General features: G+C 42.3%; 1 protein-coding gene across 1 annotated transcript; it reads left to right on the forward strand.

The window, feature by feature from the left end:
- Positions 1 to 44,201: 44,201 nt before the first annotated feature.
- On the forward strand, positions 44,202 to 114,326 carry LOC126232784 (EGFR adapter protein-like; the record flags this gene model as incomplete). The annotated part of the gene is made up of 4 exons (XM_049942820.1): positions 44,202 to 44,341; positions 72,647 to 72,841; positions 82,144 to 82,315; positions 111,308 to 114,326. Coding segments are annotated over 4 exons (705 nt in total), but the record flags the coding sequence as incomplete, so codon positions are not given.
- Positions 114,327 to 144,179: the final 29,853 nt, after the last annotated feature.

The following is a 144,179-nucleotide window of genomic DNA, read 5'->3' on the forward strand; positions in this document are numbered from 1 at the left end:
TCATATACGGAGTGACGCGCTGAAGCAAACATTGCTCTTGTTCACTTAAACACGCAGTTTCATCAGGAATATCACCCAGTAGCAAGTTATTCCAATACACCTCGGCTGGAGCATGACTCTTTGACCTCTTCCAGTGCATATTGCATCAAGTGCAAACAATCAAGTCAGTTTCCGGTGGCAAATACTACTTTGGCGCAACCAAACGATGTTTCACTATGGGATTATGCTAGTATTTTTTCTGATAAATATCGCAGCACTTTGTCACAATAACTCTTTTGTTGTCGAGTGAAAATATGCTTCTTGAGCTACCCGTTGAGCTTAGGTCTCACGTTGATCTCGTAGACTTGCTTCAAGTTTCTGACTTGTCTCTCTCGCTCTTAATTCGGAATGCCTCAGTACATCTGATTCCAGTCGACATATATGCGCTTCAGTAGTCTCAATCGGTGTACTTTGGACATGACGAAGTGCGTCACTAGCAAGGCGACAGATACGCTCTTCGGTTGTTTCATTTGCTCTTGCTTGCACAAGTTATTGGTCGTCATTGGCAAATCAAGTGAAAGGTGCGTCCGCTGACTCAATAAATCCTCCTTGAGGCATTCGTTACTTTGAATTTTCACGTTTGACACTGAGTAGCTTTTCGGAAACTTCTTGAGCCCACTTCCGTCCTCTGGCTTATCTTGCAGACTTACTTGATTCCGATTCCTGTCAAAGTTTCTCGTGTAGTGTTTGCTTCTCCTTCTATAGGCATCGCTTGCACAAGTTATTGGTCGTCATTGGCAAATCAAGTGAAAGGTGCGTCCGCTGACTCAATAAATCCTCCTTGAGGCATTCGTTACTTTGAATTTTCACGTTTGACACTGAGTAGCTTTTCGGAAACTTCTTGAGCCCACTTCCGTCCTCTGGCTTATCTTGCAGACTTACTTGATTCCGATTCCTGTCAAAGTTTCTCGTGTAGTGTTTGCTTCTCCTTCTATAGGCATCGCTTGCACAAGTTATTGGTCGTCATTGGCAAATCAAGTGAAAGGTGCGTCCGCTGACTCAATAAATCCTCCTTGAGGCATTCGTTACTTTGAATTTTCACGTTTGACACTGAGTAGCTTTTCGGAAACTTCTTGAGCCCACTTCCGTCCTCTGGCTTATCTTGCAGACTTACTTGATTCCGATTCCTGTCAAAGTTTCTCGTGTAGTGTTTGCTTCTCCTTCTATAGGCATCGCTTGCACAAGTTATTGGTCGTCATTGGCAAATCAAGTGAAAGGTGCGTCCGCTGACTCAATAAATCCTCCTTGAGGCATTCGTTACTTTGAATTTTCACGTTTGACACTGAGTAGCTTTTCGGAAACTTCTTGAGCCCACTTCCGTCCTCTGGCTTATCTTGCAGACTTACTTGATTCCGATTCCTGTCAAAGTTTCTCGTGTAGTGTTTGCTTCTCCTTCTATAGGCATCGCTTGCACAAGTTATTGGTCGTCATTGGCAAATCAAGTGAAAGGTGCGTCCGCTGACTCAATAAATCCTCCTTGAGGCATTCGTTACTTTGAATTTTCACGTTTGACACTGAGTAGCTTTTCGGAAACTTCTTGAGCCCACTTCCGTCCTCTGGCTTATCTTGCAGACTTACTTGATTCCGATTCCTGTCAAAGTTTCTCGTGTAGTGTTTGCTTCTCCTTCTATAGGCATCGCTTGCACAAGTTATTGGTCGTCATTGGCAAATCAAGTGAAAGGTGCGTCCGCTGACTCAATAAATCCTCCTTGAGGCATTCGTTACTTTGAATTTTCACGTTTGACACTGAGTAGCTTTTCGGAAACTTCTTGAGCCCACTTCCGTCCTCTGGCTTATCTTGCAGACTTACTTGATTCCGATTCCTGTCAAAGTTTCTCGTGTAGTGTTTGCTTCTCCTTCTATAGGCATCGCTTGCACAAGTTATTGGTCGTCATTGGCAAATCAAGTGAAAGGTGCGTCCGCTGACTCAATAAATCCTCCTTGAGGCATTCGTTACTTTGAATTTTCACGTTTGACACTGAGTAGCTTTTCGGAAACTTCTTGAGCCCACTTCCGTCCTCTGGCTTATCTTGCAGACTTACTTGATTCCGATTCCTGTCAAAGTTTCTCGTGTAGTGTTTGCTTCTCCTTCTATAGGCATCGCTTGCACAAGTTATTGGTCGTCATTGGCAAATCGAGTGAAAGGTGCGTCCGCTGACTCAATAAATCCTCCTTGAGGCATTCGTTACTTTGAATTTTCACGTTTGACACTGAGTAGCTTTTCGGAAACTTCTTGAGCCCACTTCCGTCCTCTGGCTTATCTTGCAGACTTACTTGATTCCGATTCCTGTCAAAGTTTCTCGTGTAGTGTTTGCTTCTCCTTCTATAGGCATCGCTTGCACAAGTTATTGGTCGTCATTGGCAAATCGAGTGAAAGGTGCGTCCGCTGACTCAATAAATCCTCCTTGAGGCATTCGTTACTTTGAATTTTCACGTTTGACACTGAGTAGCTTTTCGGAAACTTCTTGAGCCCACTTCCGTCCTCTGGCTTATCTTGCAGACTTACTTGATTCCGATTCCTGTCAAAGTTTCTCGTGTAGTGTTTGCTTCTCCTTCTATAGGCATCGCTTGCACAAGTTATTGGTCGTCATTGGCAAATCAAGTGAAAGGTGCGTCCGCTGACTCAATAAATCCTCCTTGAGGCATTCGTTACTTTGAATTTTCACGTTTGACACTGAGTAGCTTTTCGGAAACTTCTTGAGCCCACTTCCGTCCTCTGGCTTATCTTGCAGACTTACTTGATTCCGATTCCTGTCAAAGTTTCTCGTGTAGTGTTTGCTTCTCCTTCTATAGGCATCGCTTGCACAAGTTATTGGTCGTCATTGGCAAATCAAGTGAAAGGTGCGTCCGCTGACTCAATAAATCCTCCTTGAGGCATTCGTTACTTTGAATTTTCACGTTTGACACTGAGTAGCTTTTCGGAAACTTCTTGAGCCCACTTCCGTCCTCTGGCTTATCTTGCAGACTTACTTGATTCCGATTCCTGTCAAAGTTTCTCGTGTAGTGTTTGCTTCTCCTTCTATAGGCATCGCTTGCACAAGTTATTGGTCGTCATTGGCAAATCAAGTGAAAGGTGCGTCCGCTGACTCAATAAATCCTCCTTGAGGCATTCGTTACTTTGAATTTTCACGTTTGACACTGAGTAGCTTTTCGGAAACTTCTTGAGCCCACTTCCGTCCTCTGGCTTATCTTGCAGACTTACTTGATTCCGATTCCTGTCAAAGTTTCTCGTGTAGTGTTTGCTTCTCCTTCTATAGGCATCGCTTGCACAAGTTATTGGTCGTCATTGGCAAATCAAGTGAAAGGTGCGTCCGCTGACTCAATAAATCCTCCTTGAGGCATTCGTTACTTTGAATTTTCACGTTTGACACTGAGTAGCTTTTCGGAAACTTCTTGAGCCCACTTCCGTCCTCTGGCTTATCTTGCAGACTTACTTGATTCCGATTCCTGTCAAAGTTTCTCGTGTAGTGTTTGCTTCTCCTTCTATAGGCATCGCTTGCACAAGTTATTGGTCGTCATTGGCAAATCATGTGAAAGGTGCGTCCGCTGACTCAATAAATCCTCCTTGAGGCATTCGTTACTTTGAATTTTCACGTTTGACACTGAGTAGCTTTTCGGAAACTTCTTGAGCCCACTTCCGTCCTCTGGCTTATCTTGCAGACTTACTTGATTCCGATTCCTGTCAAAGTTTCTCGTGTAGTGTTTGCTTCTCCTTCTATAGGCATCGCTTGCACGAGTTATTGGTCGTCATTGGCAAATCAAGTGAAAGGTGCGTCCGCTGACTCAATAAATCCTCCTTGAGGCATTCGTTACTTTGAATTTTCACGTTTGACACTGAGTAGCTTTTCGGAAACTTCTTGAGCCCACTTCCGTCCTCTGGCTTATCTTGCAGACTTACTTGATTCCGATTCCTGTCAAAGTTTCTCGTGTAGTGTTTGCTTCTCCTTCTATAGGCATCGCTTGCACAAGTTATTGGTCGTCATTGGCAAATCAAGTGAAAGGTGCGTCCGCTGACTCAATAAATCCTCCTTGAGGCATTCGTTACTTTGAATTTTCACGTTTGACACTGAGTAGCTTTTCGGAAACTTCTTGAGCCCACTTCCGTCCTCTGGCTTATCTTGCAGACTTACTTGATTCCGATTCCTGTCAAAGTTTCTCGTGTAGTGTTTGCTTCTCCTTCTATAGGCATCGCTTGCACAAGTTATTGGTCGTCATTGGCAAATCAAGTGAAAGGTGCGTCCGCTGACTCAATAAATCCTCCTTGAGGCATTCGTTACTTTGAATTTTCACGTTTGACACTGAGTAGCTTTTCGGAAACTTCTTGAGCCCACTTCCGTCCTCTGGCTTATCTTGCAGACTTACTTGATTCCGATTCCTGTCAAAGTTTCTCGTGTAGTGTTTGCTTCTCCTTCTATAGGCATCGCTTGCACGAGTTATTGGTCGTCATTGGCAAATCAAGTGAAAGGTGCGTCCGCTGACTCAATAAATCCTCCTTGAGGCATTCGTTACTTTGAATTTTCACGTTTGACACTGAGTAGCTTTTCGGAAACTTCTTGAGCCCACTTCCGTCCTCTGGCTTATCTTGCAGACTTACTTGATTCCGATTCCTGTCAAAGTTTCTCGTGTAGTGTTTGCTTCTCCTTCTATAGGCATCGCTTGCACAAGTTATTGGTCGTCATTGGCAAATCAAGTGAAAGGTGCGTCCGCTGACTCAATAAATCCTCCTTGAGGCATTCGTTACTTTGAATTTTCACGTTTGACACTGAGTAGCTTTTCGGAAACTTCTTGAGCCCACTTCCGTCCTCTGGCTTATCTTGCAGACTTACTTGATTCCGATTCCTGTCAAAGTTTCTCGTGTAGTGTTTGCTTCTCCTTCTATAGGCATCGCTTGCACAAGTTATTGGTCGTCATTGGCAAATCAAGTGAAAGGTGCGTCCGCTGACTCAATAAATCCTCCTTGAGGCATTCGTTACTTTGAATTTTCACGTTTGACACTGAGTAGCTTTTCGGAAACTTCTTGAGCCCACTTCCGTCCTCTGGCTTATCTTGCAGACTTACTTGATTCCGATTCCTGTCAAAGTTTCTCGTGTAGTGTTTGCTTCTCCTTCTATAGGCATCGCTTGCACAAGTTATTGGTCGTCATTGGCAAATCAAGTGAAAGGTGCGTCCGCTGACTCAATAAATCCTCCTTGAGGCATTCGTTACTTTGAATTTTCACGTTTGACACTGAGTAGCTTTTCGGAAACTTCTTGAGCCCACTTCCGTCCTCTGGCTTATCTTGCAGACTTACTTGATTCCGATTCCTGTCAAAGTTTCTCGTGTAGTGTTTGCTTCTCCTTCTATAGGCATCGCTTGCACAAGTTATTGGTCGTCATTGGCAAATCAAGTGAAAGGTGCGTCCGCTGACTCAATAAATCCTCCTTGAGGCATTCGTTACTTTGAATTTTCACGTTTGACACTGAGTAGCTTTTCGGAAACTTCTTGAGCCCACTTCCGTCCTCTGGCTTATCTTGCAGACTTACTTGATTCCGATTCCTGTCAAAGTTTCTCGTGTAGTGTTTGCTTCTCCTTCTATAGGCATCGCTTGCACAAGTTATTGGTCGTCATTGGCAAATCAAGTGAAAGGTGCGTCCGCTGACTCAATAAATCCTCCTTGAGGCATTCGTTACTTTGAATTTTCACGTTTGACACTGAGTAGCTTTTCGGAAACTTCTTGAGCCCACTTCCGTCCTCTGGCTTATCTTGCAGACTTACTTGATTCCGATTCCTGTCAAAGTTTCTCGTGTAGTGTTTGCTTCTCCTTCTATAGGCATCGCTTGCACGAGTTATTGGTCGTCATTGGCAAATCAAGTGAAAGGTGCGTCCGCTGACTCAATAAATCCTCCTTGAGGCATTCGTTACTTTGAATTTTCACGTTTGACACTGAGTAGCTTTTCGGAAACTTCTTGAGCCCACTTCCGTCCTCTGGCTTATCTTGCAGACTTACTTGATTCCGATTCCTGTCAAAGTTTCTCGTGTAGTGTTTGCTTCTCCTTCTATAGGCATCGCTTGCACAAGTTATTGGTCGTCATTGGCAAATCAAGTGAAAGGTGCGTCCGCTGACTCAATAAATCCTCCTTGAGGCATTCGTTACTTTGAATTTTCACGTTTGACACTGAGTAGCTTTTCGGAAACTTCTTGAGCCCACTTCCGTCCTCTGGCTTATCTTGCAGACTTACTTGATTCCGATTCCTGTCAAAGTTTCTCGTGTAGTGTTTGCTTCTCCTTCTATAGGCATCGCTTGCACAAGTTATTGGTCGTCATTGGCAAATCAAGTGAAAGGTGCGTCCGCTGACTCAATAAATCCTCCTTGAGGCATTCGTTACTTTGAATTTTCACGTTTGACACTGAGTAGCTTTTCGGAAACTTCTTGAGCCCACTTCCGTCCTCTGGCTTATCTTGCAGACTTACTTGATTCCGATTCCTGTCAAAGTTTCTCGTGTAGTGTTTGCTTCTCCTTCTATAGGCATCGCTTGCACAAGTTATTGGTCGTCATTGGCAAATCAAGTGAAAGGTGCGTCCGCTGACTCAATAAATCCTCCTTGAGGCATTCGTTACTTTGAATTTTCACGTTTGACACTGAGTAGCTTTTCGGAAACTTCTTGAGCCCACTTCCGTCCTCTGGCTTATCTTGCAGACTTACTTGATTCCGATTCCTGTCAAAGTTTCTCGTGTAGTGTTTGCTTCTCCTTCTATAGGCATCGCTTGCACAAGTTATTGGTCGTCATTGGCAAATCAAGTGAAAGGTGCGTCCGCTGACTCAATAAATCCTCCTTGAGGCATTCGTTACTTTGAATTTTCACGTTTGACACTGAGTAGCTTTTCGGAAACTTCTTGAGCCCACTTCCGTCCTCTGGCTTATCTTGCAGACTTACTTGATTCCGATTCCTGTCAAAGTTTCTCGTGTAGTGTTTGCTTCTCCTTCTATAGGCATCGCTTGCACAAGTTATTGGTCGTCATTGGCAAATCAAGTGAAAGGTGCGTCCGCTGACTCAATAAATCCTCCTTGAGGCATTCGTTACTTTGAATTTTCACGTTTGACACTGAGTAGCTTTTCGGAAACTTCTTGAGCCCACTTCCGTCCTCTGGCTTATCTTGCAGACTTACTTGATTCCGATTCCTGTCAAAGTTTCTCGTGTAGTGTTTGCTTCTCCTTCTATAGGCATCGCTTGCACAAGTTATTGGTCGTCATTGGCAAATCAAGTGAAAGGTGCGTCCGCTGACTCAATAAATCCTCCTTGAGGCATTCGTTACTTTGAATTTTCACGTTTGACACTGAGTAGCTTTTCGGAAACTTCTTGAGCCCACTTCCGTCCTCTGGCTTATCTTGCAGACTTACTTGATTCCGATTCCTGTCAAAGTTTCTCGTGTAGTGTTTGCTTCTCCTTCTATAGGCATCGCTTGCACAAGTTATTGGTCGTCATTGGCAAATCAAGTGAAAGGTGCGTCCGCTGACTCAATAAATCCTCCTTGAGGCATTCGTTACTTTGAATTTTCACGTTTGACACTGAGTAGCTTTTCGGAAACTTCTTGAGCCCACTTCCGTCCTCTGGCTTATCTTGCAGACTTACTTGATTCCGATTCCTGTCAAAGTTTCTCGTGTAGTGTTTGCTTCTCCTTCTATAGGCATCGCTTGCACGAGTTATTGGTCGTCATTGGCAAATCAAGTGAAAGGTGCGTCCGCTGACTCAATAAATCCTCCTTGAGGCATTCGTTACTTTGAATTTTCACGTTTGACACTGAGTAGCTTTTCGGAAACTTCTTGAGCCCACTTCCGTCCTCTGGCTTATCTTGCAGACTTACTTGATTCCGATTCCTGTCAAAGTTTCTCGTGTAGTGTTTGCTTCTCCTTCTATAGGCATCGCTTGCACAAGTTATTGGTCGTCATTGGCAAATCAAGTGAAAGGTGCGTCCGCTGACTCAATAAATCCTCCTTGAGGCATTCGTTACTTTGAATTTTCACGTTTGACACTGAGTAGCTTTTCGGAAACTTCTTGAGCCCACTTCCGTCCTCTGGCTTATCTTGCAGACTTACTTGATTCCGATTCCTGTCAAAGTTTCTCGTGTAGTGTTTGCTTCTCCTTCTATAGGCATCTCTTGCACAAGTTATTGGTCGTCATTGGCAAATCAAGTGAAAGGTGCGTCCGCTGACTCAATAAATCCTCCTTGAGGCATTCGTTACTTTGAATTTTCACGTTTGACACTGAGTAGCTTTTCGGAAACTTCTTGAGCCCACTTCCGTCCTCTGGCTTATCTTGCAGACTTACTTGATTCCGATTCCTGTCAAAGTTTCTCGTGTAGTGTTTGCTTCTCCTTCTATAGGCATCGCTTGCACGAGTTATTGGTCGTCATTGGCAAATCAAGTGAAATGTGCGTCCGCTGACTCAATAAATCCTCCTTGAGGCATTCGTTACTTTGAATTTTCACGTTTGACACTGAGTAGCTTTTCGGAAACTTCTTGAGCCCACTTCCGTCCTCTGGCTTATCTTGCAGACTTACTTGATTCCGATTCCTGTCAAAGTTTCTCGTGTAGTGTTTGCTTCTCCTTCTATAGGCATCGCTTGCACAAGTTATTGGTCGTCATTGGCAAATCAAGTGAAAGGTGCGTCCGCTGACTCAATAAATCCTCCTTGAGGCATTCGTTACTTTGAATTTTCACGTTTGACACTGAGTAGCTTTTCGGAAACTTCTTGAGCCCACTTCCGTCCTCTGGCTTATCTTGCAGACTTACTTGATTCCGATTCCTGTCAAAGTTTCTCGTGTAGTGTTTGCTTCTCCTTCTATAGGCATCGCTTGCACAAGTTATTGGTCGTCATTGGCAAATCAAGTGAAAGGTGCGTCCGCTGACTCAATAAATCCTCCTTGAGGCATTCGTTACTTTGAATTTTCACGTTTGACACTGAGTAGCTTTTCGGAAACTTCTTGAGCCCACTTCCGTCCTCTGGCTTATCTTGCAGACTTACTTGATTCCGATTCCTGTCAAAGTTTCTCGTGTAGTGTTTGCTTCTCCTTCTATAGGCATCGCTTGCACAAGTTATTGGTCGTCATTGGCAAATCAAGTGAAAGGTGCGTCCGCTGACTCAATAAATCCTCCTTGAGGCATTCGTTACTTTGAATTTTCACGTTTGACACTGAGTAGCTTTTCGGAAACTTCTTGAGCCCACTTCCGTCCTCTGGCTTATCTTGCAGACTTACTTGATTCCGATTCCTGTCAAAGTTTCTCGTGTAGTGTTTGCTTCTCCTTCTATAGGCATCGCTTGCACAAGTTATTGGTCGTCATTGGCAAATCAAGTGAAAGGTGCGTCCGCTGACTCAATAAATCCTCCTTGAGGCATTCGTTACTTTGAATTTTCACGTTTGACACTGAGTAGCTTTTCGGAAACTTCTTGAGCCCACTTCCGTCCTCTGGCTTATCTTGCAGACTTACTTGATTCCGATTCCTGTCAAAGTTTCTCGTGTAGTGTTTGCTTCTCCTTCTATAGGCATCGCTTGCACAAGTTATTGGTCGTCATTGGCAAATCAAGTGAAAGGTGCGTCCGCTGACTCAATAAATCCTCCTTGAGGCATTCGTTACTTTGAATTTTCACGTTTGACACTGAGTAGCTTTTCGGAAACTTCTTGAGCCCACTTCCGTCCTCTGGCTTATCTTGCAGACTTACTTGATTCCGATTCCTGTCAAAGTTTCTCGTGTAGTGTTTGCTTCTCCTTCTATAGGCATCGCTTGCACAAGTTATTGGTCGTCATTGGCAAATCAAGTGAAAGGTGCGTCCGCTGACTCAATAAATCCTCCTTGAGGCATTCGTTACTTTGAATTTTCACGTTTGACACTGAGTAGCTTTTCGGAAACTTCTTGAGCCCACTTCCGTCCTCTGGCTTATCTTGCAGACTTACTTGATTCCGATTCCTGTCAAAGTTTCTCGTGTAGTGTTTGCTTCTCCTTCTATAGGCATCGCTTGCACAAGTTATTGGTCGTCATTGGCAAATCAAGTGAAAGGTGCGTCCGCTGACTCAATAAATCCTCCTTGAGGCATTCGTTACTTTGAATTTTCACGTTTGACACTGAGTAGCTTTTCGGAAACTTCTTGAGCCCACTTCCGTCCTCTGGCTTATCTTGCAGACTTACTTGATTCCGATTCCTGTCAAAGTTTCTCGTGTAGTGTTTGCTTCTCCTTCTATAGGCATCGCTTGCACAAGTTATTGGTCGTCATTGGCAAATCAAGTGAAAGGTGCGTCCGCTGACTCAATAAATCCTCCTTGAGGCATTCGTTACTTTGAATTTTCACGTTTGACACTGAGTAGCTTTTCGGAAACTTCTTGAGCCCACTTCCGTCCTCTGGCTTATCTTGCAGACTTACTTGATTCCGATTCCTGTCAAAGTTTCTCGTGTAGTGTTTGCTTCTCCTTCTATAGGCATCGCTTGCACAAGTTATTGGTCGTCATTGGCAAATCAAGTGAAAGGTGCGTCCGCTGACTCAATAAATCCTCCTTGAGGCATTCGTTACTTTGAATTTTCACGTTTGACACTGAGTAGCTTTTCGGAAACTTCTTGAGCCCACTTCCGTCCTCTGGCTTATCTTGCAGACTTACTTGATTCCGATTCCTGTCAAAGTTTCTCGTGTAGTGTTTGCTTCTCCTTCTATAGGCATCGCTTGCACAAGTTATTGGTCGTCATTGGCAAATCAAGTGAAATGTGCGTCCGCTGACTCAATAAATCCTCCTTGAGGCATTCGTTACTTTGAATTTTCACGTTTGACAGAGTAGCTTTTCGGAAACTTCTTGAGCCCACTTCCGTCCTCTGGCTTATCTTGCAGACTTACTTGATTCCGATTCCTGTCAAAGTTTCTCGTGTAGTGTTTGCTTCTCCTTCTATAGGCATCGCTTGCACAAGTTATTGGTCGTCATTGGCAAATCAAGTGAAAGGTGCGTCCGCTGACTCAATAAATCCTCCTTGAGGCATTCGTTACTTTGAATTTTCACGTTTGACACTGAGTAGCTTTTCGGAAACTTCTTGAGCCCACTTCCGTCCTCTGGCTTATCTTGCAGACTTACTTGATTCCGATTCCTGTCAAAGTTTCTCGTGTAGTGTTTGCTTCTCCTTCTATAGGCATCGCTTGTGTTGGGTCGCAATTTTTTTGACCATCGAAGAAACTGTCACTAAAGCGCTATTCACTATTAATACTGTTATTTTATTGTTGCAAATCTTGTGACAAGGATCCAGGACGACACAAAGAAGCAGCAAATTGGCCGACCGGCCAGTGTCTGTCAACAGCTGTTAGCTGAAGGGGAACAGGAGGGCAACAATAAGGGGAAGCCGGACAACGGAAACGGAACGGCAGAATAACAATGTTCAAACGAGTAAGCCGAGAACGAAACCGTGAGCAGTGCGAACGCCTGGAAAGCATACCCATGCTACCCGCACAACACGCCGGTCCTGCAGGGCAGAGTTATCAACACTAGTTGCCCCTAGCCCCGCGCTTAACGGATCAGATACACAAGAAAGCACGTTAATATTGCCTTGTTATCTGTTTCTATTCTATGTTTATAATTCGAGTCTCTAGCTGATAGCAAAGTTAATTGAAAGTAAACTGCAAAACTGGTACCACACAGATAGACAGACAAGTAAGAAAGCGATATTATGTAAATATACGAGGCCTGTTCAGAAAGTAAGCTCCGATTGATTGCCAAATTGAAACCACAGTGTACATCAGAAATGTTTTACTTGTAACAATTAGCTACACCTTTCAGCTACTTCTCTACGTAGTCGCCGTTCTGACTTAGACTTTTGTCATAGCGTTGTACCAACTTTTCAATAGCCTCATCATAGAAGGCAGCCGCCAGTGCTTTCCGCCAATTCTCCACGCTGGCCTACACCTCGTTGTCTGTGTCAAAATGTTGTCTTGAAAGACAGCGGTTCATGTGACCAGAGATGAAACTCAGGGGGAGACAATTGCGGACTGTATTGTGGGTAATCTCACATTTCCATTTGAAAACGATGCAGGAGCATCTTCATTGCCCCTGCAGAATGCGGCTGAGAATTGTCTTGAAGAAGAAACAGCACGACAGTTATGTAATGTTAGCTGCATAGCTTCAGGCGAAATTTCTCACCAGGCCCTCGTACTTGGCGGCAGACACTATTTTGTAGACATCTTTACGCACTCACTGCGAGCTCAGAAATGAGAAGAGCGATGTGATGCTAACTGGGGTTATACTAGAGACACTACCCAACACATCTGTGCAAAGCTTTATCGGATTTTCATAGTCGTTTCCATTTCGCGACCGATCGGAGGTTACTTTCTGAACGCCCCTCGTATTAAGAAAGATCCACAGAGAGCAAAGATAGATACTCGGAAACTCTGAAGATATGAGTGATCTGCTAGGGTCCAATCGCACATAATACTAATAAATAATTAAATATAAAATAATTATTTAAATATAAAATATATTCTCCGCAAAATCTTAAAATATACTGAGAAAGTTTACAAACACAAGACTAAAAGGCAGAAAATAATAAGTATTATTATACACACGTTACAGGCCTTTTATCACAGCACGCGAAACATTCATGACTACTTGTTCTTCCTCTTCTTCCAGTACTCCATTCGTTCACTAAAGCCTCTCTTCTTTTATTCAGTCCACTTTGACCTTTAGGCTTTAGGTGCTGTTTTCTCTGAGCCTACTCTCCACTTGTACACCGTGTGTTTACCGATGTCTTTTTCCATGACGTCCGCTGTATCTATCTGAGGTCTTTCCAGATCAATTTTGACTTATGTCATCCAGGGTGTAGTGGTCTTGAGTCCCTGGATGTATCTGAGGATTCTGTTGGTGAATCTGGTCTGTGGGGGTCTGCTGATGTGTCCATAAAGTTTTAGTCGCATCTTTCTAATGTCCGCTGCGATGTTGGAGAACTTCTCTGTGGTGTCCCGGGAGTGAAGTCTATATCCTTCATCCGTGAGTTTTGGTCCAATAATTTTCCTAATGATTTTTCTTTCCTATGTGAGAATGTTCTCCAGGTCGGCCTTTGTGTGTAACATCAGTGTCTCACTGGCGTATAGCACTTCAGGATTGATTACAGTGTTGTAGTGGCGAATTTTGGTGCTGGTGGACAGACATTTCTTGTTGTAAATGCCCTGTGTTTTGTCTATGGCTCTCTTTATTTTCAATATCCGTGTGTTCTGGGTAATTTTCTCCTCTCCTGTCGGTTCTAGCACTTCACCTAGGTACTTAGTGTGACCCTGTTGATCTTGCCATACGTTGTATTCAAATTTGGTATGTTTAATTTCGTGCAGAAGAACTCAGTTTTCTGAAAGTAGATCTGTAACCCTATTTTTTCGCGCACTCTTTGAGTTCTTCTTCCTGTCTGATTGCTGTGGTTTCATTATCTCTGAGTAGTGCCAGATCGTCTGCAAAGGCTAGACAGCCGACCTCTAGCTTGTTCTTGGGTCGTCCAAGTCGCACTGGTTTCCAGTGGCCTTGTATTTGCAGCTCTTTCTCGCATTCGTTAATGACCTTATCCAGCACTAGGTTGAAGAGGAACGGTGAGAGTCCGTCACTTTGGCGAACGCCTGTCTGGGTCTCAAAGTTTCGGACATTTTCCCCTTGAACTTCACCTTAGATGTCGTGTCTGTCAGTGTTGTCTGGCAACTTTTCTGACATCCATATGTCTGTGATGATCTTTGTGAGTTCTCTGAGTGAGTTTGGTCCGAGGTTTTTCAGTAGTTCGGCAACTATGCCGTCTTCACCAGATGTCCTGTTGGTTTTGAGGCTGAGGATGTGCCTGTGGACTTCCTCTTGTGTCGGGGTAGTGAGTCTGTGTGTTTGTGTATACGTTCTCCGTCTGGGAATCTCTCTGTGGGTCCTGGTAGGTTTAAAAGTTCTGAGAAGTACTGTGCCAGCACCTTGCAGTTCTCCTTATCCGTCAAAAATGGTTCAAATGGCTCTGAGCACTATGGGACTTAACATCTGAGGTCATCAGTCCCCTAGAACTGAGAATTACTTAAACCTAACTAAGCTAAGGACGTCACACACATCCATGCCCGAGGCAGGATTCGAACCTGTGAGCGTAGTAGTCGCGCGGTTCCGGACTGAAGCGCCTAGAACCGCTCGGCCACCGCGGCCGGCCCCTTATCCGTCAGTGCCAATTTTCCGTCACTATTTCTAAAGCAGAGGTTCGGTGGTGGGTATCCTCGGATGTACCCTGCAAACTTCCTGTAGAAGTCCCTTATGTTGTAGTTGTGGAAGTTGTTCTCTTATAGAGTTTAGCTGTTCCTTCAGTTATTCCTCTTGAATCGTCTAATAATTTTTGCTGTTGTCTTTCGTGTTTTGTTGAACACCTGTAAATTTTCTGGGGCTTGCTACTGTTGTATTTCTGGTATGCCAATTTCCTGGCGACGATTGCATTCTTACAGTGTCCCACCAAGGGTGCTTGGTATTCTTCTTAAGAGAAATCAGGGCTTGTTCTTTTTATGTGATTTTTTGACGGATATTTTGCCAGTCATTTGTATGTTTTTTTTTCCAAGCCTCTTTCACTCCAGAGTCAATGATCTTTTTCGTGTCAGATTTCAGGAGGGGAGTTTTCTTACAGAAAATTCTCTTGGGGGTGAAATTTTCGATGTCTGCTAGGTAGTGGTCAGAATCAATGTTGGCTCGCCGCGTACCTGTCTGTCACGCATGTCTTACTGAACTGGTTACGAGATTGCCACGTGGTGAATTTGGAACTCGCCTAACTGCTGAACTGGTGAACGCCAGGTTTTCTGTTTTCTGGGGTGGTTTTTGAGGAATGTCGACATGAGCTTGAGGTTGCGCTGCTGGCAAATTTCTATGAGCCGTGTGCCATTTTTGTTGGTGAATTAATGTGCGGGATACTTTCCCTTTTCCTGTGCATTTTACCGATCTGTGCGCTGAAATCGCCCATAAGAAGTTTGATGTCATCCTTGGGGACTTTGGATAATACTTTCTCAAGGTTTGACCAGAATTTATCTGCGGACTTTGCGCCTCTCTTATTGCTCTGGTTATTAGGGGCGTGTGCATTGATCAGTGTGTATTTTTTGTTGGCGCACCGAATGCTCATGGTGAACAGTCGGTTGTTCACTGGTGTAACTTCTCTGATGAATTCGAGTATGGTATTATGGACATCGAAGGCCATCCCAAACAGTGGAGAGCTTAAATAATTATTTAAATACAAATAATGTTTTAATCTATCCCATTTTGAAATTCGGCTAAAAAGTGTAAAATAATTTCTCAGGACCCATACAGATTCCTAATCCCAAGCAGATGGTCCTGAAAGTTGGTGCTAGTGAGTTTTTAATTGCTATGAAATATACGAAGGAATTAAAGTCATTAGCTGCTACGGGGCACTGATTTATATCAATGGGGCAAGTTGAAAATTTGTGCAGGACTGGAATTCGAACCCAGTTCTCCTGCTTACTAGGCAGCTGCGCTGACCACTACGCCATCTGGAGGTAGTGGTAACCAGAACCACGTGGACTACTCTAGCACGCTACCCGTGAGGCACTACTTCGACCTCTTATGGGAATCAGCGAGATGCCGCTAGCAGTGAGGCTAAAGGGCAGGGTCATTTCATCAGAAGTGTGTGGTAAAAGTTGAAAATTTGTGTCTGACGGGAGCGTGCTAGGGTAGTCCACTTAGTTACAGTATCATTTAGTAATCGCGAAAGCGTTACGGAGATTATAGATAAAGTCCAGTGGAAGACTCTGCAAGAGAGACGCTCAGTAGGTCGGTACGGGCTTTTGTTGAAGTTTCGAGAACGTACCTTTACCGAGGAGTCAAGCAGTATATTGCTCCCTCCTACGTATATCTCGCGAAGAGACCATGAGGATAAAATCGGAGAGATCAGAACCCACACAGACGCATAGCGACAATCTTTCTTTCCCCGAACGAGACTGGAATAGAAGGGAGAACCGATAGAGGTACTCAGGGTGCCCTCCGCCACACACCGTTAGGTGGCTTGCGGAGTATGGATGTAGATGTAAATGTAGACGTAGACGTTGTGGTGATCACTGTGTCTGGATGGTGTAGTGGTCAGCGCATCAGCCTAGTAGGCAGGAGACCCTAGTTCGAATTCGGATCTGGCACAAATTTTCAATTGGCCTCGTTGATATAAATCAATGCCCACTGACAGTTAATATCGTTAACTATTTCATTTCTTGATTCATAATGGGTGCAGGGTCAAAATGATGTCTGTTTTTTTCGGAAATGTCGAAAAGAAGAGACAACATTTATAACGAAAAACGTAAGGCGCATTCAGTAGATAGTAGTTATGTGGTGAACTATCCGTGCATCAGGTATGTATTGCACGTGCCTTACTTTCTGCTATATAAATGCTATGAGAATTGTCATAGCTATTAAAAATTCACATCCACATATGTTCAGGGGTATTTGTTTGAGGTTATGAATCTTTATGGGGTTAGCAGAAATTATTTGATACATTCATCCAGATTTAAAACCTCGTTGTATTAAAAATTTACGGGGGTTGGACCTTAAATAGTGGTAACTATTTATTCACAGCCGATGCAAAAGAGTTACGTGTTTGCACCTGCTACTGTCCTTCAGTCACCAGCGTTGTTTGGAGGGCGTTGCCTGCTATGTGGAAGGCGTAATATACCGTAAACAGAGGGACACGGTCCCTAAGGATAGGTACATACTTATGTTAATCCAGTGTGCCTTCCAGAGTGACTAGATCACCCAGAGAAAATTACAAAAACACTCTCCAGACCAAAACGCTCCCTCCTCGGCCTGAACGCTTACAAAGATTGTTGCAGGGCCGTACACACCTATGGCCGTCTGGCCGATGGAGTGTCAAACGTGATTCATCTGAGAAAGACACCTGTCCCCACTCACTGGACGTCCAGCTACGGTACTAGCGTGTCAGTTCCAGTCTTCGTCAGCGATGATAAGCAGCCAGCATGGGTGCATAAACTAGACGCCTGCTGTGGAAGCCCACATGCAGCAACGTGTGCTGAACGGTCATTGCGGAGATACCATTGATGGCCCTTCATTTATCTGGCTGGTAAGTTGCTCAACAGTTGCGCAACTGTTCGCCCGTACACATCTCTACAGCCGTCGTTCACCCCTGTCCGCTACCACAGTTGCCATAGTGCCAGTTTTGGCTCGTGTCATTTCGGCATTCGCGGTATAATTTAAACACGGCAACACGCGAGCAGTGTACACACTTAGCCGACTCGGAAATGCTTTCTCACGAAAACCACTGATCGTGACTGTTTGGTCACCAGATAAATCGCTCAGTTTCCGCATCACGACAACGGCTGCACTGTTATCCTCGTCTGCCCCTTTCCCCACCTCCACCCCCACGCTTTACGTACCTTCTACTGCTGGTGCTACCACATGCGTCTGTGAGTGGTTATTGTACGTTGACGTCGAACTTTGGTGGTGGTCATATTAATACGACTAGACCTGTACAGCGATGTTAGAGGCAGATTTTCGGGTGACTACCATATTGTGATGACAAGCACTTCAGATATATCCCCACAATCACAACTGCCCGCGCTGCGCAGTCACTTTGGTTCAAATAGCTCTGAGCTCTATGCGACTTAACATCTGAGGTCATCAGTCCCCTAGAACTGAGAACTACTTAAACCTAACTAATCTAAGGGCATCACACACATCATGCCCGAGACAGGATTCGAACCTGCGACCGTAGCAGCAGCGCGGTCCCGGACTGAAGCGCCTAGAACCGCTTGGTCACAGCGGCCGGCTCGCAGTCATTTTAGTGAGACGAGCATTCAGCTTATTAAGTTATAGAAGTGTTATTTTTTTCAGTTTAACAGAATATTCTTTTTCTTTCACCAACCCTAAGCCATATCGAGGAACGCCTTCGTGCCTGGTGGAAAAGCCTTCCGTGCAGATGACGGAGCATGTATTTTGCACTTCAGAAGGACCAAGTCTGTGAAGTAAAGACTTAATTTTACTCCAAGCCAAAAACGTGAGCCGATATAGAGATTTACTGCGAGCTTAAGACGTGGAGGAAGGGGTGGATGAAGAAGAAAATATAACGGAGTAAAAGATCTTAGTAAGAACATGGTTCTCGAATGGAATGTTATGGGTTCGAGTCCCATCTATCACACATTTTTAATTTGCCTGGAAGTTTCAAAACGGTGCACACTCCACTACAGCTCAGTAGATTTATTCATGGTACGGATTTCGTATTTCATTAAACCGTCCAGTATAGTCTGTGATGGTTGTAAACCAATGTAACAATTAAGGGTCTCTACAGAATTACTTCTTCTATTAACTCGCGTAATCCTTTCTATGAAGTCTCAGCGCTTAGCGTCGACAGCCCATCGGAAAGCTAGTTTCGCCAATATCAGTTACGAGTAACTTCACCGAGTACAGAATACCACGTCAAAGTATTATTCCTCGAAGTTAGTTGAGTACAGAATACCACGTCAAAGTATTATTCCTCGAAGTTAGTTGACAGCCATTGGCTTCCAGCGTGACTCTGAAAGACTACGTAACACAGGCGTAACCACTTTGTAAGCCTGCGGTGGTAGAGGCCAAGTCCCTAGTACACACACACACACACACACACACACACACACACACACACACACACACACGCACAAACACACATGGAGGCTACTGGCCTCGCACTGCCCTCGCCCGCAACCAGTCACATAAATGTCGGCGGATTGCGCGCCGCTGCGCTGGGCCTGTAACTGGAGCGACGGCTTATACGGGCATTACGTGTGCGGTCTGCCCGCGTGACGTAAGCAGCTATTATGTCGGACGCATTGGAAATCTGTGGTCGCTATGGCAGCCCACTTCACCGCTAAGCCCCCAGGAAATTAACACAGATACCAGCTGCGCGGCTGCGGTGAAGATGCAGTTAGTGAAATATGGATATGCTTGCTGCGAAATCCTACGCCAGATAAATTGACAGGGGCATCGAAACGCACGCTTCCACTGATTGCTTTCAAGCTTGTTCATCGTGTGTTATCCCAGCAGTTACGGGCTAATGCAGATGTAATGTTCAATTTTGCTGTCGGGGAAAAACTGAAACTTTCAGTTTCAACAAGGCATAAATTCTGATTATGGTAGTTCGCTGTAAGAACCAATATCCTCTTCATCGCTGTAGTGGAAAATTCAAAACAGAAATAAGTCGAGTAACGAGACCATCTCCGAAACTACTTTCAGTAGCCGTGCAGAAGGTTTTAAGGTTCATAGTGTGATCCGGATCCAGAAGAGAATGAAAACTTCATTTTCGAGTTTATTAATATTTTAGAGACCTTTGTCTTAAAAACGACATATTTTGTCAAAACTAGACGTAATTATCTTTATGGAGTTATCGCGATTGCTACTTATAAAAAGTGTCCAAATTAAGTCTCCAGATCGCTGTCCTTTATCTCCATATGTCCGGTTTCGGGTCAGCTGCGCAACTGTCATGGCAGTTGTCTCTCTGTAACAAATAATCTGAAGATGGCCAACTGGCCCGAAACCAGTTTTGTGGAAATAAAGCAATGCGATCTGGAGACTGAATGGTTCAAATGGCTGTGAGCACTATGGGACTTAATATCGGAGGTCATTACTCGCCTAGAACTTAGAACTACTTAAATCGAACTAACCTGACATCACACACATCCATGCCCGAGGCAGGACTCGATCCTGCGACCGTAGCAGTCCGCAGCTCGTGGTCGTGCGGTAGCGTTCTCGCTTCCCACGCCCGGGTTCCCGGGTTCGATTCCTGGCGGGGTCAGGGATTTTCTCTGCCTCGTGATGTCCTTAGGTTAGTTAGGTTTAAGTAGTTCTAAGTTCTAGGGGACTGATGACCATAGATGTTGTCCCATAGTGCTCAGAGCCATTTGAACCATTTTTTTACCGTAGCAGTCACGCGGTTCCCAACTGAAGCGCCTAGAACCGGTCGGCCACCTTGGCTGGCTGGACTCTGAATTTGGACACATTTGTGAGTATTTTATATTTACTTTAACAGACTTTTATTTTTTTTTTAAATATTCTGACATAGGTTTGTAGCTACATGCTCTCTGAAAAGAATGTTGTGTTGTTGTTGTGGTCTTCAGTCCTGAGACTGGTTTGATGCAGCTCTCTATGCTACTCTATCCTGTGCAAGCTTCTTCATCTCCCAGTACTTACTGCAACCTACATCCTTCTGAATCTGCTTAGTGTATACATCTCTTGGTCTCCCTCTACGATTTTTACCCTCCACGCTGCCCTCACATGCCAAATTTGTGATCCCTTGATGCCTCAAAACATGTCCTACCAACCGGTCCCTTCTTCTTGTCAAGTTGTGCCACAAACTCCTCTTCATCCCCAATTCTATTCAATACCTCCTCATTAGTTATGTCTGTCAAATATTTGACTGTGCTTACACCTATAAATCTGCTGTGGTCCAGTAAAATTCCGAGGCGGTGGTTTTTTCATGGAGTTGGAGTGCACCACTCAAAAGAATAAGAGATGCAAACTTTTCAGTAATTCCTAAACAATACTCAGCGGCACAGATCCCTGTAGTTGGCTAACATGGAACTTGTTTCCGTTTCACACGACGAGTCCCAAGAACAACGTTATATCTTTATTGTTGCTTTATGAATTGTTTTTTTTTAGGTCCGTAAAAACATGCCGCATTGAGTTTTGAATCAGAAGAAACGTCTAAGGAGCTACGTAAGTAACAGATGATGCGGACACCGCTGCTACCGGTAGTGAGGTATTGATTGAGGAGGCATCGACTACGACAGCCATCGTACTGAAGCTTCGTCGATCTGAGAAACAGAATTCTTTTCCAAATCACATTAATCACATTCTAGTTCTGACACTGTATATGACCATAAATACATTTCTCTTATTGCGGACAGTGCTGCTGGCGGTAGTCAGATATTGTTTAGGAGGCATATCAGTGAAGTTTCATGGACCTGAGAACCAAAATTTTTTTTCCAAAACACATTAATCACTCTGATTCTGTATACGACCGTAAATACATTTTTCCTGTAATTCTGTATCGGACAGATCTCTGGAAACTAGCTTTGTAATATACACTCCTGGAAATTGAAATAAGAACACCGTGAATTCATTGTCCCAGGAAGGGGAAACTTTATTGACACATTCCTGGGGTCAGATACATCACATGATCACACTGACAGAACCACAGGCACATAGACACAGGCAACAGAGCATGCACAATGTCGGCACTAGTACAGTGTATATCCACCTTTCGCAGCAATGCAGGCTGCTATTCTCCCATGGAGACGATCGTAGAGATGCTGGATGTAGTCCTGTGGAACGGCTTGCCATGCCATTTCCACCTGGCGCCTCAGTTGGACAAGCGTTCGTGCTGGACGTGCAGACCGCGTGAGACGACGCTTCATCCAGTCCCAAACATGCTCAATGGGGGACAGATCCGGAGATCTTGCTGGCCAGGGTAGTTGACTTACACCTTCTAGAGCACGTTGGGTGGCACGGGATACATGCGGACGTGCATTGTCCTGTTGGAACAGCAAGTTCCCTTGCCGGTCTAGGAATGGTAGAACGATGGGTTCGATGACGGTTTGGATGTACCGTGCACTATTCAGTGTCCCCTCGACGATCACCAGTGGTGTACGGCCAGTGTAGGAGATCGCTCCCCACACCATGATGCCGGGTGTTGGCCCTGTGTGCCTCGGTCGTATGCAGTCCTGATTGTGGCGCTCACCTGCACGGCGCCAAACACGCATACGACCATCATTGGCACCAAGGCAGAAGCGACTCTCATCGCTGAAGACGACACGTCTCCATTCGTCCCTCCATTCACGCCTGTCGCGACACCACTGGAGGCGGGCTGCACGATGTTGGGGCGTGAGCGGAAGACGGCCTAACGGTGTGCGGGACCGTAGCCCAGCTTCATGGAGACGGTTGCGAATGGTCCTCGCCGATACCCCAGGAGCAACAGTGTCCCTAATTTGCTGGGAAGTGGCGGTGCGGTCCCCTACGGCACTGCGTAGGATCCTACGGTCTTGGCGTGCATCCGTGCGTCGCTGCGGTCCGGTCCCAGGTCGACGGGCACGTGCACCTTCCGCCGACCACTGGCGACAACATCGATGTACTGTGGAGACCTCACGCCCCACGTGTTGAGCAATTCGGCGGTACGTCCACCCGGCCTCCCGCATGCCCACTATACGCCCTCGCTCAAAGTCCGTCAACTGCACATACGGTTCACGTCCACGCTGTCGCGGCATGCTACCAGTGTTAAAGACTGCGATGGAGCTCCGTATGCCACGGCAAACTGGCTGACACTGACGGCGGCGGTGCACAAATGCTGCGCAGCTAGCGCCATTCGACGGCCAACACCGCGGTTCCTGGTGTGTCCGCTGTGCCGTGCGTGTGATCATTGCTTGTACAGCCCTCTCGCAGTGTCCGGAGCAAGTATGGTGGGTCTGACACACCGGTGTCAATGTGTTCTTTTTTCCATTTCCAGGAGTGTATGTCAAATATTTGACTTTTCTTACTCCTATAAATTTGCTGTGGTCCATGGCGTCTACTGTAGTTGCACCAAGTGTCTGGGCCGTTAGAACATACCATTACTTCACGCAAGGTCCAGTAACTGCAGACAGAGTGTGTTACACTTTGTAGTATATGATGTTGTTCCCACGAATTACAAACAAAATGTCATGTGCTTGGGAAAACAAATTATCAGTGCGAAGCTATTCCTAGACAATGACAAGCAGAGGAATTCTGAGAGGCAAGCTGCACAGTAGGTGAAAGCTGCTCAAAGTCGCATAAGAGAAGAGTTTGCAGTTATTCAAAAAATCCGCCGCAGACTCAGGAACTACATGTTACGGTTGTTGGAACTTCAAATATAGCTTCCGCGAAAGTGCATTTTTATCATATAAGGAAGATTTTCAAATGAAGTATTTAGATAAAGATATAACATTATGAACGTTTGTAAAGAATATAAATATACACATTCCATCACAGCCTTTTCGTAATATATCAAAAAATACAACGTCGTTGCCAGCAGAAATTGGTGAAACACTTGTTTTAACTTTTTTAGCTATAAAAAAAAAATCTGAACAATAATTACGGATGTTTTGAAATGCCTTTATCACACGGTGCCCTACATGGCCACGACGATACTCCAAAAACTAATCCTTGTAGTGCATCCGTCGTATGAGAAAACGTTCCCAAAATTTAACATGGCAGGTGTACAGTATGTGCTCCAAAGTATCCGGACACCCCCAGAAACATACATTTCTCATACTGCTGCCACCTACTGCCAGGTACTCCATATCAGCGACCTCAGTAGTCATTTGACATCGTGAGAGAGCAAAATGGGGTGCTCCGCGGAACTCACAGACTTCGAACGTGGTCATGTGATTGGGTGTCACTTGTGTCAGACCTCTGTACACGAGATTTCCACAATCCTAACCATCCCTAGGTCGTTTCCGATGTGATAGTGAAGTGAGAAACGTGAAGGGACACGTACAGCACAAAAGCGTACAGGCCGACCTCGTCTGTTGACTAACAGAGACCGCCGACAGTTGAAGAGGGTCGTAATGTGTAATAGGCAGACTTCTATCCAGACCATCACACAGGAATTCCAAACTGCATCAGGATCCACTGTTATGTACTACGAATGCCAAACGACGCGTCGCTTGGTGTAAGGAGCGTAAACATTGGACGATTGAACAGTGGAAGAACGTTGTGTGGAGTGACGAATCACGGTACTCAGTGTGGCGATCCGGTGGCAGGGTGTGGGTATGGTGAGTGCCCCGTGACCGTCATCTGCCAGCGTGTGCAGTGCCAACAGGAAAATTCCGAGGCGGGGGTTTTTTCATGGAGTTGGCTGGCACCTCAGCACAAGCCTACATTGATGTTTTAAGCACCTTCTTGCTTCCCACTGTTTAAGAGCAATTCGGGGATGGCGATTCCATGTTTCAACATGATCGAGCACCTGTTCATAATGCACGGCCCGTGGCGGAGTGGTTACACGACAGTCCTGATCTGAATCCTACATAACACCTTTGTGATGTTTTGGAACGGTGACTTTGTGCCAGGCCTCACCGACCGACATCGGTACCTCTCATCAGTGCAGTGGAGAATGGGCTGCCATTCCCCAAGAAACCTTCCAGCAGCTGATTGAACGTATGCCTGCGATAGTTGAAGTTTCATCAAGGCTAAGCGTGGACCAACCCATATTGAATTCCAGCATTACCGATGGAGGGCGCCACGAACTTGTAAGTCATTTTCAGCCGGGTGTCCGGATACTTTTGATCACATAGTGTAAGACGGCTTGGATCCTCTTGAACTAAGTAGGAGGCACACTCGTTAATGAAAGATATATGAACGACCTTAGTTTTGCTAGTGAGATACTACCGTTTGATTCTAGTGTAGATGGACCTTAAACAATAATGAAGAACGTAATAGCGCAGAACAGATATGAAGTGAAAAATCATATGGCCAACATAATGTAGAATGATCAACTGAAAAGGAGAAAACAATTATGGAACAAATCAACGTCCCACCAACGTTGACATCGAGGTCATCAGAGACAGAACAGAAGCTCCGCCTGGGTAAGGAAGGTTGGGTAAAGAGGATGTGCTCTTTCCAAAGCAGTTACCCTGTTTTGCCATAAGCTATTTACGTAAACTTGGAAACTTGTATCTGGAGGACAGTATCATGATTTGAACCGCCGGTACCTCGAATTCGACTCTCACGTCGCAATCACACCATCATCTTGGAGTGGACACATCGAAAAAGAAACCGCGCTCTGAGGGTTACGCGTAAACTTAGTTATGTGTACATGTAATATACCAGGTGTAGGATTCGTTATGAATAGGAAGGTAGGGCAGAGGGAGTGTTACTGTGAACAGTTCAGTGACCGGGTTGTTCTAATCAGAATCGACAGCAGACCAACACCGACAACGATAGTTCAGGTATACATGCCGACGTCGCAAGCTGAAGATGAACAGATAGAGAAAGTGTATGAGGATATTGAAAGGGTAATGCAGTATGTAAAGGGGGACGAAAATCTAATAGTCATGGCCGACTGGAATGCAGTTGTAGGGGAAGGAGTAGAAGAAAAGGTTACAGGAGAATATGGGCTTGGGACAAGGAATGAAAGAGGAGAAAGACTAATTGAGTTCTGTAACAAGTTTCAGCTAGTAATAGCGAATACCTTGTTCAAGAATCACAAGAGGAGGAGGTATACTTGGAAAAGGCCGGGAGATACGGGAAGATTTCAATTAGATTACATCATGGTCAGACAGAGATTCCGAAATCAGATACTGGATTGTAAGGCGTACCCAGGAGCAGATATAGACTCAGATCACAATATAGTAGTGATGAAGAGTAGACTGAAGTTCAAGACATTAGTCAGGAAGAATCAATACGCAAAGAAGTGGGATACGGAAGTACTAAGGAATGACGAGATACGTTTGAAGTTCTTTAACGCTATAGATACAGCAATAAGGAATAGCGCAGTAGGCAGTACAGTTGAAGAGGAATGGACATCTCTAAAAAGGGCCATCACAGAAGTTGTGAAGGAAAACATGGGTACAAAGAAGGTAGCTGCGAAGAAACCATGGGTAACAGAAGAAATACTTCAGTTGATTGATGAAAGGAGGAAGTACAAACATGTTCCGGGAAAATCAGGAATACAGAAATACAAGTCGCTGAGGAATGAAATAAATAGGAAGTGCAGGGAAGACGAAATGGCTGCAGGAAAAATGTGAAGACATCGAAAAAGATATGATTGTCGGAAGGACAGACTCAGCATACAGGAAAGTCAAAACAACCTTTGGTGACATTAAAAGCAACGGTGGTAACATTAAGAGTGCAACGGGAATTCCACTGTTAAATGCAGAGGAGAGAGCAGATAGGTGGAAAGAATACATTGAAAGCCCCTATGAGGGTGAAGATTTGTCTGATGTGATAGAAGGAGTCGATTTAGAAGAGATAGGTGATCCAGTATTAGAATCGGAATTTAAAAGCGCTTTGGAGGACTTACGGTCAAATAAGGCAGAAGGGATAGATAACATTCCATCAGAATTTCTAAAATCATTGGGGGAAGTGGCAACAAAACGACTATTCACGTTGGTGTGTAGAGTATATGAGTCTGGCGACATACCATCTGACTTTCGGAAAAGCATCATCCACACAATTCCGAAGACGGCAAGAGCTGACAAGTGCGAGAATTAGCGCACAATCAGCTTAACAGCTCATGCATCGAAGCTGCTTACAAGAATAATATACAGAAGAATGGAAAAGGAAATTGAGAATGCGCTAGGTGACGATCAGTTTGGCTTTAGGAAAAGTAAAGGGACGAGAGAGGCAATTCTGACCAAGAGGGAATAATAAGAGTGGACGATCAAGAACGAAGTGCTCGTATTAAGAAGGATATAAGACAAGGCTGTAGTCTTTCGCCCCTACTCTTCAATCTGTACATCGAGGAAGCAGTGATGGAAATAAAAGAAAGGTTCAGGAGTGGAATTAAAATACAAGGTGAAAGGATATCAATGATACGATTCGCTGATGGCATTGCTATTCTGAGTGAAAGTGAAGAAGAATTAAATGATCTTCTGAACGGAATGAACAGTCTAATGAGTACACAGTATGGTTTGAGAGTAAATCGGAGAAAGACGAGGGTAATGAGAAGTAGTAGAAATGAGAACAGCGAGAAACTTAACATCAGGATTGATGGTCACGAAGTCAATGAAGTTAAGGAATTCTGCTACCTAGGCACTAAAATAACCAATGACGGACGGAGCAAGGAGGACATCAAAAGCAGACTCGCTATGGCAAAAAAGGCATTTCTGGCAAAGAGAAGTCTACTAATATCAAATACCGGCCTTAATTTGAGGAAGAAACTTCTGAGGATGTACATCTGGAGTACAGCATTGTATGGTAGTGAAACGTGACTGTGGGAAAACCGGAACAGAAGAGAATCGAAGCATTTGAGATGTGGTGCTATAGACGAATGTTGAAAATTAGGCGGACTGATAAGGTAAGGAATGAGGAGGTTGTATGCAGAATCGGAGAGGACAGGAATATGTGGAAAACACTGAAAAGGAGAAGGGACAGGATGATAGGACATCTGATAAGACATGAGGCAATGACTTCCATGGTACTAGAGGGAGCTGTAGAGGGCAAAAACTGTAGAGGAAGACAGAGATTGGAATACGTCAAGCAAATAATTGAGGACCTAGATTGCAAGTGCTACTCTAAGATGAAGAGGTTAGCACAGGAAAGGAATTCGTGGCGGGCCGCATCAAACCAGTCAGTAGACTGATGACCAAAAAAAAAAATAATTATTATTATTTCGTGTGGCTCAGTGGACGTCACTTCGGCAATGTGAGTGTCCCGAATCGACGCCGATCCTGCAATTAGGGGAAATGGGACCTACAGTTTAACGTGGAATCCGAACCATTAGTCGTTTCTGGCGACGCTCCACATCGTGAAAAGGTGGAGGCTGGGTTAAAACGAAGACTGAAATATCCGTAGGCCAACCGAGATTCGATCCCACAACGTCTCGGTTTCCAGGCACGCCCTTTCCCACTAGACAACCAGACCCGACACACGCTAGTATCGACATACGTGACATAATTGCCGTATCTTTCGATTTCATTGAGTTAGGAGCTGAAATGTTTCCCATGGCCAAGAGGTTGCAGATCTTAATACTTGGCATAAATTTCAGCGTGATGTCTTTACGCTTTCCATAGAAAATGGAGCCTTAACAGTCGGATAGACAGACAACAAAGTCATCCCGTAAAGGTTCCGGTTTTACCAACTGAGATGCGGAGCGATAAAGGAAGGAAAATTAATGACGTGGAACCAGACGACGATTTTTTTTTTTATTTAACGTAGTGTAACCACAAGGTGGATAACGTAATAAATAAACAGTAGAGAATTTGAAGTTCACCGATGCATTTTTCTGTATATATGGGAAGGTTCATCTCAGGAGCTACTGAAGGATGTTTATATGGTTTTCACTAATAGATACACTGATTCACGTGGAAAGCTTGCGTATATAATTCATTACCGATAAGCAGATACGTCCTCCAGTAGTAGTCATTCTCTGACACAGTCCGAAATTTCGCATGGTGAAAGAAGGTTGAAATTGAAGGGACATCCACTATGGCTTAGATGCGGACACTCAATAGTGCCCGAGAAAATAACGGTCAAATTTTGGACGTCATTTCGTCAGTTCTCTCGCAGGGCGTAAAACAAAGTGCGTAGGAAGCGCAGTGGCTTAGAGCAGTTTTGATTTTTTCACCACGTGTTCTCATCCAATCTCTCTTGACTTTTAAGTTTTGCGACCTTGCATAAAAATGGAGCATTTTCTGCACATTAGCGACTCGTAGCGTGGGCGAAGCGATTCCTCCTCATACGGTGGTCAGTTTGTCAATGAAATTGGAATACCGATAGTCATTAAAAGTAATTCCATCAGTGTGTATGCCGTTGTAGCAACCCAGAATCAGCTGCAGGTGATGACTTTCGAGATAATGTTTCCATATGTGTGGTTTGCCTCGAAATTATTGCTGGATCGTGAGGTATTTAGCAAAGTTAATGAAGCTGTTATTCCTAATTATATTCACACTAATAATAAGGTACTCGTGGTGCTCGTAGTTTTCATGTTTTGAATGATTTTTACGATATATATCGGCCTGGGAAATGTCCTGCCTCTCTTGGAGTGCGAAAGTAAAAACCAAAGGAAAATCTGAAATACTATAATTTACATGTTTTTCATTTCCGGTTGCTATTAATTGTATAAGATTATATGTTATGATAAAATCATTTCCGAATAAGATTGGAGATGCTTATTTCTTCTGTCAGTAGTTCAAAATGGTTCAAATGGCTCTGAGCACTATGGGACTCAACTGCTGAGGTCATTAGTCCCCTAGAACTTAGAACTAGTTAAACCTAACTAACCTAAGGACATCACAAACATCCATGCCCGAGGCAGGATTCGAACCTGCGACCGTAGCGGTCTTGCGGTTCCAGACTGCAGCGCCTTTAACCGCACGGCCTCTTCGGCCGGCTCTGTCAGTAGTTATGTTGCCTTTACGTCACAAAAAAGTATTCGCGAACAGCTACTTCCACGACAAAAAAGAGAAAGAAACAAGGAGCGCAGAAATTCGAACCTATGCTCTTAGCCACTGCACTGCTGAGTATCTAGATTTTGTTCGATTCGTGAGCGGACTGGTGATGAGACATCGAAACATTGACAGCCATTTTCTCGGAAACTATGGAGAGTCGGCTCCTAATTCAAAATAGGTATCCCTTTACTTGCACTCTTCTTTCACCCTGATGGGTTTCGACTGTGTCAGAAAGTGACCTCTGGTGGATTCCCCTTGTTAGTGTTACCCTTTCGAAGCCGGGGCGGGACGTTAGTAACAAATAAAGAAAGGAGTAAGAATGGCACACGGTGTTTCTGGTAAAAAAGTTTTCCATTGTGTCCGAAACAGCAAAACCTACAGCAACGTAGATCTCTAATTTTAACTTGTGATAGTGGAATATACACTTTGACTGCTAAAATGATGGTTCTCAGAGAGCAGTGATGTGATGCATGATGGGAAGTGCTTGAAGAGACAGATAAACAAAGCAGTGGATAAGGAAACAGGTTGGTAAGGTGGAGATATTTACAGCACAAACGAAAATGAGATGGAAGCGGGCCGTACATGTCGCCATGCAACCAAAGAAGTTTCCTGGCGCCTTCCAAGAGGTGAGAAAAGACGTAGATGAAGAACTCTCGAAAACTGTGTAGATAGCATTAGAAACCACGCAGCAGCAGCGTAGATGCATAGAAATCAAGACTACCACGTGTGGAGACATGTGGGGGAGTCCTCTTACCAGCAATGTTTGTCCAATAATTGGTGATTATGCGGTATTGGTTGCTTCATGTAATCTGCAACCGGTATAAGATATATTTGCATGATAAGTTAGAATTCTAGCGTACTTCATTCGTTCTGAAATGGATAAGCATATATTGAAAAGGTATATATGTCCGCGTCGTCCTTAGGTATAGCGTCTTTGACTGGCGTCCTCTGTCCCGTGACCGTAAATTTTGACTGAACATCGTTAGCAATGGAGGCCAAAGATTCGTGGTATAAAGAGCCACCCTCGTTCCACCAACGGCCTTGTGAATGAAGGCGGAGAAACGGATAGTTTTAAGCCAACTTCTTGTTCTTGCGGTGGCGAACTCCCCCTAAAAGGTGAAAGAATCAACAACGATCAACGGCGTGAGGACGCAGAAGGCAACGGAAACTACTGCATTAAAACACTTTATGTATACCCAGAAGATATCTAGCCCATAATTGAAAAATGTATGTCCATTGGCAAAAGATTTCGAATTAGTCCCCCATTTGTACCTTTGGGAAGGGGGTGCCAAGGGGAATGTAACCATGAGAAATTGATTAACTAACAAAAGGGTGACATAGAACCGGAACGAGATAGGGAAGCTATAAAAATCCGAAAAAGGAAATGCAAAGGCTAACTCTAAGTATAGTGGTTTCAATGTAGTGAAATGGAAATGTGATAAGGATTTCCGATCAGACAAATATAGGGTAATATCAACATCAGCAGAAGATGGTACAACGGGAGTAGCATGTTACGAAACTGAAAGGGGGGCGAAGAGTTACTGTGAACTGTTCAGTGATAGGGTTAGTGTCATCAGACTCGACAGCAAACCAATGCCACCAACAATAGTTCAGGTACACATGCCGACGTCAAAAGGAGATGAAGAGATTGAGAAAGTGCATGCGGATACTGAACGAGTAATTTGGTATTTAAAAGGAGACGATAATCTAATAGTAATGAGAGATTGGACGCGTTAATAGGGGAAGAACTAGAACTCTGAGTTAAGTAGTAGGAATGAAAGACGAGAAAAGACAGTTGACTTTCGTCATAAATTTCAGCTGGTAATGGCGAATACACTGTTAAAAAATCACCACAAAGCGAGTACATTTGGAAAAGGTGTGGAGATACCGGAAGATAGCAGCTGGATTACGAGTACATCATCGTCAGATAAAGATTCCGAAATCAGATACTGGACTGTAAAAAATGGTTCAAATGGCCGTGAGCACTATGGGACTTAACATCTGAGGTCCTCAGTCCCCTGGACTTATAACTACTTAAACCTAACTAACTTAAGGACATCACTCACATCCATGCCCAAGGCAGGATTCGAAGCTGCGACCGTAGTAGCAGCGCGGTTCCGGACTGAAGCGCCTAGAAAGTCTCGGCCACAACGGCTGGCTGCTGGATTGTAAGGCGTACCCAGGAGCACATGTTGAAATGGATCACAAATTAGTAATGATATAGTGACAAATAAAACAATAGGTAATTATGGCGATCCTATGTACAGTTAACAATGTAGTTGATTGCTATAATTGTTCGTTTTACAAACATTGCATGCCCGCTCCCAGTGTGCGCACATACCTGATATCAGATAGCAGAAATGTTTAAACGTCAAGATGTGTAGACTTATAAAAATATTTATTCCGCGAAATGAAGTTTCCGTTCAGCTGAAGACTGATAATATTGTTACACAGTTTCTTCGAACTGTATGTCTCAACCTGTACCGCGCCTCTGATCCGTCGTTCCTTCAAAGAGCAGAGGTTGTGTTTGTTTCGCAACGTCGTAGGAAGCATATTCCCATATTCCTCTTGATGATTGTGGTACTATTACCTTTGCTGTGTCAGTAAGCGTTTCTCTCTGTTTTCAGATTCTCCTCACACAAACAGAGGTTGCCGACGGCTTATCGTACGGGAAGCGTCTGAAAATACGTGGGTGAAATGTCTGTTCGTTGCGAAAACGACTGCTTGATATATTTCTCCGTCTGGCGATGAAAGCGATAACACCGAATGTATATTTAAATTGCAATACATGCTAGCTTCAAGTTTACTCGGCCTCTTTCTTGCCTCTGTTCCGTGCTGTATCCACTGAGAATTGAAGTTTTCTTTAATTTCTCCCAGCTGTTTACTTTTGCATGCCCCAGTGAAACATCTGTGGTGCGCTGAAAGGCTCTCTGAAACAATATGTTGCAGACCACATCCTATGCACTCTTCTGAATACAAAACATATCATTTACTGAAATAATACTCATCACCCCACTGGTTTCCACCGTTGCGAATGCCCCTGAGGTTTAATAAGCTTTAGCCAGCCCTTTTTACAAGAAATCGATTCTCTGTGCAGTTTTATCTAATCTCGCAAAAAACATACAGTACTGGCCATTAAAATTGCTACACCAAGAAGAAATGCAGATGATAAATGGGTATTCATTGGACAAATATATTATACTAGAACTGACATGTGATTACATTTTCACGAAATTTGGGTGCATAGATCGTGAGAAATCAGTGCCCAGAACAACCACCTCTGGCCGTAATAACGGCCTTGATACGCCGGGGCATAGAGTCAAACAGAGCTTGGATGGCGTGTGCAGGTACAGCTGCCCATGCAGCTCCAACACGATACCACTGTTCAAGAGTAGTGACGCAACGTCGTAGGAAACATATTCCCGTATTCCTCTTGTTGATTGTGGTACTGTTACCATTGACCAGACGTTTCCAGTTGGTGAGGGATCTGGAGAATGTGCTGGCCAGGGCAGCAGTCGAACATTTTCTGTATCCAGAATGGCCCGTGCAGGACTTGCAAAATGCGGTCGTGCATTATCCTGTTGAAATGTAGGGTTTCGCAGGGATCGAATGAAGGGTAGAGCCACGGGTCGCAACACATCTGAAATGTAACGTCTGATGTGTCGGCAGCTGGGCCAACACCTTGTAGATAGAGGTGGCTTAAAGGCACGCGAGACTAACGCAGACGGGCGTGAAGTACTGGAACAGGATACGTAATTAATGCTATGAAGAAAAGTACGTAGCTGGTATAATACTTATCTTTAATCAATCATTGTGGTACATCGCACAAAGGAGACTTTAATTACAATCACTGTAAGGCTAATGGCGCCTTGCTAGTTCGTAGCCATTAACTTAGCTGAAGGCTATTCTGTCTCTCGGCTAATGAGAGAGAAAGGCTTCGTACGTCTAGTCGCTAGCTCTGTCGTCCGTACAACTGGGATGAGTTCGAGTCAGTCTCTCGAGACCTGCCTTGTGCTGGCGCTAGGTTTGCGATCACACAGTGGCGACACGCGGGTCCGACATGTACTACAGGACCGCGGCCGATTTAAGCTACCACCTAGCACGTGTGGTGTCTGGCTGTGACACCACAACGTCCACTGTTCAAAGTGCCGTCAATGCGAACAAGAGGTGACCGAGACGTGTAACCAATGGCGCCCCATACCATCATGCCGGGTGATACGCCAGTATGACGATGACGAATACACGCTTCCAATGTGCATTCACCACGATGTCGCCAAACACGGATGCGACCATCATGATGCTGTAAACAGAACCTGGATTCATCCGAAAAAATGACGTTTTGCCATTTGTGCACCCAGGTTCGTTGTAGAGTGCAGCATTGCAGGCGCTCCTGTACATGATGCACCGTCTAGGGTAACCGCAGCCATGGCCTCCGAACTGATAGTCCATGCTGCTGCAAACGTCGTCGAACTGTTCATGCAGATGGTTGTTGTCTTCCAAACGTCCCCATCTGTTGACCCAGGGATCGAGACGTGGCTGCACGATCCGTTACAGCCATGCTGATAAGATGCCGGTCATCTCGACTGCTCGTGATACGAGGCCGATGAGATCGAGCACGGCGTTCCGTATTACCCTCCCGAAGCCACCGATTCCATATTCTGTTAACAGTCATTGGATCTCAACCAACGCGAGCAGCAATGTCACGATCCGATAAACCGCAATCGCGAATGGCTACAATCCGCCCTTTATCAAAGTCGGAAACGTGATGGTACGCATTTCTCCTCCTTACACGAGGCATCACAACAACGTTTCACCAGGCAACCCTGGTCAACTGCTGTTTGTGTATGAGAAATCGGTTGGATACTTTCCTCATGTCAGCACGTTGTAGGTGTCGCCACCGGCGCCAACCTTATGTGAATGCTCTGAAAAGCTAATCATTTGCATATCATATGGTTAAATTTCGCGTCTGTAGCACGTCATCTTCGTGTTGTAGCAATTTTAATTGCCAGTAGTGTACGTTACCGAGGATTTTAAAGTTGCCCTCGTTATTGCCGCTCATAGGAAATGAGCATAGAGATTTGAGAGGACACCAATAACCCAGTCCAGAAAGTTTGAGGACTGCGTTAATACTACATAGAGAAACTATAAGCCGGTGGTTTTATTGCTTTAGACATTCTACCAAGTCTACAAAGTTGTCTTTCGTACAACGCACAGAAATTGTTGAAAAAGCTCTAGTTTCAGTTGTTCATCTTGCTTCTCACGTTGGCTTGAACATCGGTTATGTCGTCAAAGCGTTGACATTTCGTATGAATTTCTGGGCTTTGTCATTTTGTGATAGTTTTGTATTGATCGCACCAAGTCAAACCACCCATGATGTTTACATGAAAGAATTTCCCACGACTTGCACTTCAATAATATGGCGTCAGGCGTCGACGTGTCGTTGTTCTCTATTCGTTAGTCAAGGCGCGCAGGACAGATTTTGCACACAATTTTCGTCTTCTTCTTCAGAACATTCTAGAGCAGTGGTCGTCAAACTTATTTATTCAGAGCCAATCTGACATCGAGCGGCGGCACCTAGGGCCTCATACGTAGCGATATTATCATTAATTTGTAATTTCATTTGTTACGAGCCCCCAGTACATTAGCTGTATATAGTGCGCTATAGTTTGACCGTCGATCACCCGCCAACGAAACACTAATCTTTAAAATACTGCACTAGGAGGAACACTTCGTGTTGACAGTTCCCTGTGTCAGATTGCTGACACCTTCTGCGAACCCAAAACTGTGAACTATAAGTGCTTGACGAAGCGTTGTTATGTTGTCTGTGCGATCGGATGATTCACTGATTACTGACAGTACTTGTACATATATTTAAATGCGACAGCCTTAATTTCATTTCATATTCTCCGCTACAATTACGTACCACGTGTGAAGGTGGCAGTCTCCGTAATGTACACTCGAGAATCGATATTATTTCCATTTGAAATTTATGCTATAGCAGATTATCGGTATGAGGCACACACGCCCATGAGTTTTCAGCACTGGAAAACAACCAAAAAACATTCCCCTCTCACATCCACTAATCCCACAGTGGCCGCACTACTTACCCCATGTGCTGCTGTGATCAGCCGGCAATTTTACTTAGCTCACGGCCGAATTCACATTAAAATAGAGCACAACTTAAATGTATCACTGTTTATGTAATTAATTTTGTTTGTCACTTAGCAGGAAAATTACGCTCTTCAGAAGCTCTTAAAGTCAGTTGATTTTTTTCGGTTCATGTGTTAATTGCGAAAGCATGTTGTAATAAAACACTAGTGGGGACCGGTGGTCGCACGAACACATTATTCGGGACGAATCTTCCCTAACTTCTTTATTCAACGTGGTTGATAATTTTTTGTATAAGATAGTTGAAGATCTGCTTGGTGAGCGTATTGTCATTCATTTTTTAAATTTGTCCAAAAATAGTAATCTCCTCTTCGTTATTGTTTATGACATATTCTCTATGTTCTGATACATCTTGTCGTCATTTCGTAATTCCCAAAACGCTGCGTGTTTCTGAACACCTAATATATACCATATAATTGTCTTTTCAAATATTTCTAATTTATCAGGCTTATAATTTAATACTTGACGTTCGCTATGTAGAGGCACTCTGGCTTCGCTACTGATTTGCTGTGCTTTATATTAAGTTTCTTGCACTTTTTGCTATCAGCTATACTCTTTCCACTCTACAGATTTTTCTAAACAATGTCGAACAATTTCCCCCAAATATTTGTTTGTTTATTTATTTATTTTATTTACTTTTTCAACTTGCCCGTTATATTTTATTAAATATTTAGGAGTACTTTTTATGTTTGTTACATATTTTCTATGCAGAGTTTCTTTAGCGCCGTTCACGTTGACTACGTCTTCCAGATAATTGATTTTCACAGCTGCAACTGTCAGGCCTGCAAAAATTATTCGTAACTGCAATGCAGTTTATTGAAGCACCCTCCCTAGCTCAAGCGGCGATATTTTGCATTCGTTAGATTTATCATTCTAAATTCTTGCAGTTTTATCCACTACACAGCTGGAAATAAATGGAGGTGAACCATCGCCTTGTTTGACACCTGCACATAAATCGATTATCTTGCAAAGGGCAAAACAATGACTGCAGAATACGACAAAAATTTCGTGATCGACTAGGTGAGAAAGTGCGATAGATGAGGACTCAATTGAAGAAAAGTGCCCATTGTGTTACGGTGACAGAGGAACTGTCGGATTTTAAGTATGAATTGTAGGGACATCCACTTAGTTCATGAGGTTGGAATCCTCTGACTTCCACATGTTAACACGTAAAGGATATTTGCGGGTAGAAACTTTCAGTCCTTTGTCTAGGTTACGATGATTGTGAATGGGTATTTTAAAGATCGCCCAGAATTTCACTTAAAAAATGAAATCCCCAAACTGGAAAGAAGTTATACTGTATTATTTCGTGTCGTTGCATCCTCATTGATTTAGTTCCGTTTATTTGACTTCAGTGCATGTTGCTAATTCAGTATTTATACTTGTTAGCGTTGTTTGGTGTAAATTACAGCAATGTGTTAATAAAAAAATTTAAAATTTAAAAATACGCCGTTTTCGGTATTCTCAAGGTAACATTCGTTACGTGTTCAGTCATCAAACGTTGACCTTTTATGAGGCAGAAACAGCTTATGCGTTGAAATAGGTACATGTAATGAAAATTTTAACCTATTATCCAAGAGCATAAGCGATGTATCGATTACAAAGATGTACGTGTCAAAGAAGGCTGCGAGGCAGCTATCGCTAAGGCAGAGTAAATAAGATTTGTAGTAAAATTATGTAAGAGAATGCTACTAATATTATTACGAAATTGTGATGAATCTTTGTACATATTGTCACTTCGATCTACAATAAGGTAATCAATATTCATGTATTTGTACCCTTTAGCTGTAGAGACCAGCTTTGTTTTTTTTATTGTATTTTTAAAGATCGTTTGTTTACGTAAATGTAATTTTTATGATATGGCTTAACAACTGCAAGTCAGTAAGATTTTCAAGTAAGATTTTACAGTCATGCTCCTCAGTCATGTTCCGCCTCCCAGTTGCAAGTCGTTTTTATCTAACCAAATTCTAAATGTGTCTCAGTCAAATATCTTGTATTTTGGCTTTTGTAACTGTATTTAGTTTATTAGTGCGGAGAGCAAGACAACGCGTTATCCAAGGCGACACGGTTTACGGATATTCGCACAGGGACCACTTTTGTACTTATTCGGATTTACAGGGCCGTAGTAAGGTCGAATACATCTACATCTACATGGATTCTCTGCAAATCACATTTAAGTGTCTGGCAGAGGGTTCATCGAACCACCTTTACAATTCTATATTATTCCAGTCTCGTATAGCGCGCGGAAAGAATGAACACCTATATCTTTCCGTACGAGCTCTGATTTCCCTTATTTTATCGTGGTGATCGTTCCTATCTATGTAGATTGGTGTCAACAAAATATTTTCGCATTCGGAGGAGATAGTTGGTGACTGGAATTTCGTGAGAAGATTCCATCGCAACGAAAAACGCCTTTCCTTTAATGAATCCTAGCCCAAATCCCCTACAATTACTGTGACACTCTCTCCCATATTTCGCGATAGTACAAAAAATGCTGCCTGAATGTGCTTACCTCTAATTTGCCATTATCGCGCACAAGATTTAATCAGTTTCGGTTGTATTGTTCTCTTTCTAGTGGACAGGTTGTTTAAAAACAGACACACACATAATCAGATACGCAGTCAGAACAGCACTTCATATAACTGTTCCTTGTTAGACATAAACGTCACACCTTACTTTAGAGTTAAACGTTACAGTGTTTAAAATAAAAGATACAACAGTTAGAGCACCTGTTACTGGCACACATTTCCTACAGTTGTAAAACTCTCCACTCTCTTAAGCCTACTTCGTTATTGTATATATGTATGTATTCTTCTAGAATTTGTGGCATCTATCTGTGTACGCACTGAAACGTGTGAGATAGCCAAGGGGTTTGTATTTCGGAGGAGCTGTGTTCAGCTCACAACCGGTCATCGAAATTTGTGTTTAACGTTGTATTAATAAATCGTTTTATGTTATCCATGAAATGGTTCCTACCGCAGTTTTCCTGTCGCATTCTTATCGTTCGAACTTCTCTCTGTCTCTGACGATCTACACGTTGACGTGACCCAAGTTCTCGTCTTCCTTCTTATGGTACCACAATAGTGAATTATACCAATGAATCGTAAACTGTGTCGTTCCAGATTATTGCAGTACGTCTTGCAATTTTCCGCGTAACATGTAGGTGACTACCTGATTCATTAATTGCTGATAAATTCCAACTTCTCGTCCTGTAGGTCAACGGACATGACAGGTCGTCAACGTGATGGGGTGACAGCCACAAAACTATCGGTTTTTCTATCTACAGTCGGTTTTTTTGTTTCGTCCAGAGATAGTGCGTTATTGCATTATTAGGAAATGACTTTCAGCTAACGATTCTAAGACGTTTCGGGTCACAGGCTAATAACAATCACGCAGGATTTTCTAGTTTAAATTTATTTTTCAAGTTTAAATTTATTATTATGATTAAGTTCAGTCTGCTAGTGACAGGGTATCAGTTATTTTAACTGATTACCTATTATAATGAAAATTAATTAAACGAATTACGTTCACAGTATCAACGGATAAGTTGTTGGAGTAATGTAGCTATTGTTGTGCGCGGCGGTCGAAGTAAGTGATTAATTGCGAATGCAAACGAGGTGTTCACTTGTGCAGCGTGACCTTGCCTACATTGATTGATGTTACGCCTCGAGGCTTGACGTCCTTGATCCATCGGGAGTTTCCGCTTACCTCCTACGGAGCAAATAATTATACATGCACATCAGCTTTAATTGGCAGCCTGCTCCACTGTAGGATAAAAAATAGCTTTCACGAAGAGCACCGATAAAAAATAACTTTCACGAAGAACGCCGATAAAAAATAACTTTCACGAAGAGCACCAGCACGCTGTTTGCTCTTTTTGTTCCAAGTCTGACTTCGTATTATCTGGTCGTCTAGAATGGAATGTAGGAGAGACGTCATCGCGGAGTGCGGCTTTGAGCTGGGCGGTGATTAAAGTCAATGGCTACACTTGAGAGCCATACGGTTCGGTCCATAATACTCGAATTTTATGTAGATAGCCTCAGTGTGAAGAACAGCAAAAGCCGCTGTGCCTCTCTTTGGCATAACTCTACGTAGCGGTTTTGTGGATTCACGTGGTAAGCCTCTTGACGACCTATGCCTAGAAGCTTGGTGACTTGCTTGCTGTGGACCAATCCCGGTCAGGATTCGGATCTTGTCTATTCAACACAATGGTGTGCGTCCTCTAGGTCTTCGGCTGTCTACTTTTCGCTGTGTGATCGTTCTTTCAATTGACTCTTGCCTTCTGGTAAAGTGACCAAAATATTGCAACTGATATTTGATTGACAAGATAGTCTTGTTCTGATGCAGAACTGCTTCAGGATCGATTCATTAATTCGTCGTGCTACGTTATTCGAAGTAATCTTCTATAGCACCACATTTCCAGCAATCCTGCAACGACCCGCCGTCTTCATTTTCAAAATTTCTATTGCGTAGGTCGAGATAGGGAAGATGAGGGTGAGTGTCTTGGCAGTGATGAAGGTGTCGTTCCAAATGCGAGCAGGTTTTTCTGTAGAAATTTCTCGCAATCGAAATGCGCCTATGGATCGCGGGCTTGCAGTCTCCAGTGTTAGTGACAAGCAACTGACGGCCTCTTAGCCAGCAATTCTTATTATGAAAGCTCTGTTGTCATTAGGGCGATCTACAACCATTACTTCTGACTTTGTGTTGTTGTTTTGGAGACTACATTCTCCGCCTTGTATGATGTATGATGGTTTCCAGTTGATGTTATTCTGTTGCAGTTACCCAAGTGTCTTCTGCGTACCTGATAATGTTAATTTTACTGCCAGCTACAATGGTGCCGTCATACTAGTATTCACGAACCTCCCTCAAAGTCCTCACTATATGCAATGAACAATAGTGGAGAATGAACGCAACTTTGTCTCACACCGGAATTAGCAGAAAAGATGTGTTTGGAGGTGTTATTGATTTTATATATATAGACTGAACCGACCAGTAAAAATTTGTACTGAGACCTGGTATCGAACCACGGTCTCCCGCTTTCTTTGCAGGTGCGTTAATCTCTAAGCCACCGTGGCAGAGCGGTTCACACAACTGCGTAGATTATCCTGGCAAGCCTCTCTTCTCCATCTAAATTCTCACTGCCACTCCAGTCCACTTTAAATTCCCCGTTTCAGTCTATATACGTAAAATCATATCTGTATAAGACCAGTAAAATCTCTGAAATTGTTTCATTTCAAGGTGTTACTGACTGTTACTGTCGCTCTGTTTGAAAAGTACAGTTGCCGGGTCAGGTATGTCAGGCATCTCGGCGTGCTCGTATCGATGAGATAGTCCATAGCTTTCAGAATGTCACGTTGTCGAAAGCTTTCTTGTAATCCACGAAGGATATGAACAACTTGATATTATGTTCTCTTGCCGTCTCTATGACATGCCAGATGTTTAGAATCTCCTATAGCCTGTATCTATTCACAGACAGTTTCAATCAAGTGACCATATTCAAATCACGGATTAACTATATCACGTTTAAGGAAGCGTTCTCGGCCTCCGATAGTTGTTCTTAGTTGCAGAATCTCTCACATGAAAATACACGGTTAGTAGTTTTTAACACGTTTTTATTTGGCCGCTTTCCTGCCTGTCTGCTTGGTACAAATTTTGCAGCTGATTTTCAACTAAGTTCGTGATGAGTTAGAAACCGTAAAACTTCAACACAGCGCAGAACAGAATGATATTGCAATATTAACTTCCTTTCTTGTCTGATGTGTGGCGTAGGGTTCTTTGCATACTATGATTTCCACTATTTTCGTATACCAGTCGCGAATGGTTCGTCGGATGAACGATTGCTGGTAACCCTCAGTATGGGCACTAATCTCTCTAATTTTTACTATCATGGTCTTTTCGTGACATTTTCATAGAAGAAAGCATTATAATGGTTGACTCAGGTGAAAAGAAACTGAAAATAACATAAAAATTACCAGATGTCTCTGTTGTAATCTCACCAAAGTGTTCGAAATCGACTGAGAACTTTCTCACAGACAAGACTAAAATTTAGAAAATAAATATTTAAATAAAATCAGTTATGTTTACAAACTGGACTCAAAAATATAAAATTATTTCTCATATCTGTGACCACAACCCCATACAAACAGTCCTGAAAATTTGTGCTTGTGAATTTTCATTAGCTATCAAAATACTTACAAGGGTAAGACATGTAACGAAGAATGTGGAGCACATGTAATTCATAACTGATGCCTGAATAGTCCACATCCTATTATCTATTGCATGCATCCCACGTTTGTCGTTACAAATCTTACAAGTATTTTCGCAGCTATTAAAAATTCTCAGGGCTATCGATAATCCATTAGGAACCCGTATAGTTCAATGAAAAATTGTTTTACACTTTTTAGTCCAATTTAAAAAGATATTTTATTAAAAATATGTTTTTATTTAAACGAAGAGCGGAGCGTTTCGTCACTGGTTCGTTTAATTGGCGCGAGAGCGTTATAGAAATTCTTAGCAAACTGTAAAGGCAGACGTTACAAGAGAGGTGTTGGAAGTCACGAAGACGTTTGCTATTGAAATTTCTGGTGAGCACTTTCCAGGAAGAGTCGGACAATATATTACTTTGTGCCACATACATCTCACGAAATGAACACGACGAGAAAATTCGAGAAATTAGAGCTGATATAGAGGCTTACCGACAATCACTCTTCCCACGCTCCATTCGCAAGTGGAACAGGGAACGTCGGATCAGAAGTACTCTCCGCCACAGGGCGTTAGGTGGGTTGCGGAGTATAATGCAGATGTAGATGTAGATTTGCGCTCTCTTTTTTGCAAAACGTAGTTTTTGACGATTCTCAACGTTTATTACGACACGTCTCCTGAACTGTGTATCGTGAAATGATATAATTTCGCAGGTACGTTCAGTAGTATATCAGCATCTTATGTGAAAAATATACTGCAAATAAAGTGTGGTGTAAAGAAGAAAACAATTACACGCCATGCGTGATTCTGAAGCTTTGGTGCATGATCAGCGAAAACGTATTATTAAGTAAGGAGCAGTCAAACGAAAACGAGACAGATGGAATAAATATAAGCAAGCTGTTTATTATTTGGAAAGTAATCGTCGTAACTGTAAAGATATTGAGGCAAGAGGGTCAGTGCCTTCCTGGAAGAATGCATGCGGTTGTCTACGGAACCATGATTGTACCCAGGCGTGCACATTTTCGTCCGAAGCGAATTGACGGCTACGAATTCCTTTCTTTAGGGCTGAAAAATACGGATATCGCTTGGGGAGAGATCAGGACACTATGGAGGATGTGTAAGGGCTTCCCAGCGAAACTTCTGCAGCAGAGATAAACAACATAGCCAACACATGAGTGGACATTGTCCTGCAACAGAATGAAGACGTCTGACAACATTCCCGACATTTTAGATTTAATGATGCGCTCTAGTTTTTGCAAAGTGTGCTCGTACCGCTGTGGCTCCGTGTTCCAGAAAGTCAATGAGCAGCGGGTCCTTACAGTCAAAGAACAAGGTAATCATGACTTTCCCGGAGCTGCCATGTCTATCGTGTCGACTACAGTGCAGAAGTTTCGCAGGGAAGACTTTACGTATCCCCTAGCAATCCCGATTTCTCCCCGTGTGATTTTCATGTTGCCGGAGCCCTCAAACAGACATTCGTGGCCGTTGACCACCTTCGGATGAATAGGCGAAAGCCTGAAGCAATCATTGATCCATAGTATAATGCACGTCTTTCTCCGGGGGACAAATATTAATTTTTATCAGTAGTATATTAAGCTACAAATTATCATTTTAAACCTGTGTGGTCTCCCTGGTGTGCCTAGTCGATGACAAGTCCCCGTCACGCTGTTCACTCCAACAACAGAGTACATACAGGGTTGAAGACATGGAGAAAGAAAGGTATCATCACAATTTGAATTTAGAGTAATATAACTTTCTTACCTTTATTGGTGGTTGTTGCACGCTCGTGGTCCAGTGATGAATCTCGCCATTCGCTGTTTGTTAAATCAATTTGAGCTCCAGGGTGTGTATTCTGCTGCGTAAGAACTGACACATATTTAAACTTCCAACTTTTATTTTATGAATGCTGATCGTGACGATTTTCATTAATTTTCAGTGTAAGAGCTTTTCCAATACGTCATTTCGTTCCCTCTATCCTTGACCTTCTCAAAGCAAGCGCATTACAAGACGTCTCAACACCAACTGCCCATTGTCTCTACACCCGCCAACCACCGGCTCCTGTTCACAGAGCTTTCAAACTGTGCAGTACTGCCAACCTTGGTTGTATATCGATATTTTACACATCGCACGTATACATAAATGAAAAACATAGTATGAAAAATGAGAAGTGTTTATAAATTAGTTCTGTGGCAATATACCTCATGTTTGTCCTCATATTAACAATTTTGTAACAAAATAATAATATGTTTATGTTTACGTAGTTAAAGTTCACTTGCTCCTTCAAGTTGACTGACGGCACCGCACACCTCGCCAGCCGGTGGTATGGGTAGTTTCAGCAGTCCGTTACATTACAGTAGGCAACCACAAATATTTTTCCATGCTGACGTTGATCGTCTTGTCTCACCACGGAGTAAATAGTAGTTATGACGATTTATTTTGAAATAATAATGTTTCCTTACTTCTTTCCATCTATCCCGTTTTCATTTGACTACAGCCTGTGTAATTTCTCATGATTTACTCGACGATACCTGCCCACTACAGTGCTGTTTAGCACTGCCCACGCGCTGCACCCACACTGCGACTCTGTATATCACATGACGTCTTGTTTGTCGCCAGCAGGACGGCACGGCAGCGGCCGTGGGCGTCCCGACCGGTGCCACGTCTCCCGCTGGGAGCAGCAGCGAGGGCAGCGGCTGCGCGTCGCCCACCGCCGCCCACGCGCACCGCCGCAAGGGGGGCGGCGTGCCCGGCCTGGGGCTCGGCCTGGGCGGCTACGTCAACGAGGCTGCCAAGGCGCTGCCGCCGCCCGCGCTCCGCGTCTTCCACCTCGCCGGCAGCAGGTAAGCCGTCCAAGTAGTAGCGTACGCCGTGAGCGTCAAGTTAGTGACATACAAAACTGAGGTCTCATCAAGTCTTTGGAAGTTCTCTGCACGAATATTAACCCACGCTGCTTCTATAGCCGTCCATAATTGAGGAAGTATTGCCAGTGCATGATTTTGTGCACAAACTGACCTCTCGACTTTGTCCGAAAGGTCTTCGACAGGTTTCATCTAGAGCACTATCGGTGGGCAAGTCATTCGCTCGAATTGTCTATGTTGTTCAGACCAATCGTGGACAATTGTGGCACATTGTCATCAATAAAACTCCCTAGTGGTTTGGGAATATTAAGTCTAAGAATACTGATGAAACTTCCAGGCAGAATAAAACTGTGTGCCGGACCGAGTCTCGAACTCGGGACCTTTGCCTTTCGCTGGCAAGTGCTCTACCAACTGAGGTACCGAAGCACGACTCACGCCCCGTCCTCACAGCTTCACTTCTGCCAGTACCTCGTCTCCTACCTTCCAAACTTTACAGAAGCTCTCCTGCGAACCTTGCAGAACTAGCACTCCTGAAAGAAAGGACATTGCGGAGACATGGCTTAGCCACAGCCTGGGGGATATTTCCAGAATGAGATTTTCACTCTGCAGCAGAGTGTGCGCTGATATGAAACTTCCTGGCAGATTAAAACTGTGTGTCGGACGAGACTCGAACTAGGGACCTTTGACTTTCGCGGGTAAGTACTCTACCATCTGAGCTGTCGAAGCACGATGCATGCAGCGTCCTTACAGCTTTACTTCTGCCAGTGCCTCGTCTCCTACCTTCCAAACTTTACAGAAGCTCTCCTGAGAACCTTGTAGAACTAGCACTCCTGAAAGAAAGGATATTGCGGAGACATGGCTTAGCCACGGCCTGGGGGATGTTTCCAGAATGAGATTTTCACTCTGCAGCGGAGTGTGCGCTGATATGAAACTTCCAGGCAGATTAAAACTACGTGCTGGACCGAGACTCGAACTCGGGACCTTTGCCTTTCGCGGGCAAGTGCTCTACCAGGTTCGCAGCAGAGCTTTTGTAAAGTTTGGAAGGTAGGAGACGAGGTACTGGCAGAAGTGAAGCTGTGAGGACGGGGCGTGAGTCGTGCTTGGGTAGCTCAGTTGGTAGAGCACTTGCCCGCGAAAGGCAAAGGTCCCTAGTTCGAGTCTCGGTCCGGCGCACAGTTTTACTCTGCCAGGAAGTTTCATATCAGCGCACACTCCGCTGCAGAGTGAAAATCTCATTCTCAATACTGCAGATGGTTTCGAGGTACCCCAACGTAACAGTTTCCAGTCAATTATCGATTCAGTTGGACGAGAGGACCCCGGCCATTCCATGTAACCGCGTCCCACATCATTATGGAGCCACCACATCTTGCACAGTGTCTTGCTGACAACTGCGCTTCGTGGCTTTGTGGGGTTTGCACCACATTCTCACCCTGGGCTTATCTGATCAGGCTACGGTTTTCCAGTGGTCAAGGGTCCAACCAACACGTTCATGAGCCGAGGAGAGGAGCTCCAGGTAATGTCGTGCAGTTGGCAAAGGCACTACTGTCGGTCGTCTTCTGCCACAGCTCAAAACACTGTATTTCATAGCACTGTCCTAACAGAGTTTTTCGTCGTACGTTCCACATTGATTTCTGCGTCTATTTCACGCCGTGTTGCTTTTTTACTAGCACTGACAACTCTGTGCAGTCACCGCTGCACTCGGTCGTTAAGTGAAGGCCATCGACCACTGCTTTATCCCTGGTGAGAGGTAATGTCTTAAATGTTGTATTCTCGGAATACTGAATTTCCAAGAGATTAACGAAATTCAATGTTACACGCGTCCAGCCCCAACTACCATTCCAGTTCCGCGTTCACAGTCTGTTAATTCCAGTCGTGGGGCCTTAATCATATCATCAACCTTTTGACATGCATCACCTGTGTACGCCGTACTACCGCAATGCCGTTATCACATGGCTTTTGTCACCTCCGTGTATCCGTCTCTGTTTTTCCGTCATAGTATATGACCAGAACATCAGCCACTTACTGAGGTTCTATAAAGTATTGCTCAGGAATTAGATTCTTGCAGCTTGATTCTACTGCGTGAGTTGTAGCCAGGCGAAACTACTTTCATCTGGCCACAACTGTGCGTTCTTTGATTGCTCTTGGAGAAGGCTCATCAAACAAGAACTCATGAAATGTGAGCTCACTTTACTGAATTAGTGAATGAAATATTTACTGTACTTTGACATACTGTATTGCCACAGGAGTACTGGATAATTTGCATCTACTACGGACTAGCAAAGCATCACCTGATCCACTAATTAAGAAACATTTATCGTCAGGCACAATGTTCAGCATTAACAACACTACAAGTTTTGGATAAACTTCAGCTACTCGTTGGTCCTATACAATGGTGTTAAGCGATGTAGCTGAGATCTCGAACTGGGGCTGAGCTCTTGCGTGCTCAACACTGTATTGGCCTCAGTGCGAGGGCACTGCTGTGGCTAAGAGGGAGAAATGGTGTTCTGGAGCGCCTCCCATACGTAGTTGGATATTGCAGCAAGGCCACGATAATGTCGGTGGTAGTGGTTCGCGCTGCCGACTTTGCTGTGGCACCGCAGTCTCTGTACGATAGCCCAGGGGAATCGAAATTTTGGACACCATTGTAGAGTGCTTGTGAGAGGGTACTTATCCTTGTTCTGTATTATGGTTTCTTTTCATCCCATTAGTGTACGGAAAGCAGAAACAATGACAATTTAAACGCCATGGGCGTGTTATAATTAATCTCGTCTTTTCGGTTCCTACAAGGGCGGTACATAAGGGCCCAGTACATTCCTGCCTTCCTCACTGGAACTTTGTAAGCATGCTTTCGTGGAACCTTAGACGTTTGTCCTCAGGTATCTCCCCGTAAACGTTTTAGTCATTCATGGTGCCAACCTTTGTATACGTATAATATACACCTACTAGGAGAACACTGGTTGTCGAATATGGGAAACTATGAACCGTTGTTTGTATTGTACAGTAAACTCATTTATTATGTACGTTGCTGCTAATGCTTAAGCTAGGCAGGTTCAAATGGCTCTGAGCACTATGGGACTCAACTGCTGTGGTTATCAGTCCCCTAGAACTTAGAACTACTTAAACCTAACTAAGCTAAGGACATCACACACATCCATGCCCGAGGCAGGATTCGAACCTGCGACCGTAGCAGTCCCACGGTTCCGGACTGCGCGCCTAGAACCGCGAGACCACCGCGGCCGGCTAGGCAGGCCTGCCCAAAATTTAGAAGTCCATCACGAGGAATGGGGACAGCAAACACTACTACTACTACTACTACTACAGTGCAGATGGAGTGCTGTTTTCACTGACGTGGTGTCGACGCAAAAGTTTTAAGACTGCAAACTGTGTTAACAAGGGGATGTGTACAGTCGATCAGTCCAAGTCCAATAGCATTGTTTCTGATTGCGGTAATAGCAGACTTATTTTACCTTTTCGGATAAGCAAATGCAAACATCATGGAACCCGAAAGACTACATAGTGCCAAGTACGCTCGCTGCAGGCATTTTCGCTAATGTTCCAACAATCAAGGAAAACAGGGCAAGTGGCAGGACTAAATAACTTCACATGGGTATCGCTCTGAATACTGTGTCACAAGTAATATGGGAAGAGCAGCTAAACGTATCATCCGTGGTGTGTTGATAAGAGTCAGAATATTTTGTGATGCCCTGCCCAGAAGTTAATGACGTCATTGTGAACAGCTGTTGACATAAAAGGACTCTGTGCAATTTGAGCAGGTATATAAAATTCTTACAAGAATGTGTGTACTTGGATTTTAATCGTCGTCAGCAGACCAATAATTAATTTTCACATTAACATCCGTCTTAGAAGTTTCCTGGTCAGGGGCCGGTATCTTCCCGTTTTCCGCTATACTTGAAACTTCGTCATATGATCACGAGAATAAGGTGTATTGTAACAACTGTAGCGAACAGTGCAATACGTTTAGATATGACATTGTCTAGTTTATACCGAAAGCAGGTCACGGGGGATACGCCCAGTGAGTAACAAGCATCTATCGTGGAGAGTACTTCATCTATTGTCTCAGCGCACCTAAAACAGAGATGTACCGTCCCATGTTAACACTGTAAAAGGATGCATTTACCAAGACACTACCTTTACATGATGTCTGAGGCAACACATTGGAAGGAGCACTTCTCTAAAACAGCTAGCAACTCCCGAAATAGAAAAAGCTTTGTGCGCATGTTGTTGGCATCTGTGGTTCTCTTCCATCTATGCACTTTACTCTGTTGTACACTGCATTGTAGAGTATTGCTGTACTATGTGGCTAAACAGTACCCACCTGCGCAACGCTAAGCAAATACACTTGTGAAATGATATCCCAATACACCTAGACGTCTAAGATCTCCATGATAATTGACTTAGGGCAACATATCAATCTGTCATTAAAGCAGAACATGTACTGAAAGAGAATTTAAGCTTTGAAGACATTTGGAAGATCTGTTGGTCCCACGCTCTGCCATCTCTCCCGCAACGTGTCACTTATCACTAAATTCTCTCGATTTTGCCTTACCGTCCAGAGTGCGATCGCAGTGCAATAGAGCAAAAACTGGAAACGGTAGGTGTCTGTATATGCTGCATAAGTTGGGAATTGACAACACCGGAATGCTACATTATTATACCTAAGCAGACAATGAATCATACGTAGTTTTATTTAAGTACTGGCGAAAAATGTGTACATACTCGTATTATAAATTGAAGTCCCCCTCGGCTGATTTACGAGGAAGCTTTGTGTATCTAAGTTATTGTTTGTAGAAATGGCGTTTGATATATGGACTGTTACCTGTTCGGTATTCAGCTAGCGTTTGGTGTGACATCTTATGGCAATGAAGGCAGCTACGAGCTACAAAGGAGGAAGGACACGAAGAATTGATTTTTGAAAAGCGAAACACCGTGGATACACTGTATGGTAGAGATGCAAAAAAAATCGTATTATTTTGAATTGCGGGAACCGCACCCAAATGTCCACATTTTTATAAGACAGAAAATAATACTACTCTGGCTGTAGAAAGTTTTCTTCATGAAAATCACGACTGGTTTCACGCCAATTTAGGCGCATCCTCAGCTGATCTAAACAGGGATTAAAAAGGAGGTATTTGACAATTTTTTTAGCTCTGGCCTGTACATTATGTACTTACATAAATTGTGTCTACAACAATATTTTACGCTGTCCTGAGATCTTTCGGCGTCCTTCACGTCACTGATAAATTGAAACCTTATGGAAGCGTTTGTCAATATGATAAAAACGGCGTGTCCCTAAAAATAAGACGAGTATCTGCTGCGGGGAGAATAAAATAACCTCTGCAAAGCGTGCGACAATATATTTAAACACCATATTATCAACTGGAGACGATGCGGGCACAGCCATAATGAACACTGCACTTGCCAAAGCCCTGTGCAAGCAACCATGAGGAAAACCGCACTGACAGCGGTATCTGAAAACCCATCGAGATTGCTCTAGAGAAAGTGGGGCAGTACACTGAATGGCAAAGTGAAAGAGGGGAAAATGCTGTACATAAAGATAAATTATAATTTAAATCACCAGTGATATAAAACATACAAAATATGTGGATAGGCTACTAATACGGTAAATCCGGTGTGATGCGGCTACTAATAACGGAGATTATTCCACGCAATTTGAATATCAGTGGAGAATTTATAAACAGCAAAACTCGTTGTCGAAAAATAAGAACATCGGTCTGTCTGGTTAGGAAATCAAAATTTCCCAAATACATCTATGTCTCAGTTGTATCTGGGTATCTAAGGTGAGCTCAGGAGATTTTTATAAGGTTCGGAAAGTTGCTGTCTGTTATAAAATATTAAGGTTTTCACCCTTATTCAACAAATGTATGATTTGCATACACTAGTGTATGTCCGTGAGCTGATGTCCTCCGTCTCTTAAATACGCACTTAGTACTGATCCTGATTTCACGCAAATGGTATGCGCTTTGAACCGACTTGAAAAACTTATGCCGGTTTGACATATATATTTGCCATCACATTGTTGACAAGAGATGCAGTAGACACTTGAAAACGTAAACCTACCACAAAGCATTCATCCTTTGCATCAAAATTTTTGGCCATTGCTCTGAGGAATATCATAAGCCAGGGTTGTGTTTTTTTCGGAACCAGACATTTGCCTATTCTAACAGGAATATCTCCGAAGAAAGGAAACCTATGGTATTTTTTTAGTAGTGGAAGCTGTATTGTGTATTGTGATAAGAGAAGCGACGGCCTTTGGTTGGAGAAAAAATGCATTGAATAATGTTAGATGTCTATTACACTACTGGCCATTAAAATTGCTACACCACGAAGATGACGTGCCACAGACGCGAAACTTAACCGACAGGAAGAAGTTGCTGTGATATGCAAATGATTAGCTTTCAGAGCATTCACACAAGGTTGGGGCCGGTGGCGACACCTACAACGTGCTCACATGAGGGAAGTTTCCAACCAATTTCTCATGCACAAACAGCAGTTTACCGTCGTTGCCTGGTGAAACGTTGTTGTGATGCGTCGTGTAAGGAGGAGAAATGCCTACCATCGTGTATCCGACTTTGATAAAGGTCGGATTGTAGCCTATTGCTATTGCGGTTTATCTTATCGCGACATTGCTGCTCGCGTTGGTCGAGATCCAATGACTATTAGCAGAATATGGAATCGGTGATTTCAGGAGGGTAATACGGAACGCCGTGCTGGATCCCAACGGCCTCATATCACTAGCAGTCGAGATGACAGGCATCTTATCCGCATGGCTATAACGGATCGTGCAGCCACGTCTCGATTCCTGAGTCAACAGATGGGGACGTTTGGAAGACAACAACCATCTGCACGAACAGTTCGACGAAGTTTGCAGCAGCATGGACTATCAGCTCGGAGACCATGGCTGCGGTTACCCTTGACGCTGCATCACAGACAGGAGCGCCTGCGATGGAGTACTCAACGACGAACCTGGGTGCACAAATGGCAAAACGTCATTTTTTATTTTGAATCCAGGTTCTGTTTACAGCATCATGCTGGTCGCATCCGTGTTTGGCGACATGGCGGTGAACGCACGTTGGAAGGGTGTAGTCGTCATCGCCATACTGGCGTATCACCCGGCGTGATGGTACGGGGTGCCATTGGTTACACGTCTCGGTCACCTCTTGTTCGCATTGACGGCACTTTGAACAGTGCACGTTACATTTCATCCCTGCGAAACCCTAAATTTCAGCAGGATAATGCACGACCGCATGTTGCAGGTCCTGTACGGGCCTTTCTGGATACAGAAAATGTTCGACTGCTGCCCTGGCCAGCACATTCTCCAGATTTCTCACCAATTGAAAACGTCTGGTCAATGGTGGCCGACCAACGGGCTCGTCACAATACGCCAGTCACTACTCTTGATGAACTGTGGTATCGTGTTGAAGCTGCACAGACAGTTGTAGCTGTACACGCTGTCCAAGCTCTGTTTGACTCAATGCCCAGGCGTATCAAGACTGTTATTACGGCCAGAGGTGGTTGTTTTGGGTACTGATTTCTCAGGAACTATGCACCCGAATTGCGTAAAAATGTTATGACATGGCAGTTCTAGTATGTTATATTTGTCCAATGAATACCCGTTTATCATCTGCATTTTTTCTTGGTGTAGCAATTTTAATGACCAGTAGTGTAATAGTGCTTAATTTTCACGTCTGCAGAACAAACGAGAGGCGAAAGGTATATATGATATTATCCAACGAATTCCAGTGAGATATAAAATATAACTAGCTGTGGTACCCGGCTTCGCTCTGGAAGTTAGTAATAATTTTTCCATTCATGCAACGGAATTCTGGTATTTGTCTATTGAATTTTTTTGCGTTTGAGAGTTGTCGGATGTTATCAGTTTTTCCGATTACGACATATTTATGTTTGTTGTATTCTTTCGTAGAGTCGAAGTGGAGGGCTTCATTTATTAGTTTGAGCGATTTACTTGTCCGCGCTTCTCATAGGGTGATACTTTCATGGCTGGTTTGAGTTCACAGTCTTTTATTTTAAGATTGTGTCGCATTTCTTCATTCTTCAGTCCGTTTATTTCGTTGTTCTTCGGTTTCTTTGCCTCTCACGGTGCTGGTTGTCGTTCTTGAGAACTTAAGCGTGCTTCTCGCTCTTCATCTGTTTCGTTTATTCACTGTTTTTTTTTGTTTTTTTTTTTTTTTTGTTTTCGCCGTTTTGTTCCAGAACTGGTAAGACCTCCTCCTCTTTAATGTCTGGGCATTGTCCAAAATATTACTCAAATTAAGTTTTTGTTAACAAATACCAGAAGTGCCCTTTACACACTTTTCACACTTTATTTTCGAATTATATTCAGTCACTCTATGACTTTGACTTCTCACACTCCACTGTTTGTTTTTATTCACTCACTGCATTACTTTTTCTGTTCCTTTCTTCGTTACTGTTAGGAAACTGACGTTCTAGTCCACGACGGGTCTTGCGTTATATACCCTTACCATTGGGTAGCCCCACCAGTGGTGAATTCCAGAACATAGCAAAAACGCTACGAATGGTCCACAATATTCCAGAATATCCCACAACAGTCAAGACTGTCCCGGAATGTTCCACAATGAGGATGTTCCGGGATGTTCTTGAATATCCTGGAATCTTCCCGAATGTTCCAGATTATTCCCGAACATTCCAGAACATCCCGGATCATTGTCGAACATACCGAAGCATTCTGGAATGTTGTGCAGTGCTCTCGAATACTGCAGAATATTCTGGAATGCTCTCGAATGTCTGGAATATTTAAGAAATTTCTAGAGGGGAAACTTCACAGGTTTTGTATCTTCAAAAGCACGCCCTGCCGGTAAATACGGGAATCTTCTTCATGGCTGGAAAATAGATGGCTGTCGCACCATGTAATTCTCTTGATCGTACCGAGACTCCTTTCTGAGTTCTAGTGGCACGCACATTGTACACTTAATTTTATAATATATATAGATCAAACAAAAGAATAGTTTGTGGGACACTGGAGCAGTGACCTTGATATTCGTCTGGTATGTAGTTCATCGTTTTAGACAAGTCCTTAATTTTATTATGATTGATAGGCAGCTTTTCATCATCACATGCTCTTTTAGTTGCCATTACATGTGAGACATTTATATGAAACCACACACAACACAATTTCTGTTTGGCGTCTGCACAAATATTACTATCTGTCACAATAATATTTGTTTTCAATTACTGTTAGTAACAGTAATATTTGTGTGCACGCCAAAGGGACAGTGTACTATGTGCGGCTCATACCGCACTTATTTTGTAAGCGTGGCCCTACTTCACACTGCTATGGCCGAACCAGCTGGTGTGCTCAAGGTCTACCTTGCACTTTACATGTTCTTATGACGGTTGGATTACATATCCCGCTAGTGTTACGCACATTTTCCATTTTATATGCCATATGATAGGTGGGTTACATATCCAGCTTCTTTCACACGGTGTGATGATGCCCCAAAAGGGTGAAACTCGTCATTGATATTAAATAATTTCGCAACAAAGTCTGTTTTTATCCTGAAATAATTCGAAATTTGTTGCTGTAGCACCATTCCACAGTGGAATGGAATAATTTTTACGACTTAGTTTCAGACTTCATCATAAACCTAAAAACAAAAAAGATTCCATTTTCACTCCGTTCCATAAACTGAATATTGAGTTGTATTTTGGTTAATTACTTCATAAAAGTATCACATTCCTGAAAAGAGCCTCTACATAATATAATAATGTCATAAATGTACCTTTCCCGAATCACTACATTTTTGAAAAATAATTTAAGGTGTTCGATCATATTATGTTCGACCATAGTGACGAGTATTTTAATAAGGTAGCAGGATAATGGTGAACACATTGCGGGACCCTGTTTCTGCATGTATGTGGTACCTCCTAACTTGAAATAACAGACATTAACTTTTTTGCGAGATAGAAATCAGTTAGTTGGAAAGACCAGTGACTTACAATAAAGACAAGGTAACCTAAATAATAACATTGTTTCCACTGGTGACCATGCTTTTATATTTCTGTGCTTTTGTGGTTTAGCTGCCTCTTCTTTAGATGCACTAACGATCTCTTCAAAAGAAGAGATAGTAGGGATGTCAGCTCATGTGAGTAACATTGATTACCTTACATGGTTATGGGAAAATAGAAAAAACGCCCTTTATAGTAGCTTTTGCAAAGGTGGTGCAACTTCAGAGAATTGCAGAACACGGTGTTGCGAGCGACGATCTAAGGCAATTACGATCTGCAATATTTCACGCTGTGAAGAACCGACGGGCCCCTTGCCGTTCGTGCAGTTGGTTGCATCGCCCGACCTTTCCTCCTCTATTTGATCTGATCGCTCGACTCCAGTGGTCTTGGAGCAGTTAACAGAGTTTCTTTAGGCTCAAGTTACTGGAGTACCACTTAAGTTCCAACTGAAGCGGAATTTATTCAATATGCAGCTGTGCCTCTACGTTTCAAGTTCCGTGCCAGACTTCACTAATTAAGTTCGCTAATTATGTTTCCTCCCTGCTTTCCGGTGCTGACTTTACGAGCACGAATTAACGCGACAGCCGCGAGTAAGAAGCAAACCCAGCGAACGGCCCCACTTGTTTGGTTACTGATTAGCCTATCAAAATTCGCAAAGGGTCGGTGTTTGCAGCAGTCGAACATGGTGTAACTTTTTGTAATCTCTTTTTCCTAGTTTGATCTCTCGTGTCTTGTGGAGCAAATACCATCAAAATGTATTTTCAGGGTACAGAGCATAGTGAGTGTGATGATTTCGCACAGCTTGAGCTCATATACAATGGACAAGAATAGCAATTTTGGTACTGAAATGTTTCGTTTATGAGCACAGGTGATCAATCGACTGGCTCTTGCCATGTGTAATTTGCGTTTGTGCGGCTGTCAAATTTCATATCGTTCGTAATGTAGGTTTGCCCGAGCAAGCAATTTGGTCTGCCTGAAATAACAACACGTCCTGTATGTCCATATTCATTCCCAGAAAGTGTTAGGATTTCAGAGAACATTACCACGAAGCTCTGTTAATCCGAGTATTCGGGAACGCGTTCTGTTTCCCTCGAAACGAACGTAATTTTATGTCAGCTTTTGCAGTGGACATACAGTGGCGGAGTTTCGCACATCAAGTGCCCAGCAGGATAACGACCAGTTTAATAAATCAAGGAACGTAACACATTTATCAAATGTAATAAATTATTAATTTTTTAAACGCCAAAGAAAGCATGAAGATACAAAAACTACAAATACGACGTCAAAAGTAGCGTGATTACAAAGCGATAGCGGGTGCGCGGGTTAATCAGCAACATGGATATGTTGCGTTTGAAACGTTTGCTATGAGATCATTATATCGCGACGGTTTAAAACATGCGACCTTTGAATACGTACTGGAGCTCGAATATTGGCCAATTATGAGCTTTCGTGAGTATGATTTATCGTGTAATGAAACTATCAGTATGGCTCGGAACGACGTATTTTAGGAAATATGTGTTGAAAATAACAAGAACAGTTGCAAACACTGATATCTTCGTAGCCATGACGTGTAATAGTGCTTCACCCCTAGTGTTGGGTGTACAGTGCATCAGTCCAGCAAATGTTCTTTGGCTGTCCTCAAAATTCCTCTGTGTCTAGTGCGTTCAGGACGGCTTGCATATTCTGAGGATATTACCGATGCCGAAACAGATACCTACAGCTGTAGTGGGATTGAAAATAGTGGCGCAATTCTGTTGATTGTAAAGAAGTTGTTCATTTTGTTGCCACGACTCAGTCTGGAGCCCATTGGTGCCGACGCATGTTTGGAATACTAAAGAGGTGAAATTCGAGGCGCTTTGATTTCGGTTAATTTCAATAGCTAGGGCATGGAAGTCATAGATACCAGAGCATTACGCTTTCTTCACTACATTTCTATATCGGCATTGCCATATGAAAATGCCCACCAGCACATTTCAAACACTGTTTCATTTGTGCACAAGATACTTGTTCTTTGACTAGTCCTTTCAAATTTGAAGGATTTCCCCAATTGCTGATTGCTTGTGATGACAGTGTAGCAGCCAATGTTGATGAAGTTGTACATGGCAAGAAGTCGAAGCCATAAGGACACACTGATTAGTTGCACCATTCGTTGCTGCGTAAGCCAACACCAATAAAATAAATTATAGAAGAATAGTGCAGATTCGTTGGGTAGACCGGCTAACCAACGAAATGGAGGAGGAAAGGTAGTTTTACTTTCATGAAAGATAGAGAGCCGAGGGAAACTATGCACAATTGCTTAGAGTGTAAAATCCAAACCTATTAAAACACAATCCTTTGTTAATCACATTAATGCTACCTACTTTATAATTAATTGACAATGAGAACACCGAAGTTAAGCGCACTCGGATGGGTGACCATTCAGTCTGCCGAGCGCTGTTGGCAAGCGGGCTGCACTCAGCCCTTGTGAGGCAAACTGGGGAGCTACTTGATAGAGAAGTAGCGGCTCTGATCTCGTAAACCGACATACGGCCGGGAGAGCAGTGTGCTGACCACATGCCCCTCCATATCCGCATCCAGTGACATCTGTGGCCTGAGGATGACTCGGCGGCCGGTCGGTACAGTAGGGCCTTCCAATGCCTGTTCGGACGGAGTTAAGTTTTAGACAATGAGAACATATAGTACGTATATACATAGTAAGTTGCTTTGAGATAGGTAACCTTCAGATAATTGTGATTACTTTCTAAATACTGAAACTAGTTTCTGACATCGGCTGGTAACTCGGGAAAAAACCCCAAGAACTGCAGTGACAGTGCTGCAGAAAACTTATAAAATCCAGAGCTACGAGGAATTTTCAGTTGCAAGGAGAATAGCGCCCAACAATTCTGACGGGTTTTATAGGGAACTCAAGTCACGAGGAAGAAGAACACGAGGTCTGTCTAAAAAGTATCCGACATTTGATTTTCGAGACGATAGCGCTGTGCCACTGTACACAGTAAAGGAAGAGACCTTTATGCGCATGCTTGAATTTTGTCCCCGCCTTTCAGGGCGTCAGTCGCTGCCTGTCGGTCGCTGAGTGAGGTACTACACAACGTGTTCGTCGGATTACCAATTCTCTCAAGATGACTGAACGTGTTGAGCAAACACTCTGTATCAAATTTTCTCAAAAGCTTGATGATTCTCAAAGCGAAGCAATTCGTAAGATTCAGCAGATGTCTGGAGAAGATGCGATGGGTGTAACGCAAATTAAGGAGTGATTCAACCGACTGAAAAATGGCCGCACATCAGCGGAGAGTGACCAGCGTTCTGACAGGTCCGAAACTGCTCGGAGTGCAGCTGATGTTGAGAGGGTGCAAAATTTGGTGATGGCGTATCGTCGTTTGACCGTGCGGGAGATTTCCCAAGAGGATGGAGTAGGTAAAGTTTCTGCACATGCAATTTTGCTTGATGATTTGAACATACACCGAGTGGCTGCGAAATTCGTGCCAAAGTTGTTGTCTCCAGAACAAAAAGACCCCCGCTTTGACGTTGCACAGGATCTTCTAGACACCTCCAACACTGATCTTGGGTTTCTGAACACCGTGATAACTGGAGATGAGTCATGGGTGTACGAGTACGACCCGGAAACAAAAAGGCAGTCTTCGTAATGGAAGAATCCCGAGTCTCCAAGGCCGAAGAAAGTGCGGCAAGTGCGAAGCGAAATCAAGGTGATTATGAACGTCTTCTTTGATGTCCGTGGAATTGTGCATCACGAATACGCACCGGAAGGACAAACAGTGACAAAGGAGTACTATCAAGATGTTCTCCGGCGACTCAGTGACGCAGTTCTGCGCAAAAGACCAGACATGTGGACGGCGAAAAACTGGCAACTGCATCGCGACAACGCCCCCGCACATTCATGCACTTGATCCAAAATTTCTTGGTCAGACATGGAGTTACAGCCGTTCGCCAACCTCCTTACTCTCCAGACATAGCTCCTTGCAACTTCTGGTTGTTTCCAAAATTGAAGACGCCACTGAAATGATCCCGTTTTGAGAGTAGAGACGAGAGAATGTGGAACACGACGGCGGAGATGAACACCATTCCAAAAGAAGGCTTCCAGAGGTGTTTCCAGCAGTGGAAGAATCGGTGGGCACAAGGGGCCTACTCTGAAGAGGATTGGGGTTCCAACCCCGTCAGGCATTTGAAATATTTTTTTGACCAAAGGTAGGATATTTTTGGACAGGCCTCGTATGACATACCCCTTTTCTGCTTCGGCTCGAATAGGCGATACAGTGGTTACAGCACTGGACTTGATCTCATACCATCATCTGGCTATGCTAATATGAGTGTTCACTGACTTCTCAAAATAAACGCAAGGATAGTTACTTAAAGAAGGCTGCGGCTGATTTTATTCCCTGAAATATCTCCCGTATGTAACCATGCTGCCATGTGCCTCACTCCAAAAGTAATTCCTTCTGCAACCGGAACTTGTACTCCGTCTCTAACGAAATTGTTGTTAAACTCCAAACGCTATACTTTTCCCCTCCTGTAATGTCTCGGTTCAAACATTTTCCCATGTTACTGTTTTCCATTATGTGAAAGTTGTAAGGCGGTTCTCGGTGTATCACCAAAACTGATGTCAACAGTCACCTATTGCACTGAAATGATTTTATTTTAAAGCTGAATTTATACTATTTAAAAACAGCCGTAGTTTACAGAATTTTATTTATTAACTTAAGAGCGACACGTTGCCCACGGACAGAGCATCATCAGGTTGAAACGTCCCCTTTGAGCAATTGTACAGGACTGTGCTTAAACTGACACACAATATTTTTTAGCGCAACGCAATCTGACTTTCAATAATCCCTGCAAAAGAATGGCCCTGACTAACATTAACCTACACCTCGTATTTGCGATGCTTTCTACAAAGAAATGTCAATAGCGAGGATAATGGTCTTTTTCACTTGTGCCTCTGAAAGACACACACTAATGGCTTTTTTCCAGGCGACTGTCGCGCAGCTGGGTGCTTACAGTGACCTACGTTCCTTACTGAAATATTTACGACACCAGTTTGCGCTACAGTGACGGTCTCATATAAAAAATTTCACAGGTCGAGAATGTGCGTTCAAATGTGTAGAAACAAAATCCTATGAATATAACAGTGTTCAAAAAGTTTTCATCGGCATTGTGATACATTTGCGCATTTACAGACATTTCATAACTCTTAAAGTACGATTCTTGGTTTCCAACTTCCTTTTCTACAAATCAGAGTCCCTAACCACTACTCATTATTCATATACGTATTCGTCGACACTTCTTCAATGTTTCATCATAATAAATACGTAGCATAATCAAATTCCTCATATAGAATAGCATCATCTTATTGATCATAAACATACCCCAACAGCATAATACACATCATCGTCGTAAAAATAACATCATAACACCTCAGTCAAATCTCAAAAACGTCGTACCTTTCTGCAATAATGTCAAAACCTAAAAAAAATTCTCTGCTCATTTCAATAGTGTCATCTACCTCAAACGTACTTTAAAATCATGCTCCCTTACCAAATACATCATTCAAAGCTCTCATAGTATCACAATGGTTCCGAAAAATATGAACTGTTCACAAAGTACAGACAAAATACAATTTCATAAGTGTGAAGTTATCCATCTGTGTAATTGCGTAGACATGTGTCACTGACGTAGTAAAAAAATGTTTGTCCCTCTCAGATAAGTGATCAGATAGCTGTGTAATTCTGTGTTGGAGAAATATGGTACCGATGTGTAAAGTTGTATAAGGAAATACCATATTAGCTAGGGCTCCTTGTGCTTGCCAAACACATGGTACACAAAGTAAGCGTGTACCCCCCTGAGGATTAATGTAATTATACCCTCAGGTGTTACAGATTATTGCAATGGAATGAAATGTATCACGGAAAAACTTTATATCATTGTACTTCAAATATCTTTAAAAATAAATGTTTTAAGTACAAAATTAATCACTCAAATACGTGTACTGTAGCGCTAAACTGTGCGTCTTGTTGTAAGATAATCTCTGTGGAAGTGTCGTAGTTCTCGTCCTCCGAAAGCTAAGTTCTGCAGAAGTTAATGTACTTACCTCATCATAAACGAAAGTGAAATTCTTTGCGTATTGATATCGTAGTTATTACGTACCTTACCGTGATGAAGAAAGTACTATAATGTAACGTATTGTTGTGCTACGGAAAAGGCTGTCTCATTGTAGCTATACCACAAAATTTACTACTAAAACATGTTTTACTTTCAAGAATAATACAGAAAAACTGTGCAGATATAAAACAGAAACACTGAAAAAGCAACATTGTAAATTGTCACTCATTAGTAGCGTCGTGATAAAATCGTGTAGCTGTCACATTAACTAGCCACTGTGTCACCTGGTATCTCACAGAAAGTACTTTAAATCCAGAATGTCTTTTCAAGTAAACCAAAATGTTGCATTAAAATCTCATTAGCAGTACTGGTAAATGTTCTAAGTATGTGAGCCTTATAGTCGTTACGTAATCGTGTAAGTAACAAGCAAGAATGTACACACACAATAACACTGTGTCGTCTGTTCACAATAACAATGCATTCGTAATTTCTGTTTAAATATGTTCTCTTGGTTCTTGACTGGATATTTAACTACAAACATTGTTGCATGTTAACAGTTTCTTAAGTCTGTCAAAGCATACTAGAAATGTAAAGTGAAAAGTTTTATAGCAAAGACTAAGTTAAAAAGAAGATTATGTCTCAGTAAATAGTTTTACATGTGAAATGTGGTGTAACCCTTTGCTCTTCCGAGTACGCAGAGTTTCAACTTTAACGCAGTTATCATGTGGTATACGTCTGTAAAGAATACTGGAATTTTTCTCAAGGTTAGCGTCTATGTTATTTTTCACCGAACCAGCGGGCGCACGTGGCTGCCTGCGGTGCGAGTCATTGTCTGTTTCTTTGTTGGCACGCGTCGTTACTGCGATTTGGAGACCTAACTTCTACAAATTCACCTTGTCGAGAGGGCCCTGCTCTGTTTGAATCCCGCCAGTTCTGATGCAATTCAGGTCTGTCGTTACGATCATATCGTCTGTCGTCTTGTTGATAGATTCCACAGTTTCTTTTTTGTCGGTCATGTGGTGGAGAATTTCTCCCGGAATCGTAACTGTGCGGTGGACCGTTGCGTCTGAAGTTATTCTGTCTCTCTTGATAATAATTATTTTGGTTTCCATATTGTCTGTTTCTCTGATTGTCTCTGTGATAGTCATTACCGCGGAGAGGTGATCTTTCCCTGTAATTCTTACTACTGGGCCAACGGTTGTCATACGGGTGATGTCTGTTTTGGTCACAAAAAAAAAAAAAAAAGGTTCAAATGGCTCTGAGCACTATGGGACTCAACTGCTGAGGTCATTAGTCCCCTAGAACTTAGAACTAGTTAAACCTAACTAACCTAAGGACATCACAGACATCCATGCCCGAGGCAGGATTCGATCCTGCGACCGTAGCGGTCTTGCGGTTCCAGACTGCAGCGCCTTTAACCGCACGGCCACTTCGGCCGGCTGTTTTGGTCACAATTTACGTTGTAAGAATAGCCTTTTCGTGTCCATTTATTATTTCTTTCATCGCGGAATCGTGACGGATGTGACCTGTAATTGTTGTGTTCCTGTTTTCTCGTCCTGCGATTGTCAGTGTCAATTTCCATGTCTTCAAAATATTTCACAAGACTGGAAAATTTAGATTGTTCGAAATGTTTCATCATTATGATGCTATGTTTTACTCGGTCTTGTGTAGGTTGAGACCAATATGCTGAGAGGAAGGCATGATAAAATTCTCCTTCACTGTGACAATCGTGAATGACAGATCGCACTCTTACAGCTGGTTCATTCTCCAAGTAGCCACACATAAATTCTAATCTGTGCCGCAATGACCAGTTGGGAGGAAAACAATGAGAGAATTGATGGAGCCATGCTTGTGAATGAATGTCGTTGTCAGAATTCTTAAATGTTTTGAATTTGCGTGTAATAATGAACAGCTTATAGTCAAAATCATCGTGTCGGCGAGTCGCACATCAGTCATTGTTACTTCGTTTCGGCGGTTCCATCTCAAAATTCAATGCGCCTTGCCAATTTCTTTCATAATTTCCGAAGTGTCCTGTGTTATTATTTTGTGGTTGCTCCGTATTTCTATGTCCCTCTTTCCGTACTGGAGCGCGAGTGTCCTCTGAAATACGTAATTCTTGTATTACTTGTGCCAACTGATCTTGTACTTCCCGGATTTCTCTTTTGTACTGTGTATTGATTTGATTTTGATTTTGTTTGAATTTTCTAATTTGTTCATACTCTTCAGTGTCAGTGAAAGCTACAGGTCTTGTGTCATTCAGATCATCATTTACCTTTGTAGATAAGTTAGTGAACTGATCTGAAAGTTCGGCTACTTTATCCGATAGTGAAATTATTTCCTCTGTGTGTTTTTCTGAACCAAGTTTCAGAGTGTCCATTTGTGTTCAAATCGTATCTACTGTGTCCTCAATTTTAGCTTGCAACGCCTCATAATTTCATGAACAATAATTTGCAGTTCTTTTATGGCTGCTTCGTGATTCTGTAATGCATTTTCATGCCGCGAAAAACTAGGTTGAAAATGCTCACAAATTTGTGTTTTTACGTCATTACAGGTTTTCTGACATTTCGATTCAATGTTATGTTACTCAGTAGTTAAATCTTCACATGTTTGTTCAAGTGTGGTGTCTAACTTCCGAAGATTTTGTTCCATTGTGTCTAACTTTTGAAGCTTTCGCTGTGTTTGTCTCTGATTTTGTTCCATTGTGTCTAACTGTTGCTGAGTTTGTCTCTGGTGTTGTTCCATTGTGTCTAACTTTTGAAGATTTTGTTCCATTTGTTTCTGATTTTGTTCCATTTGTTGCATTAATTGTAATAATAATGTATTAGTGTCTGGAACATGTTCCTCAGTGTTTTTCGGCAGTGAATTTGCACCGGCAACATTCACATTTTGACAAGCAGAAAATGTGTCTTGACTTATTTCAGAAAACGGTGAGGACCGAAAACCTGAATCTACAGTATTTGCGAGATTGTGTCCTGTCATTTCGGATTCCTGAGGCGAGCTGTTGCCGACCGATCGATTGATAATGCTTCCCTGTTCACTAATTGTTTCACTGTCTACGCCATTATTTGACGCCCGCTCCATTTCCCTATGCACAAGTACCAAATTACCACTTTTGAATGTCTGTTAATTCATTACACAGTGGTGCTGATAAGCTACGCTCGTCGTCACTATTATTTCTCTGTTTACTTTGGAACCTAGTGTTACGTTTTTCACACGCCATTATTGTCACAGTATTTCACACGAAAACACAGAAAAGCACAATTTGAAGAGCAAAATAAGAAAACACATTAACATAGCACTGAAAATACACTCCTGGAAATGGAAAAAAGAACACATTGACACCGGTGTGTCAGACCCACCATACTTGCTCCGGACACTGCGAGAGGGCTGTACAAGCAATGATCACATGCACGGCACAGCGGACACACTAGGAACCGCGGTGTTGGCCGTCTAATGGCGCTAGCTGCGCAGCATTTGTGCACCGTCGCCGTCAGTGTCAGCCAATTTGCCGTGGCATACGGAGCTCCATCGCAGTCTTTAACACTGGTAGCATGCCGCGACAGCGTGGACGTGAACCGTATGTGCAGTTGACGGACTTTGAGCGAGGGCGTATAGTGGGCATGCGGGAGGCCGGGTGGACGTACCGCCGAATTGCTCAACACGTGGGGCGTGAGGTCTCCACAGTACATCGATGTTGTCGCCAGTGGTCGGCGGAAGGTGCACGTGCCCGTCGACCTGGGACCGGACCGCAGCGACGCACGGATGCACGCCAAGACCGTAGGATCCTACGCAGTGCCGTAGGGGACCGCACCGCCACTTCCCAGCAAATTAGGGACACTGTTGCTCCTGGGGTATCGGCGAGGACCATTCGCAACCGTCTCCATGAAGCTGGGCTACGGTCCCGCACACCGTTAGGCCGTCTTCCGCTCACGCCCCAACATCGTGCAGCCCGCCTCCAGTGGTGTCGCGACAGGCGTGAATGGAGGGACGAATGGAGACGTGTCGTCTTCAGCGATGAGAGTCGCTTCTGCCTTGGTGCCAATGATGGTCGTATGCGTGTTTGGCGCCGTGCAGGTGAGCGCCACAATCAGGACTGCATACGACCGAGGCACACAGGGCCAACACCCGGCATCATGGTGTGGGGAGCGATCTCCTACACTGGCCGTACACCACTGGTGATCGTCGAGGGGACACTGAATAGTGCACGGTACATCCAAACCGTCATCGAACCCATCGTTCTACCATTCCTAGACCGGCAAGGGAACTTGCTGTTCCAACAGGACAATGCACGTCCGCATGTATCCCGTGCCACCCAACGTGCTCTAGAAGGTGTAAGTCAACTACCCTGGCCAGCAAGATCTCCGGATCTGTCCCCCATTGAGCATGTTTGGGACTGGATGAAGCGTCGTCTCACGCGGTCTGCACGTCCAGCACGAACGCTGGTCCAACTGAGGCGCCAGGTGGAAATGGCATGGCAAGCCGTTCCACAGGACTACATCCAGCATCTCTACGATCGTCTCCATGGGAGAATAGCAGCCTGCATTGCTGCGAAAGGTGGATATACACTGTACTAGTGCCGACATTGTGCATGCTCTGTTGCCTGTGTCTATGTGCCTGTGGTTCTGTCAGTGTGATCATGTAATGTATCTGACCCCAGGAATGTGTCAATAAAGTTTCCCCTTCCTGGGACAATGAATTCACGGTGTTCTTATTTCAATTTCCAGGAGTGTAATATCTAGTTAATTGCAAGCGCAGCTGCAAAATACTAGGTGCAAATCTACATGTATGCCACAATTGTTTTACTGTACAACAATGAAAAACTACAACTACAAAGAAGATTCTCTCCACAATTACGCGCTAGCAATAAACAATAGCTACACTAATTACACAAACTACAAGAAAAAATCAGAAGATTCCAGTGAGGTATCCTCGGCTAAGGGTGGACATATGAAACGTCCCCTTAGAAAAATTATACATGACTGTGTTTAAACTGACACACAGTATTTTTAGCGCAACGCAATCTGACTTTCAAAAATCCCTACAAAAGAATGGCCCTGACTAACATTAACCTATACTTTTCACAAATCACTTACCTCACAAAAATCTTCGTTACTCGAACTACTGCAATACAGCGAGCGCCACTACTGCCAGCTAAATAAAAGATTCAAACTACGGAAGGCACTAACTACTGATAGGCATAGTTAGCAAATGAAAGATTTTAATAGAGAACAAACAATGTATTTACCTTAATAGTGTTGAAAAATCATAATATACATAGCAGTTCATGACATCCAGTCTTACAAATTTCCAAACTCCGCCATCTCTCTCCCCACATCCACCACCGCTGGCGGCTGACCTCCAACTGCGCAACGCTACGCGCTGTTAACATCCTCCAGCTGCCTAACACTACAATGGCAGACAACAATGCAAACCAGCCACAGACTGCACACAGCACAGCCAGCGACTCTCATACAGAGCGCCACGTAACGCCGCCAATAAGAAAAGATAAACAGCCTACTTACACGGTTATCTGAAAATATAAGTGGATGACTATATTACAATAAATCCGCCTTGGTCCTATTCTCGACTTCTATAAAAGCAAAATAAGCTTCAAAAACCGATCGGATAATTCAAGTCTTCTACAAGCGACTCAGCTATACACGATATGTCGTGTCATCCCTATAACACGAACTACTTCAGTTCAATGATGCAATGTGTCACTAAAATTCCACATACCACTCAACCTATAACAAAGGAAATGGAAAACTTGTAAAATGTCGGTTTCTATAATGGCTACAGCTCCTCCATCATTTACAAATCATACATGTCGAAAACATTGCTACGTGATCGAGAAATCTCCTTCGATTCTGCACCTCAAAATTACTGGTTTACTAAGCTTCTATTTTTAGGTAATGTGTCCTGTGTCACAGCTAATCTCTTTCGTGGTGAAATACAAGAGCGGTGTTTACTATCTCCAATAAAAACCAGTATCAATGCATTGACAATTAGCCTCACCAGAAAGATAAACACGCTGTCTCTGGCGTATATGCGGTGAATGTCAAGCCGATTATATTGGCTAGACGGGGAGGGCTTTTAAAATTAGGTTTCAGGAGCGTTAACTCACTAAGAAGGGACAGGTTAAGAATAATTACCCAGCGGCCACCAGCCACTTACGATCGGAAACTGAAGGGTTTTTCACCACGCACAAAAGGGTAAGAGGCTCAAACTGCTTCAAGAGATCGAAATTGTTAAAAATTCACACTCCATGAAGGATACATTACTCAATGATCAGTTATCAAGCAAGAACCAGGTTTTCTATGATTGCATGCTTCTCATTTTTTTTAAACAATTTATTAGTTTGTAGCTTTTTATTACCAGGACCTCGGTCATTTATCACGTATATGCAGTTGTATTTGTCTTTTCTGCATTGTTGCCTTTTAGCCATAGATGCGTAGTCTAATCTATATTTAATTGCTCTACACATTCTATTTTATTATTCTCTAACACCGCATTTGAATATAAGGGTTTTCTATGTCTCTGTGCATAGTTTTCGGTCCGGCCTGTCCTGCGTTGTGTATATTTCCATATGATCTATTATATTTTATTTATTTCTTAATTTACCCATTACTATTTGTGTTTTACGCCGTTATCATACTGTAAACCCGAGGCAGCGCGGCATGGTAACTGTCATTACTACTAGCCCAATATTTAGCATGAGCTCCTATCTTCCATAAGTATACTCTATGTGAACACGGACGGGCCTCAGGGACCGTTGTAGTGTACGGCTGTTTTCGGGTTGCACGCGAGGTTCTGTTCTGCGCTGCTATGCCTGTCGTTCCCTCCATGAGGTAAACGCATTTTCGGTTTGTCCTACGCTCTCTACTAATGACTGATTCAGGTGATTTTATTTAATTTTTAAAATTTTTCCGTGCAGGTTGCCTTTTATATTTTATGGTGTGTCATTACGGTCTCGGAAACTGACATACAGCCGGGAGAGCGGTGTGCTGACCACATGCCCCTCCATATCTGCATCCAGTGACGTCTATGAGCTGAGGATGACACGGCGGACGGCGGTACCGTTGGGCCTTCATGACCTGTTCGGGAGGAGTTTTAGTTTTTTATGGGGTGTCATGCCTTCTTGACGTATGCTTTTTGGCAGACGATTTCTTATCTTTTGCGCGAGTTATATTACGTTCCTCAATATAATTTTAGTTTATTAAAAATTCCATTACTATAATATTTTGAAAAATCATAATGAATTGGTATTTTGTTTTGGATATTAAATATTATTCAAAAATGGCTCTGAGCACTATGGGACTTAACATCTGAGGCCGTCAGTCCCCTAGACTTAGAACTACTTAAACCTAAGGACATCACACACAGCCATGCGCGAGGCAGGATTCGAACGTGCGACCTTTGCCAGCTGAGCTGTCCCATCTTGAAGTTACATTTCGTCAAAATGGTTATAGTGATAGACAGATTGAACGTGCGTTGCGCTATCGACCAACTGTACATCGGGTGATTGATGATAATTCTGAGTCAACACCTAAGTCTACTGCCTTTTTGCCTTACGTAGGAAACACGTCCAATAAGATCGGTTGTATTTTACGGAAATACGATGTGAAATGTGTTTTCCGACCTCCATCTAAAATTAGAGCACTTTTGAGTTCCGTTAAGGATGATCTTGGACTGCGTAAGGCGGGTGTATATCGTATTCCTTTTAGCTGCGGCGTGGCATATATTGGTCAAACTATCAGGGCCGTGGAGGAGAGATGTACTGAGCATAAACGGCACACACGATTACAGCAGCCAAATAGATCTGCTATTGCCGAACATTGCTTGGATACTGGTCACCCCATGTTATATAATAACACCGAGATATTGGCATGCACGTCCAGCTATGGGACAGTGTCATTAGGGAGGCAGTTGAGATTAAATTAGCGAGCAACCTCGTTAACAGGGATGGAGGTTTCTGTTTAAACTCTGTTTGGAATCCGGTTCTCTCCCTTGTCAAAAAACAGAGGAACAGAGTCAATGTTGCCTCACCTGCGAATTCATAGTCCCACTATCGATAGCTCTGACTTTGGTCATCTTTGGTGGCACTAGTGTTCAGTGTGTGTGTGTGTGTGTGTGTGTGTGTGTGTTATCTTTCCTGCTTCTGTCCGAGAACCGAGGTATTAAATTTGCATTTACGCCGCCTGTCCGTTGCAGTTGGCCTTGAAAATGGCGGGGTGTTCTTCCGCCGAAATATCGACGGTCGCTGAGAGTGTTACCTGGCTGAATTCCCGGAAGTTATTTGAAAGAATTCCAGATTTAATCTTCAGAAACGTATGACGAGGCACACCGTTTCAAAGTTTCTTGTAGGACGATTAGCTTACTCCCTATGAGGAACATATTTATAAAATAATAAGAAACCTTTGCAGGACAATTTTGCAGTCTTTAGCAGAATTGCTCATCAGTAAAGTAAAACTGTACATGTGTGAATGTTCCCCTAGTAAACCCTGTCCTACAGGTATCCCCACAACCAGAAATCACAAGGAGTGACATCAGTTGTCATGCCAGCCAAGCATTTGGAAATGATCGGCAGATAATTCGATCGCGTTGCGGAGAAGCAGGTGAGAACTTCACGAGCGATATGCGGTGGTGCCCCATCTTGCATGAAAGCTCTTGAGTTCAATGCGTCTCTCTCCTGTAGGGCGGCTATGGCATGCTGGCGAAGCATATCGCAGTAACGCTGGTCAGTCACACTGCACATCTCTGGTCTTTGAACGCCAACCTGTTCAAAAAAAGGATGGGCCAATGATGAACGTGACACACGATCATCATGCAGAGCAACTTAATACACAGTGACTGGAGGTGAAGAGCCTCACACTCGGCAGTTCTGTGTTTTCATCTAACCTGTCAGAGAAAAATGAGCTTTGTCGGTCCATAGGATGGTCCAGGGCGTGACACCGTCAACTTCAGTCCTTGCGAGAAAGTGGAGTGCCAAGTCAACATATAGTTGTACATCCTGTGGTCCAAACTGCTGTACGATACGGATTTTGTGCGGAAACCATTCGAGAATGGTTGGATGCACCTTCTGTACAGTAGGCCACGCACGGGATGTTTAACTGTCGTGACACAGCACGCGCACTGTCTGACGATAGGGAATTTCGCGCAGCGTTTTCTGCCTTAGGAACAGCGATTTCATCAACCATCTGTGGTGCAACCAGTCGTCGACCTCTTCCCGGAGAGACGCCCAGTTCTCCAGTTGATTCGAACTTCTTCATCACGCTCCACACGGCATGTGGAGAAAGAGGACCCTTCCGTAACCCTTCCAGCAGGCGATATTCTCGATGTGCAGCTGCAGCGGTACTGTTGTTTTGATAATAGAGTTCCTTCAATAACGCCGTGTTTGTCCAAGCTCACGTTGACACGTCAACAAGGGCACTGCGTCTGGTCAGGTGTGTGAGACTACGGATCACGGTGACTGATCACGACTCCTGTTGGCTATAGTTGGATCTGGACGTGGCGCTGTGACGCATGGAAATCAGGCATGCCATACACTGGGTTATTAATGCTACTAAGTTTGGTACTCTTACGGTAATTAGTTTCCTCCGTGTTATAACGTGTTAAATAGGGAAGTTTAATTATAACCCTCCCCCCTCCACGGTATATTTGCTTGTCACCTGTGTAGGCGACTTGCAGAATAAAAATTCCAGTTATAAATAAGCACTGATAGCGCTGTTACTTGTACCACTGGCACAAAGCGACAAGTTTCTTGTAGACACATGGCTGCAGCAGTGTGATGCAACTACCCTTGCAGTTCCCCGATTGCGGTCTGGATTGCGATGTGTTCGGTCTCTTACTGAACTGATCGTCATTCTAGCCTCGTGTATACCGAATAATGAGTGATTCGGTATTTTTAGAATACGTTTTTAAACAATGACACACCTAACATAAAAAATTATCCCAACGATAATGGCGGTTCCATGCAGCAATGCCCAAGTTGAAAGAGTCTTCAGTCACATGAATCTTTTTAAGATGTAATGCTAGAAACAAATTGACTGTCGGTATGGTAAAAGCAGAATTTTGCACTCGTTGTAATTCGAAGTTTACAACGTGCAACGACTTTTACCAAATAATTTAAGGTAATAAAAAATTGTTGAAAGACATAACTAGCAACATTAAATGTAATTTTTTACATTTACTAAGTGTTTTATTGTGTCCACCCGCAGGCCTCAGATCAGGAAATCCTGTCCTGAGGCAATGTGTGGTAATTTCGTCAATTTAAACTTTGCTTGATGACTGGGGTCTTTTGACCCCAGGGCTCTTTTAACTATGATAGTACTGTTTTAACGTAGACTTAGCCTTCTCATTCTCCAGAGAAATTTTGATGGTCCATTTATTATAACTGGACAAAATATTTATGGTTATGTCACGGTACGTTGTACAATAATTTGAAGTTTTATGAATGGGCTCAGAAAATACGTCACATATGCAAATATGATTTTCACTGTTATATTTCAACCTTATCACGTAAATAAAAGTTTGGCAACAATGTACCGTCTCAACCAACAGTATTGCTACCAGTTCCTAGAAAAGACATGTTGTTGTTGTTGTTCTTGTGGTCTTAGGTCCATAGACTGGTTTGATGCAGCTCACCATGCTACTCTATCCTGTGCAAGCTTCATCTCCCAGTACCTACTACAACCTACATCCTTCTGAATCTGCTTAGTGTATTCATCTCTTGGTCTTCTTCTACGATTTTTAGCCTCCACGCTGCCCTCCAATACTAAACTGGTGATACCTTGATGCTTCAGAACATGTCCTACATACACGTGCATTATTGGAAAAAATTCACAATTGGGAATTGCGCTTTGTTGGAGTACGACTGGTATTATATTTTATTTACAGTGAGTGATTGTATACGCTTTGAAAGGGGCTACGGGCTCCAACAGGCTTCAGCAGATGCACATTAGAGTCATAGTGATAATGAATCAATTTTTGGAAATGCAAATGAGAGTGAAGAGATGTGATAGTGGGCGATGTAATGCTAGTAACAAATTGACTGTCGATATGGTAAAAGCATAAGGATGAGATGGATGTGAATGAATGTGAAGAAGATGATGATAGTATTCAGGCAACTAGTGTGCCTGATTTTGTATCTAGTTGTGGACGCATAAAAAATTATAGTGCCATCTGATGTGCGCAAGCAGGCTTCCAGGAATACGTGGCTTATGTATTTGCCTAGCCATAAAGTGGTTTCCAAGATTTCGTGGTCTCCTGGGGTGGCTCTGGTTTGGTACTAAACTTCCGAGAGTGTTACTGGAGGAAAGCTGAATATACACTGGATATGTTCTGTGTTTGAAATGTGCGTTGATGCATGCATTTCGTCTTATTCGTTTGGGCCTTATCTTAAGTTGATAAGCACCTGTGTGGTTTCAGGGGACGGTATCCATTCAAGGCGTGCATTCTTTCAAAACCTGGAAACTACAGGATATGAATGTGACCTGCTGTAGTTTGTGAGACCAGTTGTCGCTTAAATACACAGCTCTATACAGGGAAATCTGCTGAAGAAAGGGGAACGAGTGGTGCGTGATTTAGTTCATCACCTCAGGGAAAGTGTTAGGAACATTACCACGAACATTTTTTTACTAGTTTGCAACTTCATTATAGCATGAAGCAATGGTTTTGTAATATCAACAATATGGATGGGTCTCACGGTAAGCCATTATTATTTATATGGTAGTATTTTACATTGTATCGCAATATAGTTGGTAGAATAACTTGGTGGCTAACGAAAGACCGCTTACATGTAATATAATAATGTTTTCTTGATGTGGGGCCACAGTCATGATATATTTCTTTATAGTCAGTACCGACATTAGACTGTTTTTATTTGCAGTGTTACATTTACACGGTCATGATTTCGGCTTTAAATTCCCATTATCAAGTGTTTTAATGTTATACAGTGCCTAAGATGGCATTCTGTCTTATTTAAAATACACTATTAGACACATTGTCTGAGGGTAAATATTTCTGATAAAAGCCTGCTATGTTTTGCTAAAGCTGATACCGTGTGAAGGTTAATCTTGCAACCCTGTTTGTGGCATGGTGATGTCGCGCAAGTGGAGTGGAACTAAACTCTCTGTTGTGACGACTGTGTAGGTCGTCGCAGAGCTCGGAGGAGGAGCCGCGCCGGTGCGTGTCCGTGGGCTCCGAGCTGCCGCTGCTGGAAAGCGTCGCGCCCGCCCCCGCCTCCACGCCGCCCCCGCCGCCTCCCGAGCGCAGTGACAGCCTCGGCACGCGATCCGAGGCCCACCACCTCCGCACAGCGCCCTGGTTTCAGGCTGGCATCCCTAGGTAAGCAGCATTCTAATTCTCTGTGTCTGGCAAGCACCGGATCCGTTTTTAGGCTACCTTCCGTATGTAAGCCACCTGTTTGTAGGTTGGCACGCATGGTGCACGAATCGTGTGGCACGCCATGATTTTGGGCTGGCATCCTCGGGCAAGCAACCTCCCACATTTTTCTATTTCGGCAACCGCAAGACCCTGATTTTAGGCTGCCATCCGTGTGTAAGCTGTTTTCAAAGCAACTGGTTGGGCTTCTTTTCAGTCAAGTATTGCACCAAGCTCTCACCCTATTGTGTTTAAGCACGCTCCCCAGTCATCCACTTGGACGGCGCGTCCTTGGTGCAGGCTACCGACCCTAAGATAGCCACTTTCTGTCGTTTCGTGATGACTTACCTCTCCCCATTTTACACTCAGGTGACAAAAGTCGTAATTTTGTGTCGGACCTTTTCCCCGACGTTCCCCGACGTACTGCAGCAGCTCAAGATGGCATGGACTCAACAAGTTATTGGAAGAGAATGAAATTTTCACTATGCAGCGGAGACTGCGCTGATATGAAACTTCCTGGCAGATTAAAACTGTGTGTCGGACCGAGACTCGAACTCAGGACCTTTGCCTTTCGCGGGCAAGTCCAAAAAAGCACTATGAGACTTAACACCTGAGGTCATCAATCCCCTAGAACTTAGAACTACTTAAACCTAACTAACCTAAGGACATCACACACATCCATGCCCGAGGCAGGATTCGAACCTGCGACCGTAGCGGTTGCGCGGTTCCAGAGTGAAGCGCCTAGAACCGCTCGGCCACACCGACCGGCCACGGGCAAGTGCTCTATCAGCTGAGCTACCCAAGCACGACTCACACCCCGTACTCACAGCTCAGAAGGTAGAGCACTTGACTGCGATTGGCAAAGGTCCCGAGTTCGAGTCTCGGTCCAACACACATTTTAATCTGCCAGGAAGTTTCATGTCAGCGCACACTAAGCTGTAGAGTGAAAATTTCATTCTGGAAACATCCCCTAGGCTGTAGCAAGCTATGTCTCCGCAATATCCTTTCTTCGATGAGTGCTACTTCTACAGCATCGCAGGAGAGCTTCTGCGAAGTTTGGAAGGTACTGGTGGAAGTAAAGCTGTGAGGACGGGGCGTGAGTAGTGCTTGGGAAGGTCAGATGGTAGAGCACTTGCCCACGTAAGGCAATGTTCCCGAGTTCGTGCCTCGGTCCGACACACTGTTTTAATCTCCACGAAGTTTCAAGTTGTTGGAAGCCACTTGCAGAAATATTGAGTCGTGCTGACTCCATAGGCATCCACAGCTGCGAAAGGATTCACGAGGCAGGGTTATGTGCCCTAAATGTTCGATGCGATTAATGTCGGGCAATGTGGGTGGCCAAATGAATCGCTCGATTTGTCCAGAGTGTTCTTCAAATGAAACGCTAACAGTTGTAGCCTGGTGACATGGCACATTGTCATTCATAAAAATTTCATCGTTGTTTGGGAATATGAAATCCCTGAATGGTTGCAGATGGTCCCCAAGTAACCTAACGTAACAATTTCCAGTCAATAATGGATTCAGTTGGACCAGAGGTTTCAGTCCATTCCATGTAAACACAGCCCCAACCAAAGTGGAGCCAACACCGGCTTCCACAGTGGCTTGTTCACAGCTTGGGTCCATGGCTTCGTGGGCTCTGCGCCATACTCGAACACTAGCATCAGCTCTTACTAACAGAAATCAGAGCTCATCTGACCATGGTCCAACCGATATGGCCACGGGCTCAGAAGAGGCGCTGTGGGCGATGTCGTATGGTTTAGGAAGGGCAGTCGCGCCGCTCGTCTGCTGCCATAGTCCATTAACGCCAAATTTCGTCGCACTGATTCGTTGTTCGTCTCACATTTATTCCTGCGGTTATTTCAGTGTTGCTTGTATATCAGTGCAGGCAACCCTATGAAAACGCCGCTACTCTCGATCGTTAAGTGAAGGCCATCGGCCACTGCATTGTTCGTGGTGAGAGGTAATGTCTAACTTTTGGTATTCTCGGCACTTTCTTGACACTGTGGATCTTGGAATATTGAATGCCCTTACAATTTCCGAAATGAAATGTTCCGTGCAACTAACTGCAACTAGCATTGCGGGTTCAGTCTGTTAATTTCCGTCCTGCGACCATAATCACGTTGGAAACCTCTCCAGGTGAATCACTTGAGTGAAAATGGTAGCTTCGCCAATGCACTACCCTTTTATACGTTGTGTACGCAATACTACCGCCATTTGTATATGTACATATCGCTATCCCATGACATTTGTGATCTCAGTGTATTTCCGCAAGTGCAAGGTCTTGCTTTTAGGCTGCCATCCGGATGCAAGCTATTTCCATGAGAGCTAATCGGGCTACTGCAGAACGACGTAGTTTTTTGGCCAAAAATCGCAATAAGTTGAGCCCCAGTTTATTGTCTAAAGCACGCTCTGTGAAGTCGACCACTTGGGTGCCGGCTAGCGACCCTGACATAGCCATTTTCTTCGTTTTTATACAGGGTGTTTGTAAATAATGTTGCACTTTTAAAATTAATAATAGATTTATTACTTTACATGGGCAAATTGTGCAGCATAAGCGGCGGCCTCTTTACAAGTTCTTAAAGCGTTAATCACATTCCTTCGATATGTGGAAGTTCTGTCACACGATACACATCTAACGGTACTTATATTCTTCCCATACTCCCTGTAACAAGACCTCCGAGGTGAATTGCAGTAAAATTTCTCGAGGGACACGGGCATTGGCTTTATATAACATCCGTCTTTCACGAACCCATACAGAAAGGAATCGCAGTGTGTTAACCCCAGCGAACTGGTTGGCCAGGGGAGAAGGTTCTTGTCTGCTGTAGCAGGAAGTCCATTCCAGCATTGGCGAAGAACACAACTAGGAAGTTCTCGTACATTCGTGTGAAAATGTTGCAGTTGGAGAGTGTAATCGTCATAACTGGTGTTAAGCCGGGGTAACAACAAGGTTTCCATGTCTGCAAATGAGTTACCCGTTACTATTTGTTGTTTGAGCAAAAATTGACCGTGCACTTTCTCACACGACAACGCAGAGAAAACTTTCACATCTGGAGAGCCTCTGTTGTTCAACAAAGGTTCAAATGGCTCTGAGCACTGTGGGACTTAACATCTGAGGTCATCAGTCCCCTAGAACTTAGAACTACTTAAACCTAGCTAACCCAAGGACATCACACACATCCATGCCCGAGGCAGGATTCGAACCTGCGACCGTGGCGGTTGCACGGATCAAGACAGAAGTGCCTAGAACCGCTCGGCCACAGCGGCCGGCTGTTTTTCAACAGGCGTATATTGTTTCTCGCTTCCTCAGATACGGACTTAATGCATGCTCACGTTGCTAGTCACATGGATAGTGGCTGCATCGCTAAATATTGTTCTTACTAAAAAACCAACGTACTCCATTTTTAACTGCAGGTATTCACAAAAGTCACCTGTTTTCAGTTTGCTGGTGTAAGGGTCTACAATAATCCCACTTTGTACGTTTTAAAGCATAGCCGCTTACTCAACTCTTCCCACACTATAATCTTTGGCATGAAAAATTCATTTCTTGCTTCACTAAGTGACTTGCGAGGACTTCGGTGAAACACCTCGCGCATTCTTTCGACGTTTTTTCACAAAGCACGTGAAGTCGACCACGACTCTTCCCCTGACAAATGCACCCGGTTTCCTTGAACTGTCGGTACCACCTACCTGTATTATTCGTGTGTGGTGGATCTTTTCTAAACCGTGCGCAGAACTCATGCTGCACTGTAAACGCAGACCTGCACACCTGAAAAGGAAGGACACAGAAAACATTCTCCTATTGCAAACAGACGCTACTCCTGTTCAGTAAACATGAAAAGCGAACAGCGGATAGTGCATAAAAAACTGGGACAACTGTCGCTGCTTTAGCTGTTAGGCTCGCCTATTCAAGAAATAAATTGATTTATTATTAATTATTATTTATTATTGAAACACCCTCTGCTTTCAGAATGAAATTTTCACTCTGCATTGGAATGTGCGCTGATGTGAAACTTCCAGGGAGGTTAAAACGTTGTGCCGGAGTGAGATTCGACCTCGGAAGCTTTGTCTTTCGCGGGCAAGAGAACTGCCCACGCGCGGTGCCCTAGTCCCAGGCAGAGCGTTTGTTTTTAGATTAAGAACCTGTTGCCCCTTTGTATTTTGATACTTTTACCATTTACTTTTTAAATTACTGCTTATGAGATTACGTTGAATTAATCCTCCTCTTTAGCTGTTTTTAATCATGGTACGGTGGTGTCTCGTGATAGTTATTCATGTTACTTATTTTCCGTTGGTACTTTTACCTTTTATTTAATCCAAGTGGTCATCGTCCGGTTCACCTGCAATTTGTTTACCTCTTCTTCTAAACATTATGCTAAGCAACAGTGCAGCAGCTTGAGACTCTTTGTCCAGATACTCTTCGTATTCATCCACCTGATCCTTTCTGGGTACTTGAAGATAACACTTTCCTATACATAAAACACGAGCTTTTTAAAATAAAATGACTTTTTGCAGGATAGCAGAATCTTATAAAATACAGCTATTGCGCAAATCATAATTTTTCAGAAATATTTAGAAGCTGTAAAGCATCGTCTCCTTACAAAAACGATACTTATCAGCTGTTTCACGAACATTATTTACTCCAGATCAAAAATGTTATTATACCTATGTTTCCCACTACTTTCTAATATCTTTGACAGTAAACCTCAACACTTGTTGACTTATTTGATGTGATACTGTTCATTGCCCTCTCAAACTCTTATCTCATTACCAGATCCTTGAGATAAGCCTTCTTCTCAGCGAGCTATGCTGCTGTGAATCCTGTGTTTACAGGGAGACCGTATTAGAGACACTGGCCCGCGAACCATACCACGCATTATTAGTGTGTGAAGGCATCACTACGCATGCCATTTTTATGTTGTTGCTAATCGTCTCCATTGTGATCTTGTTTACAGGATAAACAAGTTGAGCTTTCCAGTTTGACTCTTCGCAGGGAGATCGTGCTGGAGGTTTTGGTCTTTGAAATGGCGATTTGTATTCATAGACCCGGAGAGCACCAGCGAAGGCTGTAGGTGGCGCCTACCAAGTTTTCCAGTGCGAAATTCGTTGCAGGGACATTGTGCTAAAGGTGAAGGTCTGCGTACCAAAGCACACATACATTGTATGTAAGATAACCAAGAAGCACGGCTACGACACACTTTCGCTACGTTTCGCAGACGTTACCAATGTGATGTTGTTTGCTGATAGATCGTGTTGGAGGTGTTGGCCGCGAACCAAGGGCCCTGTCGTACAACGACAGAATTGCAAATGAGCCCAGCTGCTACACTCTTTTGCTGCCTGTGCTTAAAGCTGTTGCTGGATGTGCTTGACCGTAAACTGTGGCGAACATTTATGGTGAAGTAGAGCTCCAGTATGCCCAGTGGCAACATTTAGTTTTTGCACGTTATGGAATTACACAAAGTTACCATCTTTACAACAGTTGCTATTCGGTGTAGCCTGTGTCAGCGAGTCTAAAAGTATGTCCTCGTCTGCAGGCAGTTCGAGCTGGAAGTGGCTCATGAATTGATCGAGATGTTTCTGGAGCGTCAGAGCACCAGTAAACCCTCTTGCTATATGCTGTAGCGTCGACTAAGTTTTGTCAGTGTGGTGCTCTAGAGATGATGAGCTGCAAACTCGGGCTCTCTTTTATGGTTCACAAAAGCACCAGTTAGCACGTAGCGTTACTTGTTATCCCAGGAGATTATCATCAGCGTGCTCTTCTTTGCAGGGAAAACGCATGGAGGTTGAGGCCCGTGCATCCATGTGCTCATACTTGTAACGAGATGTCTCCAGTGAGTACAACTGCTACACATTCTAGTTATGTGTCTTAGGAGAGTTTACCGGTGTGACCCTTTCCGGAGGGAGATCTAATGTTTTGAATTTTCCGGCATGGGCATTACGCAATATGTATGTTGGAGGAATTAATGTTGTCCTACTCTTCTCGGAAAATGCTCTCTAGAGCATTTTAGGAGTAAATCTCTCCGTGACCCACAACGCCTCTCTTGCAACATCTACCACAGAAATTTGTTGAGCGTCTCTGTAACGCCCTCGCTCTGACTAAACGATCCCGTGACGAAACGTGCCGCTCTCCGTTGGATTTTCTCTATCTTTTCTATCAGTCCTGTCTGGTGATGATTCGATGTTGATGAAGAGTACTCAAGCGCCTTACCAGCCACTTCCTCCGTGGACGATTTACATTTAGTCAAGATCTTGCTCTGAATGACAGTCTGCCAGTTGCTTTTCCTGCTATTTGTTTTATGTGGTCACCCCACTTACGGCCTCTTTGAAATAGTTTACTCCTCGATATGTTACGGTAGATACTGTTTACTACAGATTGTTATCAGTAACGTACGCTCCTGGAAATGGAAAAAAGAACACATTGACACCGGTGTGTCAGACCCACCATACTTGCTCCGGACACTGCGAGAGGGCTGTACAAGCAATGATCACACGCACGGCACAGCGGACACACCAGGAACCGCGGTGTTGGCCGTCGAATGGCGCTAGCTGCGCAGCATTTGTGCACCGCCGCCGTCAGTGTCAGCCAGTTTGCCGTGGCATACGGAGCTCCATCGCAGTCTTTAACACTGGTAGCATGCCGCGACAGCGTGGACGTGAACCGTATGTGCAGTTGACGGACTTTGAGCGAGGGCGTATAGTGGGCATGCGGGAGGCCGGGTGGACGTACCGCCGAATTGCTCAACACGTGGGGCGTGAGGTCTCCACAGTACATCGATGTTGTCGCCAGTGGTCGGCGGAAGGTGCACGTGCCCGTTGACCTGGGACCGGACCGCAGCGACGCACGGATGCACGCCAAGACCGTAGGATCCTACGCAGTGCCGTAGGGGACCGCACCGCCACTTCCCAGCAAATTAGGGACACTGTTGCTCCTGGGGTATCGGCGAGGACCATTCGCAACCGTCTCCATGAAGCTGGGCTACGGTCCCGCACACCGTTAGGCCGTCTTCCGCTCACGCCCCAACATCGTGCAGCCCGCCTCCAGTGGTGTCGCGACAGGCGTGAATGGTGGGACGAATGGAGACGTGTCGTCTTCAGCGATGAGAGTCGCTTCTGCCTTGGTGCCAATGATGGTCGTATGCGTGTTTGGCGCCGTGCAGGTGAGCGCCACAATCAGGACTGCATACGACCGAGGCACACAGGGCCAACACCCGGCATCATGGTGTGGGGAGCGATCTCCTACACTGGCCGTACACCACTGGTGATCGTCGAGGGGACACTGAATAGTGCACGGTACATCCAAACCGTCATCGAACCCATCGTTCTACCATTCCTAGACCGGCAAGGGAACTTGCTGTTCCAACAGGACAATGCACGTCCGCATGTATCCCGTGCCACCCAACGTGCTCTAGAAGGTGTAAGTCAACTACCCTGGCCAGCAAGATCTCCGGATCTGTCCCCCATTGAGCATGTTTGGGACTGGATGAAGCGTCGTCTCACGCGGTCTGCACGTCCAGCACGAACGCTGGTCCAACTGAGGCGCCAGGTGGAAATGGCATGGCAAGCCGTTCCACAGGACTACATCCAGCATCTCTACGATCGTCTCCATGGGAGAATAGCAGCCTGCATTGCTGCGAAAGGTGGATATACACTGTACTAGCGCCGACATTGTGCATGCTCTGTTGCCTGTGTCTATGTGCCTGTGGTTTTGTCAGTGTGATCATGTGATGTATCTGACCCCAGGAATGTGTCAATAAAGTTTCCCCTTCCTGGGACAATGAATTCACGGTGTTCTTATTTCAATTTCCAGGAGTGTAGTTGTGGAGTAGTGGCTTTCTCTTCCTACGTACGCTCAATATATTATATTTATTTACGTTCAGTGTCGACTACCGGAGCCTACACCATTATTCAATCCTCTGCAGGTCATTCTACAAATCTGTACTGTCTTCTGGCGTTGCTATTTTCCTTTAGACACCTGCATCATATGCGAACAGTCTTGAAGTGCTACCGACGCTTTCTACTATATCATTTATACAAATTATATACAATGACGCTCCTATCACACTGCCTTGGGGTAGTCCGGAAATAACTTTTACTTCTGAAACCTCCTGGCAGATTAAAACTGTGTGCCGGACCCAGACTCGAACTCGGGATCTTTGCCTTTCGCGGGCAAGTGCTCTACCTACTGAGCTACCCAAGTACGACTCACGCCCGGTACTCACAGCTTTACTTCTGCCAGTACCTCGTCTCCCACCTTCCAAACTTTACAGAAGCTCTCCTGCGAACCTTGCAGAACTAGCACTCCTGAAAGAAAGGATATTGCGGAGACATGGCTTAGCCACAGCCTGGGGGATGTTTCCAGAATGAATTCTGGGAACTTTTACATCTGTTGATTTTATTCCGTTAAGCGCGACGTGTTGAGTTCCGTCCTCAAGGAAATCGTTAACCCATTCGCAAATCTGATCCGATAATCGAAAAGCTCGTGTTTTCTCAGTAACTGGCGGTGCTGGACGGTTTCTAATATCTTCCTGAATTCAAGGAACACGGCTTCAAAGTGAGCGCCGTTGTCTAAAGCGACGTGGAGGAACAGAGCGAGCTGACTTTCGCAAGATCTCTGTTAGCGGAATCCATGATTATTTTGTAGAGGAGATTTTCGTTTCCTAAAAACGTCATAATTCTTGAGTATAAAACGTGTGCCATAATTGTACAACAGACTGACATCAACGATATAGATCTATAATTGTGTGCATCTGTCCTTCGGCCCTTCTTGAAATATGGAAAGACATTATCTTCCGTTGCAGCTTACACCTTCTCCAGCGACATACGATAAACTTCTACTTGAACGGCCATATTAAGCTCAACGCGTTCCGAGTTTACATGTATGACAGTGTTTGCACTGGAGGCACTGGACGCCAGTCCTGAGGTCTGGTTCATGGAGCGACAGATCTCCATTGAGACAGTGTCAGATGCCTTCCCGATGTCAAGGAACACGGCATCCCCAGAGATTACATGTGTGACCTTGGACGAATACTACGATGGAGGTTCTGAGACTTGGTGTGGAGAATGGTACGCAAGAGCAGAAGTAAGCCTGACTGCTATGTCATTGTCTCTATGCCCTTACGTGTACGTGTGAGTTTGTTTGCAGAGAGCTTACTTTGGTGTTGCTGCGTTGTGACGTGGAGGGCGTATTCACGGTACACGAGATCTCTAGGGAGGCTAACTGACGCTTGTTGTAAGGTTCTCCGAGTCGACCTGTGTGTCTCTGTTCGCAGGGAGATCGCGCTGGAGGTGCTGGGCCGTGAACCGGAGGGCGCGTTTATGGTGCGCGAGAGCACCAGCAAGCCCGGCTGCTACGCGCTGTCGCTGCGCGTCCCCAGGGACTTCCAGCCGTCCGGCATCGCGCACTACCTCATCCTGCGCACCGCCAAGGGATACAAGATCAAGGTGGGTTCGTCACGCCAGTGACAAATATCCGGAAAATATCTGTCATGTTGTTATCATGTTCACCCAGCATCGACTGATATTGCAGGATGTAGAACTTCCCTGGACTACTCAGATTAAATACTTGCAAGTCATACTGGACCACAAACTCCTTTTCAGAGATCATGTGCTGGAATGGCGTGACCATTCAACGCACTTATTTCATCAACTAAATCCTTTATTTTCGAGCTGGCAATTTAACGTTCGCAGAAAGCTCCGACTTTACAGAGCAGCAGTCCTGCCTGCGATGCTTTACCACTGCTCCTCTTCGGGGAACTGTTTACGTTCGATACTGGGAGATCTACAGTGGGCGAGAGTTCACGACTTGCGTCACAATCTGGATGTGGAAACCATTCAGGATGCAATACGCTCCTTGACGCACAAACTTCTCGCCACTGTTGAAACACTGGGCCCCGCGACTCGCTCCTGCTAGATGGCACCATCTCCGGATGCCTAGAGCCGTGATGTACCGCTGCAAACTGTTGTATTGTTTACAAACAACTAAATAAAGTAACGCAACCAACACATCAGAAAGACTGGATGACCAAGTGCTCAGAGCCGTTCCCTAGAGTTAATGAAAAGATTCTTAGCCGTTCACCTTCAACACTTAGGAAGTCCAGCCACGAGGTGGTAGCACTTCTGATCCAACCACCCAAGGGGGAAAGAAGTGTCGTGCCAGCACTGCTTGATGTAAGCACGAATTGTTCCCCCCCCCCCCTCACTGCCCCTCTCTCCTCGCCAGCCATTTTGCTGGGAGCAGATAGGCGGGGCTTGCATCCTCTGCTCTCCGCACCCCTTCAAAAATCGTTCTCCTTGTGAACAGGACGTACGTTACGTGCTTTTTTCGGCGGCAGGAGCATTGTCGTGTCCTTTCGGGATTGGCCAATTAAGCAACAGGCGACCATGCTATTAGAAAGGTGTCAGAAGCTCGTAGTGTTACTCAGATCGTTAAGATGGGATCGGTGTCAGTAAAAGCTAAAGAAGATGTTGAGAGGGAGAACTGCGTTAAGAAGTCCAGCGGTTCTAAATTAATAATCATATAAGTAAAAACCAAGGAGAAGAAGAGAGTCTTAGACTTTCTAATTTACTAATTGTAAATTATGTGAATTAACGACCCATAGGAGACTGTAGTAAAAGTTGAAACTTGTACTGATGAAAGAATCGAGATCAGTTAAAAGGCAAAGTCTCCGGAATAACAGATTATTAGTCTAGATTACGGAAGTGTGGGTACGGAAGTCAAAGTTTGGAACATTCATTGCTGGGAACCAATAAACTAAGTTTATACGTCTTATTGGCATTTATAACAGAACCTGCTGATGTATAAATACCATGTCCATTACCATTAATCACAGAGACTTCATGAACAATAGATAGACGGTTCATTTCTGTGTCGAACTTGATCTTTTCGTTGTAAGTTGTCTCCCTTAAAAGTCAGGTTGTCCTAGAACTATACAGACAGTAATAAAATTAACTTTCAAAAGGGAGAGCTAACTTACTACCTCTTATGAAGCAAAATAATGTGAGACTAATCTGGATGTGTCAGCGCTACCCATTCGTCACCACAGTTGACACATATTATGTCATTCCATTCGTGATTCAATCATTGGCACTGCGCCCAGCGGAAACACCATCACATTGACACAACAGCGTAGAGTATACCTGATTAAATTTGTTCAATAAGGGTCGCCCAATCATAGGAGAAGTTTTAGGAAGTGGGATTCATAAATGGAGGCCAATTTCGCAATACCAAATTCTTATCCAAATTCAAAAACCAACATGAAATTTCACTACAATGTTGCTCTTAAAAACATCGAAAAACTATCATGAAAAATTAAGCTAATTAGATGGAACTTGGACTGAAATCGTTAAGAAGACTGGAAGAACAAAACCAGAATTCTTCATCTGGTCAGCTTACATTTTAAAAGTAACGACAGAAATAACCTAATAAACTCCGCATCCAAGATGCACAAAGAACGCAGTAGACGTGAGCTACTCAGAGTACGGGCTGTGAAATTCGAGAATAGAACTTCATGTTGTTAACAAATACAACACTTACATCTTTGAACTGCACAATCAGCACGGGACGAAAGCGAGGAATCGAGAAATATGAAGTTGAAAGCACTCTCCTCTCACCCCAGGTATCGTTGGAGGGGCGACAGCATTCTTGTAGCCAATATGTCGAACGTGAATGTGGCTTGAAGTTTGTAATAGAGGAGTATGCTGCAGAAATTTCACTGGCATGGCGTACAGCTACCCATGAACAATTTGCTGGGGTGGTACCAAGTAACGATCTTCTGCTCTAGGAGGCCATTGACGGACAGAAATTCTCTTGAGATGGTACGAATTTTCTTACGTTGCCGCGGAATCGAAAAGGCGGGATTCTTATTGACATCCATGCTGAATAGATGCTTGTCTTAATTCAGGTGTCTATTTCTTGTGATTTAGGCTCGCTTCCTATCGCACAAAAGAATTTACGTTAAGAAACTGCTACTTCAGAATTTGGCGAACGGGCCCTGGAAACCTCCCATGACTAACACCCATTTCTTAAGGAAAGCTTTTCTGCCACATTTCAACAGTACACATAAGCTGTCCTGGAATCCTCTTCCGTATACGAGAGCCTTTCAACCGCCTCCAAACAGTTTGTACTCCCCACTTTTGTTGCGGAAGAAATGTAACTTAACTAATAAAGAATCAAAAAAATGGTTCAAATGGCTCTGAGCACTATGGGACTCAACTGCTGTGGTTATCAGTCCCCTAGAACTTAGAACTACTTAAACCTAACTAACCTAAGGACATCACACACATCCATGCCCGAGGCAGGATTCGAACCTGCGACCGTAGCAGTCCCACGGTTCCGGACTGCGCGCCTAGAACCGCGAGACCACCGCGGCCGGCAATAAAGAATCGGGAAACCGATATATACCTGATGTTTCACTTGATTGGGAAGTAGCGTTTCCGGTCACGAAAACTGACAACGGCCTGGAAGGCGGTGTGCTGACCACATGCTCCCCCATATCCATATCCAATGACGTCTGTGAGCAAAGGATGACACGGCGGTCTGTCGGTACCGTTGGTCCTTCAAGGCTTGTTCAGAAGGAGTTTAGTTCAAATTTGTCACCTCAGAATAAAATTATTCATGTAATAGCAGCTCTTTCGTATGTAGGATATCTAATCTTCTTGTCACTTAGACGTGTAAATCTGGACATTTGTCTAGCCGTCTGGAGCCAGATAAGTTCCCCAGTATATACACTATATAGCGAAAACCACATTCCTCCACAAAAAAACAAAACATATCTGATTTTTTACTCTTTGCAATGTCCCCTTGCTCTCCTGGCCTTAAGCACGTAACACACTTGAAAATTATTAGTAAATGAGTCGAGTCTGGTTGTTTGACCAGAACTCTGATATAACTGCCGTGCATCTACTAGATGTTTGATTTCAATAAACGTTGACACATAGGTCCAAAATTCCATCTGCTCTTTCATCGTCTTTTTCCAACTAGATTAAAACGTTCACTTGTGACCCTTGGGCGTTTCAGCCTCTTTTAATACATTCTGTCGTTCATTCTACTGGCTGATCACACCTGCTTCTGGGCCAGCCAGACACGTAAAGCGCCCCCTTTCTTGCACCCACATAGTTCACTTTACGAGAAATCGACCTTACATGTTTAGGTAGTTGTGACGTGTGGGATGCTTTATCTCTTTTCTTATGCTGGGGAATGTCACAACACGCAGACCTCTGGGATCGGCAGTCTCCCAGAGTCATCCCACTCTACCAACCACCTAATCCAGTTTCTTTGGTCGTTTCTGTTCGCCCCCATGGCACTTAAATGGGAGCCAAAAGGTGACGTGGGTGTAAAATTTTTATTTTTATTTTTTATGGAAAATTGTCTTTCGGAGATTACTCTTTAATTTGTTGTATGATTCGTTGATTTTGGAAAAGTGTAAGTATTTTTAATTTATTTTGAAATTATTTACTGCAAAGGAATTTCTACAGGTTTAATGAACGCTTGCTCAGTTACAAGATATCTCGGAAAATGTTTGCTCCAGAAGGAAGTGATTTATGTTGATTTCTGGTAAAAATCCTTCAGCGTAGTTTGGCTACCTTGGTTGCTGTTATATCACTTCCTGTTTGTGATATAATGCATGATATTATCCACATTCTGTAAGGCTCATTACTCACTGAGTCGTGTTTCTCTCTTTAATATGACTGCACCAAAGTAAATGTTTAAGAATGGAAGAAATAACGGAAATGGATTCTACAGAACATGTCCTGTTGGAAGTAAACATATAGGTAATGAAGTGGTGATTTCTGAAAAACGTTTTTTGCAAAATTTCTGGCATTATCTCAGAAACTACGTAAGGTAAGACTCTGAAATTTTTTTCTCTTACTGACAGCGGTATTATGGTTAGATGGATCGATAGTAGTAGAGGCAGCTACTCCGTTTGATCACAATTTTTTAAATTAGATAAAGTTTTAAGAACTTCATTAAGACTTTTTATCTCGATTCCTAACAACGATACTCGATACTAGATCAGTGAATGTATAAGATCTGACCCTGTATCGTGGCGAAGTTCCGTTTTATTACCATGGATAATTTATGAGAAAACTGGATATACAGGGTGTAACAAAAACGTACGCCACAAACTGCGCGACACATTCCTCGTAAATAGACGAAAGAATTATGTTATATCAACATGGTTCTGAAAATATTTTGTTTCCAAGTTTTTGTCCAACTCATTATTCATGGGAAATACACACGAACAGAACGCACCAGCATACCACACGCAACTATTTTTCACACGAAAATACCCGCCATGGGAATTGATACATACATCAATCCTCCAGACAGTCGTGTGATCAACATTCAGTGTTTTAGCTACATATTTTGTTCTTACACTAGGGTCATCGTCAACTCCCGCTGCGATGTTTTGGAATTTTGTGGTACGGTCCTGTGGGACCAGACTGGTGAGGCCATCGGTCTCTAGGCTTACACGCTACTTAGTCTAACTTAAATTAAGCTACGCTAAGGACAACACACACAGCCATGCCCGAGGGAGGACTCGAACCTCCGACGGGGGGAGCCGCGCGCACCGTGGCAAGGCCCCCCCTGACCACGCGGGTACCTCGCGCGGACCCATATCAATGTCATCGTCCTTCTTGGTCTCACCCGGTTGCGAGGATCCGGCTTAAATGCCTCATGTTTCTTAAGTCGAGTATCAATGGCTTCTGACATTTTCCTGTTGGGGGACTATCATCCTGGAAATCTCTCCCGGTAGAAACGTTGAGCGCGAGCGTCTTTGCCGTCAGCTAATCCATCAAATGGGCATCAGCTATGCATTTGTGTGCACTGTCGTTGCACGAGCCAGATTTGTGATTAACTCTTCGTAGTAACACGTGTGCTTGCAACGGTCGTACTGCTCGCTGGAACAGTTGATGTTGCCTTAAAAAAAAAGTACTGTCGTATGCTGCGTGGCAATAGGGACATGTAAACATACGCTCTGATTTGTCACCTATAGTACTACACACATCCGACAACAATGTAGATAAACAAGTGGAATATATGTTCATAGAGACCAAATCACTTAACAGAAAGTGCTTAATATGTGTCCTTTACAAACCTCCTAAAGTAGGTGGGTTCGCCTGCTTCGAAACTGCCCTCTCTTGTCTCGAATCGTCATATGAACATGTAATTATAGCTGGTGACACTAACATTAATTTTCTGTGCAATAGTCCTTCCACTGGGAACTTTAAGAGGATGCTTTCTTCCTCAAATATGACGCTACTTCAGCTGGCACCTACTCATCACACGACTACCAGTCACACTTTCATAGATATATTCGCAACGAAATCTCCGAACAGAATAATCCGCACCTCTCAAATATCTGCGCCTGGCATGTCTGCCCATGACATCATTTCCATGACGTATTCACTAGAATGCCCTAGAAAGAAACAAAAACTGTCTACATACCGAGACCTCAAACGCATAAATTTGCCTGAACTCGAAACTGAGGCACAAGAAATACTTTGGGGGATGACCTCTACTCCCCTCAAGGACATAAACGACAAACTCCACGATTTCACTAACAAAATTATTCAACTATATGACAAATATTCTCCAATAAAGACCAGAAAAGTAAAAAGGCAACCTGCACCTTGGCTGACTGATGAACTAAAACAGCTCATGAATCTCAGAGATGCTGCACATCGGGCATACAAGATACACCCTACACCTGAAAATCACGCTGTATACAAGCAGAAACGAAACAATGTCAGTCAGCGGTGAGAAACGCTAAGCTCAGACATGCCCGTACATTAGCTGACAATAGATGTAGACTAGCTATCTTGTGGAAAAATCTCCGTAGTCTCGGTTTAGGCAAAATAAAAGTTGCAGAAAATCCCATGGTCCCAGCTGAAGAACTAAACCGATTCTTCACATTACCTGCAACCAAAATTGATCCGAAAAAAAAAAAAACAGAGAATCATTGATTACTTCATTGGGATGAACGACTGTAGCAAAGAAAAATTCTATCTACAGCACGTCACTTGCAGTACTGTCAAGAAAGCCATAATGCGGATTAGATCAGAATCTACTGGACATGATGGTATCACTATCCAGATGGTAAAACTTATTATTGACCAACTACTGCCCTCTATAACAGACATTTTCAACGATTCATTAATCACAAGTGTTTTCCCTGAGGCCTGGAAACTGGGACAAATTAAGCCACTGCCTAAAAAGGACATCGCCACAGCACCCTCTGACTACCGCCCCATCTGCCTTCTTCATGCACTATCAAAGGCCTTAGAATATATAGTTTATGACCAGCTCACCAACTACCTAACTACTAACAACATACTAGACGAATACCAATCAGGTTTCCGTAAACATCGAAGCACAACATCCGCTCTGATAAAGGTGACAGATGACCTGAAACTTGCCATGGACAGACAAGAAGCGACTATCATTTGCTTCTTAGATTTCAGCAAAGCATTTGATACTGTCGACTTCGACATCTTACTAGCCAAACTTAGCGGTCTAAATTTCTCACCAAGCGCAGTGCAATGGTTTCGCTCATACGTGACGTCTCGTCAGCAACGCGTCCTGTCTGGGAATATAAAATCACAATGGCGGCAGGTAGTGTCAGGCGTTCCCCAAGGCTCAGTATTAGGTCCTATACTCTTCTCTCTTTATGTCAATGATGTGTCATCGGTCCTGACCTATTGCAAATACCATATGTATGCTGATGACCTTCAGTTGTATCTAAGTGCGAAACCAAGCAATCTCAAGAAAGCTATTGAAAATTTCAATACTGACCTCGATGCACTGTCAAAATGGGCACAGGACATAGGTCTAAAACTAAACCCATCTAAAACCCAAGCGGTACTTGTTGGTCACTCTAAGCTCATTAGCCCAAAACATCGGGAATCCGTACCACCTCTTATCCTAAATGGAACAAATGTTAACTTCTCTCCCTCAGCAAAGAGTTTGGGAGTAATAATAGATGAAAATCTAAATTGGACAGAGCACGTAACTGCAGTGTGCAAAAAAGCATCAGCATCCCTTCATGTCCTACAAAAGTATAAAAAACTCTTCCCTTTCGATCTGAAAAAGAAATTAGTACAAACGCTTATACTCCCAATCATTGACTACAGCGATATTATCCTACAAGGCCTCTCTCAGGAAAATTCCCGACGTCTAGAACTGGGCACGAATGCCTGCGTCCGATATATCTGTGACGTTCGACTTTTTGATCACATTTCACCAGCATATGTAAAATTGTCCAGGTTGCGTGCAGACAAACGCAGAGATTTCCATACACTCTGTCTCATCTACTGCCTTATGAATGTACACTGTCCCTCATATCTCTCCTCGTCCCCAACACTCATGTCGGAACAACATGACAGAAACACACGTTCCCATTATAATAAAATCCTCTCCGTTCCACTGCATCGCTCAGTCACCTTCTCCAAGTCCTTTACAGTAGCGGGAACCCGACTCTGGAATAACCTCCCTCGTTATGTTAGAGAACTTAAAAACATGGCCGGCTTCAAAAAACAGTTAATGACGTATCTAATTAAGCAACAGTAATGCCTTCCTCTGTACATGAATGCACTTCACCTCATTACTTCCCTCTTTCCCCCTCCTTAAACCTCCCTTACCCAAAACTCGCTATACTAGTAAACATCTACTTTACACACCAAGATATTAATGTACATCTTCACAAACCTTCATTACTATTGCCAATCTTTCTCATGTTTGTCATTATTATTGGATTTTTTTTACTGTTATTATTATTGCATTCACCATAATCTGTATGTATAGCACGTGATGTAAAAATACTGCCAGCATTTACTTTATTAGGTCTTAGTCATGTTTATCATTATTATTTGATTTTTTGTTTTACTGCTATTATTATTGCTTTTATCATAATCTGTATGTATAGCAACTGTTGTAAAAATACTTCCGCATTTACTTTATTAGGTCTTAGTCACTACTCTTTATTCATATTGTCACTAGAGTAAGCTAATTTTCTCATTTAAACTATTGTCATGATGTAACTCTGATGTGTGAAATGCTGCATGTGTGGAACACCGGTCCGATGTAAGAGAGGGCCTGATGGCCCTAATCTGATCAGGTTAAATAAATAAATAAATAAAACAAAACACTGGCGGTGCACAACGCAACCAGACGTTACCAAGAGTGCATGTCCCCCATGATTCCACTGTTCTACATCTACATTTATACTCTACAAGCCAGTGCTCAGAGCCATTTTGTAACATATAAACAAAGCGTATCCTGACCCATGTCCATAAAAGATAATTTTTTGGTCCACTTGTGAGGAATGTATCATGTAATTTGCGCCGTACATTTTCCTTACACCATGTAAGTATAACAAACTTAACATTATCAGGATAAGGCATTGATACTGCCCTTAAACACTGCTCCATCCATTGTTTGCCTTATTGTATTGGGCACATTACACGTCACCTCTTCTTGCTCACCAAATTACTCTCTTTCTACCGTCTGTCGTGTTGTGAATGCAACACAGTTTATTTGTAAAACACCCAAATGTAGAGTTACAAGTCTGAAATCATAAACCGCTGCTGCGAAACCCTTGTCTGCTGCTGTATATTTGTCTATTCTTGAGCCGTAGGGATACCAAGAACTTATGGCAACTCAAAAATGTTGTCTTGTTCCATCAATCCCTGAGTGACGCAAAGCTTTGCAGGCACAGCCGACATTTGCGTGCTCGCTTCTCGTTATCTGCAGCGTGCAGCGGGCCAACTCCTCTCGCAGCTTCCCACTACCGCGCATATAATTACTTGTGCAGGTGGTAATTTGCAGCGCTTTGTAAGTGTCGCAGTGCAGAAAATTGTGCTTCTCGAAGTGCGGAACAATGAGCTTCTCCACTAGCTCCTGAAGCTTCTCTCGTTCCCCGACAATTTCTGTACCCATACTTTTCTGGCACCACAACGTATGTCTCTTTTTTTTAAGTAAATTATTAGCGACAGTTTGTTACACGTCTGATTCAGCGAACAGCAGCTTCTTTTTAATATTCTCGTTCCCAGTTGTTAGAAATTAGTCGGCAAGGAGTAGATAATTATCACCTTTTAATCGATTTAATGTACTTTTAATAGCAGCAGCTCTTTATAATAATAAATGGATTTTCCGTCGAGCCTTGACAGAAGATTGCGATAACTGCAAAAATAAACACTATTTTGATGTTCTGCAACCACTTTTACCGTATCATGACGTGCTTTCTGATTATTGGTCCATATCAGATGACAACTAACTGTCGCAACAACAAATTTTAATATGAATACATAGAAGTAACTCACGGAACAACCAATACCTCGTTGTGTCCTATAATAACTTATTTGCGACAGATTCGGAAACTGCTTAAGAGGTAAATGAAAAGGTCATTCATAAAACGTTTAGTTTCGTAAGTGATGATATCTTATGGCACTGTTAACGTTACTCTGTTGACGTAAAGGCTGGAAGCTCTGACCAAAAGAGTAATGAGTACAGAGATGAAGGACAGAAGGGGATCTATGGCATCTCTGCCGAAAGAGCATAATGCTGATTCACGGACAAGGGTTTCGGAACACAACGTTCATAGAACACTGTTGAACACGGAACAGACCATCCCTACATGTTCACTTGCTGACCCAACAATATCAATTACGATTGCAGTGGGCACAGGACCATCGAGATTCGACTGTCGATCAATGGAAAAGTTCCGGCTCTTCGGGTGAATCACATGTTTGCTACACTAGGTCGCTGGTTGTCTCCACAAACGTCGTCATCGAGGTGAACGGCGGCTCGAAACGTGCAGCGTGCCACAGATGCAGATTTGGGGGAGCAGTAGTATGCTATGAAAGACTTTCTGCCGCGCTTGCATGTGACCTATGGTAGTAATCGAAGACTCGCTAACAGCTGCGAACCACCCGCATACATTCATGCTTGATGTCTCCCCGACGGCGATGTCATTTTTCAACAGTATAACTCTCCATATCTCGCAGCCAGAACCGTGCTACAGTCGTCCGAGGAGCATTACAGTGAACAGACGTTGACGTCTCGGCTACCAAGTTCGTCTGATGTAAATCCTGTGGAACCCATGTGGGTCGGTATCGGGTGCCCTCACCACATTCGCAAATCAGCGGCCCTTTATATACTCGAATTACATGCCATGTGCGTAGAAATATGTGTCACTTGCCTCTGCAAATCTACCAACAAACTGTCGGATCCCTGATATGCAGGCCGGCCGAAGTGGCCGTGCGGTTAAAGGCGCTGCAGTCTGGAACCGCAGGACCGCTACGGTCGCAGGTTCGAATCCTGCCTCGGGCATGGATGTTTGTGATGTCCTTAGGTTAGTTAGGTTTAACTAGTTCTAAGTTCTAGGGGACTAATGACCTCAGCAGTTAAGTCCCATAGTGCTCAGAGCCATTTGAACCATTTGAACCTGATATGCAGAAGCAATGATGTATTTCGTTCCAAAGACGGACAAACAATCTATGAAGCAGGTGGTCATAAAGTTTTGGCGTATCAGTGTATACTGAATAGAGTACAAATGCAAAGAAATTCGACCAGTTTCTTTTCAGATAAACATTTTTCGAAGGTTGCTTATCAACAGCCGTCAAGTAATGTATAAAATGCACGTTGGACCATTAGCCGCTTTTATTTTAAACCTAAATATCGACTGGTTTGAGTTGTGGACCATCTTCACGGATAAGGATTAAAATGGTCTAAGCCACAACATTACATTTTTAATTACTTAAATAATGCATAGAGCATTTCATGAATATCACTATCCGACATAGGACTTTTAAAAGCAAACATACTAATAACAATTGAACACATAGCAGTCAACACTGTACACTTGTTGTTAGTATGTTTGCTTCTAAAATTCCTGTGTCGTATATTGATATTCGTGACATGTTCTATACTTTATTTAAATAACGAAAATCGTAATTTTGTGGCTTGAACCATTTTAACCCTTACCTGTGAAGATGGTCCATGAGCGGCTGATGGTCAAACATGCAATTTATACACTTTTCAAACTTTTATTATTCCCGTAAATTAGTTTCCGATCCCTTTAAGCTATTAAGAAGTTACATATATAATTTTGTAGCATGGTTTTGGCTACTGGGTTGCGGGAATATAGGCGGCCTTCTAGTTACTATCCGCCTGGCAGCTTCCACTTTAATTCCCTACTGGTAATCATATGTACGACAGTTATACACTGTGTTCTGGTGCTGTTGGATTTATGATGATAGTATTTATACTGAAAAGTGATAAATCTTCAAGCAATAGGCAATTAAAACGGATGGTTCTATGTTTATAGTTCCGTAACTACAGTGCCGCCCATATTACCAGCAAGGCAGTATCACCATTGAAACGTCCCCTTTTAACAATTATACACAGGACTGTGCTTAACCTGACACACAATATTTATAGCGCAACGCAATCTGACTTTCAAAATTCTCTACAAGAGAATGGCCCTGACTAACATTAAACTATCTCTTTCACAAATCACTTACCTCACAAAAATCTTCGCTGCTCAAGCTACTGCAATACAGCGAGCGCCACTACTGCCAGCTAAATAAAAGATTCAAACTATGGAAGGCACTAACTACTGATAGGGATAGTTAGCAAATGAAAGATATTAATAGAGAACAAACAATGTATTTACCTTGATATCATGACAAATTACAAAACTGCGCCATCTCTCTCCCCACATCCACCACTGCTGGCGGCTCACCTCCAACTGCCCAACGCTACGCGCTGTTCACAGCCAGCTGCCTAACACTACAATGGTTGAGTATTACAACAATGCAAAGCAGCCACAGATTGCACACGGCACAGCCGCTGATTTTCATACTGAGGTGGCGTTACCAATAAAAAAACCTAAACAGCCTACTTACATAGCCCCCATGCTCCCCACAAAAAATTTTACAAATTGGGTTGGGCAGTGCCCAATACAGATTTGAAAAAAATTTTTCATAATTACAATAACTAAGAAATCAAATGCACACACTTATTGATACAATGTTGGTCAAAAGCTAAAATTTTCTCACAGTCCATAAAGACAGTCTTGATCATTCATCACATTGCAGTGTTTTTCTCAAAGTCTGAGCAGTAAAAGACAATGCACACAGACGTAGTGGATTTCCATGCAGTCTTGAAGAAGTAGTGTTGTCCTTCCAACGGAAAGACAGTGCTGACTCTTGACATGCTGACAGGTAATGGGCCACAACAGAGCAAACCCACAACAGAGTCAGTCGAAGTTTTGAAGAGTATTGGTGTGTAGGTCATCACAGAGCAGACCCACTGTAGTCCTGGTAGAGATTACGGTATTGGTGGGCCACCAGAGGTGCAGACCCACTGTAGTCCTTGTAGAAATAATGGTCCTGGTGAGTTAGCAAAGACGCAGACCCACTGTAGTCCTTGTAGAGATAATGGTACTGGTGAGTCAGCAAAGACGCAGACCCACTGTAGTCCTTGTAGAGATGGCCAGCAGCCATCTGTTGTGACTGTGCAGGTACACAATCACCATTGAAGAGTCTTGCGGATAATATAACAAGTCCATAACCACCACTTGTGCACTCACAAAGTTGTTGGAATTGTCCTTAGAACAAGCAATGCTGTTATCCAGTCCCTTGCTGAATTATTAACACACATGCAAACACTAACAGTCCCTACTTGTCACATATTGTCCATATATTATGACCAACAAAAACGTGTGCAGTGAAATGTAACTTACAAGTTACTTAATTTGATGACCTGGTGTCAATTACAATTTTATAACATAAGAATACAATAACAACGGTATAAAATACATCATTAAAAACATAATAATACAGATAACATTTGTAGGAATAGGGGCTTTACAAAAGAATAGAAATAAACAAATACATCAGTGTTATAAAAATAATGACATAAGTACATACATAAAGATCAGAATAACTTTTGGAATATCAACTTCCACATGAGCATTAAAACAAAACAGAACAAATACTGTTTAAACATGTTTACAAAGTAAATAACATGGTATTAGAAAAATTCTACAACATAAGTCTTATCAGATAAACAACTAAAGACAGGAAGTACACAAATACACAAGGGAACACAAACACATAGTGGGATAACACAAGGAAAGGACAGGGTTCGTTTTCAGTGTAACTTTTGGTACTGCAGTATTTTGTGAACAAAACCTTTTTTGTTCTTGGAGATCTCCCTTCGTTCATCATTATTCCCAAATGGTCCTATCTGTACCTCTTTTCTGTATTCTAACCATATTTCTTTCAAAATAATTATTTCTCATTGTACAATACTCATTTTGGCCCTATCTGTTTCTTGTGGCTTCTCAATGCATTTCTTCCAATTCATCATAGTTAGTTTCTTATATAGTCTACCCCCTCTTAAGCTAACTTAAATCTACTGAGCTCAGATGCTAAACTAAGGGACGAGGCAATGCAGCATCACATAAAACAATTAATATAAACAGCAATAAAAAAAACGCAGATTTGCGAAGCAGCATTTTAGAAATTAGCGAAGCAATTGCAATATTACAACTAATATAAGGCAATGTGCAGCAAACAATAACAAGAAATAATTAGTAAAACTGGCTTAACAGAATAATACAAAGTCAAATTCAATAACACTATGCCTGGCAAACAGCAGCAACTTATACCTAAACATGACATAGCTCAAGCAGAAAAAATAGTAGACTAAAGATAACAATGCAGATAAGTGAAATGTATAATCACATCTTAATGTCTAAGTAATTAAAGTGGTGCACCACAAAAACTAATTCTACAAAAAATTACTCAGTAGTTGAAAAGAAAATTATGTATGCAGTTCCTGGTATTAGTCCCTTCTTATTGTTCTTTCCATTCCAAGAGCTCCTTTTTCGAAGAATGTGGATTACAAAATTATTATTTAATAGATCTGTAGACAGAAAATATTTATATTAGTACATCTATAAAATTTTATTTTAACCAGTGCTGCAGTGCAGCTAGAAACTAGATATTAAACAAAATGGGCAAAGCAAGGCGTGAAAGGTCATTCACTAGCCATATGGCATTTCTCTCAATTAGCACGACAATAGCCGTGAAATGTTGCGATGCTTTCTACAAAGGAACGTCAATAGCGATTATAATGGCCTCTTTTTTTTTTCTACCTGTGCCGCTGGAAGGCTAATGGTTTTTTTTTGTTCGGGCGGCTGTCGCTCAGGTGTCTGACACAGCTGTGTGCCCACGACGTATTACGTGCAGGTGGTCACTTAACTTTCGTACGGAAATATTTACGACAGCAGTTTCCGCTACAATGGCAGTCTTAAATAAAAATATTTCACAGGTCAAGAATTAGCGTTGCAAACCTGTAAAAACAAAATCCCATGAATATAACAGTGTCCAAAAAATTTTCGTCGGCATTGTGATACATTCACGCATTTACACACATTTCATAATTCTAAAAGTACGATTCTCGGTTTCCAACATACGTCTTCACAAGGCAGAGTTCCTAACCGCTACTCATTACTCCGTACCTTATTACACATATACAAATTCGTCGACGCTTCTTCAATACTTCATCATTAGATACATAGCATAATCAAATTCTTCATATAACATTAGCTTACTAATCATAAACATACCTCAACAACATAATACACATCGTCGTCGTAAAAAAATAACATCATAACACCTCAGTCAAATCTCAAAATCGTCGTAGCTTCCTCCAATAGTTTCAAAACCTAAAAAAAATTCTCTGCTCATTTCAAAAGTGTCATCTGCCTCAAACGTACTTTAAAATCATGATTCCATACCAAACACATCATTCAAAGCTCACATTGTATCACAATGGTTCCGAAAAAATATGAACAGTTTACAAAGTACAGACAAAATACAATTTCATACGTATGAAGTTATTCAACTGTGTAATTACGTAAACATCTGTCACTGACGTAGTAAAAAAAATGTTTGTCTCTCTCAGTTAAATGATCTGATAGCTGTGTAATACTGTGTTGGAGAAATATGGTACCGATGTGTAAAGTTGTATAAGCAAATACCATATTAGCTAGGGTTCCTTGTGGTTGCCACACACATGGTACACAAAGTAAACGTGTACCCCCCTGAGGATTAATGTAATTATACCCTCAGGTGTTACAGATTACAGCAATGGAATGAAATGTATCACGGAAAACCTTCTTTGTAATTAAAAAATCTTTAAAAGTAAGTGTTTTAAGTACAAAATTAATCACTCAAATACGTGTCCTGTAGCGCTAAACTGTGCGTCATGTTGTAAGATAATCTCTGTGGAAGTCTCGTAGTTATCGTCCTCCGAAAGCTAAGTTCTGCAGAAGTCAATGTACTTACCTCTTGATACACAAAAGTGAAATGCTTTGCGTATGGATATCTTAGTTATTACGCTTATTGTTGTGATGAAGAAAGTACTGTACTGTAACGTATTTTTGTGCTACGAAAAAGGCTGTCTCATTGTTGCTATACCACAAAAGTTACTACTAAAACATGTTTTAATTTCTTGAATAATGCCGAAAAACTGTGCAGATATAAAACAGATACACCGCAAAAGCAACAAGGTGAATTGTGTCACACATTAGTAGCGTCGTGATATAGTCGTGTAGCTGTCAAATAGACTAACCACTGTGTCACTTGGTATCTCTCAGAAAGCACCTTGAATCCATAATGTATTTCCAAGTAAACCAATATGTTGCATTAAAATCTCAAGTTAAAAAAGCACATTATCTCTCAATAAACGGTTTTACGTGTGAAATGTGGTGTAAACCTTTGCTCTTCATAGTACTCAGAGTTTGAACAATGCAATTAACATGCGGTATACGTCGTTAAAGAATACTGGAATTTTTCTCAAGGTTAGCGTCTATGTTATTTTTCTCGGAGCCAGCCGGCGCACGCGGCTGCCTGCTTGTGCGAGTCATTGTCTGTTCCCTTGTAAGCGCGCGTCGTTATTGGGATTAGGAGACCTAACTTCTACAAATTCGCCTTGCCGAGAAGGCCCTGCCCTGTTTAAATCCCGCCAGTTCTGATGCAATTCAGGTCTGTCGTTACGAATATATCGTCTGTCGTCATGTCGGTAGGTTCCGTAGTTTCTTCCTTGTCGGTTAAGTGGTGGAGAATTTCTCCCTGAATCGTAACTGTGCGCTGGACCGTTGCGTCTAAAGTTATTCTGTCCCTCGTAATAATAATTGTTTTGGTTCCCATATTGTCTGTTTCTCTGATTGTCTCTGTGATAGTCATTACCGCGGAGAGGTGATCTTTCCCTGTAATTATTACTACTCTGCCAACGGTTGTTATACGGGTGGTGTCTGTTTCGGTCACGATTTGTGTTGTGAGAATAGCCTTGTCGCGTCCAGTTATTATTTCTTTCATCGCGGAATTGCGACGGATGTGATCTGTAATTGTTGTGCTCGTGCGTTCCGCGATTGTCAGTGTCAATTTCCAGTTCTTGTAAGAGTCCTTGAAATGCTTCAATGTCGTCTTTGCAACGTCCTGCCAAAATAATGTGTCGCAAATGTTCAGGCAGTTTGATTAAGCAAATGCGGATGAGTTCTGAGGGGCTGTATGGGTTTGACAGGTACTGATTCTTGTGCAACATGTCTTCAAAATATTTCACAAGACTGGAGAATTCAGATTGTTCGAAATGTTTCATCATTATGATGCCATGTTTTACTCGGTCTTGTGTGGCTTGAGACCAATATGCTGAGAGGAAGGCATGGTAAAATTCTCCTTCACTATGACAATCGTGAATGACCGAACGCATTCTTACAGCTGGTTCATTCTCTAAATAGCCACACATAAATTCTAATCTGTGTTCTAATGACCAGTTGGGGGGAAAACAATGAGAGAATTGATGAAGCCACGCTTGTGGATGAATGTCGTTGGCAGAATTCTTAAACGTTTTGAATTTACGTGTAGTAATGAACAGCTTATAGTCAAAGTCATCATGTCGGCGAGTCGCATATCGGTCATTGTTACGTCGTGTCGGCGGTTCCATCACAAAATTCGGTGTGCCTTGCCAATTTCTTTCATAATTTCCGAAGTGTCTTGTGTTATTATTTTGTGGTTGTTCCGTATTTCTATGTCCCTCTTCCCGTGTTGGGGCGCGAGTGTCCTCTGAAATACGTAATTCTTGTATTACCTGTGTCAGCTGATCTTGTACTTCGCGGATTTCTCTTTGGTGTTGCGTATTAATTTGATTTTGATTTTGTTTGAATTTTCTAATTTGTTCATACTCTTCTGTGTCAGTGAAGGCTACAGGTCTTGTGTCATTCAGATCATCATCTACCCTCGTAGATAAGTTAGTGAACTGATCTGAAAGTTCGGCTACTTTATCCGATAATGTACTTATTTCCTCAGTGTGTTTTTCTGCTGTGTCTTTTAAGTTTTCCTGGGTTTTTGCAAGTTGCGTAACCGAATCGGTAGATGCAACTAAGTCAAATTTAGCTTGCAAGGTCTCATGATTTTCATGAACAGTAGTTTGCAGTTCTTTTATGGCTGCTTCGTGATTCTGTAGTGCATTTTCATGTCGCGAAAAAATAGGTTGGAAATGTTCACAAATTTGTGTTTTTACGTCATTACAGACTTTTTGACATTTCGATTCAATGTGATGTAACTCATTAGTTAAATCCTCACGTGTTTGTTCAAGTGTGGTATGAAGATTTTGTTCCATTGCATCTAACTGTAGCTGTGTTTGTCTCTGGTGTTGTTCCATTGCGTCTAACTTTTGAAGCTTTTGCTGTGTTTCTCTCTGTTTTTGTTCCACTGTGTCTAACTTTTGAAGATTTTGTTCCATTTGTTTCTGATTTTGCTCAATTGTGTCTAACTTTTGAAGATTTTGTTCCATTGTGTCTAATTTTTCAAGCTTTTGTTGTGTTTGTCCCATTTGTTGTATTAATTGTAATAACAATGCACTGGTGTCTGGAACATGTTCCTCAGTGCTTTTCGGCAGTGCATTTTCACCGGCAACATTCACATTTTGACAAGCAGAAAATGTGTCTTGACTCATTTGAGAAAACGGTGATGACCCAAAACCTGAATCTACAGTATTTGCGAGATCGTGTCGTGTCATTTCGGCTTCCTGAGGCGAGCTATTGCCGACCGATCGATCGATAATGCTTCCCTCTTCACTAATTGTTTCACTGTCCACGCCATTGTTTGAAACCCGCTCCATTTCCCTATGCGCAGTTACCAAATTACTACTATTAACATTAGTTAATTCATTATTCTGCGGCGCTAACATACTGCTTTCGTCTTCGCTGTCATTTCTCAATTTACTTTGGAGCCTAGTGTTACGTTTTTCACACGCCATTATTGTCACAGTATTTCACACGACAACACAGAAAAAACACAATTTGAAGAGGAAAAATAAGAGAACACATTAACATAACACTGAAAATAATATCTAGTTAATTGCAGCTGCGAAATACTTGGTGCAAATCTACATGCATGCCACAACTATTTTACTGTACAACAATGAAAAACTACAACTACAATGGAAATTCTCTCTACAATTACGCGCTAGCAATAAACAAAATCTACACTAATTACACAAACTACACGAAAAAAAAATCAGAAGATTCCAGTGAGGTATCCTAGGCTAAGGGTCGCCATATGAAACGTCCCCTTTGAATAATTTTACATGACTGTGCTTGAACCTGACACACAATATTTATAGCGCAACGCAATCTGACTTTCAAAATTCTCTACAAGAGAATGGCCCTGACTAACATTAAACTATCTCTTTCACAAATCACTTACCTCACAAAAATCTTCGCTGCTCAAGCTACTGCAATACAGCGAGCGCCACTACTGCCAGCTAAATAAAAGATTCAAACTATGGAAGGCACTAACTACTGATAGGGATAGTTAGCAAATGAAAGATATTAATAGAGAACAAACAATGTATTTACCTTGATATCATGACAAATTACAAAACTGCGCCATCTCTCTCCCCACATCCACCACTGCTGGCGGCTCACCTCCAACTGCCCAACGCTACGCGCTGTTCACAGCCAGCTGCCTAACACTACAATGGTTGAGTATTACAACAATGCAAAGCAGCCACAGATTGCACACGGCACAGCCGCTGATTTTCATACTGAGGTGGCGTTACCAATAAAAAAACCTAAACAGCCTACTTACACCATCACCCTACGAAATTATGCCGTCCGGTGTGGCCGAGCGCTTCTAGCCGCTTCAGTCTGGACCCGCGCGACCGCTACAGTCACAGGTTCGAATCCTGCCTTGCGGATGGATGTGTGTGATGCCCTTAGGATAGTAAGGTTTAAGTAGTTCTAAGTTCTAGGGGACTGATGACCTCAGATGTTAAGTTCCACAGTGCTCAGAGCCATTTGAACCAAGCTACCAAAGTATAGTTGTGACTTCTGTATGCTCCGTCCGAAGATGGGCCTGAAAAGGTTTGAAAACTATTTCATGGGACTAAACGAATAGTTCGAAAGTGAATTCGTCGTTTTCACCCTTTATATTCAATTAATACACGGTCACGTGATCTAGAATTTTTGTATCGGATAAGCATAACTTACAACGCCTCTTTTGGCCGATACTTCACTGCAGTAGTAAGTAAGGTTTAATTGTTGTTTCATTAGCTGCTAGTTCTCAATAGACTTGGAATATAGTAATGTACCTTAAACACCAGCAATACAGCTGTTGTTTCTGTTAGCCAGAAATGCATTTACTTCCTGAGACACTCAGATTCAAATTGATTACCAGGTGAGCCTTAGCAATAATCTGCGGTTAAACAAATTTATAGACATTTAAAATAAGTGTACAACGGTCATTTGGGTTTAATCTGGCCTGCAGTTGTGGACCGTTACGATTATATACTGCACAGTAATTTACTTTAACTCAGTCATGTTCATTTTACAGATCATTTTTACAACATTAATGATTTGTGAGACCCAACTTAGATGTAGTTACATCTGTTATATCACGACCGGTTTCGATCTTTTATAACATCATCAGATTTGCGAGTTGCGCTAGCATCAAGATATGGGCGTAAGATATGTAACGTTAGAGAGACAAAATCTGGAAACGACCATTACGTAAGCATTCTGCCGATCGTCACCTGGCGGAATCATGGGGAGCAGTACGTGCATGCGATGTGGCATGCATGACAGTCGTCTCCAGATTTTTTCGCTCTCACTACATACAGGGGTTAGAAAAAAAATTGGAAACACGGCGAGAAATGCATGCTTGGACATCAGTGCAGCTGCTAGCCAAGCCTCAGGTTGCTGCAATGCCATCAATACGTTGCAAGTGTTGGTTGTGATCAGAACAGTGTTCTGTGTAGTTGCGAGTGCATTATTTCAGAGCTAACTAAATTCGAACGTCGCAAATATTTGGTGCCCGTATGGTGAGTACTGCCACAACCGAAGTAGCCGATTTGTTTCAAGAGGCACCGTATCAAAGATTTCTACTAACCCGCCAGGCTAGCCGCACAGTCTAACGCGCTGCTTCCCGAGCGGGAAGGCGTGCCGGTCCCCGGTACGAATCCGCCTGGCGGATTAGTGCCGAGGCCCGGAGCGCCGGCCGGCCTGTGGATGGTTTTTAAGGCGGTTTTCCATCTACCTCGCCGAAGGCGGGCTGGTTCCCCTTATTCCGCCTCAGTTACACTATGTCGGCGACTGCAGTGCAAACACTGTCTCCAGGTACGCGCACACCATAATTAGCCCACTCTACCACGCAAACATTTGGGCTCCGTCGTTTTAGGACGCGGGTTTAAATGCACAATACACAAAGATTTATCCTGCATACCGTGTAAATGCAAAAACATCATCTGCTATGTCACTACGCGGGCGAAAGTGTGTACTGATTGATCGCGGAAGTCGGTCATTGGAAAACATTGTGACGAGAAATGAGAGGCAGACATTTGCAAAAATCACAGCAGAGAATGAATGCTCCACTCACGTTGTTAGGGCCAAAGCAACACGGAGGGAGCTCCATAAGCAGCGTATGCAGGACGAACTACACTGAAGCGCCAAAGAAACTGGTGTAGGCATGCTTACTCAAATACAAAGATACATAGAAAGGTAGAATACGGCTCTGCAACCGGCAACGTCTGTATGAGACAACAAGTGTCTGGCGCAGTTGTTAGATCGGTTACTGCTGCTACAATGACAGGTAATCAAGATTTAAGTGAGTTTGAAAGTGGTTTTACGGTCGGCGCACGAGCGATGGGACACAGCATCTCCGAGGTAGCGGTGAGTGGGAATTTTCCCGTACGACCATTTCACGAGTCTACCGCGAATGCCAGCAATCCGGTAATCTCCGACATCGCTGCGGCCGGGGAAAGATACTGCAAGAACGGGACGAACAACAAGTGAAGAGAATCGTTCAACGTGACAGAACTACAACCCTTCCGCAAATTGCTGCCGATTTCAATTCTTGGCCATCAAAAAGTGTCAGCGTGCGAACCATTCAACGAAACATCATCGATATGGGCTTTCGGAGCCGAAGGCCCACTCGTGTATCCTTGATGCCTGCATGGCACACGGATTTACACCTCGCCTGGGCCCGTCAACACTGACATTGGACTGTTGGTGACCGGAAACATGTTGCCTGGTCGGACGAGTATCGTTTCAAATTGTATCAAGCGGATGGACGTGTACGGATATGGAGACAAACTCATGAACCCATGTTGTCTGCTTGTCAGCAAGGGACTGTTCAAATTGGTGGAGGCTCTGTAATGGTGTGAGGCGTGTGCTGTTGGAGTGATACGCGATCCCTAATTTGTCTAGATATGACTCTGACAGGTGAAATGTACGTAAGCATCCTGTCTGATCACCTGCATCCATTCGTGTCCATCACGCATTCCGACAGACTTGGCCAATTCCAGCAGGACAATGCTGCACCCCACACGTCTAAAATTGCTACAGAGTGACTCCAGAAATACTATTCTGGGCTTAGACACTTTCGCTGGCCACCAAACTCCCCAGAAATGAACATTATTGAGCATATCTGCGATGAATTGCAACGTGAGATTCATAAGGGACTTCCGCCCCCTAGTACTCTTACACATTTATAGATAGCACTGTAGGATTCATGGTGTCATTTCCGTCCAGCACTACTTCAGACATTAGTCGAGTCCATGCCACGTCGTGTTGTGGCACTTCTGGGTGCTGGCGGGGGCCCTACACGATATTAGGCAGTTGTACCAGTTTCTTTGGCTCTTCAGTGTAGAATTCCAAAACGACTCATCAGTGATGCAAACACATACGAGGTGTGGCTAGAAAAAAACCGGACTAGTACTGGTGAAACAATAAAACGAATGCAATAAGGCTGAAAGTCGCGTGGCCTGTCACGTGACTCTTGCTCCGCCTACTGCTCGAGTTTCATCTGCCTCCTGCACTCAGTCTGCGCGTGGCGTCTGTTTTAAGTAGTTGACGTTTTGTCCGTGCGTCGGAAAATGTTGAGTGTACAGAAAGAACAGCGTGTTAACATCAAATTTTGTTTCAAACTAGGAAAATCTGCAAGTGAAACGTTTGTAATGTTACAACAAGTGTACGGCGATGATTGTTTATCGCGGACACAAGTGTTTGAGTGGTTTAAACGATTTAAAGATGGTCGCGAAGACACCAGTGATGACACTCGCACTGGCAGACCATTGTCAGCAATAACTGATGCAAACATTGAAAAAATCGGTAAACTTGTTCGACAATTTCCTTGTCAACTCCTGTTAACTCAGACACTGCTTTGATTGTTAAACGGCGATCTTGTCGAACAAGTTTACCGATTTTTTCAATGTTTGCATCAGTTTTTGCTGACAATGGTCTGCCAGTGCGAGTGTCATCACTGGTGTCTTCGCGGCCATCTTTAAATCGTTTAAACCACTCAAACACTTGTGTTCGCGATAAACAATCATCGCCGTACACTTGTTGTAACATTACAAACGTTTCACTTGCAGATTTTCCTAGTTTGAAACAAAATTTGATGTTAACACGCTGTTCTTTCTGTACACTCAACATTTTCCGACGCACAGACAAAACGTCAACTACTTGAAACAGACGCCACGGGCAGACTGAGTGCAGGAGGCAGATGAAACTCGAGCAGTAGGCGGAGCGAGAGTCACGTCACAGGCCACGCGACTTTCAGCCTTATTGAATTCGTTTTATTGTTTCACCAGTACTAGTCCGGTTTTTTTTCTAGCCACACCTCGTATAACAGGAAAACGTGCCGAAGCCACAAGACATGGCCTAAGGATCAATGGAAGAAAGTAATTTTCTTCGGATGAACCTTGTTTCACGCTGTTTTCAACTCGACGCCAAGTTTTCGTCCTAAGAGTAAAACATAGCGGGGGTTCGGCAATGATTTGAGCAGCCACATCGTAGTATTCCTTGAGTATCATGTTTACTCTGCGAGATCGCATTACTGCCGAGGAGTAAGTGACTATTTTGGCTGATCCGTTCCGTCCCAAGGTATTGTGTTTGTCGTGCAATCGTGACTCTGTTTTCAAAGACAGGGCCCCTATTCTCGCAGCTAGCATCGTTCAGGTCTGGTTTTGTGAATACGAGGATGAACTGTCGCATGTCTCTTGTCATTACAGTCACCTGACCTCCATATCATTGAGCCTTTGTTGTTTAATTTGCAGAGAAGGGTGCATGGTCGCTATCCACCACCGTCATCGTTACTTGAACATGAAACTACTTTTCTGGAGGAATGGCGTGAAGTTTCCTTGAAAACCATATATGATCTATATTTATCCATTCCGAGACGCCTGGAAGCTATTTTGATGTCATTTTCCAGCACCGTATTTGGCATAGTCATGTGTTGCGCTTTTGGTATTTCCATATTCTTGTCCACCGTCTATACAGGTGTATCGTGATATTGGCGCAAGTCGGTAACCTTATGGTACTCAAAAAGAACTAAACCAGTCATGACACGATAAGTATGTCCCCATTAATCATTAGTATAAGAGTCTATAAGCTGCGGAAGTCAACGTGATCATGATTCTTCTCCTCAACCTCTCAAACGAAACTAGCAGGATTCTACCGTCATTTGTAGCTGCCTAATGTCATTTGCTCGAGATGGCATAAACAGTCTTGTTTTGATTCACTTAGCTACATAAAACCATTAAGAGATACTATCTACAGAAGTTTTTGTATGTCCACCCGTTTGACTGGAGGTCTTGGTGACCTTGGCCGTCCTCTATTGTAAGAAAAAGAAACGCCTACAGCTGTATTTTGATCTTACTTATTGTGTAGCTATCTATTTCGCAGTTCATTGTGCTATCTTCAGGCTTTAGTTGATGCAGATAGGGTTATCACGATCCAGCTACACGCTGCATCAGTGGCCAACATAACTGGTTTACGCTAACTACACTATGTGATCAAAAGTATCTGGACACCTGGCTGAAAATGATTTTTTTTTTTAAATTCTTTATTGACAACCATTTTAATTATACAAGTTGACCCACTTCCTTAAGCTCATTAGTGGGTCCTAACATTAATACATTTATAGTGAGTTGTGCAGCTATCTTTATTTTAATAGTGAGCTACAGTTACACTAACAACAATGGGCATTTAATGTTTATGTCTACTATTTATATCTAATTCCTATAACTAATTGAACTTATGTATTTTCTGCAGCGTCACATGCGTGCCAGTAAGAATATAAACCTACTTAATGTGCCTTGTTCTTCGAGCTAACCCCGAAGAACATGCCCCTGGCACTGGGCAGGCCTCGACGTTACAATTCGCTGCAGTACCTATTCTAATTTCCTATAACTAAGTCCTACAACTAACTTATTCTACGTCATATTCGGTGTGTCATAATCGGTGGTTGGTCCCTAATCCCCCTAGTCCTGAACGTGGCGGATTCCAACTTGGATTAAGTCGGCCAGTCCACGCACAGGCGGTATGGGACTAGGGCTCTTGGTCACGATCGGTAATAGTTACTATCCTTGTTCTTACTGTATCTCTCTTAGATATTCAGATAAAACTTTTCGAGATACCTCGTTTGCCAAGGTGTTTAGAGTCTGAAAGGTTTCCTCACGTCTAAGCAGTTGATACGTGTCATGGTTAGGAAGTCTGTCTCGTAGTGTGTTTGCGACATCATTGAAGAGAGGGCATTCATAAACAACATGTTCGGGTGTACCCTCCGGATCGCCACAGTCACACGCTGGTGTCGCCCTTCTCCCCGCCGGCCGCAGTGGTCTTGCGGTTCTAGGCGCTGCAGTCCGGAACCGTGGGACTGCTACGGTCGCAGGTTCGAATCCTGCCTCGGGCATGGATGTGTGTGATGAGCTTAGGTTAGTTAGGTTTAAGTAGTTCTAAGTTCTAGGGGACTGATGACCTAAGATGTTAAGTCCCATAGTGCTCAGAGCCATTTGAAATTTTGAGCCCTTCTCCCAAATCGACATAGGTATGTCGGGTAGGGTCCATGGCCAGTGAGAAAGTGAATCAGACCTCGTGTGGGCTCGAAGTATTTCATACCCAAGCGTTCCCTCACGTCAGGCAGAAACTGGAAGGTTCGTCGTCCAGCCTCGTCTACAGCCCAGGTCTCCTGCCAGAGTTCCTCCCCTCTTTTCCTTATTTCTCTTTTGTCCCCCACTCTGATACCCATAATGTCTACCATCTTTTCGTAATTATCCCTTTTGGCCCAGTACCAGGCCGCCTGTTCCCTTATTTTGATGTCCAGAGGGCAGAACCCCATTATGACTAATAGGGCCCCCCCTGGAGATGTTCTGTAAGCACCCACAGCTCTTAGTAGCATGCTTCTCTGGACCCTTCTCACTGCCATGGCGGGCACTACCCTCGTGAGCCTGTGCGCCCAGACTCCCGAGCCGTAACCCACGACTGAAGTTAGAATGCTATTATGGTATAGTCTGATTAAGTGTGATTAAGTGTGACCTATTGAGATGAGATTGTTTAGTATCTGAATGGCTCTCTGGGTGACGGTATCGATGTGCTTACCAAAACTCCACTTCTCATCAATGATGACTCCTAGGTAGCGTGTCTCGCGTCGTCTAAGAACTGGTGAACCATCTATTCTAACTGTCGGATTTCTAATAAGATGTCCTTTTAGCAGTAGGTAAGTCGATTTGCTGGGCGATATCGTCATTTTAGTCGCGTGGCACCATCGTTGGAGTTTGTCTATTGTTGGCGCTATCTTTGGTTCAATGTCTTCACGGCTGCGGCCGCCAACCAACAGGAGGAGGTCATCTGCGTAAGCTATCACCTCTAGCACCTCTTCACTCTGTTGTAAGCTATCTAACAAAGGTTCCATATGGATGTCCCAGAAGAGGGGTCCTAAGACGGAGCCTTGAGGACATCCTTTAGTGATTGTCTTGCCAACCCTTTCGCTAGAGGATGATAACCAGACCCGCCGATCTTCACAGTAGCTCCTCAGGCAACCATATAGCGGCCCTGGACACTCTTTCTCCCGCAGGCAGGAGAAGAGCGAAGGCCACCACAGGTTGTCGAAGGCGCCACTGATGTCAACCATGATGCCAACCACGTATTTGTGCGGGGTCGAGCCACAGACCTCGGCCGCCAGGGCGATTGCATCAGATGCAGACCGCCCCGGCCTGAACCCGAACTGCCTGTCACTCATCCCGCACAACACCCGGTGTGCTGTCAGTCTGAAAATGATTTATAAGTTCGTGGCGCCCTCCATCGGTAATGCTGGAATTCAATTGCCGTTGGCCCACCCATAGCCTTGATGACAGATTCCGCTCTCGCGGTCCTACGTTCAGTTAGGTGCTGGAAGGTTTCTTCGGGAATGGCAGCTCATTCTTCACGAAGCGCAGCACTGCGGAGAGGTATCGATGTCGGTCGGTGAGGCTTGGCACTAAGTTGGCGTTCCAAAACATTCCATAGGTGTTCTGTCGGATCCAGGTCAGGGCTCTGTGCAGGCTAGTCCATTGCAGGGATGTTGATGTCGTGTAACCACTCCGCCACAGGCCGTGCATTATGAACAGGTGGTCGATCGTGTTGAAAGATGCAATCATCATCCCCGAATTGCTCTTTAACAGTGTGCGGTCTGAGGCGTCATGTCACGGTTCGTGCGGCTCCCCCCGTCGGAGGTTCGAGTCCTCCCTCTGGCATTGGTGTGTGTTTAGTCTGTAGCTGCCCGCATCTCGTGGTCGTGCGGTAGCGTTCTCGCTTCCCACGCCCAGGTTCCCGGGTTCGATTCCCGGCGGGGTCAGGGATTTTCTCTGCCTCGTGATGGCTGGGTGTTGTGTGCTGTCCTTAGGTTAGTTAGGTTTAAGTAGTTCTAAGTTCTAGGGGACTTATGACCACAGCAGTTGAGTCCCATAGTGCTCCGAGCCATTTGAACCATTTGAACCATTTTTAGTCTGTAGCTTAATTTAAGTTTGTTTAATTAGTGTGAAAGCCAAGGGACCGTTGACCTCAGCAGTTTGATCCCATAGTCCTTACCACAAATTTCCAATAGTGGTAAAGATGAAGGTGCTTAAAACATCAATGTAGGCCTGTGCTGTGACAGTGCCACGTAAAACAACAAGGGGTGCAAGCCCCCTCCATGAAAAACACGACCAAACCATAACACCACCGCCTCTGATTTTACTGTTGTCACTACACACGCCGGCAGATGACGTTGACCGGGCATTCGCCATACCCACACCGTGCCATCGGATCGCCACATTGAGTGCCATGATTCGTCATTCGACACAACATTTTTCCACTGTTCAGTCGTCCAATGTTTATGCTCCTTGCACCAAGCGAGGCGTCGTTTGGGATTTACCGGCGGGGTGTGTGGCTTATGACAAGCCTCTCGACCATGAAATCCAAGTTTTCTCACCTCTCGCCTAACAGTCATAATACTTGCAGTGGATCCTGATGCAGTTTGGAATTTCTGTGTCATAGTCTGGATAGATGTCTGCCTATTACACATTACGACTCTCTTCAACTGTTGGCGGTCTCTGTCGGTCAACAGACGAGGTCAGACTGTACGCTTTTGTGCCGTACGTTTCCCTTCACGTTTCCACTTCACTATCGCATCAGAAACAGTGGACCTAGGGATGTTTAGAAGTGTAGAAATCTCGAGTACAGACGTATGGCACAAGGGACAGCCAATCACCTGACCACGTTCGAAGTCCTTGCGTTCTGCAGAGCACACCATTCTGCTCTCTCACGACATCTAATGACTACTGAAGTCACTGATATGGAGTACCTGGCAGTAGGTGGCAGCACAATGCACGTAATATGAAAAACGTATACTTTTGATCACATAGTGTATCTATAACTGCGATGTCAGCACTCTTACCATCAACTGCCAATTAAGATAAACCCTTCAGCAACATCGAAGACCTGAAGATGGCGCACTGAAGCGCCGATAAAAATAAAATTATTTCATTGTCTTACACTGTTTATACTTGTTAAGGGAGTTTAGTAGTGTTAGAAACTGCAACCGTATGTTTTCTTTCATTTGCAGGGCTTCACGAAAGAGTTCTCAAGCCTGACCGCGTTGATCACGCACCACTCTGTGATGCCGGAGCTTCTGCCCGTTCCGCTGTCGCTCAGCCGCTACAACCCCAGCTTCCCCAAGTCTGACTCCAAGGATAGCGATTCGGACCCCGACTACAATACGCTCGCCGATTTCCGCAAGATGATGGCCGACCTGAACGTCTGAAAGGATAGTCAATTGGCAGATGTCGCTTCTTCCGAGCGATGGAGAGTGATGCTGAGTGTCAAAAACTCTGATGTCTGCGGGGACACACTGCAGCGGAGAGTCAAATAACAAAAACGTCTGCTCTCCACTCTAACACATATCTTTATTCTCGTTGAAAGGAAGCCTTTGTACCAATTTTCAACTATACTGAAGCAAGATGCTAGTATATATTTTGATAAATACTTATCTTGATCACCATACGGTAATAAATAAGGTAATAGCATGTTGCCTGGAACTTAATTGTGCCTTACTACAGAAATTTGGGACAGCTATGTTTTTCACAAACATGAAAAATTCTCTCAACGTAACAGTTTTTTGCTTGCTCCTAACAGAAAGACATCATAATGTGAAGCTTTCTCCAAGAGCAGTATGTTTCCCTCATCAGTAACAGGTAGTTGTATCTGTGCTTTCCATAAATCAGATATGAGAAGTGCACTGAATTTGTGACTCGTCGAATTTTTTGCTTGCCTTCTAATTTTTGTCCAGGGGAAGCGATTGTTTTCTCTCATCTGGTCCCTTAGTTGTTTTGGTAACTAAAATGTGGCGTTGTTATCAGTGAATATGAACATCTTTAGTCTGATGGTTACTCTCACAGCCTGTAAAACTCACTGTATATAAGGCAACCAATGCACCATATGATGCAGTTAACTCTGTGTTACTTGCAAAGAAAATTATTGTCGTCATCTGTATGGAGTTTAAGATGAAGATCAGATGATGTGGAATTCTGCTTGCTCATTACAATTCTTTGGACGTATCTGTCACCTAATGAAAGTTTTGTATCAAAGCTTTTTGTTATGAGTACCAAGTACCACTATTAACCAGTGCCTGCTGGCAGTACATTAAGAACTCATGCTGCACCTAAAAGGCACTACTAAGGACAATGTTACTTATATCCATTTGAGTGGACTGTAGGCCATGTTTATGGTATATATCTGTGGCAGTTTTTTGCAATCTAATCCATTTGACTTTGTGGAATGTACCTTAGTATGTCAATCTCTGCTGCTTTGAGACAGTGTGATGATGAACTAGTCTATCTATAGTCGTGTGCAGAATGCTATGTCAAACATGGTGTTTGATAGTGATTTTTATGGTGTGTAAAAGAGTACATGTGCACCTCAATAAAAGAGTGCATTTATTTAGAGTTCTCTTGAAGAAAAATGCATATGGAATAATATTTGGAACTGGAACAGTTTCCAAGATCATGGCTGAAGATTATAATCTTATAGTAAACATGTTACACTTAATTAAATATGCATCTTGTTCACAGTTTCAACACGTGTGTAAGATGTACTTCACAGTGTGCTGTGTGAACATCTGAACAGTTGTATCTTGTAGAAAAATCAAACAATCATTTTGGCTTAGTCTTATCAAGACCATAAGTTTCCCAAATGCTATTTGAAGAAAGAAAAACTACTTTCTTGTGTTAAATGAATGTTGCTTTTTTTCCATGTACATCACATGAACTAGTCCATGCCTGATTTTTGTTTCTTCTTACTGAAAAAAATTGCTAATTGAAGAGCAAGGTTCATGTTCTCCATTTCCTGAACAGGTTTTGTACCTTGGTTAGTTTCCAGGCTACAATAAAGTTCTTCAGTAAACATTGGAGTCAACTTTGGATAGTTGTTAAGAAGATGAGAACCAAAGAAAACATGAAGCTAACCATACACAACTGATAAAAATACTTACAAAATTCCTGTATATTTTTGGAATTAGTATTTTTATGATCATGTTATATATGGTGGGAGAACCAAAAGTTATTGGCAACATAGATGTTAAATCTGTGATGTAAAGTGATATTATGTATTCATGAGTGAACTAATGTACTGTATTTTATTTATATTTCAGAGCTTATAATTCATCAAAAGTGTTGACACTAATGTTCAGGGTTGTGTAAAAATAAACAGATTTAACATTAAACTAAATCTGTAGTTAAAGCAATTATTACCATATTCCAGAATTTTTCTATTTAAGTACTGACTGAGGAGGAATGCCACAAAATGTTCATTCTCTGTTAACACTGGTTCATAGAGTCATAATAAACTGTTATAAACTAAACTAGTATTGGATGGAAAAAATTGAAATACTGATTTCCAAATACAGAATCTTGATTTTATCACTGAATAGATATATGAAACCCAGGTTATTGAAGCTTCCTATGTCGACAGAATATAATAGATGCATATGGAACTTACAAATTAAACAAGGAATTTCACGTAAGTCAAGAATTACTACAGAGCTACAGCACAAAGATCAACAATTTATGTAATTTATTGAAACTATACATGATATCAATAATGGAGTGTTGAGTGTAACTAAAACATCAAGAAAAACATATTATCTACACAGAAATTCTATGTAAGAGTTTGGATGAGAGCACAGTATGCTGACATTAAAATTTTGTTTCATAGTATCAATAATAGTATTACTATAATGGTGCATTACTTGTAATTTCAAGGCAGGAGTATACAATTGTAAAACAAATGAATAGGTTACCAGTGAATCCTGTGATATGGTGGCCATATTTGAAGACCTTTTTGCCATTAAAACAAACATTTTATCACATCACACTCATCTGATTGTTCACTTTTTTATATTCCTGTGGCTAAGTGTGTTTCATGTATAGGGAGAGAGCATGATTTGGAAAATATTGTAGTCCATCAATTAAAAAATTCCCATTTAGCTGTTTCATAAGTCTCTTATCAGGTGGGTGACAATTTTTATGTTGTTTGGTTGCAGAGAGGACATAATTACCAAATTCATGAATTTCTTATCGTATATAATGTCAGGCATTCAAATTTCACATACTGCAGGGAAGGAAATTTGTTTCCTTATAATTATGTAATGTGAAAATTTGTAAATGTGAGAGTGCTATTTTACAGCATATAATGCACAGATAATTAGATATATTGAAAAATATTAAAAATGGAATACCATCTGTAATAAACAAAGTCGAACTGAATCATTAAAATAACATGGCCTATAAACTGCGCAAGAATTAATGTCAGTCAACCACATCAATAATCATAATAAAGAATAATATCATTTATTTCCATTTATAAGTTAATTATAGGGACACAACACTAAAGTACAAAGAAAATAAGAAACAAATCACGCAGGAAATGGAACAGTTTTCACATTTTGTGCGAGCCATCCTATTTTGAACAGAAATAAAATAAGACTGAAAACAAAGCGATATGTTTCTGTTCTATAAAACATTAATGAGTCATTTTTGAAAAATCATTGTCAAAAGAAACGTCATGTTGGAGTAAGTACTGGTGATACATTACTGAAATTATTCTGTTGCATTTTACAGATTCAGTTACTTCGTTCACCAGATATCCTGTGGCTTTGCTATTCACTCCATCCAGAAGTTGCTCGTAATTAGTATTTTGATAAAGGTAGAAGATCCTCAACAACAAATTCTCTGCATGCTGTGAGATGTTGTAATTTCAGTTCAGCACATTATTGGAGCCTATACCACAAGCCAACAGCATTGAGGAAACTTTTTGTAATTGGTGGTGTGCAGTTAGTCTTGGGTTATTCAGCCATCTGCTAAAATACTGACCTCATTAGTAAATCCATAGAAGGACTCACTGCTCAATGGCTGTTGGGATTTTTCATGCACTTATAATGTTCTGAGACTAGTGAGTGGATAAATGCTAGTTTTTATTGATCGCATAGCCTAATTTTTGCCACGTGGGTGCCACTCTTCCTTGTGACGGTGCTTTAAGAAAGGAAAGCAGGTGGTTATTTTTTCCTTTCAGTTCTGTTGTTGCTCAGTTACATGTGCATTTAGTGTGCTATGGGTGGCTCAGTTTATTGTTTCCATCACACTAACATCCCACCTTTACAACCAGATCATTGACTGAACTGATTATGTGTGAATAATTATTAATCTGTATTATTTGTATTTGTATGGCCAAATGATATTAACAGTAGTACATTTTGTATAATATCTTACTGTTATGATTCAATTCATCTTGGAACTTATAAGCTGTATACAAATATTTATATTCAACTACTCTCATGTCTTTTATAAAGCTGGGAACTCTCTTACTAATTCTTGTTTCCCACTTGTTTACAAATGATGTTGGAATCCTGTTGACTTTTTATGTTAAACAATTTACAAAACTTCTGCAGGTTGCATCCATAAGACTTTTCATTATCTACAGCATATTACAATGGATATTTTTCTAGAAATCTCTTAAGATTAAACAACACCAAAATACTGAACACAGGTTACACAGGTTATGTATCAGAAATGATAATCACAGGATACAGAAACAAACTGATGTAAACGAAAAATAAATAAATACCCTCCACTTGAATAATGAATTACCTGTTATAAAATTTGTTACACTTAACCTCTCAAATGTAACACAATGAAATTGTTAAGAACATCAAAGATCATCTTAGAAATTTTAGTTCCACAAGAGATTAAATAATTTTACATGAAGGTTTTGGCAATAAATACTGTGCACTAAGCACTCCAAATCAAAATAGAAACACTGTATACATCCAACATATTTCAGTTCTGGGAGGGAGTGGTTATTTACCGATACATGGTTACACATTGTCATAAATTACAGGGTCTTTCACGTATGGAGGATCACCTTTCAAAATTCACTATCTATGGAAATGTAGTACAACACCTTTCCCTTTTCTCTAGTACATCTACATCTACGTTGATACTCTGCAAATCACCATGCTTGGCAGAGAGTAACTTTTACAGAACTCCATCTCATAAAGCAACAAGGTTATCTTGTTGAGGTAGCAACCATTAACTCAAAGATGTTTCCTAAAGGCCTATAATCTGTTTGCAGCTTTTATTGCATAATGTTTTCTATTCCAACTACTGGATTATTCTTAGCTTTGCAATTTTGATGCCTAGACTGGTTCATGGCAGCACAACATCTGCACTTAAAGGTATTAGAATATTCAATTTTATTTTTGTGTATGAAAACTGATTTATTATTTTTACAATACTTAAATATATTTGAATTTTTGAATGTGGTCTTCCTTTCTCAGACAGCCAGTATTTACTGCTTACAGTCTTGGACGAGAAAGCCAATGTGATATGTCACACCCTTTTCAAACACCCAGATAACATCATATTTGAACCCTATATTAACCGTTAGGTAAGAGCTTCCCATTTCATTAGAGGACTGTGCAGAGAGGGTTAAGGAAATGTGGGTGTGCATAGGTTTAAATAGATCAAAGAATGTGGAAGGTATTGTTAGACAATGTGGGATGTGCAAGGTATTGTTAGATCACTGACATAGGGTGGACCATTAACATTATTTTGAATTTGGAAAGGAGTGTAATTACTGTGAGATTTTGAGAAAGATCTTTAAGAAGCCTCTGTGACACAGAAAATAATTTCGAGAAAGTGGCTCTGTTATGTAGTGCTACAAAGAGGACTGTTGAGGGTATGTATTTCTGCCCTGGTGTTCAGGTAAACTGTTAGATGTGAAGACGAAAAAAGAGTGCAGAGATGAGTAGACAGAGGAAATGGAGAATATGTCAGTCTCTATACAAATCTGCAAACAGTAATATTAGATATTTACAAACAGAAAAAAAACAAAGAACACAAACATATCACAGAAAAATTTTCGTCGTGAGTTTCATCCAGCATTAGCTCTTGCATGATAATCCTTGAACAATAGAATCAACATAATCAAGAATTTTGAACACTAGTGACTCTATGAGTTCATCTTTAAGTCCAAGATGATATAGTTTTTCATGTTTTAACTACTGAAACAGTGCTAATACAGGTACTATATATATATATATATATATATATATATATATATATATATATATATATATATATATATATATATATGTCACAGATTTTGTAGTGATTGGTTTTTTAAATATCATATTTCAGTATAACCATCATTAGATAATCACAGTGTATTTAAACACATCATTAAACAAATGAGTCACCACAGTATCTGTAACTCCTGTACATTTCTTGCAATGTCCATATTAGCACTTGTCTAATGTAGGGTGCCTAGGAAGCTGTTTTCTCGAATAGCTAGGCAACAATTCAAGGAAATCTTATTAATGGAGTTTATTACAGTAAATCAAGCTGACAGTACTTGCAGTATTTACAAAGATGGATCACAAAAAATGGTGACATGCAAATAATCAATATCCTTTGATTTATATGATTTCCATGAAAGCAAATAGTATAGTTCACAAGTCACGACTAAATAGTTAGTATGACGGCTCATCTTCTCATGAGGCCACGGCTAGGATGGATCAGTGCTTACATTCTCTTTGTGTAGGGGCCACTCCTCTCATGGTGCAGTCCTAGCCAGCGTACTATTGGCTGATGTCCTCTCTCCTCCTTCTCGGCTGTTTCATTCCAGAACGATGTGCTGGCACTTGATGTTACACTGGGACAGTTTCCATGATTAAAATATTCAGAATGAGGACATACCTCTTACATAACTTTATATCACAGTTAACTTTTTCATATACCTGTGGTGCATTGAGTGGTACTTACATCTTTTTGACCACAGTTGTATGTTCAGTTCCATCTAAGTGATACTCCAGTATTTTCTTCAAGTCTACTGGTTAAGAATAAAATTTTATCTATGTACCATTTATAGTTAGGAGAGAAAATGGCTCTCTGAACTGATTGGTGAGACCTATTTTGTGAACAACTAAAATGTTTTTCATTCTTAGTTAATCAAGCTACAAACCCATATTATATGCCCTCTGACATGAGGCATTTTATTCACTAGGAAGTTTCATAAAGTTACAAATTTAAGTAGAGGACTTCTGTATTGACTATACATATTATTTCTTTAAAAGGAAACACTGTATTCATTACATTCTCTTGTTTTATTATTTTATGAAAAAAACTACTTCTTTCTGATATGACTTAACAGTCCTTTATTAATTTCATAATATCTTAAACTCATTATTTCTGTTTTAGTGTAAGTGCTTACTGCTATGACTTCTCCTACTACAGTAGTCTGTATTTTGCCAACTTCACACTGTTGATACCAACATAGTATGTTTCACTTTCATAAATACACAATTCTTTTGCAGTATTCACACAATTAATCCTTCTTTCTCTTCACTAACCAAAACGAGTTCTGATATTAAATTATATATGATATTATCAGGTATATGATTTTCTTCAGCCCCATATGTACGATATTTCATGAACTGGGTCAACAATTTGATATTGTCCTCCCCCCCCCACCCACCCCTCCCACTCCTGCATTTCAAAAAGGATGCGAAAAATTAAAAATTCTATTTCTCAAAAATATGTTCATTTTGCACTTCTGAAGAGTGTGATATGTACACATATATGTTCAAAGAAATGTAAGAGATGTTATTTGTGTGTAAACGTGGCAAAGTGCAGTGCCACACCTCTACTCACAACATTCTTCTGTCACATTTTGCTCTGTGGAATTCAAACTTGTATATGTTATAATGGAAGCTGTCAAAACTATAGTCAAGGACAGTGGAAATTAAAATGTCCTGTGGTGCCTCAGCTTGACATCCTACCCCCTAAAAAGAGCACACAATTAATACTGGGTGGAATTATTTGTGACCAGTAGAATGAGAACTGTTCAGAAAATCTGCACTCTTTATTGCCTATTAGCTAACAGCTTTCTCTTTTTATGATATTAAATTAAATATAGGAAACGTGAAACCAGTAAAGGCAAAAACAATTAAGGCAGTGCACATTTAATCAATCTTTAGATCTCAGCATTTTTTCTCTCTAATCTTGCTACAGCTTTATGTGGCATGCTTTCCTTTCTGAGAAAGATTCTACTATCTCATCAAAGTACATCAAACATTTTGCTACATAAAGAATCCAAATATCATTGTCCAATACTGAAACAGCTGTTAATATGAATAGTACCTAAGGGTGATGTGATTTTTCGATTTGATTACATCTATTTTGTCACTTTCTGCTAGATAATATGAAATAGGCCTTTCTAATATTGCAGCAAGACTATTTTGGCCTAAATGGCAAGTTTTTATGTAGCCCATGTACATAAATAACATAACAGAATATATTCATGAAGTACCAATATCAATCAGGCCTCTATACAAGCAAGAAGTGTTATGCTAGGAAATTGTTTCTCATTTGTTATTTAAATATGGAATCATCATATTTTTCCATATACTTTGTGTTATGTCCCCATTTTTTCTCCTTTCTCATTCTAACAAATAATCTTGTCATCACTAATTCTTTAACTATTCCTGCCATTTTCAAAACTTATTAACCAGTTAAATTCATTAATCCAGCCATAATCACAGTTTTACTTATCCCACTTTTATTTTCTGGCTAGGCATTATTATGTGTTCATACAACATGTTTTCTGTGTTATTCCGAGAAGAGAACTTAAGTGGCTGCTACCCGGGGACTGTTCAACTGGCCCTACTAGTGTAGTGTAGTGTCTCCTTCCTCATTCTAACAAATAATCTTGTCATCACTAATTCTTTAACTGTTCCTGCCATTGTCAACACTTATTAACAAATTAACTTCATTAATCCGGCCAGAATCACCGTTTTACTTATCCCCCTTTTATTTTCTGGCTAGGCATTATTATGTGTTCATACAACATGTTTTCTGTGTTATTCCGAGAAGAGAACTTAGGTAGCTGCTACCTGGGGACTGTTCAACTGGACTTTACTAGTATAGTGTCATGGTACAAATTTTCTGTCAAAATTTCATTTTCTTTGGTACACTGAGAAGGTGTTTTCTTATGTTATTCTTGTTAGTCTTTTATTTCCACTCTCGTAGTCTGAATGTATGATTTTTGCTAATAATTATGACAACCCTTATCATTTACATACCCAATCAACCACATAAAAAACAGCTATTGGTATTCACCCATTCAGATTTATTCAGCTCAGCTCGTATAGCTCCATCCCCTTTTGTCTGTGGGAAAGTTCTTTATTTCTTGATGCGAAAGGGGATTCTCCTGGTAGAAACATCACATACACTATGCACACTTTAAAAATCAGATTATGATTCATTTTGAAATGAATGTAAAATGTATTCAAAAATGTTGCAAATCCAACAGGGATGTGTTTGAAGATCATATGAATAATAGATAGACCAATGTGCACCTGATCCTAGGCACTTTGTGAAACAAACCTTTTCTTCAAGAATAAGAATTTGGTGCTCCCTGATATTGCCACCCAGGGCAGACACCTCTGTTAGGTCCCTCTCCACTCCAGATCCCTTCTACATCTGTGTCTGCCACTGTTCTTATGATCTGACTCAGTGCCCCATGTTTAAAGTATCTCTTCTTAACAGTAACCGTCAGTTATTGCTGATGCTGAATAAGAAACAGTATACAAGAAACAATTGTTGCCGGTTATATCCCTAAAGCTACATGATTTTGTAGTGCTTCTTGTAACAGATACTGAATTCTAAAGATTTCAGTTATGGTAGTTGTACCTCTCCAGAATCATATACTGCTTACCTTTAGGTTTTTAATCCTTTTTTTGATTAACTGCAGCATATCAGTTAGAAATTGGTACCCTGGCATCTATGTGCAAGCTCATAATCATCAAAGTTTAATTTATTGGAGCAGTACCAAAGCTTTTATAATGGGATCACACTACAGAAAGATGCTTGTAATATCCAGTTTGAATATCAGTTACCCTGGAAACTGCTTGTCAACCCCATAAACAATATTTACAACTGTGGAACTGTACACATATAAACAGATGTAAAATAATTTACAGTGTACAATAATTTACAATACAGAGTAAAATTAAATGGCGATCATGAAAGCCAACCAATATACAATCAGAGTATGTGGAAAGAATATAACAATAGTCCGCAAATCTGCAAATATTCTGTAAATTTTGTAATAGGAACTACAGTCAAATCATTCTGAGGTTTATAAGCATTAATATATTCTTTCTATATCCCTTCCACTAACGCAGGACAAAACCTAAGTGTGGGCTTCAGCAGAAAAATAGTATATTTCATGGTACACTTTTCAGAATACAAAGATATACTATAGGTTTTTGGTGTCTCATTTGATACACTAAAAGTTTTATATTTATAGTAAAAATGAGTAACTTTGTGACATTTTTAAGCAGTTTTAATGTAAACTTACAAAAATATGAACTGCAACATTTAATTTCCATGTTTACAGAATTCTGTAAACTGTATCCCTTAATTTTGACAGCAATGAAGTTTTCATGTGGAAGGGAATGTTCGGAAATTGGAATTAACTGTGAGAAAGCTGCCTCCAGCTGAGGACAACATTGTATGGAAAGTAGAGTTTAATGTGCTGACTTACAGTTTCCTAGTGACACGCAGTTCTAACTTTGCTAGAAATCTACCTTTTTCTATAATTTTATTCATCCATAAGCCAAAAAATATCTTTTACTATTTTTCCTAATTTTGTAAATTTATTTTTCAAATTTTCTTAAAAATCACGCCATTTTAGGCCAACCTATGTGGAAAGAAAATAAGAATGAAAAAAAACCAAGTAGGATTAAGCAGTCTGATTAAACAAAATTGCGACACATATTTACATATCTGTTCAGTGGAACTGTGTGAAAGAAAACATTTAGCACACTATTATTTAAATAAAGTAATTATATCAAATTTGTACATGCTTGCTTAAAGTTCAATGGTATCAGAAATAACAAAGTCATGATATTAATACAATATTCTGAGCAGATCTTCTCAAAATTTGGAAAAAAATTCTGTTGTGGACGAAACTTGGTCTATTTGTTAAACCATTCACAAATTCCTGTATTTTCATTATGAAGACTTCATATGCTGCCACAAAGTTAGTGCTATCAGCTATGGATATAACCCTTTTCACTTTTCAGGAGCTCAAGAAAATTTCACTAAAATTTAAATTTCATGTAGAGTGGTCTGCACATATAACTTATTTATATCAACTTACCTTCAGCTCTTCAAGGTCAACAGCAATAAAAGTAAGTTTCCAGGAAATTCGCAAACATTTTTTTGCACCTATAAACAAACCAACCTTCTTTGCGACCAATTCAAGGATAATGCACATACTTACAGCATCCAATACTAATGGTAGTACAATCTGAAAAACACTGCTGCAGAGCAATCTTTGCAATGTTGATTACAGTATTTAAGAATAAAAAGCTAGAACATGCTGTTCTCACAAAGTTGTACCCCAGAGGGAAAGTTGCCCATTTATATGGTATTTGCTACTAATGAATGGACTAATTAATAATTTTGGTTATCAGCAAGGTGATAGATCAGTAGGATCAATATTATTGCATGAGTTTGAATTATTCTCTGGCAATAGAAATTATCTGCTATGCTCCTAATAGTGTCTTAGTGAATGTGAAATGTAATTGAATATAGTGAAAATTCTACTCCTTTCAAAGTGTTATGAGGAAACAAGTATGTTAAATTTTTGGTGAGCTCTTTTTTTTCATTCCCATGAGTCACTTCCCAGATTTTAGCACATGTTAATTCATGCAGTTCACCTTGTCACTGTAGTCCCAGCAGAAAAAATTATCAGTATGCTAATGGAATGCAGCACTGGAGGAGTACTCAGTATTAGCATACTCATCACTGAAGCACTCTAAATTATTGGCTACAATTATTTCTGAGGTCTGGGTCAAGATAGTGAAAGTTACAATTACAATTGGTTTGCACTGTTCTGTATGAAGATTTGTTTCCTTCAGTGATTTGATCTAGTATGAAATGTACAAAGGAAGAATTTGACTTCAAGTTATAATTCCCTTTCAAAGAAACACAGAGAATCCAATGGGTGCATTTGTCCTCATTATAAGTAAGAATGTTTGTTTCTATCTGGAGTGGGTTTTCACTTTCTGTTGGCTAGTCTAGCTGGATTTGTCTTTCCTGCAGGGGTCCTCTTTTGTGCTTATAAGTTATAACTCCTTGGATGCCAAATGTAAATAATTATGTTCAATGTTCTGTATATTCTGCTGCCTTTGTGGATTAAATGTTCAGTTGGTTTATGGTTCTTTGAATTACACCTACTTTGGTAAACAGTTTTTTGGTATGGCTTATCATTTTTGTTTGTCAAATACATTTTTCATATTCTGGCACAAAGGCCTGTGGTTCTGGTCCACCTCATCTTATGGCCACAGAGTTACTTTGAAGTGACTGGAGCCTCTTGGTGTGAGTGCAACACATTTTTCCCAAGAAGTTACTCCATATATAGCCATGTGCTTTTCAGAGCTTAATTTTTGTTCAGAGCTTACATACTTGCTCGTGAATATGGTATCGAATGTTTTATGGTGATTTTAATCTTAGAAAAGTGCTGAGAATGTTGCTAGTTCATTTAAATTGCATATGAAGGTATTAGAGTCTACAGATCCATATCACATATTGTCTTGGTATTGGAAGCTGTGTGTGAACAACCCTTTAATTTCTTGGGAATAGTGTGGCTACTGGTTAGGTTGGATTTAGTGTCGTTTTATTTTATTCTATTTTCCCTAGTGTTTTATTGCAAATTAGAGCACATAATTTTGTGTCTTGTTGAAAGCTGTCTAAGACCAACTGAGAAGGGCAACTTTACAGTTTTGAATATTTGTTGTGGGAGCTACCTGAACTAGAAACATTACATTGTGGTATATAACATTGATCGAGTCTACCTGTGGGTTCAGTGACCAAATTAATTGTGAAGGCTAAGAAAGCAGTGTAACAGCTATGTGTAGCAGATCATAGTTATTTTTGCCTGTGAGTGCTAATATTTACACTGTGCAACACTGGTTAATATTTGCTGCTGTGTGATTTGGGATAGTGAGATGTGGTGGAGTTGAGTAGATTATGTGATATGGTAGAGATAACTGCAAAAACCATTGTTGTAGCTCATCCATCTTCAGTTTCTGTGAATTTATGAAATGGAGTTGTAATTAATAGCCAGAATGAAAAGCAGATGTAAAGAGAAATATACACCAAACACTGTAGTGCAGGAAAATATATTCACAATGAGTTCAAACTATAGGATATGTTTTGTAAACATGATACTGAATAACACTTAAAGCTTATATGTTCAGAGTTCTGTTTTTTTCTATACGAGTTATGTATAGAAGTGAATTGGGTACAAGAATACAAACCTGCAAACCTTACATGGTCAAACTTTTTTTAAATTATCGTTCAATGAAAAGAAAGTAATATACACTTTGAGAAATCTGGTCCTATGTATCCAGTCAACATGGGAAAACTAATATTGTACTGAAATATTCACTGCATAATTCATGAATGAGTGAATACTTCAGGTTTTAGCTGAAGAGACTCTGATGCTGTGGGCGAGAATTGCTGTGCAGAATATGCGGACGAGTGTACAGATCTCTGACAATTTAAAGCAAGAACGTTTTTCTCTACAGATTTATTACTTATTTTCATTGGAAAAGTGTCAGATAAAAGATCAACAATATTTACAGAAAGAACTTTAACCATTTTATCATAAGATGTTGAAAGCCTAATATAGGCAGTTTTCTGCAACAACTGGCAAATGACAGCTAAACTCAAATGCAAAGTTTAAACTCAGTCACGGATTCATTTGTGCTTTTCTCACATTATTTTCCCCATTTGGTGCAGGTATTTAAAGCACAACATATTAAGAGCAAAAGACAATTAAATGCATTTATTAACTTTTCTCATTTCATATTACCAAAAATATAATAAAAGGTATGTAGAGACAGTACTATTTTCATGCTATGTAACTGATGAGTCTGCTGCTGGCTTTACTAATTGGAGTGTATAATTGGTACAAAAATGCTGATGAAAAGACAGTAAGGCAGCAGTGCAAGTCGCTTAGGAATGAAGCACATATGATGTGTGGGTGTGCTAAGAAGGAATGACTGCAGGAAAAATGTAAATAATGAGAAGTTATGGTCATCAAAAGGACAGTTTCAGATTTTAGAAAAGTCAATACAACCGTTAGTGAAATTAAAAGGAGGAGACCTATATCTCTGACGTCGATCTGTTGTAGAATTTTAGAACATGTTTTTTTGCTCGAGTATCATGTCGTTTTTGGAAACCCAGAATCTACTATGTAGGAATCAACATGGATTCCGGAAACAGCGATCGTGTGAGACCCAACTCGCTTTATTTGTTCATGAGACCCAGAAAATATTAGATACAGGCTCCCAGGTAGATGCTATTTTTCTTGACTTCCGGAAGGCGTTCGATACAGTTCCGCACTGTCGCCTGATAAACAAAGTAAGAGCCTACGGAATATCAGACCAGCTGTGTGGCTGGATTGAAGAGTTTTTAGCAAACAGAACACAGCATGTTGTTCTCGATGGAGAGACGTCCACAGACGTTAAAGTAACCTCTGGCGTGCCACAGGGGAGTGTTATGGGCCCATTGCTTTTCACAATATATATAAATGACCTAGTAGATAGTGTCGGAAGTTCCATGCGGCTTTTCGTGGATGATGCTGTAGTATACAGAGAAGTTGCAGCATTAGAAAATTGCAGGAAGATTTGCAGCGGATAGGCACTTGGTGCAGGGAGTGGCAACTGTCCCTTAACATAGACAAATGTAATGTATTGCGAATACATATGATAGCGGAACAAACACTGGTAGCAGTTACTTCTGTAAAATATCTGGGAGTATGCGTGCGGAACGATTTGAAGTGGAATGATCATATAAAATTAATTGTTGGTAAGGCGGGTACCAGGTTAAGATTCATTGGGAGAGTGTCTAGAAAATGTAGTCCATCAACAAAGGAGGTGGCTTACAAAACACTCGTTCGACCTATACTTGAGTATTGCTCATCAGTGTGGGATACGTACCAGATCGGGTTGACAGAGGAGATAGAGAAGATCCAAAGAAGAGCGGCGCGCTTCGTCACAGGGTTATTTGGTAAGTGTGATAGCGTTACGGAAATGTTTAATAAACTCAAGTGGCAGACTCTGCAAGAGAGGCGCTCTGCATCGCGGTGTAGCTTGCTCGCCAGGTTTCGAGAGGGTGCGTTTCTGGATGAGGTATCGAATATATTGCTTTCCCCTACTTATACCTACCGAGGAGTCACGAATGTAAAATTAGAGAGATTAGAGCGCGCACGGAGGCTTTCAGACAGTCGTTCTTCCCGCGAACCATACGCGACTGGAACAGGAAGGGGAGGTAATGACAGTGGCACGTAAAGTGCCCTCCGCCACACACCGTTGGGTGGCTTGCGGAGTATAAATGTAGATGTAGATGTAGATTAATAATGCGGGAGTAATTGTGCTGTTAAGCTTAAGGGAGAGAGCAGATAGATGGCAAGACTACATCGCAGGTCTGTATGAGAAGGAGGCACCGCACACTGAGCTGATTAAAGGAGAAATTGAATTCGATATGGAAGAGATCCACTATTAGTCATTAGTCAGTGTCTGAAAGAGCTTTAGAAGACTTGTCAACAAATAAGCTGGAAGGCGTAGGTAACTATGGGGCCCTGCCCACTCGTCTGTTATAGGTTGCCTAAATGATGCTGCGTTCCCGGATAACTTTTCAACAATTCAGGCAAATTTCAGTAAAGAAAATTGACAATACTTAACTTTGGATTTATAATGAATTGTCACAAGTGGTGGGAGACATGTAAATAAGTCAGTGTCCTTCACTATATACAATGCCCATGTAAGCAATGAATATGGATCACTAATAACTGATCTGCTCGTGTCGATCTACTACTGTGCAGCCGAGGCTGGCAGGAGCGGCTTTTATATTCTCTTCTTGCAGAGGCCGGTCCTGTCGAGGTGCGGTCCCAGTCAGTCAGCTATTGGCTGACGTCGTCTCACAGCCATCTCTGCTCTCGCGTTCTTCATCTTCGTGGCGGCTCTTGTGGTCACGCTGAACAATAAAATTCCTGCGGAGTTTCTAATATCATTGCGGGAAAGTACCTAACAATCGAGTATTCGTTCTGGTCTGTGGCTTCCATGACACTGGAGACATTGCACTAGACTTTCGGGAAAAAAGCATCCACACAAAGGCAGGATCGTAGATAAATGCGAGAGTTATTACAGAAACAGCCTAACACCTCATGCATCGAAGTTACTGACAAGAATAATGTACAGAAGAACGGAAAACAGAAAACAAAATCGAAGAACTCCTAGGTGACTGTCAGTTTCGATTTAGGATAGATAAAAGCACCAAAGAGGAACTTCCGAAGTTGCGGTTGAGACTGGATGCAAAGCTTAAGGAAAATAAAGATATATTCATAGGATTTGTCGAGATAAAACAAGCGCTGGACAATGCAAAGTGATGCAAAATGTGCGGAATTCTGACAGAAATAGGAGTGATTTAAAGGGAAGATTGTTACTATACTATACGAATAAAAATGAAGTAGGAACAAAGAGAATGTAAAATTAGGAAAGAAAAATCTCCGATTAAAAATCGTGCAAGGCATTTGTGCTGTCGTTCTCCCCTACTGTTTGTTCAATCTGTACATCGAAGGAGCAATGACATAAATAAGACACATGTTATAGAATGGGATTAAAATTAAGTGTTAAAGAATATTGACGAGAAGATTGGTTGATGACTTTGCTATCCCTAGTGGAAGCTCGGAACAAATACAGGACATAGTCAATGGAAAGAAGAGTCTACTAAATACAGAGTATGAATTGAGAGAAAACCGAGGAAAGACAAATGTAATGAAGAGTAGCAGAAATGAGATTATAAAAAAAATTAACATCGAAATTGTAGACCGCGAGGAGATGATGGAATTCTGCTAGCGTTTAAGCCAAATAGCACATGACAAACTAAGCAAGGAGTACACTAAGAACAGACTCGATCAGGCAAAGAGGGTATTCCTGGCTTCAAGAAATTTATTAGTATCAAACACTGGGCTTAATTTCAAGAAGAAATTTCTGAGAATTTATGTCTGAAGCAGAGCATTATACGGAAATGCGTTTGGGGCGGTGTGAATATCCGAAAAGAAAAGAATCGAAACGTATGAGCTATGGTGATGTAGATGTTGACAGTTACATGGACTGATAAAACAGAAACTGAGGAAGTTCTCCTTACAATAAGCGAGTAAAGGAACATATGTAAAACACTGTCTTTCAAGTGTACGAGGGGAAGTTGTAGAGAATAAAACTGTAAGGGAAGAGAGAAACTGGAATGTATTCAACAGATGATTCGGGTGTTGTGTGTAGCTGCTACTGTGAAGAATTCGGCTCGGGAGAAGAAGTCAGGGCTAAACCAGTCGGACAACGGATCACGCAAAAGAAAAAAACGAAAAAGCAGGTTGGTCACTTTCGTAAAGCGATTGATACTCGGTTGTTCTACTATTGTTGAGGGGGGTGGTAAAGTTAATTACGTCATTTAACTAGTTGTTCGAGCACTGACGTTCTAAGGGACTCTCGTAGTGTATGTAATGTTTCCAGTGGCATCATATAGAAGACACTTTTATTTATTGCTGACGCAAAAACGCCATTGATGTTTGCGGGACAGTACGAGTGGGGGTCTCCACAACACTCCTGTGACACTCTCCCCTTCACATGGTACAGTACCACACACACAGCCCCCGGCAAACTGACGCCTTAGGAGCAAGCAGCGTGGGAAAAAACTTCAGAGACGCTCTTATTCACGGCACAGAATCTGGGTCTAAAGCAACCCGCTTGATGATTTACATTCAGAACAGTACTCTAACCCATGACACTTAAATAAATAGATAAAAATCTAACTGTGACCGTACCAGTTAAACATGAAGAGATGATTCATTGCTATACACTTCCAAATAAATAAATGTTTGGCATCCAAAAGGCGAGGAGCGTCGGTGGTGAATCTTCGTGAGTTGTGCCTAGTATGTAACGATATTTCAGTAAGAAAGTGGTGGGATACTGCGACCACCAAATAAAATACACTAGAACAGAAATTTATTATCAGAACAATTAAACTCTTTATAGTGAGAGAATACACAAATAAATGCAATCCTTTAAACGTATTTGAATTATGTCTTACGATATTTTCTGCTACTGTGACTATGAATGAGTTTATATGTTGTTAAGTTTTAAAATTTAATTGATGATTTATTTCTGAAGTCTGAACAGAAGATCCAGACGAGGTAGCAGCTCGGAGGGCCGTCGGTATATGCTGCGCAGGCCACGCAGTGAATCTGAAAGCTCTCGTAGCAGAGATGTGACATAATGTTGACCTTGCAGCAAGCTCAGTTGCAGCATCCAACACTTCTATTAAGCCCGTACCATTGTAATTGGAACCTTGATTACTGATTACTAAAACATGAAGCCTATATAATTTGGTTTAAGCCTCACTTGCGGTGTTTTATTTGACTTCTTCCTTCTGACAATGCCTTTTCCATCCAGTTACATGTATTTCAGCTGATTTTACGTCCTGTTAACAACGTTCTACACAACGTTTCCGTAATGAACAGATACAAAGCCAAAAACGCACAATTACACAAATGGGTATGTCACAATACTCTCTACCAAAGAATAATAATTGCAGAGTGCATGACGTTTGCAATGTAATACATATATAATTGTTGGTCAACTAGTGTTGTACTGCCAATACACATATCTACTACTGTTAATGGTTTGACGCAGACACACCTGAACTGTCAGATCAGGCAAGAAAAGGTGATGTTATACTGGGTGACTCATACTGACGTTTAAAAACCTCTGAAGATACGTAGATGACCTTTAGACAGGTAGATTAATGTAAGACACATGGGGTCGCAAAGGCACGAAATACCACACATGTGGGTGACAAACGCCGAACATGTGTTCCTAGCTGTACGTGCAGCGATTGAGTATATCGGTCTGTCGCACCTGAGCACCCCAACCCCAATCCGATATTCACGTCGTTCTGGTTCCAGTTCAACGGAGGGCTTAGGGTTCAAGACTTGCGCCTGGCACGCAGTGTTTTCTTATTTGTGTTAGACAATTGGGTGCTCACATTCAGGTAAGACTTTTTTTACCGGTCTCGCGGTACCCGCAGGTTTATTGCAGCCTAACGTAAAGCGTCACAAGTAAATCAATGTAAGACCCCGAATTGCGTCGTTACCAGCAAATGAACTATTTTTTCTTTACTAAATTATGTCTGTAAGGGAAAAAATGAGGGGACAAAAAAGAAACAAAATAAGAACAGCTTTTGCTTAGTTGCAGTGAGTAAAACAACCTTTTAATCACTACGTTTACAACAGATCACATTTACAAAAGGATGTTCGACTATAGCACCGTTTGCTTGAAAGCAGGTACGAGACGTGTACCACTGCCCTCTATCAGCGAGGGTTAGATCGACATTTCCAACCATTGCACGTGCAGCAAAGTAGCTCACCTGGTGAGGTCACATGTTAACATGCGCCGTCCATTTTGGAGTATTTTCCTACATTTTCGGTTCCATATGTCTTACATTAAATTACATTTCTCAGTGTCATCTATGTCCCTTCGGAGTTTTCTAAACGTTAATAATAATCATCCTGTGCGTAGTAGGAAGACGATGATTTAAAAAAAGTAAAAAGACAGTCAAGATCCCTTCATGTTGCCAGACCGAAATAAAATTATTAAAATAATTGAAACTACTATGCAGATGAAACCAAATGATTAACTGCCATATGGCATTGCTTGTTAACAGACAATTACAGGTCAAGAACAGCAATAGATAACGCAAATAACTGTACTTGGCAACTGCAGAAAAAGCTTAAGGCCCAATGATAAATGTCTATCACGGCGAAGCCAAAAGAATTTGAAGTATTAAGCAGTTGCAGTATAGTTATTAGTAGTCAATGACAGATCAAGAACTTCGACTGATTAGGCAAATAATTATACTTAGAAACTACAGAAATGGCTTACGGCTCAATGATAAATGTCTGCCTCGGCGACGCCATTTCAAGGAATATAGGTTTAAATACAAATTTCATTCAGGTACACGGTGCCTCGGCCATAAAGAACAGTTTATGGTGACACTGACCATTCTTATTTGAACATACTTCCATTACAAGGAACTTTAACAGCCAGAATGAAATTCTGGAAACATCTCGCAGGCTGTGGCAAAGCCATGTATCCGCTATATCCTTCCTTCCAGGAGTGCTAGTTCTGAAAGTTTCTCAGGAGAGCTTCTGTGAAGTTTGGAAGGTAGGAGGCGAGGTACTGGCGGAATTGATGCTGTGAGGACGGGCCGTGAGTCGTGCTTGGGTAGCTCAGTTGGTAGAGCACTTGACCGCGAAAGGCAAAGGTCCCGAATCTGAGTCTCAGTCTGGCACACAGTTTCAATCTGCGAGGAAGTTTCAACTTTAATAGCGTTTGAGATAGATACAAAATAACTGAATTAAATGCCTGCGGCGATGCAAACAGCAGTTGGTGAAGGGGCTTCAGGGTTTACATGAAATTTGGTTAAAAGAAAAAGAAATCCGTTTATAACTGTTTTGATGTGTCTTAAGTTTACATCCGAACAAGCCTCAGCAGGCAGGCATGTTATTAGGCTTATAAACACAGTTTGCCAACCAAAACGCTTAGAGTGGACTTATATCCTATAAACGTTGTTGCTTAGATTTACTTAAGCGGGATTTAAAAGAAATCAGTTGCATTAAATCGCGGAATTGAAATATAAAAAACCAAAGCGAGGAAAACGCATAATCTCGTGGCTGTAGCTGACCAAGTATACAGACGAAATGAACTCAGCTCGACGGACGGAAACGGCAAATTAACAAATCACAAGTAATTACACAGACGGCTACTTCGGAAAACACGTAATGACAAGCATTGCGGATTTACTAGAATCAGCAGGCCAACTGCCTTACCAAAATAGATATCTTTTCCACAGATATATGAGGAGTGCTGTGCACTCGATCCTGAGTCCACCTGAGGTACTGCTTGACTAAGTAGCGGCTCCGATCACGAAAACTTATAACGACCGGGTCAGCAGTGTGCTTTCCATATCCGCATCCAGTGACGCCTGTAGACAGACGATGACACGGCGGTTGGCCGGCGCTGTTGGACCTTCCGAGCTCTGTTCGAACAGACCTTAGTTTTTATTAAGAGTTTAAGTTACAAAATAATTTCGACAGCGTCAAAAGACCAACCAAAGCATACAGTAAGGTCCTTTCCGAGTTTTCCCCTGGGTTCGACATATAAGGCATAAATAACAGCTAATTTGTCCTGGAATATATATATAAATTCTAATAAAATGAAAATACCAAACTAAATAAAAACAGTAAGGCCCTTTCCGAGTTTTCCCCTGGGTTCGACATATAAGGCATAAATAACGGCTAATTTGTCCTGGAAAATATATATATATATATATATATATATATATATATATATATATATATTCTAATAAAATGAAAGTACAAAACTAAATAAAACAAGTTTGAGAAGAAATGAAAGCTTTAAACTATGTTCTTATGAAAGATAGTTTGGAAAGCAATGAAAGCGTTAAATACTGTTCTAATAAAATACCAGAACACCACCAATGAATTAGAGAATGACAATTCATCAAAGATCAAACAATACTCTGCAACAAAACGTTATTCAACACCCTAAGCAAACGCTCAAACGAGCAGGAGTAGGTGTAAGTAAACGCTGTTAGAAGTCGCAAAACAAAACCATACAGTCTCGAGACTGTATGGTGAAATCCTTAAAACTAGAATAGACAGAAAAATTGAGGAAGTAGAAGAACAGAGTGGCTTTTGGCAGGGAGGTCTTGTGTCGATAATAGCTGAAGCATCAGATAGGTGAATACAAACCACACTCAATAGTTCTCCATAACAAAGCCTCACAAAATTTTTCCCGTTGTTGGCATTTAATTTTAAACACAAAAACAACTACTTTATCACATTTTCGAGGCAACTAAAATAAGTACTGCTGAGGAAAAGTAAATTTCAGCAATGGTAAGCGTAAAAAAGAGGCATACGTCAGTATTTTACCGGAAAATACGGCGTAAACGTTGTAGATGAAACAAAAATTCAATTCACGCGCTGCCCTAGTATCCCTGTGTTGTAAATCACTTGTGGCTGATCTGTTGGAAGCAACAGGACACACGTAATGAAAAAAACCAGTTCTCGGTTCTGTCTCAAGACTGTATGGTAAAATCCTTGAAACTAGAATAGAAAGAAAAAATTGAGGAAGTAGAAGAACAGAGTGGCTTTTAGTAGGGAGGTCTGGTGTCGATAATACCTGAAGCATCAGATAGGTGAGTGGTTCTTCTCAGTACTTAGGCTGTGCATCAAGTGAACACATTTGCACATCAGTCGCAATTTAGTGAAGGTCAAGTTATTTGTGTGAAGGAAGACACAGTCTCCTGAAATCGAATGCTTTTGAAATATCTTGTATATTTGAGCTGTAAACTTGAATACCTGTTAATGGGGTTTCCATTGAATAAGAAAAGCATACACAGGCTAGTGTTTGTTACATGCCCTGCCCTACTGTGTTGCACATTCCTCATACCTGACTTGCCAGTCGTAACATCTCGGCGGCCACCGCATTCCGAGCCCTTGCACCCGAGCCACATCGCTGCTTCCCGCAGTTCCAGACTTATGACGAAATTACGACGTATATCTGGCGCCACGCTGTTTAACGGCCGCGTTCGCTGAGAGAGGGAGGGTGAGTGGTGGTGGTGGGGGTGGTGGAAGAAGAAGTAGCGCGACAGATGGAGGGGGGGAAGGGGGGGGAGAGGGACTGCTAACGTCCCGATGAGTCACGTCTGCCCACCCACTGGCTGCGCCTCGCGTCGTCCTCCTCCTCCTCCTCCGGAAAGCGACTTCTTTTCTTTGGAAACTGGCAATCAAGTCGCTCCTTTGTCGTCAACCCTGGGTGCCCTGGAGGAGCTGTTTTCTGCCAGTGTCCCATAAGGAGAGACGTTATGTCCCCAAAGCCGCAGCGGCTTCGGGGACGCTGGGTTCTTATTTCCCGACGAGCAAGTCGCGTCTTTGTTTGCTCCAGATGAACGTCTCCGGCTCTCCGCTGCTCTGACCGCTTAATAAGCGCTGCTTTGCTCTAAGGCGGACGGCGTACTCGGCTGTGTATTCTCGTGGTAGCGGCGACAGCTGGTTATCCGAAATGCAAGTATAAGAGTTTCTCTGGGGCTCTGTAGCAGACGCAGGCGCGGGACAAGGAAAGGGAAAACGCATAAGGAATAAAACTTTCCCTCCGCTATGAAGGGAAATTACGTCTAGAAGGAGAGAGTGGTACGTTTCCTTGTATCCAGCTGCTTATTAAGATAATATGAATGGCATACAGATATGAATTACTGATGAATTCATCTGTATTGACAATGAACGTTCACAAAGTACGTCAGCGACCACTTCCTACAGCGCCTTCTAGATACACTCGAAGAAGGGTGATCACGATTTACTGTTTCGTCGACGACTATATCATTAGAGGCAGAGGGGAAATTTGGATAGGGTAATGACGGAGGCAGAAACTGTACAGCTTCCTTTTCTAGGCAAAGACAATACGAACCTCAAACAGTTTTGAATTTTTAGTGAAACGTTCTTCAGAACCGAACTAAGTAAATAAAAGAGTTCCTCAACTTAGCATGTTAGCGCTAATATTGTTCCTGACATACATCCACAACTTACATAATTGTGCTAGACACTGCGAAAAATTCTCTTTGCTGGTGACACAAATATTATACTGACAGAAAAAATAAAAGAAATCTTCAGCCGGCCGTAGTGGCCGAGCGGTTCTATGTGGCTACAGTCTGGAACCGCGCGACCGCTACGGTCGAAGGTTCGAATCCTGCCTCGGGCATGGGTGTGTGTGTTGTCCTTAGGTTAATTAGGTTTAAGTAGTTCTAAGTTCTAGGGGACTGATGACCACAGCAGTTATTGATTCTCAGGTGGAATACACGCAGATACGTGCACACAGAATGCCGTCAGTATGTTACGCCATCAGTGTTCTATGATCAGTAGGAAGAAAATAGGCTACCATGATTTTGTCGTAGCCTGTAAAGAAGAAGAAAGAGAGCGTTTCAGAGAGAAATGAATCGAGGGAGCTACCACAGAAACACAAGAGATTGTCATAGTGGCCCCAATCGGGAACACACACTCAAAAGAGTTAAAGATGTGCAGGAAAATTAGAGGGCTGTTCAGACAGGGAACATTCATGAACAGTCGAATGTTATGGACCACTTATGCTGTTCCCAAGTTATGATGAAATGAGCGGTAGCAAATAAGTTCTTGTCGAAGAGGGAGTGGCCCCAATCGGGAACACACAATCAAAAGAGTTAAAGATGTGCAGGAAAATTAGAGGGCTGTTCAGACAGGGAACATTCATGAACAGTCGAATGTTATGGACCACTTATGCTGTTCCCAAGTTATGATGAAATGAGCGGTAGCAAATAAGTTCTTGTCGAAGAGGGAGTGGCCCCAATCGGGAACACACAATCAAAAGAGTTAAAGATGTGCAGGAAAATTAGAGGGCTGTTCAGACAGGGAACATTCATGAACAGTCGAATGTTATGGACCACTTATGCTGTTCCCAAGTTATGATGAAATGAGCGGTAGCAAATAAGTTCTTGTCGAAGAGGGAGTGGCCCCAATCGGGAACACACAATCAAAAGAGTTAAAGATGTGCAGGAAAATTAGAGGGCTGTTCAGACAGGGAACATTCATGAACAGTCGAATGTTATGGACCACTTATGCTGTTCCCAAGTTATGATGAAATGAGCGGTAGCAAATAAGTTCTTGTCGAAGAGGGAGTGGCCCCAATCGGGAACACACAATCAAAAGAGTTAAAGATGTGCAGGAAAATTAGAGGGCTGTTCAGACAGGGAACATTCATGAATAGTCGAATGTTATGGACCACTTATGCTGTTCCCAAGTTATGATGAAATGAGCGGTAGCAAATGTTCTTGTCGAAGAGGGAGTGGCCCCAATCGGGAACACACACTCAAAAGAGTTAGAGATAAAGATGTGCAGGAAAATTAGAGGGCTGTTCAGACAGGGAACATTCATGAACAGTCGAATGTTGTGGACCACTTATGCTGTTCCCAGGTTATGATGAAATGAGCGGTAGCAAATAAGTTCTTGTCGAAGAGGGAGTGGCCCCAATCGGGAACACACACTCAAAAGAGTTAGAGATATAGATGTGCAGGAAAATTAGAGGGCTGTTCAGACAGGGAACATTCATGAACAGTCGACTGTTATGGACCACTTATGCTGTTCCCAGGTTATGATGAAATGACCGGTAGCAAATAAGTTCTTGTCGAAGAGGGAGTAGCTTTGCAGCTAACAACTGAGGTCAGAAGACAAAACAGGAAAACAGTAGTGATCCTAGTTTTTGGAATCGAGGTTAGTGCCGCAGACAATTACTTATATGAAAACATAAAGAAGAAAATATAGATCCCAGAGTTACCTATGCATGGAGCAAGAGTTGTCAACTTCTGGGACCAGGTAAACTTGTGTAAAAAAATACGGTCATGTTCAGAAAAAAAAACAGAACGCCTTGAACGACGAGAGATAGGACGTTCATATTAACAGGACACGTAAATTGGTAAGTTCTGCAGAAATTAGGATTTCAGTCACCTCGATTCAGCATGTGTTCCGTTGCCTAGTAGGCACAGGGCCCTGATAACTTTTTCTGTGCACGATGGCATCGACGCTTATAATGTACGAATAGCTCCCTGTGGTATAGCCATCCATATTGCATTTATCTGGTTCTGAAGTTCATGTGTCGTTGTTGACATTGCATCACAGTATGCATCCATCATTTCAACATATCCCACACATTTTTGATTGGCGGTAAGTCTGGTGATCTGGCGGGCCAGGGCAAAAGACTGATATCCTGTGACACCGAGAGGGCTCGTGTTCATGCAGCAACGTGTAGTCGTGCATTGTCTTGCTGAAAAATAGCATCTGAGGTGTTCTGCCGAAAGAGTTTAGTTACGGGTCGTAAGAGGTCTTTCACGTAGGTCACACTGGTTACAATGCCTTAAACACTTACCAACTGTGATTCGTAGTTGTAACTAACAGCATCCCACACCATAAGGCTTTGAGTTGACGCTGCATGTCTTGTGCTAATGCCGTTACTCCTGTCTGTGACGAACCAAAATGCGGCCACGACATTCAAACAAACAGAAGCTGGGTTCGTGCAAAAAGAGTGTCTGATGCCATTCCTGTCCCCAGTGACTCGTTCCATACACCAATGCCGTCTAGCATGTTTCTGCATATTCGTCAAAGGTAGGCGGAGAAGTGGACGAAGATCGCGTAACCCATGACGTAGTAAACGGCGACGGACTGTCACCTCTGATAGTTGCAATGTGTTACACTGCTCCAAAGTTGTGCCAGAGCCTAGAAGAACGCAGATCTGTCCTACAATCCCAATCAGCTGAGGTATCAGGGGGTGGTGTGGGTGGTGCAACCTGACCCATCTCGTCGTGTTCTACAGCCTACTTGAAACATTCTGCCCACACCCGGTGCGCTGTTGAAACAATTCGTCCCGCACGAGTAGCAATTTCTAGGATGAATACATCACACTCATAACAACAATGTGTCTTCTTTCAAACTCACTGATTTGACGGCACAGTTCGCGCATATATCAGCGAGGCATCCTGCACGTCTGCTCAAATAACACTGATTCATTACGTTCATTTATAGTGAAAACGAGAGCCGTAGGCACGGTTTACCAGTATGTGGCGTTGCGCCGTGATATCGATGTTGACCTTGAACCCACGAGCCGATATGGTTCATATGTGAATCATTTCTGCAGAACATACTAATTTACATGTCTTGTGAATATGAACGTCTTATTTCTAGTCGCTCAAGGTATTCTGTTTTGTCTGAACATGAGTGTACTTACAGAATTTAGTGTTCAGGATACGATATTTACTGTGACTGGGGATAGTAGTGTCCGGGTTATGTGCAAAAATTTGATATTGGGTATGGACAGTTAGGTTTTACTGAGTTTACCTTGAAAGTAACAGACAATTGCGGTAAGGTGTTCAGCTTCAAAGGAAATTTGAAGTATTTGAGGCTAACAGAACGATTCTTCTGGAACCAGAGTAAATTTCGCGTAAGAAGCATGGAGAAAACATTAGATAAATTAGGGCTCTTAGAGAGGCACAAAACAGTCGTTTTGCCCTCGATCTATTTGCGAGTGGAACGGGAAAGAAAATGGCTAGTAGTGGTACAGTGCACCCTCCACCAAGCACCATACAGTGGCTTTCGGAGTGTGTATATATATGTAGATGAAGCATCATAAGATAGCAGCAATATATGTTTCGACCATAATGCTCTGTAATGCTTCCTTCATATCGTCTACTATAAGGACACCCATCGTTGTAAACCAGGCAGAAATCTTGTTTCTGCTGCTCCTTAATATTTTCGGCTTTCGTTGGTTTACTCGCAAATCATATTCTACTTTTAGTTTACCTTCAGGCATCGTAATTATTCCTCATTTTAAATTAAAATAGTACGATGACTCTGCAATTGTAATAGCAGCACGAGTAAGGAACCAAAACGGGCCGCATCAAACCAAAACAAATAATTCCTAATCGTCCATCAATCAGGTGTATCAGTGAAGTAGTTGACTCAGAATAGAAGTAGCACGTAGATCTTGCGTCGGCTGCTTTTTCTGTGATGTTCAATGGAGCTACCAAGAAACGGGCTAAGGAACGGTCTTAGTAAAATAATGTGACCGTATTTTATAGGGAAGTCAGCTGCTTTTCACTCTGCACATTTAATCAGGTAAAGTACCAAACTGAACAACAATGTTGCGTAGTAATATGTTACTAATCATTCCTACTGTTCAAAATACAATTCCTTCTCACTTTCAGACCGAGTGGCAAATATTAACATCTTAAAAACTAAGCTGCGCGTTCCAACACATGACAATAATCAGCATTGCTAGCAAATTTCCAATGTTAGACACACACCGTAATCCAGCCAACGTATCTGTTAGCCTTCCCAACTAATAATGTGCCTCCTACACCCCAACTAACACTGTATGACCCTTGACTTGCAACTGAACTGCACGCCGTTGATCTTAACACTCGACTGTTTGGTGCCAACCATCTTGCTAGTCCGTTATTAGGTGCGAAGACGATAATATATGCAGTGATTTGGCTCTTCTGGTGAGTGAAATGGTACTTTAAGTTAAAGTATTAAGTATAAGTATTCTTATATATTTCCATAAATATAATCTAATTTTAGTTTAACAATAATGAACAACAGAAAATAAGAATTTTGGAGCCCAGACCAGAGGGCAGTCCCAGCTTCCGATACAGCAGTCAATCACAACACATTTAGTTTAAGTTGGCGCCGGATATTATTAACTGCCGATCTTACGTCGGTCCTCTTCATGACGTCATTTGTTTGCTACTGTGTCTGCGCTCAACTGAGATGTGACATTAGCAATAACGCTACGACCGCAACGCCCAGAAATGTTACATATCCTCTGCCTTAAGAGATCTCGAAAACTGGAACGTTTTCGAAGAGAGCAGACTATTTTGAATTAAGTAACACTTAGTGTATTTTCAGTGGGAACAAAGAAATAAGACATCTCTATAGTAATGCTGCTTGGAGACCATTTTCAGCCGTTCATGGACTTCAGGTTTCTAAAAAACGACTGAACTTTATTGGATGACAATGTGCCCTCTCACCGGCTCGCAACTATACGTGATTGGTTGGAAGAACATTCTCGACAGTTTGCGCGTATGATTTGAGCACCCATATTCCCCGATGTGAATCCTATAGAACGTTTACGGGATATAATTGAGAGGTCAATTCGTGCAAATAATCCAGGCTCAGTATTTCTGCAGGGGACTTCCAACGACATGTTGAGTCCATGCCACATCGAGCTGCTGCAATATTCCAGGCAAAAAGGAGGCCTGGCACTGTATTAGGACTCCTATCACCGGAATGTACTTTTTACATCAAAGAAAATGTACAACTTTCTAACTTTATTTTACCAAGTGTAGAACAGTCTTTGTGGATGACATGTGCATGTACACATGGCTGAATGTCATTGTCAGAGTAGTATCCATCGTTGGTGCATTAATCTGTGTTTGAAGTAGCAGCTAAATGCTTATTATAAGCAAAGTACTTTACTCCTCGTGAATCTGAATAATAATTATATTTTGTCGCCTACATAATAAAATGAGTGACATAAGCATGTCTTCTATTGTGTCATGACAGCTCTAAAGGCAATTAAACGTTGTAGTACTATCCTTGAAATTTTACCCTCTATACTTCCCTCTAGTACCTTGAGGGCCATTCTGTGATGTCTTAACACATATACTACCATTCTGTCCCGTACCTTGTCAGTGTTTGCCATACATTCCTCTTCCTATAACCACTCTGCACCAATCCTTGAATAGAAACCTCGAAATCCTATTACTCACGTCAGCAAAGGCTCATGTTACCTAATAAACACTCATAAAACGGCAAACCATTGTCCATACTTAACATAACTTCCACAACTGTTGTGGCTATGAGGCACCGTAGTGGCTGTAACGCACTGTACTACCGCATTTGTAAATTACTCTCAATTCACTGATGAGTCATTATATCACAATCACTTAACTTTGATTTGTGTAATCTTTCTGTTGCTGCTGTTGTTAGCTGATGTAATACCACGTATTTTTGTTTCTTAAATGGTCTCGTGAGCGTCAAGTAGGTCTCCTTGCCTTCTCGTTTTCATATAAAATGTGTTTGTTTGTAAATCGTGTTCAGTAATAACTATATTCGACTGAAGTCTTCGTATACAGGTTTCTTACAAAAACGCTGATCTATTGGTTAGTTTGAGGCCCAATAATTCTTATAAATACGTCTCCAACATGACAGTCAATATTATTTTTACTTTCTTTCTCAGTTTTAAATGTTTTCACCTTATTTAAGCATTTATGATTATCTAAAAGTATATGTCTCTCTTTGCTGTACAAAAGTTCTTGCATTTCAACCTAACTTCAGTTAACAATCAAATCTGTGTGGTAACTAACTAACTAACGCATAAAGTAAGTGTAAATATTCTCTCAACCAGGATATACTGTATCCTGTTGTTTAGTAGTACTTGCTTTAGATATACAGGCTGCTTCTCAAAATATTCATTGAGTATGTTCATTATAGAATGCTGTCTTACATACAGGTAGAACATTGTCATATATAGTTATTATAAAGTCGTGATTTTATACTGTGTATACTTATGAGGTTGCTAACAATTTAAAGAATATTAGTACTGTAGCTGAAAGTAGCTTTGTAAAGTATTATAGGATAGTGAGAGGACCCAGCAGCACATAAAACGAATAGGAAGTAACGTAGGTAGAACATTGTGATGCTGTGTTCATCACGCACATACTTTCCATAGAAAAAAAAATTGCTCTGAGCGCTATGGTACTTAACATCTATGGTCATCAGTCCCCTAGAACTTAGAACTACTTAAACCTAACTAACCTAAGGACATCACACAACACCCAGTCATCACGAGGCAGGGAAAATCCCTGAACCCGCCGGGAATCGAACCCGGGAACCCGGGCGCGGGAAGCGAGAACGCTACCGCACGACCACGAGCTGCGGACTCCATAGCAGCAAACCCTCAAAAAATTTTCTCACAACATATTTTTTAAATCATCAGTTTTGTATACACCTTTGGTAACTCTTGTTTTCACAATCGCTACTGCGTTTGGGTGGGCTGTTCTACTTATCCTGCAATGCTTTTCATACATTCAAAAAATGTTCAAATGTGTGTGAAATCTTATGAGACTTAACTGATAAGGTCATCAGTCCCTAAACTTACACCCTACCTAACCTAAATTATCCTAAGGACAAACACACACACACCCATGCCCGAGGGAGGACTCGAACCTCCGCCGGGACCAGCCGCACAGTCCATGACTGCAGCGCCTTAGTTCATACATTCCATAAAACTTTCTTTCTGAAGAGAACTTCGATGACTTGTGTCATGTTTGTACTAAAACTTTCACATTGAACTTGTAATCTGTTTTCTTTCTTCACTTTTGTATTTAATCCTTCTGTATAAAATTTTCTCTTTTATTCTTCTTAATGTCAATTCTCTTTTTTTTTTATCCACTGACATTTCTTCTACACTTGAGAAACTTATCAGTTGTTCAATCAAATTGTGTACCCTTCTCCCATTAACATTTCCAGTGATAGTATCTACACTGAGTAAAGTATTCATTCATAATCTCTTAAATTTTTTTACTTATCTACTATTTATAATGTTTCTATCACAGGAAGTTTTAAACACCTGTTCATATTGATGGGTTTGACTTTGGGTGACATTTGGCCATGTAGTTTGGTTTTACGTTAATTTCCCATACACATTTTTCTTTTATTGTGTATCCTCATTAATACTCCTCTCTGGTTTGCTGACCTTGATCACATAAGTGCTGTGGCGTAACAATACAGCCACGCCACTCGGAAGTAGCCGAAAGGCACGCGTTAACTCACGCAGGCTAGTAGATAGGTCTGAAACAGGATACGTAATGAATGCTATAAAGAAAAGTACGTAGCTCCTGGAATACTTTAATCCATCCTTGTGGTACATCGCTCTTGACGATACAAGTGAGACTCTTTAGATACAAGCTATGTAATGGTAATGGCGCCTTGCTAGGTCGTAGCCATTGACTTAGCTGAAGGCTATTCTAACTATCGGCTCTGCAAATGAGCGAGGCTTCGTCAGTGTGCATCGCTAGCTACGTCGTCCGTACAACTGGGGCGAGTGCTAGTCCGTCTCTCGAGACCTGCCGTGTGGTGGCGCTCGGTCTGCGATCACTGACAGTGGCGACACGCGGGTCCGACATGTACTAATGGACCGCGGCCGATTTAAAGCTACCACCTAGCAAGTGTGGTGTCTGGCGGTGACACCACAATAAGCATTCTTGATTTTATCTGAAACCATCTTCCCCGTGCTTCTCCTTTACACATGCAACTTCACAGGCCTCGATAAAATATATGGAATTAAAAGATTCATCTATTGCTGAAGTTAGTATCAAAAGCTCTGGTCCTGGATTTCAGTGCATACAAATGGATCTTCTTCAAAAATCTTGTTATCTGTCTTAGAATTTTAAAAGATGCATCTATGTTTTTGATAGCAGTCTTGGATATATGGGCGGGTACAAACTTTTAAATCCTGCAAGAAGCATGCTAACATAGGCATGGAGGGCGCTCCTCTTTAATCGAAGTGTATTGGTAAAAACTTCCTGGCAGATTAAAACTGTGTGCCCGAGCGAGACTCGAACTCGGGACCTTTGCCTTTCGCGGGCAAGTGCTCTACCAACTGAGCTACCGAAGCACGACTCACGCCCGGCCTCACAGCTTTACTTCTGCCAGTATCTCGTCTCCTACCTTCCAAACTTTACAGAAGCTCTCCTGCGCCAGCATGCAATTAAAGTCGCCGCAGAGGATGTAATGAGCGTGCCGTCCTAGAAAGAGCGGAGCTATTTCTCCGCAAAGAAGCGTGATCGTTCTCTTCTTTCGTTCATGCCTGACGCCTCATAATGTTGATACGCCCAAATCCAAGTTCCGGTGCTTGACAGGTTACGTTCTCCACTACGATGCCTTCGTTAAGGATTATCGCTATGCTACTGCCAGTTTCATCGGCTGGTAACATTGAGTTTGTCGTAACTATAGAAGGATGATAATTCGTAGACGTATACATCCTGTAAAAGAGTGATATCTTTATCTGCTGCAATAGCATATCTTTGAGTGATGTCACCTTGGTCCATGATTGTACGGTATTAGCATTAATAGGTGTGATGTGGAACTCC

This window comes from Schistocerca nitens, chromosome 1 (assembly GCF_023898315.1).
Source record: "Schistocerca nitens isolate TAMUIC-IGC-003100 chromosome 1, iqSchNite1.1, whole genome shotgun sequence".
NCBI classification, from domain to species: Eukaryota; Metazoa; Arthropoda; class Insecta; order Orthoptera; family Acrididae; genus Schistocerca; species Schistocerca nitens.